This window comes from Bos taurus, chromosome 4 (genome assembly GCF_002263795.3).
Source record: "Bos taurus isolate L1 Dominette 01449 registration number 42190680 breed Hereford chromosome 4, ARS-UCD2.0, whole genome shotgun sequence".
NCBI classification, from domain to species: Eukaryota; Metazoa; Chordata; class Mammalia; order Artiodactyla; family Bovidae; genus Bos; species Bos taurus.
This window is the reverse complement of record NC_037331.1, coordinates 69,580,754-69,715,438: the sequence shown is the minus strand read 5'-3', so window position 1 is coordinate 69,715,438 and position 134,685 is coordinate 69,580,754. Positions and strand designations below refer to the sequence as shown.

The following is a 134,685-nucleotide window of genomic DNA, read 5'->3' as shown; positions in this document are numbered from 1 at the left end:
TTACTTCTCATTTGTCTAACCAGTGCATAAGTATTTGTCTTCAGTAGCAAATGCACATTCCCCATTCAGCATATATATTCCAAGAAAAGTGGACTCAAAGGGTCCTATTTTGCTGTTTTGAGCTGAAAGAAATAAGAGGAAGGAGGAAAAGTAAGAACTTAGAGATTGTGATTACATATTCATTTTCGCGGATGAATTAAATCTATGGTGGAAATCACAATCATCCCTTTCAACAAACAGGTTCCAATTTAAAATGGTACAATTATTATGAAATAAGTGTCCATTTGCTCTGTTCTTGTTTGGTACGGTCCTAGGTGGTGGATGCAGGTCTATTTTAGACATACTTCTTTTCCTGGTGGCATTTACATTTTAAGATGGACACTAGTGAGAATACCCAATCAGGTTGACCTAAAAATAAAGCATTGAATAAAACAGACATTCAGTTGTGAAACCATGTTCAGTCAACCAGAAAAAAGAATATGCCACATTTAAGAATCATGCCTCTGGTTGAATATATTGAAAGTCATTGAATCGTACACTTTAAGCTGGTGAATTTTATGGTATGTAAGTTATATCAGGAGAAGGCAATGGCACCCCACTCCAGTACTCTTGCCTGGAAAATCCCATGGACTGAGGAGCCTGGTGGGCTGCAGTCCATGGGGTCGCTAAGAGTCAGACACGACTGAGCGACTTCACTTTGACTTTTCACTTTCATGCATTGGGGGAGGAACTGGCAACCCACTCCAGTGTTCTTGCCTGGAGAATCCCATGGACAGAGGAGCCTGGTGGGCTGCCGTCTATGGGGTCGCACGGAGTCGGACACGACTGAAGCAACTTAGCAAGTTCTATCAATAGTTTTTAAAGAAAAGGCTGGGATATGAGAAGGCTCAACAATTTTTTAACTTTGGCAGACTTTCAGGTTTTCAATAGAAAGTTAAAAAATAACCCACTTTTTTTTTTATCATTCATTTACGAATTGATTTTTACTGATTTCTCCTTGACCCTTCCCCCGACCCACCAAATTTCAAAACGAACATGCAAAGCAATCTCTAACCCAAAGATAAATCCTACAATAAAGTATTTTTTTTAAGTTGGCAAATTTTTAGAATAATTTCACCTAATGTGTCAAATTATTATTACCAACTTGTTCCTATGCAACAACAAGCCAGCAGTTTAATTCTCAAACACAGGAAACAAATATCTTTAGGATAACAGGCTTTCCTGATGGTTCAGATGATAAAGAATCTGCCTGTACTGCAAGACACCAGGGTTTGATCCCTAGTTTGGAAAGATCTGGAGAAGGATAAGGCAATCCACTCCAGTATTCTTGCCTGGAGAATTCCATGGACAGAGGAGCCTGGTGGACTATAGTCCATGGGATTGCAAACAGTCAAACACGACTAAGAGACTAACACTTTCACTAGGTTATGAATCATAAAAGAATCCTTAGATCTTAACTGAAATTTTCCTGAGAGGCATCATACTTAATGCTCATTGAAAGGATTCTTGTACCAAATTGGTCAACTAAATTTTAGAAGAATTTTTTTTTAAAGTTGTGTGATTGTCATAGTACTCTGATTTGTAGCATAGAAAGATGTTAGAGATGCTAAAATAAATATGACAGCACTGAAGTTTGCAGAATACATACATACTAATACATACTAATCAGTGAACAAGCAATTCTGTTTGTTAAGGGGATGGAAAGTAGAGTGAGTCAACTCTAAAATTAAACCTTGATGGTTATATCTCTTGATTTTCCCCTGTATTTTAAGTAAGGAATCACCCTAGATTAATAGTTCATATGTAGATTTATTGCATTTTTTAAGCTGTCTTAGCTCTAATGATATGTTCCCTAAGAATTAATATGCAAGTGAGTACGTAAGAAAGATCTTTGTAAAATATCTTTCTAATCCAACTGGTATATAAGAAATTCAGAAGTCTGTTTTTATGAGAATGATTATTTCATTGATATTAGCCCAAAATAATTCACCTCATCACTTAAATCTTCTGATGCTTATTTTTAAAAATATTTGTTTATTTATTTTACCGCACCCGTGGGTCTTAATTGCGGCAAGTGGGATCTTTAGTTGTGCCATGTGGGATCTAGTTCCCTGACCAGGGATTGAACCTGGGACCCCTGCATTGAGAGCACAGTGTCTTAGCTGCTGTACAACCAGGGAAGTCCCATGCCTTATGCCTTTATTTAAAGCAGAGGATGGCAAACTTTGCCTATAAAGGACCACATAATATATAGTTTTGGCTTTTGTGGACCATATGATTTTTATGGTAACTACCAACCCTGCTACTGTAGCAGGGAAGCAGCCATAGATGAATGAGTGTGGCTATATTCCAAAAAAACCTCTTTATTGATACTGAAATTTGAATTTCATGTATTTTCAAGTCATTAAATATCTGTCAATATTTTTTCAGCCATTTAAAAATGTAAAACCCATTCTTTGCTTTTGGATCACTGAAAAACAGGTAGTTGATCAAATAAGCACAGGCAGATTTGGCCTAAAGGCAGTAGTTTGCCAATGCCTGTTCTATAGCATTAAGTGTGTGAATAAACCTTCTCTGTAAAAGAATGGTTAAGAATCTTTACCCTACATAATCAGTGAGGCATAGCTTTCTTTTTATTCATTGTACACTACTACCTTCTAGGGCCAATATCTGGAAAAATCATGAGATTTCTAGTCCCTCGTCCTCACTTCCTGAGACTCTCCTTTCCTTCATTGGTTCCTAAACAGCTGCCCTGGGTCTCCTCTACGGAGGACTACCCATATCTGTGCTTTAAACCAGACATTCCTAACCTGATGCCAGAGGCCCAATGCAAAACAGAAAGAGAGAGAGAGTGTATGTGTGTGTGTGTGTGTGTTTCTTGGGAGAATGGTGGTGTGTGTGTGTGTGTGTGTGTGTGTATCAGGGAGAATGGCCTATAATTGGAACACATTCTCAAGTAATTCTATAACTAAAAGTTGGTTTAAGACTACTATTTTAGTTCTTTTCTGCAGCATTTTTCAAAGCCACATGTCCTGTTTCTATCTTTCAGAACCATATCTAAGTAATATTTGCAGGCACGTTAAATGAGAGGTAGCCATCTTCATTGAGGGGAAAAGAGGTTTGTGTGAGGGGACATGGACACAGCTGGAGCTTGAATGTGAGTGTTGTAGCTATGTAAGAGTGGCCACAGGAGGCTCCCATGAAATCTGTAGAGGGAAGAAAGGCAGATTGCTTGCAAAAGAAAGTATTTTTATTCAATTGTATTTGTTAAATGGAAAAGGGGAAAGAATCTTGCAGTGTCTTCTGTGGTGGAATTTAATTACTATGTTAAAAAGAGTCCCATTACCCATTCCAAAAATATTATTTTTTCACAGTAAAATAGGCTAACTAAAGAAATATTTTAACCCTCCTTCTCCATCCTTTTAATATGTGTGTACTTTAACAGTGTCATAGAAACAATATCCAGACCCAAAGTTTCCCAAGTGGCACTAGAGGTAAAGAACCTGCCTGCCAATGCAAGAGACACAGGTTCGATTCCTGGGTCAGGAAGATCCCCTGGAGTAGGAAATGACAACATACTCCCATATTCTTGCCTGGAGAGTCCCATGGCAGAGGAGTTTACAGTCCATGGGGCTGCAAAAAGTTGGACACGACAGAGTGACTCAGTCAGTCAGTTCAGTCACTCAGTCATGTCTGACTTTTCACGACCCCATGAATCACAGCACACCAGGTCTCCCTGTCCATCACCAACTCCTGGAGTTTACTCAAACTCATGTCCATCGAGTTGGTGATACCATCCAGCCATCTCATCCTCTGTTGTCCCCTTCTCCTCCTGCCCCCAATCCCTCCCAGCATCAGAGTCTTTTCCAATGAGTCAAATCTTTGCATGAAGTGGCCAAAGTATTGGAGTTTCAGCTTTAGCATCATTCCTTCCAAAGAACACCAGGACTGGTCTCCTTTAGGATGGACTGGTTGGATCTCCTTGCAGTCCAAGGGACTCTCAAGAGTCTTCTCCAACACCACAGTTCAAAAGCATCAATTCTTCGGTGCTCAGCTTTCTTCACAGTCCAACTCTCACATCCAAACATGACCACTGGAAAAACCATAGCCTTGACTAGATGTACCTTTGTTGGCAAAGTAATGTCTCTGCTTTTGAATATGCTATCTAGGTTGGTCATAACTTTCCTTCCAAGGAGTAAGCATCTTTTAATCTCATGGCTGCAATCACCATCTGCAGTGATTTTGGAGCCCCCCCAAATAAAGTCTGACACTGTTTCCACTGTTTCCCATCTATTTGTCATGAAGTGATGGGATCAGATGCCATGATCTTAGTTTTCTGAATGTTGAGCTTTAAGCCAACTTTTTCACTCTCCTCTTTCACTTTCATCAATAGGCTTTTTAGTTCCTGAGTAACACTTACTTAAACCCAAATTGGAATTACTGGTAGGCTAGAGGTCTTAAAGTACCCCTTACAATGCTCACATAGACTTAGACATGCCCTGCCCTTCTGTGATCTCCCTTCTTTTACTTATCTCCTCCATTTCTAACCAAATCTTTCTGCCTTCTGTTACATTCTACTTTACATTTTCCCCTCTAAAAAGAACTCTGTAAGTTAGACTTCCTACCGTGAGCTTCCTGCTTCTGCCCCATAGTACCTCTTACCTTCATGATATTATAATTGCTGGTTCATTTGCCTGTCTTCCTATGACAAGCCCCTAGGTGGCAGGGATTATGTCTTGGTCACCGTTTGAGCTTCTGTGTCTAGCACACACACAACTGGTTCTGATTAACCATTTGACAATGATGTAAATAAAAGCTCAACTAGTTAACCTGTATAAGCACCACACACATCCACATGCTCCTAGAGCCTAAAGACTATTTCCATCTAAACTTATAGGTTTATCCTTTGTAATGTCCTTACCTGCCTTTGACCAAAAACTTTCAACTCACTTCACAAACCAGACACTTCCAGCCCTAGTCAGATGCAGTTCATATATGTATACATCTTGTAAAATTCCAAGTATGTGTAACATATCCTAGCAGTACATCTATATTAAACAGTGTTACTGTATTACAGCAACAAAGGAAGCACTAGTCTGATTATGTATTAATTCCATATCAATAATTCACAGCTCATTCATAACTCCTATGTACAGATGCCATTGTTCATCATCTATAAGCATGAGATAGATGCCCCTGAAAGATAAAGAAACCAGCTCTTCAAAAAACAAATTGGGAAGACAAGTTTCTTGAATTTATAATATTTTTAACTAAAGGGCTAAAAACTCTACAATTTATTGCCATCTCTTGATGACAATTCTGAAGCATCCTAACAGTATTTTAAAAGGGATAGTAAATTATAAGGTTTGGGGATTATGTTATCCGATTTCTCACTGATCTTCAGCCCTCTTTAATTTTTCCTGTCTCTGAATTCTGTGTGTGCTGAGGCTGATCACTGCACTGATTCTTAAGGGAGATAGGAACTAGAATCACCAGATACCAGGGTATCACTGTGAATGGAATGACTGACTGGGATGTTGAGGGGAAGGAAGTTCCCAGAAAGACAGCAGCTCTGAAAGTGACTGCAGTCTGTATCAGGTGGGTCATTTCTACTCTTTGTATGACTGTTGCCTGCCTTCCTCCACCAGAATGTAAGCTTCATTAGAACATAATTGTTTTGTTCTCCACTGTACCTTTTGGAGAAGGCAATGGCACCCCACTCTGGTACTCTTGCCTGGAAAATCCCATGGACAGAGGAGCCTGGTGGGCTGCAGTCCATGGGGTCACTACAAGTCGGACACGACTGAGCGACTTCACTTTCCCTTTTCACTTTCATGCATTGGAGGAGGAAATGGCAACCCACTCCAGTATTCTTGCCTGGAGAATCCCAGGGATGGGGGAGCCTGGTGGGCTGCCATCTATGGGGTCACACAGAGTCGGAGACTACTGAAGTAATGCAGCAGCAGCAGCAGCAGCAGTACCTTTACCACCTAGAACAGGTCCAGGTGGAGCAGATGCTTAGTAAATATTTGATGAATGGGTGATTACTGCAGCGATAGTGTCTCCAGTATATAATCAACCCAATTTTACCTTTTCTTTCTTATCATCCATGAATTAGATCAAATTGGCTTCATTATCCTCAGGGATCATGGCTAAGGATTTCTTAATGGGTTACACCCACAACTCAGCAACTATGTGAAGCAGGCTTCTCAAACATTTTGATGGTGAATCTTAAAAAGATATAAATTTCACATAAACAGAAGTGTATATACCCACCCACCCACATATCTGAAATTAAAGCTTCACAAAACAATACTACATGTTTTCTAATATTTTTCTTTTATTATTATGATTATTATTTTGCTGATCCCAGACCACCACTAATTTTATGTACAACCTCTTAACAGATGGGAAACTGTAGTTTAAACAACACTGGCACAGAGCATGCTCCGTCCTGCCCAGCTATTCCTGAATGGCAGTCAGGAGAGCTCTGCTCCTTGCAGGAAGTAACAGAAAAACAGACCATAGATTTTCTTTTTTTTTTTTTTTAATATGAATTTATTTATTTTAATTGGAGGTTAATTACTTTACAATATTGTATTGGTTTTGCCATACATCAACATGAATCCACCACGGGTATACATGTGTTCCCCATCCTAAACTCCCCTCCCACTTCCCTCCCTGTACCATCCCTCTGGGTCATTCCAGTGCACCAGCCCCAAGCATCCTGTATCCTGCATCGAACCTGGACTGGTGATTCGTTTCATATATGATATTATACATGTTTCAATGCAATTCTCCCAAATCATCCCACCCTCTCCCTCTCCCACAGAGTCCAAAAGACTGTTCTATACATCGGTGTCTCTTTTGCTGTCTCACATACAGGGTTATCGTTACCATTTTTCTAAATTTCATATATATGTGTTGGTATACTGTATTGGTGTTTTTCTTTCTGGCTTACTTCACTCTGTATAATAGGCTCCAGTTTCATCCACCTCATTAGAACTGATTCAAATGTATTCTTTTTTATGGCTGAGTAATACTCCATTGTGTATATGTACCTCAGCTTTCTTATCCATTCATCTGCTGATGGACATCTAGGTTGCTTCCACGTCCTGGCTATTATAAACAGTGCTGCAATGAACATTGGGGTACATGTGTCTCTTTCAATTCTGGTTTCCTCAGTGTGTATGCCCAGTAGTGGGATTGCTGGGTCATAAGGCAGTTCTAGTTCTAGTTTTTTAAGGAATCTCCACACTCTTCTCCACAGTGGCTGTACTAGTTTGCATTCCCACCAACAGTGGAAGAGGGTTCCCTTTTCTCCACACCCTCTCCAGCAGTTATTGCTTGTAGACTTTTGGATCGCAGCCATTCTGACTGGCATGAAATGGTACCTCATTGTGGTTTTGATTTGCATTTCTCTGATAATGAGTGATGTTGAGCATCTTTTCATGTGTTGGTTAGCCATCTGTATGTCTTCTTTGGAGAAATGTCTGTTTAGTTCTTTGGCCCATTTTTTGATTGAGTCGTTTATTTTTCTGGAATTGAGCTGCTGGAGTTGCTTGCATATTTTTGAGATTAGTCCTTTGTCAGTTGCTTCATTTGCTATTATTTTCTCCCATTCTGAAGACTATCTTTTCACTTGCTTATAGTTTCCTTTGTTATGCAGAAGCTTTTAATTTTAATTAGGTCCCATTTGTTTATTTTTGCTTTTATTTCCAATATTCTGGGAGATGGGTCATAGAGGATCGTGCTGTGATGTATGTCGGAGAGTGTTTTGCCTATGTTCTCCGCTAGGAGTTTTATAGTTTCTGGTCTTATGTTTAGATCTTTAATCCATTTTGAGTTTATTTTTGTGTATGGTGTTAGAAAGTGTTCTAGTTTCATTCTTTTACAAGTGGTTGACCAGTTTCCCCAGCACCACTTGTTAAAGAGATTGTCTTTAATCCATTGTATATTCTTGCCTCCTTTATCAAAGATAAGGTGTCCATATGTGCATGGATTTATCTCTGGGCTTTCTATTTTTTTCCATTGGTCTATATTTCTGTCTTTGTGCCAGTACCATACTGTCTTGATGACTGTGGCTTTGTAGTAGAGCCTGAAGTCAAGCAGGTTGATTCCTCCAGTTCCATTCTTCTTTCTCAAGATTGCTTTGGCTATTTGAGATTTTTTTGTATTTCCATACAAATTGTGAAATTATTTGTTCTAGCTCTGTGAAAAATACCGTTGGTAGCTTGATAGGGATTGCATTGAATCTATAGATTGCTTTGAGTAGTATACTCATTTTCACTATATTGATTCTTCTGATCCATGAACATGGTATATTTCTCCATCTATTAGTGTCCTCTTTGATTTCTTTCACCAGTGTTTTATAGTTTTCTATGTATAGGTCTTTAGTTTCTTTAGGTAGATATATTCCTAAGTATTTTATTCTTTTTGTTGCAATAGTGAATGGGATTATTTCCTTAATTTCTCTGTTTTCTCATTGTTAGTGTATAGGAATGCAAGGGATTTCTGTGTATTAATTTTATATCCTGCCACTTTACTATATTTATTAATTAGCTCTAGTAATTTTCTGGTGGTGTCTTAAGGTTTTCTATGTAGAAGATCATGTTATCTATAAACAGTGAGGGTTTTACTTCTTTTCCAATCTGGATTCCTTTTATTTCTTTATCTGCTCTGATTGCTGTGGCTAAAACTTCCAAAACTATGTTGAATAGTAGTGGTGAGAGTGGGCACCCTTGTCTTGTTCCTGACTTTAGGGGAAATGCTTTCAATTTTTCACCATTGAGGATAATGTTTGCTGTGGGTTTGTCATATATAGCTTTTATTATGTTGAGGAATGTTCCTTCTATTCCTGCTTTCTGGAGAGTTTTTATCATAAATGGATGTTGAATTTTGTCAAAGGCTTTCTCTGCATCTATTGAGATAATCATATGGCTTTAATTTTTCAATTTGTTAATATGGTGTATTACACTGATTGATTTGCGGATATTGAAGAATCCTTGCATCCCTGGGATAAAGCCCATTTAGTCATGGGGTATGATCTTTTTAATGTGTTGTTGGATTCTGATTGCTAGAATTTTGTTAAGGATTTTTGCATCAATGTTCATCAGTGATATTGGCCTGTAGTTTTATTTTTTTGTGGCATCTTTGTCAGGTTTTTGTATTAGAGTGATGGTGGCCTCATATAATGACTTTGGAAGTTTACCTTCCTCTTCAATTTTCTGGAAGAGTTTGAGTAGGATCGGTGTTAGCTGTTCTGTAAATTTTTGGTAGAATTCAGCTGTGAAACCATCTGGACCTGGGCTTTTGTTTGCTGGAAGATTTCTGATTACAGTTTCAATTTCTGTGCTTGTGATGGGTCTGTTAAGATTTTCTATTTCTTCCTGGTTCAGTTTTGGAAAGTTGTACTTTTCTAAGAATTTGTCCATTTCTTCCAAGTTGCCCATTTTATTGGCATATAATTGCTAATAGTAGTCTCTTATGATCCTTTGTATTTCTGTGTTGTCTGTTGTGATCTCTCCATTTTCATTTCTACTTTTATTGATTTGATTTTTCTCCCTTTGTTTCTTGATGAGTCTGGCTAATGGTTTGTCAATTTTATTTATCTTTTCAAAGAACCAGCTTTTGGCTTTGTTGATTTTTGCTATGGTCTCTTTTGTTTCTTTTGTATTTATTTCTGCCCTAATTTTTAAGATTTCTTTCCTTCTACTCACCCTGGGGTTCTTCATTTCTTCCTTTTCTAGTTGCTTTAGGTGTAGAGTTAGGTTATTTATTTGACTTTTTTCTTATTTCTTGAGGTATGCCTGTATTGCTATGAACCTTCCCCTTAGCACTGCTTTTACAGTGTCCCACAGGTTTTGGGTTGTTATGTTTTCATTTTCATTCGTTTCTATGCATATTTTGATTTCTTTTTTGATTTCTTCTGTGATTTATTGGTTACTCAGCAGCATGTTGTTCAGCCTCCATATGCTGGAATTTTTAATAGTTTTTCTCCTGTAATTGAGATCTAATCTTACTGCATAGACCATAGCTTTTCTTCACTGAAACATGAGTGCAAATTCTCCTACCACCACAGGGTGGAACTGCAAAAACTTCTCAGCCTCAGTTTCTTGGAAAAGGAAACCAAGGAAAGGAAAAGCCTCCTTATCTGAAAAAAAGGGGATAAGATCCTTGTGGGGCTTCTGTGAGGACTAAATGAGACAGTGTATAGCACGGTTTCTCAACCTTGCCACTACTGACATTTGGAGCTGGATAATTACTGTTGTGGGGGCTGTTCCATGTATTGTTGTTGTTGTTTAGTTGCCCAGCTGTGTCTGACTCTTTGCGACCCCATGGACTGCAGCACACCTGGCCTCCCTGTCCCCCACCATCTCCCGAAGTTTGTCCAAGTTCATGTCCATTGCATCAGTGATACCATCCAGTCATCTCATCCTCTGATGCCTTCTTCTCATTTTGTCCTCAATCTTCCCCAGCATCAGGGACTTTTCCAATGAGTCGGCTGTTCACATCAGATGACCAAAATACTGGAGCTTCAGCTTCAGCATCAGTCCTTCCACTATTCGGGGTTGATTTCTCTTAAGACTGACTGATCTGATCTTCCTGCTGTCCAAAGGACTTTCAGGAGTCTTCAGCACCACAGTTCAAAGGCATCAATTCTTTGGCACTCTGCCTTCTTAAAGGTCCAACTCGCACAACCATATGTGACCAGCCACTAGGAAGACCATAGCTTTGACTATACAGGCTTGTCAGCAGAATAATGCCTCTGCTTTTCAACACAACTGTCTACGCTTGTCATTGCTTTTCTGTAAAGAAGTAATTGTCTTCTGATTTCATGGCTGCAGTCTCCATCAGAAGTGATTTTAGAAGCCAAAAAGAGGAAACTGGTCACTACTTCCACCTTTTCCCCTCTATTTGCCATGAAGTAATGGGGCCAGATGCCATGGTCTTAGTTTTTTTAAATATTATTTTTAAGTCGGTTCTTTCACTCTCCTCCTTCACCCTCATCAAGAGGCTCTTTAGTTCCTCTTTGCTTTCTGCCATTAGACTGGTATCATCCGCTTATCTGAGGTTGCTGATATTTCTCCCGCCTATCTTGATCCCAGCTTGTAACTCATCCAGCCCAGCATTTCTCATGATGTGCTCAGCATATAGATTAAACCAACAGGGTAACAGCAGACAACCCTGTCATACTCCTTTCTCAATCTTGAACTAATCAGTTGTTCCATATAGGGTTCTAATTGTTGCTTCTTGATCTACATGCAGGCTTCTCAGGAGATGGTTAAGATGGCCTGGTATTCTCATCTCTTTAAGAGCTTTCCACTTTGTTATGATCCACACAGTCAAAGACTTTAGTGTAGTTGATGAAATAGAGGTAGATGTTTTTCTGGAATTCCCTTGCCTTCTCTATGATCCAGCAAATGTTGGCAATTTGATCTCTGTTTCCTCTGCCTTTTCTAAACCCATCTTGGACATCTGAAAGTTTTTGATTCACATAATGCTGAAGTCTAGCATGCAAGATTTTAAAGATGACCTTACTAACATGAGAGATGAGTGCAATTGTCCGATGGTTAGAACATTCTTTAGTACCATCTTTCTTGGGAATTGGGATGAGAATTGACCTTTTCCAGTCCTGTGGCCACTGCTGGGTCTTCCAGATTTGCTGATATGTTGAATGCTCCATGTATTGTAGGATGTTAAATAACATCCTTTGCCTCTGGCCCCTAGATGCCAGTAACACCCATTCCTGCTGTGACAGCCAAAAATGTCTCCAGATGTTGGCAATTCTCCCCTGGAGGGTAACGACCCCTGGTTTGGGATCACTGGTGTCATATAAAGCATCTGCCACATTCCCTGGCCAACGTTATTCCCTAATGCGTCTTGCTTTGAAGAGACTGGTTTCATTTATGGGAGAGGACATATAGGAAACATAGCATCAAGCTGTGTTTCCATCAAAGTAAATGAGGACATGAGCACTGTGGTGGCAGAAAGATAGGCATGAACGGTGTGTCAGCTATGCCATTACGACAGGGCCAAACTGAGTTTGGAGTCCGAGGAACATTATATGGTGAGAACATTATGCTAAACCACTCCCAGATCCTTGACTCTCAGAAAACAGTGTGAGCTAATAAATGTTTTCTGCTTTAAGCTGCTAATTTGTTATGCAGCAAAATTTAACTAATAAACATGACTTCCTTGTCTTTCACACAGAGAACTCTAAGAAAACTGGATGAATCTAATTTTGTTAATCTGGCAGAACACTAGCATGAGGAAAAATAAATAAACCCAGGACAGAAAATCAAGCAAGTGAAGGATCCTTTAAGGAGGACTAGTACCTCATTGGAGAAGGAAATGGCAACCCACTCTAGTATTCTTGCCTGGAGAATCCCAGGGACGGAGGAGCCTATTTGGCTGCTGTCTATGGGGTCGCACAGAGTCGGACACGACTGAGGCGACTTAGAAGTAGTAGTAGTACCTCATTAGATTGTTCCTATAGTGTTTATTATTTATTAATGAAGTATTCACATGCATATCATTTTTTAAAAAATTTCACTACACCCATGCAACTATGCTAGGTTGAACATGTCCACTGAGACAAAGAAGAAAGATAAAACATTTATGAACTTCCCCTCACCTGTCTTCAGGGGGTAGGTGACTCAATAATTGCATATTGAAATCTTTTTCCTGTAAAACTATAAAATGATGTATAAAAATGAAATTCCAATGCCACATGACTAATAAAACATCAATCACTAAAGGAATGGTAAATTATGACACAGATATATTATGAAATCTTAATGGAGCCATTTGAAAGAATTTTGATGATGAACACTGAAATTGAGAAATTTGCTGGAGCAGCCGTGAAGAGATACCCCACGCCCAAGGTAAGAGAAACCCAAGTAAGATGGTAGGTGTTGCAAGAGGGCATCAGAGCGCAGACACACTGAAACGATACTCACAGAAAACTAGTCAGTCTAATCACACTAGGACCACAGCCTTGTCTAACTCAATGAAACTAAGCCATGCCCGTGGGGCAACCTAAGACGGGTGGGTCATGGTGGAGAGATCTGACAGAATGTGGTCCACTGGAGAAGGGAATGGCAAACCACTTCAGTATTCTTGCCTTGAGAACCCCATGAACAGTATGAAAAGGCAAAATGATAGGATACTGAAAGGGGAACTCCCCAGGTTGGTAGGTGCCCAATATGCTACTGGAGATCAGTGGAGAAATAACTCCAGAAAGAATGAAGTATGGAGCCAAAGCAAAAACAATACCCAGCTGTGGATGTGACTGGTGATAGAAGCAAGGTCCGATGTTGTAAAGAGTAATATTGCATAGGAACCTGGAATGTGAGGTCCATGAATCAAGACAAATTGGGAGTGGTCAAACAAGAGATGGCAAGAGTGAATGTCGACATTCTAGGAATCAGTGAACTAAAATGGACTGGAATGGGTGAATTTAACTCAGATGACCATTATATCTACTCAGTGGGCAGGAATCCCTCAGAAGAAATGGAGTGGCCATCATGGTCAACAAAAGAGTCTGAAATGGAGTACTTGGATGCAACCTCAAGAACGACAGAATGATCTTTGTTCGTTTCCAAGGCAATCCATTCAATATCACAGTAATCCAAGTCTATGCCCCAACGAGTAACGCTGAAGAAGTTGAATGGTTCTATGAAGACCTACAAGACCTTTTGGAACTAACACCCAAAAAAGATATCCTTTCATTATAGGGGACTGGAATGCAAAAGTAGAAAGTCAAGAAACACCTGTAGTAACAGGCAAATTTGGCCTTGGAATATGGAATGAAGCAGGGCAAAGGCTAATAGAGTTTTGCCAAGAAAATGCACTGGTCATAGCAAACACCCTCTTCCAACAACACAAGAGAAGACTCTACACATGGACATCACCAGATGGTCAACACTGAAATCAGATTGATTATATTCTTTGCAGCCAAAGATGGAGAAGCTCTATACAGTCAACAAAAACAAGACCGGGAGCTGACTGTGCCTCAGATCATGAACTCCTTATTGCCAAATTCAAACTGAAATTGAAGAAAGTAGGGAAAACCACTAGACCATTCAGGTATGACCTAAATCAAATCCCTTATGATTATACAGTGGAAGTGAGAAATAGATTTAAGGGACTAGATCTGATAGAGTGCCTGATGAACTATGGAATGAGGTTCGTGACATTGTACAGGAGACAGGGATCAAGACCATCCCCATGGAAAAGAAATACAAAAAAAGCAAAATGGCTGTCTGGGGAGGCCTTACAAATAGCTGTGAAAAGAAGAGAAGTGAAAAGCAAAGGAAAAAAGGAAAGATATAAGCATCTGAATGCAGTGTTCCAAAGAATAGCAAGAAGAGATAAGAAAGCCTTCCTCAGCAATCAGTGCAAAGAAATAGAGGAAAACAACAGAATGGGAAAGACTAGAGATCTCTTCAAGAAAATCAGAGATACCAAGGGAATATTGCATGCAAAGATGGGCTCGATAAAGGACAGAAATGGTATGGACCTAGCAGAAGCAGAAGATATTAAGAAGAGATGGCAAGAATACACAGAAGAACTGTACAAAAAAGATCTTCATGACCCAGATAATCACGATGGTGTGATCACTCACCTAGAGCCAGACATCCTGGAATGTGAAGTCAAGTGGGCCTTAGGAAGCATCACTACGAACAAAGCTAGTGGAGGTGATGGAATTCCAGTTGAGCTATTTCAAATCCTGAAAGATGATGCCATGAAAGTGCTGCACTCAATATGCCAGCAAATTTGGAAAACTCAGCAGTGGCCACAGGACTGGAAAAGGTCAGTTTTCATGCCAGTCCCAAAGAAAGGCAATGACAAAGAATGCTTAAACTACCACACAATTGCACTCATCTCACATGCTAGTAAAGTAACACACAAAATTCTCCAAGCCAGGCTTCAGCAATACATGAACCGTGAACTTCCAGATGTTCAAGCTAGTTTTAGAAAAGGCAGAGGAACCAGAGATCAAATTGCCAACATCCACTGGATCATGGAAAAAGCAAGAGAGCTCCAGAAAAACATCTATTTCTGCTTTATTGACTATGCCAAAGCCTTTGACTGTGGGGATCACAATAAACTGTGGAAAATTCTGAAAGAGATGGGAATACCAGACCACCTCACCTGCCTCTTGAGAAACCTGTATGCAGGTCAGGAAGCAACAGTTAGAACTGGACATGGAACAACAGACTGGTTCCAAATAGGAAAAGGAGTACATCAAGTCTGTATTTTGTCACCCTGCTTATTTAACTTATATGCAGAGTACATCATGAGAAACGCTGGTCTGGAAGAAGCACAAGCTGGAATCAAGATTGTGGGAAGAAATATCAACAACCTCAGATATGCAGATGACACCACCCTTATGGCAGAAAGTGAAGAGGAACTAAAGAGCCTCTTGATGAAAGTGAAAAAGGAGAGTGAAAAAGTTGGCTTAAAGCTCAACATTCAGAAAACTAAGGTCATGGCATCTGGTCCCATCACTTCATGGGAAATAGATGGGGTAACAGTGGAAACAGTAGCTGACTTTATTTTCCTGGGCTTCAAAATCACAGCAGATGGTGACTGCAGCCATGAAATTAAAAGACGCTTACTCCTTGGAAGGAAAGTTATGACCAACCTAGACAGCATATTCAAAAGCAGAGATATTACTTTGCCAACAAAGGTCCGTCTAGTCAAGGCTATGGTTTTTCCTGCGGTCATGTATGGATGTGAGAGTTGGACTGTGAAGAAGGCTGAGTGCCAAAGAATTGATGCTTTTGAACTGTGGTGTTGGAGAAGACTCTTCAGAGTTCCTTGGACTGCAAGGAGATCCAACCAGTCCATTCTGAAGGAGATCAGCCCTGGGATTTCTTTGGAAGGAATGATGCTAAAGCTGAAACTCCAGTACTTTGGCCACCTCATATGAAGAGTTGATTCATTGGAAAAGACTCTGATTCTGGGAGGAATTGGGGGCAGGAGGAGAAGGGGACAACAGAGGATGAGATGGCTGGGTGGCATCACCGACTCGATGGACATGAATCTGAGTGAACTCTGGGAGTTGGTGATGGACAGGGAGGCCTGGCATGCTGCGATTCATGGGGTCGCAAAGAGTTGGACATGACTGAGTGACTGAACTGAACTGAATGGGTACACAGCTAATATAGAACTATATAGAATAGTACACTATTTATACATAGAACATGTAACACTAATAATATGCATTAAAGGAAAAAGAAGCGGAAGATATTAAGAAGAAGTGACAAGAATACACAGAAGAACTGTACAAAAAAGATCTTCATGACCCAGATAATCACGATGGTGTGATCACTCACCTAGAGCCAGACATCCTGGAATGTGAAGTCAAGTGGGCCTTAGGAAGCATCACTACGAACAAAGCTAGTGGAGGTGATGGAATTCCAGTTGAGCTATTTCAAATCCTGAAAGATGATGCCATGAAAGTGCTGCACTCAATATGCCAGCAAATTTGGAAAACTCAGCAGTGGCCACAGGACTGGAAAAGGTCAGTTTTCATGCCAATCCCAAAGAAAGGCAGTGGCAAAGAGTGCTCAAACTACCACACAATTGTACTCATCTCACATGCTAGTAAAGTAATGCTCAAAATTCTCCAAGCCAGGCTTCAGCAATATGTGAACCATGCACTTCCAGATGTTCAAGCTGCTTTTAGAAAAGGCAGAGGAACCAGAGATCAAATTGCCAATATCCACTGGATCATAGAAAAAGCAAGAGATTTCCAGGAAAACATCTATTTCTGCTTTATTGACTATGCCAAAGCCTTTGACTGTGTGGATCACAATAAATTGTGGAAAATTCTGAAAGAGATGGGAATACCAGACCACCTCACCTGCCTCTTGAGAAACCTGTATGCAGGTCAGGAAGCAACAGTTAGAACTGGACATGGAACAGCAGACTGGTTCCAAATAGGAAAAGGAGTTCGTCAAGGCTATATATTGTCACCCTGCTTATTTAACTTCTATGCAGAGTACATCATGAGAAACGCGGACTGGAAGAAACACAAGGTGGATCAAGATTGATGGGAGAAATATCAATAACCTCAGATATGCAGATGACACCACCCTTATGGCAGAAAGTGAAGAAGAACTAAAGAGCCTCTTGATGAAAGTGAAAGAGGAGAGTGAAAAAGTTGGCTTAAAGCTCAACATTCAGAAAACTAAGATCATGGCATCCAGTCCTATCACGTCATGGGAAATAGTTGGAGAAACAGTGGAAACAGTGTCAGACTTTATTTTTCTGGGCTCCAAAATCATTGCAGATGGTGACTGCATCCATGAAATAAAAAGATACTTACTCCTTGAAGAAAAGTTATGATCAACCTAAACAGCATATTAGAAAGCAGGGACATTACTTTGTCAACAAAGGTCCATCTAGTCAGTGCTATGGTTTTTCCAGTAGTCATGTATGGATGTGAGAGTTGGACTATAAAGAAAGCTGAGCACCGAAGAATTGATGCTTTTGAACCGTGGTGTTGGAGAGACTCTTGAGACTCCCTTGGACTGCAAGGAGATCAAACCAGTCAATCCTAAAGGAAATCAGTCCTGAATATTCATTGGAAGGACTGATGTTGAAGCTGAAACTCCAATACTTTGGCCACCTGATGCGAAGAGCTGACTCATTTGAAAAGACCCTGATGCTGGGAAAGGTTGAAGGCCAGTGGAGAAGGGGATGACAGAGGATGAGATGGTTGGATAGCATCACCGACTCAATGGACATGAGTTTGAGCAAACTCCGGGAGATGGTAATGGACAGGGAAGCCTGGTGTGCTGCGGTTCATGGGGTTGCAAAGAGTCAGACACGACTGAGCAACTGAACTGAACTGAACTGAAAGGAAAAAGGTATGCATGAAATTTTACTTGTGCCTGTCACTGAAAGGTGAGATTATGGGAGAATTTTTTGGTGGGGCAGGTAGAGCAGAAAGTGTTTTCTCATAGGATAGCATAGTCAATAGGTTTGGAGTTAAAAACTCTAAGTATGTCACTTAAAAACTATATACTTTTGGCCAGTTAGTTGATTTTTATCTCTCTATGTTATAGTTTCTTTATCTGGGAAATGGGGATAATGTTAATAATGTCAGCGCTTACAGACAGAAATATGTCTATGACAGACCAAAGAAATTATGTAAATAAAGTACAGATCTTCAATTTACAATGGGGTTATGTCCCAACTAGGAAATCTGTCATAAATTGAAAATAACTTAAGTCAAAAATTCATTTAATACACCTAATCTACCTAACATCATAGCCTAGCTTCGCCTACCTTTAACATTCTCAGGACACTTAAAATAGCCTGCTGCTGCTGCTAAGTCGCTTCAGTCATATCCGACTCTGTACGACCCCGTAGGCGGCAGCCCACCAGGCTCCCCCGTCCCTGGGATTCTCCAGGCAAGAACACTGGAGTGGGTTGCTATTTCCTTCTCCAATGCATGAAAGTGAAAAGTGAAAGTGCAGTTACTCAGTCGTGTCTGACTCCCAGTGACCCTATGGACTGTAGCCCACCAGTCTCCTCCGTCCATGGGATACAATAGCCTACAGCTGGGCAAAATCATCTAACACAAAGCCTATTTTGTAATAAAGTGTTGAATATCTCATGTAATTTATTGAATACTGTTCTGAAAGTGGAAAGCAAAACGGTGTTTTGGATACTGAAGGGCTGTAAATGTATGGTTGTTAACTAGATGATTGTATGACCAACTGGGAGCTGTGGCTTGCTGCCTTGCCCATTAGGAGAGAGTGTCATACTATGAATCTCTAGGCTGGAAAAGATCACAATTCAAAATTCAAGGTATGAACAACAAGGTCCTACTGTATAGCATAGGGAACTGTATCCAATCTCCTAGGATCAACCATAATGGAAAAAGGATATTTTTTTAAAAGAATTTATATATGTATATAACTGAGTCACTTTGCTGTACAGCAGTTTGGCTCAACATTGTAAATCAAATATACTCCCATAATAAAATGTAACTGGTAAGTTTATAGGCCACTGAAAAAAAGCCCATGGATGAAAAGTTCAATGACTTAAAAAAAGAATACATATATGTGTGTGTATGTATGTATAACTGAATCACTTTTCTGTACAGCAGTAATTAATACAACACTATAAATCAACTACTTCAATAAAGAAAGTATAGTTCCTACTGAATTGTATCACTTGTACTGGTTTTGGACCATCCTGAAGTTGAAAAAGTGTAAGTCAAACTATCATTAGGTCAGGGACCATCTGTATTAACAAATACATAATATCTATTATATAACTCATACTCGTGACTTTTTTTTTTTTAATTTCTAAATGATTTTAATTTCCTTGCAAAGTAGGTGCCACAGAGTCAACTTACCAGTTGAGTTCCTAACTGTGTATTTTAGTTTGGGGTTGGATTTGAGGTAACAATGGGAGTATCCCATTGGGTTGCAAGCCCCAGGGTTGTGCAGAGCAGTATCTATATAACCAAGCATGGTGGGGTAGGGATGGGATTGGTGGTATTTACAGGCATCTCTACATGATGAGGAGTCTTTAGAGAAAGTCTTAGAAGCAGCGGGTTTTAAAACCAGTTCTTGAGGCAGAGGTAAATCAAGAGAAGCGGGACTAGGTAAGCCCAGCCTAGGCCCTTGATAGCCTTTCCTGATTGTGCTGATACTGAGCAGCCATAGTTCTAGGTGCTAAGAGCCCTGCTCTGCAAGGTTTTCTGTTGTGCCCATCATCATGAAGCTGTGGTTGGTCACTGGACTAACCTAAGAACCATGCCTTTTAGGCCAATACTGGACTTCTTAAACTAGCCAAAATATTATTAGGCCTGCATCTACAGCAATGAAAACAGCATAAAATTGAAAGTTTGAAAGCAATCCGAACGTCCAAAAATAAGGGCCAGTTAAATAGAGATGGTGTTTCCAGTTAATAAACTAGTATACAGTCATTACAATGAAAATTAGAAAGGTGCTAATAAGTTACAATAAAAAAGAAGACAGAAAGGTTAGTAAACTATAGCTGTATAAATTACTTATGTTTATGGACAAGGTTTAAAAAGAAAAACAAAAATATCAGAAAAGTTTGTTTGGGTGGTAAAAATGAAATGATTTTTTTCATGAATTGTCAATTATTGATAAAATAAGATTGTGTAAGTAATTTTAAAATATATTCATGTTTTTAAAACCCAGAAATTTGACTCAACAATTCTATTTCTAGAAATGTATTCTAAGAAAATAAAACAAATACAATATATATTTAAATATAAAATATATATACATTTAAGATAATTCAAAAGAAGCATTATTTGCAATACAGAAATATTAGAAGTAACATATGATGCCAAAATAGGGTTAGTTACATCAAGAGAACTGTGTGTTTATATTATGAGACCTGTATAATTATTGAGATAATGCAGTTTTGTGTTTATAAATACAGATAAATGTTGTGATATGGTATTAACCTAAGGAAAATACAGCTATGCATATACCAATACAAAGAATAGTCTGAAAGGATGCAGGCCAAAATACTAGCAGTGATTACATCTGAGCATTGCTGTTTCAGTGATTATTTGAATTTTTCCAAATCTGGATTTCCAATTCTTCTACAATTAAAATGTGTAGTTTATGTAATTTTACAAAGGGGGAGAACTTCAGGTATGTAACTGTGCTGCATATTCTTTCTTATCTTCTTGCCTGAAAGAATCAGAGACCAGTTTGATGTCCAGGTGGCACGTGAACCGTTGTGTTGAGCCCTAGTACATGATGCACAGATGGGAGCAGCTATGAGAACCTGTGGCCCAGAGGAATGAGCAACAATCCCAGAGTTAGTCTTTGTTCTACCCCTGCTTCCTCAGGGCTTTGGACAAGTCTCTTAACTGATACCTCTAATATTTTTTGAAAGCAGATTGAAAATAAATCATTATAAATAAAATCAGTTATTTACTTCCCTGAGTCTTATTTCTCTTTATTTACTAAATGAGAATATAATGTCTGTTTTTCCCATCTGGCAGAGTGGCTTTGAGAATCAAGTGAAAGGATAGGAAAACATTTCTAAACATGTCAACATCATCATTTCAAGATGACAAATATGCACATTATGATACAATGTGGGGAAATGTTTTCTTATCAAAATAAGTGAAATAGAAGATATCACATCCTTGCACAAACATGCTGATCTTGTTCAGTCTCTCAGTCATGTCCACCTCTTTGCGACCCCATGGACAGCAGCACACCAGGCTTCTCTGTGTTTCACCACCTTCCAGAGCTTGCTCAAACTCATGTCCATTGAGTCACCGATGCTATCCAACCATCTCGTCCTCTGTCTTCTTCTCCTCCTGCCTTCAATCTTTCCCAGCATCAAGGTCTTTTCTAACAAATCAGCTCTCCACATCAGGTGGCCAAAGTATTGGAGCTTCAGCTTCAGCATCAGTCTTTCCAATGAATATTCAGGACTGACTTCCTTAGGCTGGTTGGATCTCCTTGCAGTCCAAGGAACTCTCAAGAGTCTTCTCTAACACCACAGTTCAAAAGCATCAATTCTTCAGTGCTCAGCCTTCTCTATGGTCCAACTCTCAAATCCATACACGACTACTGGAAAAACCATAGCTTTGACTATACAGACCTTTGTTGGCAAAGTAATGTCCCTGCATTTTAATATGCTGTCTAGGTTTTTCATAGCTGATGACACTGATGTAAAACAGGTGTTGGGGTAGAACAGTGAGCAATATTTTTGCGGTACTTTATTGAGATAAAATGTACTTACAATCAAATGCCTAAATCTTAAGTTTACAGTTACAGCTCAATGACTGCTTTCATAGGGATACAACTATCAGACCATCACCCAGATCAAGGTAGAGAACGTTCCCTTCTTCCCACGGAGTTCATTCATGGGCATTTCCAATCGATCCTCACCCCTCCCCAGAGGTAATCTGACCTTCATTTTAACCATAATGTTAAAGTTATAAGTTGTTCAGGAGTTCCCTGGAGGTCCAGTGGTTAGGACTCTGCTCTTACTGCCGAGGGCCTGGGTTCAATCCCTGGTTAGGGAAGTAGGGTCCCACAAGCCTCGCAGAAAAGGATGTTCAAAACTCATTCAAGGTCATTTGACGTAGAACCTGAATTCCTGGATTCATGCCTGAGATGCCCTTTCCTATGCGGAAGTCACAAATGCTTTTAGTTCCTCCCATTCCTCATCTGTTTAACCTGAATGATAATTCTCCCTCAGCATTCATGGCTGTGGGGAAATTTAAAGCACCATGAATAAGTCCTGCTGTATTCCTGCTCATAGGAGGTACTTCACAAACATCGTTGCTTGTGTATTTTTCCTGTAGTGATTAGTGTTCCAGCTGAAGTCCTGGGTTTGGATCTCTGTTGCCTCCCAACCCAGCTGAGCAACCTTGGTCAACTTTAAAAAAAAATACTTGTGTTATTTATTTAGCTGTGCAGAGAGCAGGGGCTACTCTTCATTGCAGTGTGGAGGCTTTTTATTGTAGTTTCTCTTGTTGCGGAGCGCAGACTTCAGGGCATGAAGGCTTCAGTAGTTACAGGATGTGGGCTCAGTAGCTGTGGTTCTTGGGCTCTAAGCACAGGCTCAATAGTTACGGCCCACGGGCTCAGCTGCTTCACAGCATGTGTAATCTTCCGGAATCAGGGATTGAACCCGAGTCTCCAGTATTGGCAGGCTATTCTTTCCCACTGAGCCACCAGAGAAGCCTCAACCTCGGCCAACTTTTAACCTATCTCTTTCTCAATTTCATTGTCTGTGAATTAAATACCTTATTGTTTTCAGAATACATAATGTGCAAAGAAACCTGCAGGCAAAAAGGTTTTGAAAGCTGGAGCTAGGGCACTATTCTGAACACTGGGACGCTTTTCCAGGTCACTGTTTAAACCCTTTTGGAAATGGGCTCAGAGGACCTTGAACACAGTGGATTAGTGACGGAATTAAGATCAGCTTTGTGTCATGTCCAGGTTTGACCTTTACACCACCAGGCATCTCTCTTCATAGCCATATAATTGTAAAAGAACTGTGAAAGCAGAAAATGCTCTATGGAAATCACTGTCAAATCTTTCACTGACAATTTTTTTAAAAACATGACAATTTTGTCTCAGAGACTACAAATTACTTTTTGTTATCTTGTCATCACATACTCCTAAGCCAACTTAGTGTCATCTATATCCATGACAACAGCTGCCAGTGCCTACTTCTGGCTTCACCATGGAAACATGGCAAAAACAAACATGATTGAGAGAAAAATTCCCAGAAAACTGGATTTAATACAGAGTAAAAAAGGTAAGCTTGGCAAAGGCAATAGCTATTAATATAGCACCTTGATAGTGAGAGCAAAGCAGCGACTGAGTGTTTACAGTATATTATTAAAAGGAAAGGCAAGAAAAGTTGTGCTTAGGAGCATTTCTATTAACACTCTTTCATTTTTCAATTCCAAAGGTAATTCCTATTCATTCTAAAAAAAGAGCCAAAATCGAGAAAAATTCATTATGTGAATATTTTGATATATATTCTTCAATCTTCTTCATGCACACTTTAAAAAATCTTAGAATTCTATTAGATATAAACCCAGCTGTGCAAGAATCATAACTCTTTAAACTCTTCTATATAAGTGAACTTAATATTTTTTTAAGCCCCCTTCCATCTAGGAGTAGAACCTGACTCTCTGTAGATTAAATATCCTTTCCCTTTCTCTGCCCAAGGTTGGGGGAAGGGAAGAGAAGACTAGTATCTGGTCTGAGCTCATTTTCATCTATCTACATTGGCCTCTTCACCTTTTGAACCTTAAAAATCTTTCACTCTCCCACTGAGATGACGACTACACATACTGAATGGGAAGAGAGTAAGTGATTCAAGGAAATGTGGGGGACCCTTCTTAACATCGCAAAAATGTGATTACATATTGTTTGGCTGACATTATTCTCTCATATGGATATTATAATTTACTTAACTACCTTCTCTTATTAGGCATTTTAGTGGGAATTTTTCTTTGCTTCCTTAGTACAAATTCCTTCAAGTGAGATTGCTGCATCATGTGCTATGCTAATGTTAAAGGATTTGGAAACAAAATGCCAAATTATTCTTGTAAGGATTGTAGGAATTTACCCTTCCATCATACATATGAATTTCTATTTATTTGTACATTCCACACAATATGATTTTTTTAAATTTTATTTTATTTTTAAACTTTAAACTTTACAATATTGTATTGGTTTTGCCATATATCGAAATGAATCCGCCACAGGTATACATGTGTTCCCCATCCTGAACCTTCCTCCCTCCTCCCTCCCCATACCATCCCTCTGGGTCGTCCCATTGCACCAGCCCCAAGCATCCAGTATCGTGCATCGAACCTGGACTGGTGACTCATTTCATATATGATATTATACATATTTCAATGCCATTCTCCCAAATCCTCCCACCCTCTCCCTCTCCCACAGAGTCCAAAAGACTGTTCTATACATCAGTGTCTCTTTTGCTGTCTTGTATACAGGGTTTATTGTTACCATCTTTCTAAATTCCATATATATGCGTTAGTATACTGTATTGGTGTTTTTCTTTCTGGCTTACTTCACTCTGTATAATAGGCTCCAATTTCATCCACCTCATTAGAACTGATTCAAATGTATTCTTTTTAATGGCTGAGTAATACTCCATTGTGTATATGTACCTCAGCTTTCTTATCCATTCATCTGCTGATAGACATCTAGGTTGCTTCCATGTCCTGGCTATTATAAACAGCGCTGTGATGAACATTGGGGTACATGTGTCTCTTTCAATTCTGGTTTCCTCAGTGTGTATGCCCAGCAGTGGGATTGCTGGATCATAAGGCAGTTCTATTTCCAGTTTTTTAAGGAATGTCCACACTGTTCTCCATAGTGGCTGTACTAGTTTGCATTCCCACCAACAGTGGAAGAGGGTTCCCTTTTCTCCACACCTCTCCAGCATTTATTGTTTGTAGACTTTTGGATAGCAGCCATTCTGACTGGCGTGAAATGGTACCTCATAGTGGTTTTGATTTGCATTTCTCTGATAATGAGTGATGTTGAGCATCTTTTCATGTGTTGGTTAGCCATCTGTATGTCTTCTTTGGAGAAATGTCTATTTAGTTCTTTGGTCCATTTTTTGATTAGGTCATTTATTTTTCTGGAATTGAGCTGTAGGAGTTGCTTGCATATTTTTGAGATTAGTCCTTTGTCAGTTGCTTCATTTGCTATTATTTTCTCCCATTCTGAAGGCTGTCTTTTCACTTTGCTTATAGTTTCCTTTGATGTGCAGAAGCTTTTAAGTTTAATTAGATCCCATTTGTTTATTTTTGCTTTTATTTCCAATATTCTGGGAGATGGGTCATAGAGGATCCTGCTGTGATGTATGTCGGAGAGTGTTTTGCCTATGTTCTCCTCTAGGAGTTTTATAGTTTCTGGTCTTACATTTAGATCTTTAATCCATTTTGAGTTTATTTTTGTGTATGGTGTTAGAAAGTGCTCTAGTTTCATTCTTTTACAAGTGGTTGACCAGTTTTCCCAGCACCACTTGTTAAAGAGATTGTCTTTAATCCATTGTATATTCTTGCCACCTTTGTCAAAGATAAAGTGTCCATATGTGCATGGATTTATCTCTGGGCTTTCTATTTTTTTCCATTGATCTATATTTCTGTGTTTGTGCTAGTACCATACTGTCTTGATGACTGTGGCTTTGTAGTAGAGCCTGAAGTCAAGCAGGTTGATTCCTCCAGTTCCATTCTTCTTTCTCAAGATAGCTTTGGCTATTGGAGGTTTTTTGTATTTCCATACAAATTGCACACAATATGATTTTGATCTTTCAGAATTGAAATAAATCATAAAATTGATATATGCAAATTTAAAAAATTAAGCAATGCTGAAGACCAATTAGCAGAAAGTGAAATCCTGCTTCTCCGAACTCTACTCTCCACTTTTAAATCAATACCTGTCTAGGATTTTTTTCACATAGTAAGGTAGAGATAGGTATATGATAGATAGAGAAAGGGGGTGGGGCAGAGAGAGGCAGAGACATGTATATATAATATAATGTAACACAGATATATATATATATTTTTAAAAACAAAAATAGAAACATGTATATTGTTTTATAACTACTATTATAAATTGATTCATCCAATAAATATTATTAAATATCTACCATGTGCCAAACATTATTTTATATACTAGATATTTTTCTATGTCAATAAATATAAATCTGTATAATCATTTTAATGGGTACATAGTATTCCATGCTATAATACACAACAAGTGGAAAACAAACTCTCTATTATTATCATTTACAGCTATATTTAATTCTTATGCAACCATCTTTGTATATTTGGATTATTTTCTTAAATTAAATTTCCAAAGGGAAAATGCTGAGGCAAAGGACATGCACATTAAAAATGTAAATACATATTCTCAGATGTATCCCCAGAGAGATGGTTAATCACACCAGTAGTGTATGAGAATTCTTGTTTCTCAACATCTTTACCAATATATGCACTCTTTACTTTTTTAATTTTTGCCAACAAGATAGTCAAACAAACAAAATAAACCCCCCAACTTGCTATTCTACTTTGGTTTTATTTAGTTCAGTTCAGTCGCTCAGTCATGTCCAACTCTTTGTGACCCCATGGACTGCAGCATGCTAGGCTTCCCTGTCCATCACCAACTCCTGAAGCTTGCTCAAACTCATGTCCATCAATGATGCCATCCAACCATCTCATCCTCTGTCATCCCCTTCTCCTGCCTTCAATCTTTCCCAGCAACAGGGTCTTTTTCAATGAGTCAGTTCTTCACATCAGGTGGCCAAAGTATTGGAGCTTCAGATTTAGCATCAGTTCTACCAATGACTGATTTCCCTTAGGATTGACTGGTTTGGTCTCTTTGCAGTCTAAGAGACTCTCCAGAGTCTTCTCCAACACTACAGTTCAAAAGCATCAATTCTTCAGCACTCAGCTTTCTTTACGGTCCAACTTTCACATCCAAACACGATTACTGGAAAAACTATACCTTTGACTATACGGTCCTTTGTCAGCAAAGTAATGTCTCTGCTTTTTAATATGCTATCTAGTTTGGTCATAGCTTTTCTTCCAAGGAGCAAGCATCTTTTAACTTCATGACTGCAGTCACCGTCCACAGTGATTTTGGAGCCCAAGAAAATAAAGTGCCTCACTGTTTCCATTGTTTCCCCATCTATCTGCCATGAAGTGATGGGACCAGGTGCCATGATCTTAGTTTTTTGAATGGTGAGTTTTAAGCCAGCTTTTTCACTCTCTTCTTTCACTTTCATCAAGAGGCTCTTTAGTTCCTCTTAGCTTTCTGCCATAAGGGTGGTGTCATCTGCATATCTGAGGTTACTGATATTTCTCCCGGCAATTTTGATTCCAGCCTGTGCTTCATCCAGCCGAACGTTTCTCGTGATGTATTCTACATATAAATTAAATAAGCAGGGTGACAATACGCAGCTTTGACGTACTCCTTTCCCAATTTGGAACCAGTCTGTTGTTCCATGTCTAGTTCTAACTGTTGCTTCTTGACCTGCATACAGGTTTCTCAGGAGGCAGGTAAGGTGGTCTGGTATTCTCATCTCTTTAGGAATTTTCTACTGTTTATTGTGATCAACAGTCAAAGGCTTTAGCATAGTCAATGAAACAGAAGTAGATGCTTTTCTGGAATTCGCTTGCTTTTTCGATGATCCAATGGATGTTGGCAGTTTGATCTCTGTTTCCTCTGCCTTTTCTAAATCCAGCTTGAACATCTGGAAGTTCTTGGTTCATGTACTGTTGAAGCCTAGCTTGGAGAATTTTGAGCATTACTTTGGTAGCATGTGATATGAGTGCAATTGTGAGGTAGTTTGAATATTCTTTGGCATTGCCTTTCTTTGGGATTGGAATTAAAACTTTTTAACTAGTATTTATTTCTCTATGGAGTTGAGAGAGCCAATGAAACTTCTGAGCTGGGAAGGACTCTGCTCATCAATTTAAGGGTTGGAATTTCAGGAGGAGACCTGGGAATGGGGAGACCTGGGAATGGGGAGACCTGATGAGAAGTACTGAGGTATGAAGCAGCCTGTGAAGATGAGATTGACTTCAGGGCAGTGAAAGTCAATTAAAATCATCTGGATGAAATATCATGACAGGGTGGTCTGATGTGGTTATAACTAAGAAAAATCAAACTTTATATTTATATAAATATATATTTTTTGTCCTTTATACTGTCCTTCAAGAAAGAATTAATAAAGTGAGGATGATATGCATGATAAATTTGGGTACATTTAGCCAGTTCTGTGGAGAGAGGGCGGGGATGCTCTCTCAAGAATGAATGAATGAAAAAAAAGAATGAATGAATGACCTGCCTCAGTGTACCTTGGTGGAGAACTAGATAGTTCATTCAAATCTACCATGACCTGGATTTTTTTTTTCAATTCATCAGAATAATTTTTTCCCCCTGGAGGAAATCATGTTCATCATTAAGAAGAAAAGATCAAACATTACTAATGTTTATACAGGGAAAACAAGCATTCTTGTCTTAAGATGGCCAGAATTAGAGACTGCTTTCCTTCCCTCTCTGGGTATAATAATGACAATAGGTCACGTATTGCTAGTGGTTGCTGTGTGCCCAAAACTAAACTTCCTACATACGTTAACTCATTCAACCCCTACCCCCACCACACACACAGCTCTCAGAATATTTTCAGTTTATGATCTCATTTTTTAGATGAGAACACTGTATCACAGAGTTCAGTAACTTGAACAACGTTGCAGGATTTATGAGCAGTGGATTTGGGATTCAAACCCAGATGAACTGGCTTCCCAGCCTATTTACTTAATCTAATCACACTGCCCAAAGTACTTTCAAGGTAGAGGGACATTTCTGGACACAAAGAAACAAAGGTCACTAAAAGGGCTTTACCTTATTCCCTATCATAGGGATGCTAAGCAGATTTCATCTACCTGACCTCAGAGATGGTGAGGCTCCCTGACTGGTACAGGTGGACCCCAGTGGTCTGTCCATAGCTACCCATTATTACCATTTCTCATGTACCTTTCATGGGTTATAGAAGTATATGCATAGTGTTTCTATATAACTTTTAACAAAGTGGTTAAAAATTCACCTTGGACATTATTATTTTTCAATTCATAACTAACTCATTCTTTTTTTTATCAGCTGATATTCTATTTCTTTATTTAACCAGTTCCCTGGTAATAGATATTTAGACTGTTTCTAAACAATGCTCCAATGAAAATCTTTGCATATATGTCCTTTGCATAAGTGAAGGCCACACTATATTCTTTTTTTTTTTTTAGACTGGGTATTTATTTTTTATTTTTATTTTTAATTTTATTTTTAAACTTTACAATATTGTATTAGTTTTGCCAAATATCGAAATGAATCCGCCACAGGTATACCTGTGTTCCCCATCCTGAACCCTCCTCCCTCCTCCCTCCCCATACCCTTCCTCTGGGTCGTCCCAGTGCACCAGCCCCAAGCATCCAGTATCGTGCATCGAACCAGGACTGGCGACTCGTTTCATACATGATATTATACATGTTTCAATGCCATTCTCCCAAATCTCCCCACCCTCTCCCTCTTCCACAGAGTCCATAAGACTTGCCTTATGATCCAGCAATCCCACTGCTGGGCATACACACTGAGGAACACACTATATTCTTACTTGTGAAATTATTATATCAAAGGGTATATGCATTTTAAAATTTAATAGATTGTACTTAATTGCTCCCCAAGGTATACCAATTTGCCATTACCATCAAAGTGTATGAGAGCATCCACTTCGTGGATTAAATATAGTTGACCCTTGAACAATTCAGAGGTTATGGGTGCCAACTTCCACAGTCAAAATCCACCTATAACTTTATAGTCAGCCCTCCATATAAATGGTTCTGAATCCTGGGATTCAATGAACTGCAGATCATGTACGTATTTAGTGAAAAAAAAATCTTGTATAAGTAGATAGCACAGTTCAAACCGGTGTTGTTCACGGGTCAGCTGTAACTATACCTTCTGTCTGACCCTGCCCCCCTCACCTCCAGAAATCCATACCCTGATTCTGTGCTTCCAGGAAGCCTTTTGGTCAATAATTCTGCCCCCCGGGCAGAAGAGGAATACAGTAATACACATCTATTCCTTCCACAGGATAGTTACGTCCTCTTCACTGTAAAATTAATGAACAGAAATGGTATGGTTAACCTAAATCTGTTTGCTTAATTCTGGCTTATGAACAAAAGCAAATTTCCAGAGCCACGAATCTGTGCACGAGACTGCAAAATGCTGTGACCACATCAAGGCACTGGTCAACACAGATGGGACCTTATGCTTCCAGTGATAAGTCTTAAAGTGAACATTGAGTGGGGGCAGATGGGAACAGAACATGTAGAGTCTTGAAAATCACTGAAAGGACTTTGGCTTTTACTCTGTGGATTTGAAGGCCTGCCATCAGAGGAGGATCTTTAAGGGGAAAAAATCTTCTTCTCACTGATCCTCCAAAGGGGTTTTGTGAGAACCTGGTTATTGATGGCACATTTTTAAGCCTTCCACTTGGTTGTTCTTTCAAGTCAGAAAATAAATCAATCAAGATTTTATGTGTGGTATCATCTTTTAGATTTTGTGCTTAGGTTTTATGGCATGGCTGTGGCTGGATCTGCCCCACATAAGAAGGTGAAGACCATGGATCACCTTACAGGGAATTTCACCACTATTCTGTTAGGACCAGCAAGGATTTGGTCTTGAGTTATCAGTTGGACCACTTAGATTTGGGGCTGGATAATTTCTATGCTTTGTTTTCGTTGATCTCCTCTCTTCTGCACGCCAAGAAGGTAGTTAGGCTCTTTAAGTGTCCTTATCTTCTTGTGTCTTTTTTTTTACAGGACTTAAAGAAAGAAACTTCTTGACAATGGCTATTCCTGCCTTTTGTCAAGAGATTATGCTAGGAATCCAGGAGTAGGCAGGGAGGACGACGGATCCGAAATAGATCCTGGGAGAGGTAGGCAACAGGCCTCAAACTTGGTAGTGTTCCCGGTGGGCAGGCAAGCTAGACCCAGACACAGAGATCATAGCCTCTGCGGGGATTTCTGACTAACTTTGCAGGGTGGCCAGACTAAACAGGGACCTTGTGCCTTGGAAATGAGGATATGAGTGGTGACTGATGGAATGGATATGAGCTAGAAGTCTGAGGTCTTCTGTTGTTTTCTAGATGCTCTGGAGCTCTCCAGACTCTTGTGTGGAAGGTAAGGGAGCCCCAGGACTGACTGAGGTTGAATTTCTCACCAGCCTGGTGAAATGAAGATTCGATAATAATTAGATTTAGAGAAAGAAATGCAATACTTTGTTCATAATCTTTTAGCGAGAACACTGCATATTATATTTCTGATTGCATCACAGCAGAAAGTCGTTTTATTTTGTTTGTTTAATTCTGTTTATACAAGATCTAGTTGAGTCCCTTAAGCAAGTTACTTAAACATCCCATGATTCAAAATTCTCATTAATAAAATGGGGGAAATAATGGTACCACTTCATAAAATTTTCTAAAAATTAAGTAAGTTAATACACACAAAATACTAAAAAATAATGTCTAGTAGGTAATGTTTGTTGTTATTATTATCCTCTATTTAAGCCATTATAATTCTTATTATATCCAAAATGCAAATTTCTGGCTTGATGAAAAGAGGTGGTGGGAACTCACTAGGCTGGTAGCTCAGGTCTGGCTTCAAGTCATTTAAAGCCTGGTATAGTGGTAGATCGAAGAAGGCAATGGCACCCCACTCCAGTACTCTTGCCTGGAAAATCCCATGGACGGAGGAGCCTGGTAGGCTGCAGTCCATGGGGTCGCACAGAGTCGGACATGACTGAAGCGACTTAGCAGCAGCAGCAGCAGCATAGTGGAGGTATGTGGTAGATATTGCTCGAGTTAATCAGTAGCTGGTTCCTTGCTGGACATCTGGGAAACTGCACTCCCCAGTCAACCAGTGAAGTTGCTCAGTCGTGTCCGACTCTGCAACCCCATGGACTGTAGCCTACCAGGCATCCATGGAATTTTCCAGGCAACAGTATTGGAGTGGGTTGCCATTTCCTTCTCCAGGGGATCTTCCCAAACCAGGGATTGAACCCAGGTCTCCTGCATTGCAGGCAGACACTTTACTGTCTGAGCTACCAGGGAAGCCAAAGCCTGGTACAGAGAATTTAAAAGGCAGCTTAACTCAATCTACAGTAACAAGCCTAGAACTAGAAGCAAGACACACCAGACACAATGAATGTGCCTTTTACTCAGGTCTTCATTTCTAAGTTAACTAAATATCATTCTCCTGGAAAAGGAATCAAGACTCATTGAGAAATGACTGAAACAGAGGTCCAGGGTGGAGAAATTACCCTGAACTTCTTATTGCACTGAAAAGTAAGGAAATCCTCAAAGAATTATGGGGAACATATCAAAAGGACATAAAACCAGTATTGAGGGATTCCCACTGTATAATATGTAATAATTTATTCTATAAAGATAATTTTGTTTTTTATGAATAATTACATCAGATTTTAACATAGTGAATAAGGAATCTTTGAGTCTATTGTGATAAAAAAATAGATAGATAAATGGAGAAAGTAAAGCTCTACCTTTTAGTATATGCCAACAAATAAATATAGAAGGAATGTTAGAATTAGAAAAAAATCAGTTGACCACCACTGTAATAGTAATAAATGATTCAGATAAGAATCATCAATAAATCCTAAAGTATATGGCTGAAAGTTAAATGAGGAACAGGATATTTAAATAATCTCTTTTCAAAAAATAGTAATTGATTACTTATTAATTAATAGGGCAGAATACTTACTAATTAACTTTATAGTGGGAAAGCATGGGAGACATTAACTTAGCGCATTAACCAAGTGCTAAGAGTTAACATCACCAGGAATGGAACAAACAGACATTATGCACCTTCTGATATGTTACACGAAGAACACATCATCACTTGTATATTTTCTTTGTCAGCAGTGCATACCTTGAACATAAGTATGAGGAATTAGGCAAATCCAAATTTCAGCACAATTTTCTAAGTAACAGAACTGTTCTTTTAAAGTATGTTAAGGTCATGAAAGACAAACTGTTCCAGAATAAAGATTCAGAACCATAACAGTAAGTGCAATTTTAACCTTGGATTGGATCTCAGACTTTAAAGGACATTATTTGGATTAACAGTGAAATCTGAATGAGGTCTGTGGATTCATGGAAATACAATATCTACGTTAATTTTGTTGGTTGTACAACAAAATTTGTTTGTAGTTATGTAGAAGAGCATTTTTGTTTTTAGGAAACATAACCTGAAGAATTAAGAGATAATGAAATTTCATGTTTGCAACTTACTGTCAAATAGTTCAGAAAAATATGTATGCAATACAAAGATAATAACAGGCAAATAAGATAAAATCTTATCAATTGGGGGAATCCAAGTAAATGATATATAGGAATTCTTTCTAGTGTATGTGCAACTTTTCAGTAAACTGAAATTATTTCAAAATAAAAAGTTAAGACAATGTTCAAAAAATAAAACAAATCACCATGACAATAAGAAAATTTTACTAAGCTTTCAAGAAATAGATCATTTCCAGTTTAATAAAAGACTTCCAAAGAATACAGAAGGAAGAAACAGTCCTCAACCTTGATACCTAAACAAAATATGATAGTAGAAAAAGGGGAAATTACAGCCCAATCTCATGCATGAACATAGGTGCTGCTAAGTCACTTCAGTCGTGTCTGACTCTGTGCGACCCCATAGACGGCAACAGGCACCCCCGTCCCTGGGATTCTCCAGGCAAGAACACTGGAGTGGGTTGCCATTTCCTTCTCCAATGCATGAAAGTGAAAAGTGAAAGTGAAGTCGCTCAGTCGTATCCGACTGTTCGAGACCCCATGGACTGCAGCCCACCAGACTCCTCCGTCCATGGGATTTTCCAGGCAAGAGTACCAGAGTGGGGTGCCATAGTAAACTGAACACAGCCATGTGTATAAAAGATATTACACCTAAACTAAATTCAGTTTATCCCTGGAATACAAGTCCAATCTAGCATGAAAAGTTTTATAAATGTACGGGACTTCCCTGGTGGTCCAGCAGCTAAGACTCCATGCTCCCAAAGCAGGGGCTGGGGTTCAATCCCTTGTCAGGGAACTAGATCTCACACGATGCAGCTAAGACCCAGAACAGTCAAATAAATTAATAAAAATAAATATTATTTTTTTAACGTTTTATAAATGTAATTCATAACCTTAATAGATTAAAGAAGAAAATTACTATATTCTCAATAGTTGTAGAGAAAGCACTTGTGGAAAAAGAACCTTGGCAAACCAGGAAACAGAGTGAACTTTCTTTAGCCAGATAAAGAATATCTACAAAAAAACAACAGTCAAAATAATCCTATTAATAAAACATGAGAAACAGTCTCCTTAAAAATCAAGAACAAGGAGAAGGAAATGGCAATCCACTCCAGTATTCTTGCCTGGGAAATCCCATAGACAGAGGAGCCTGGTGGGCTACAGTCCAAGGGGTCACACACACAAAAAAAATCAAGAACAAGAAAAAGATGCTCACTATTTATTATCTACACTATTCTATTTTACACTGTACTAGAGTTTTAGCCATTGAATTAAGGAAGGAGGGGGAAGAGGGAAGAAGAGGGGAGAAGAGGGAGGAAGGGAATGTAGGAAGGAAGGAGGGACGAAAAGCAGGCAAGTATTAGGGTTAGAAATGAATAAACAAAATTGGTTTTATTCACAAATGATAAATGTCTACACAGAAAACCCAAGATTATTCAGACAAATTAATAAATTTAGTAAGATGAAGAGATACAGAGCCAATATAAAAAAATTCATTATATGTAGATACCACAGCCATAAAGAAAACAGTTTCCAAAATGCCATTAACAAAAGAAAGATAAAGACCCTATCAATGAGATAGGCTGAGACCTGAGGCCATTTACCTCAGTGCTTGCATCTGAACAAAGATCTCCTCCATCAACAGAATACAAACCAACCACAGTTCAGTTCAGTTCAGTCGCTCAGTCGTGTCTGACTCTTTGCGACCCCATGAACCACAGCACGCCAGGCCTCCCTGTCCATCACCAACTCCCAGAGTTCACCCAAACTCATGTGCATCCAGTCAGTGATGCCATCCAGCCATCTCATCCTCTGTTGTCCCCTTCTCCTCCTGCCCTCAATCCCTCCCAGTATTAGGGTCTTTTCCAATGAGTCAACTCTTCTCATGAGGTAGCCAAAGTATTGGAGTTTCAGCTTCAACATCAGTCCTTCCAATGAACATCAGGACTGATCTCCTTTAGATCAGGACTGGTTGGATATTCTTGCAGTCCAAGGGACTCTCAAGAGTCTTTTCCAACACCACAATTCAAAAGCATCAATTCTTCGGCGCTCAGCATTCTTCACAGTCCAACTCTCACATCCATACATGACTACTGGAAAAACCATAGCCTTGATTAGATGGACCTTTGTTGGCAAAGTAACATCTCTGCTTTTGAATATGCTATCTAGGTTGGTGATAACTTTCCTTCCAAGGAGTAAGCGTCTTTTAATTTCATGGCTGCAGTCACCATCTGCAGTGATTTTGGAGCCCAAAAAAACAAAGTCTGACACTGTTTCCACTGTTTCCCCATCTATTTCCCATGAAGTGATGGGACCAGATGCCATGATCTCGTTTTCTGAATGTTGAGCTTTAAGCCAACTGTTTCACTCTCCTCTTTCACTTTCATCAAGAGGCTCTTTAGTTCCTCTTCACTTTCTGCCATAAGGGTGGTGTCGTCTGCATATCTGAGGTTATTGATATTTCTCCCAGCAATCTTGATTCCAGCTTGTACTTCTTCCAGTCTAGCGTTTCTCATGATGTACTCTGCATAGAAGTTAAATAAGCAGGGTGACAATATACAGCCTTGATGTACTCCTTTTCCTATTTGGAACCAGTCTGTTGTTCCATGTCCAGTTCTAACTGTTGCTTCCTGACCTGCATACAGGTTTCTCAAGAGACAGATCAGATGGTCAGGTATTCTCATCTCTTTAAGAATTTTCCACAGTTTATTGTGATCCCCACAGTCAAAGGCTTTGGCATAGCCAATAAAGCAGAAATACATGTTTTTCTGGAACTCTCTTGCTTTTTCTATGATCCAGTGGATGCTGGCAATTTGATCTCTGGTTCCTCTGCCTTTTCTAAAAGCAGCTTGAACATCTGGAAGTTCACGGTTCACATATTGCTGAAGCCTGGCTTGGAGAATTTTGAGCATTACCTTACTAGCGTGTGAGATGAGTGCAATTGTGCGGTACTTTGAGCATTGTTTGGCACTGCCTTTCTTTGGAATTGGAATGAAAACTGACCTTTTCCAGTCCTGTGGCCACTGCTGAGTTTTCCAAATTTGCTGGCATATTGAGTGCAGCACTTTCACAGCATCATCTTTCAGGAATTGAAATAGCTCCACTGGAATTCCATCACCTCCACTAGCTTTGTTCATAGTGATGCTCTCTAAGGCCCACTTGACTTCACATTCCAGGATGTCTGGCTCTAGGTCAGTGATCACACCATCATGATTATCTTGGTCATGAAGATCTTTTTTGTACAGTTCTTCTGTGTATTCTTGTCACTTCTTCTTAATATCTTCTGCTTCTGTTAGGTCCATACCATTTCTGCCCTTTATCGAGCCCATCTTTGCATGAAATGTTCCCTTGGTCTCTCTGATTTTCTTGAAGAGATCTCTAGTCTTTCCCATTCTGTTTTTTTCCTCTATTTCTTTGTATTGATCACTGAGGAAGGCTTTCTAATCTCTCCTTGCTATTCTTTGGAACTCTGCATTTAGATGCTTATATCTTTCCTTTTCTCCTTTGCTTTTCGCTTCTCTTCTTTTCACAGCCATTTGTAAGGCCTCCTCAGACAGCCATTTTGCTTTTTTGCATTTCTTTTCCATGGGGATGGTCTTGATCCCTCTCTCCTGTACAATGTCGTGAACCTCTGTCCCTAGTTCTTCAGGCACTCTGTCTATCAGATCTAGGCCCTTAAATCTATTTCTCACTTCCACTGTATAATCATAAGGGTCATACTTGAATGGTCCAGTGATTTTCCCTACTTTTTTCAATTTAAGTCTGAATTTGGCAATAAGAAGTTCATGGTCTGAGCCACAGTCAGCTCCTGGTCTTGTTTTTGCTGACTGTATAGAGCTTCTCCATCTTTGGCTGCAAAGAATATAATCAATCTGATTTTGGTGTTGACCATCTGGTGATGTCCCTGTATAGAGTCTTCTCTTGTGTTGTTGGAAGAGGGTGTTTGCTATGACCAGTGCATTCTCTTGGCAAAACTCTCTTGGTCTTTGCCCTGCTTCATTCCGTATTCCAAGGCCAAATTTGCCTATTACTCCAGGTGTTTCTTGACTTCCTACTTTTGCATTCCAGTCCCCTATAATGAAAAGGACATCTTTTTTGGGTGTTAGTTCTAAAAGGTCTTGTAGGTCTTCATAGAACCGTTCAACTTCGGCTTCTTCCGCATTGCTGGCTGGGACGTAGACTTGGATTACTGTGATATTGAATGGTTTGCCTTGGAAACGAACAGAGATCTTTCTGCCGTTTTTGAGATTGCATCCAAGTACTGCGTTTCAGACTCTTTTGTTGACCATGATGACTACTCCATTTCTTCTAAGGGATTCCTGCCCACAGTAGTAGATATAATGGTCATCTGAGTTAAATTCACCCATTCCAGTCCATTTTAGTTTGTTGATTCCTAGAATGTCGATGTTCACTCTTGCCATCTCTTGTTTGGCCACTTCCAATTTGCCTTGATTCATGGACCTAACATTCCAGGTTCCTATGCAATATTGCTCTTTACAACATCGGACCTTGCTTCTATCACCAGTCACATCCACAGCTGGGTATTGTTTTTGCTTTGGCTCCATCCCTTCATTCTTTCTGGAGTTATTTCTCCACTGATCTCCAGTAGCATATTGGGCACCTACTGACCTGGGGAGTTTCCCTTTCAGTATCCTATCATTTTGCCTTTTCATACTGTTCATGGGGTTCTCAAGGCAAGAATACTGAAGTGGTTTGCCATTCCCTTCTCCAGTGGACTACATTCTGTCAGGCCTCTCCACCATGACCCGTCCATCTTGGGTGGCCCCACACGGCATGGCTTAGTTTCATTGAGTTAGACAAGGCTGTGGTCCGTGTGATCAGATTGGCTAGTTTTCTGTGATTACGGCTTCTGTGTCTGCCCTCTGGTGCTCTCTCATAACACCTACCGTCTTACATGGGTTTCTCTTACCTTGGACGTGGGGTGTCTCTTCACGGCTGCTCCAGCAAAGCTCAGCCGCTGCTCCTTACCTTGGACGAGGGGTATCTCCTCAAGGCCGCCCCTCCTGACCTTGAACGTGTAGTAGCTCTTCTTGGCTCTCCTGTGCCTGCGCAGCCACCGCTAAAGAGACTAAAAATAACTGCACAAGAGAGGCATATTGTGAACAAAAGGGCTAAGACCCAATTGCCACTTCTAAGGTACAGGGAGCATGATGCAGGATATTATTCATAATCTCTGCACACAGCACCACCAAGGGGGTGGGCAGACCGCCTAAGCCACCCCTCACACCCACCCCACAAAACACCCGCCTCCATCATCTCAGCATTTAAAGGACTAAGTCGACCAGCTTGCCTCCCCCTTCCCCCGACCAACACACACACACACACACACACACACACACACACACGAAGGAGTAAGAGTACACACATGTACACACACACATGAAGGAGTAAGAGCACACGCGCACGTGCACATACACACACACAGGAGTAAGGGCACCTGTTCCTTTTTCTTGCTCCCGCTCCCTCAGCTCCATGAGTCCCAAAAAGCCTTGCCTGAATTCCTCATCTGGCCTCTTTTCAATTTCTATTGATACAAAAGTCTAAGAACTCAGGTCTCTAACAGTAATAAGTATAGTAGAAACGCACAAGACATTAAAGAACGCTTAAATAAATGCAGATACATCCATGTTTCTGGGCAGGGAGATACTATCCTAAAAGCACAGCTTAAGAGCATAAACTCTGGATCCAGATTGCCCTTGACTCAGCCACTCTGCAGCAGGCAAGTTACTTAACCCCTTAGTATTTCCGTAATAATAGCACTGAAGTCACAAGGTTAAGAGGATTACACAAAACAATGCACATGCGACTTTAGAACAATACCGGCCACATAGGAAATCTTTCAGACAACATGGTGAACTTGGGGTGGAAGTCGGGCCTTGTGGAGCAAAGGAGCAACAAAGTAAAAGCATAGTCCCCTGACCAATGTGTAGTGGGCTCTCAGTTCTTATGTGAGAAAATGAAATACCCTTTTACCTTGTCTAAGTCACTCTTGTTTGGGATTTTCCTTCCCTATTCCTGAGCTTTATCCTGACAAATACACCGGCCAACTCAAGCAACATGACCAAGCCCTAGTCTTTTGTCCATCCTCCACTACAGCCGCTTTTCCAGCCTCCCAACAGCTGAGGGAGTCCACGTGAGCCACTTGGATCAATAGGCTGTAAGAGGAATCTCCAGACAGTTTCTGGGAAATTCCCCCTCTCCTCAGAGGCAAAAGCAGGAGGACAATAGAGCTTCTGGTTCTGCTGTCATCACCTCCTGTCCTAGCTTGGGTTACCCTAGGAGTAAACTCTGAAATAAGGATGTGAGCATCAGTGGTTTCTTTGGAAGGTGTTTCCAGGAAACATTGGTAGAAAAGTGGGGAAGAGAGACCAGGAAGGACAAGAAGTCAATAAAAGATGAGTTCTCAAAGTAAGTCACCCAGTGTAGGTAATTGAGACATATTTCCCCTGGGGGAGCAATGTAGAACCTTAACTTTAATGTGATCACCCCTTTCAGGGTCAAGGCAGCAGGATTTACTCACCAACTCTCATCAACTATTACTTGAGTGCAGTTGTAGGAGGTTTTGGTGACCAGAGAGAGATCTCAGCAGGGAGTGGGGTGGTGGAAGGGTGCTGGAAGTTGGAATCTGGGCCGGCATCCCTGAAAATGGAGTATGCCACAGAGATACGGGGTGACTACATCTGCTACACACAATGTCCTCGCTCTGTCTTACAACCACGATGGGAAGGCAGATTGAACTCAAGAGATGTGTCCCCAGAGCCTTGGTATCAAAGAGTTTCTGAACCCAAATAACAAAGCCCTACCTCAGGACTATCTATTGATTGAAAGAAAAAAGAAACTCCTCTTTATTAGGCACTGTTTGTTGGATCAAATGCCTTCTTAATGCTTTTTCTTGGCATGGTACTCAGGAATGCTTAGGTTAATCTCAGTGGGGTTAGGGTTTTGGAAACCAAAGGAAATCATCTGTGGATGAGCAAGGGGTGGGGAGAGAAGAAGGAAGAATATGAGCTAATATCTTTAAAACATCCTGCGGCGGTGGTTCATGATGGCTAGAACTTAGCGTGTGGAAGCGAGGCCTGCATCCAGGGTAAGTCCCCAGGCCCAGCTGTCGCCTCAGGGTGTAGTCCTCTTGCTCTTAGTTCTCCGCCCAGCTCTCTGATAGAGACCTGAGAACTGACTAGAACTGTTTCAAGAATTCAAAACAATTCTGAAAAAGTCTGAGAACAATCTAAGGATATAATTTGTTTCCCTGACCATACATGTTGTGTGTTTAAACTGCTGTGGAGAAAAAGCTGATTGGATAGGAGTGCAGAAAAAGACGACTTAGAGACACAAGGAAAGAGCGATACTTTCTGGGGCGAAATTACACAGCCTACTCTTGTTTCTTCCTTAGCTCTCTTGGCTTCTTGTATTTCTCTGTCAGGATTAACCCTATGGTTGCCTGCACTCAGTGCCTGAAATTTCCCTTTTAAAAGTTGCTCCTTCAGTGACTGGTAGAAATTAATCTCAGCCTTAATATAGATAATATTTAATCATTAACTTGTGATTATTAAATTAACATTTGTGTCTCTAATTAGATTATTAGCTCCATGAGGAAATGAACAATATCTAGTGAACTAACTAGTAGACTGACAGCTAGTAGGTGCTCAATAAATACATATTGATTGAATTAACACACTTGCTGAAGATTAATATAAACCAAAGATAGATAAATATAACCAAAGAAGATACATATAAACCAAAGCAGGGGAAAAGAAAAGGGTTGCAATGATCTATGGTTGTGGGTTTACTCTGATGGCCGTACTTACACAGAGGGAATTGTGGAAAACAAAGAAAGATATTTCAATATTTAGAAAAAATAAGTACGGAGGTGATGTTTTCTAATTAGGGTATTGATACACAGCTGAAGTGTATTCATTTCTGTATAGGAAAAGAACTCCAGAACAGCCTGAACTGGGTTCGTCTTGTTCACACTAATTTCTAGGAAAAGTGAATCACAGTGAAACTGAAAAAAGAGAAATATTCCAAATGAGGCAGTGAAACAGAACAGACTGTGATTAGCTCTGTCTCAGTTTTGCTTCACACAACTCAATGCTACTTGTATTGTTAATTTCATCTTCTCTCAACTGGAAATCGAACCGGGCTCTCTAGATAATAATACTTAAAAAAATTCCAGAACCAAACTATTATCTCTTTAGGGCTTGACCAAGGTGTACCTGAGGGAGAAAAGAAGAGACCTTCTCTTTAAAGGACTCATATCTTTGGCTTGATGCAAAGATATGGGCTGCTTGTTTTCTTTTTGTAAAAATTTGTGGAGTTTTCTTCATTTCCCTTTGCTCAGTGAAATAGACATTACGGGAAAAATCCACAAACGCTCTCTCTATTCTCTACACAATTCTGTTATTTAGTTGGAAAGATATTTCTGTGGAAAGAAAGGTCACTTTGTGTATTTAAAATGTACTTAGAATTTGTTTTAATCAGGTATAGTTAAGACCCACAGATATGGACGTGATTGTCATGAAGACGTTTATCCGCGCTGATCTGTAGATACAGGAGGCGCGGTACGCCCTCCACACAAGGCCACATGGGGAAGGACCAGGGACAGCCAGGTAGCAGGAGAGTGGGAGAGGGCAGAGCCTGGCCCAGAGCCTTATTGAGATTCTCTTGGGAAGGAATGCGCCAGGCAGAGTAGGTACACTGAATAGATTTAGGATAGTCTTCCCTGGTGGCTCAGAGGGTAAAGTGTCTGCAGGCTCTGGGCTATTTACAGCTTCCCAGATGGCACAGTGATAAAAAATTTGCCTGCAAATGCAAGAGAGGGGAGTTTGATCCCTGGGTTGGGAAGATCCCCTGGAATAGGAAATGACAACCCACTCCAGTATTCTTGCCTGGAAAATTCCATAGACAGAGGAGCCTCAGTTCAGTTCAGTTCAGTCGCTCAGTCGTGTCCGACTCTTTGCGACCCCATGGACTGCAGCACGCCCAGCCTCCCTGTCCATCACCAACTCCCGGAGTTTACTCCAACTCATGAATCGGTGATACCATCCATCCAACCATCTCATCCTCTGTCGTCCCCTTCTCCTCCCCCTTCAATCTTTCCCAGCATCAGGGTCTTTTCAAATGAGTCAGCTCTTCACATCAGTTGGCCAAAGTATTGGAGTTTCAGCTTCAGCATCAGTCTTTCCAATGAATATTCAGGACTGACTTCCTTTAGAATGGACTGGTTGGATCTCCTTGCAGTCCAAGGGACAGAGGAGCCTGGTGAGCTACAAAGAGTCAGACGCTAGACTGAGCACACCCACACACTGGGCTATTTGGGTGGTCCCTAATTTTCAGCACCTGACGCTGGGGCAATTTAAAGTGAAAGTGAAAGTCGCTCGGTCATGTTCGACTCTTTGTGACCCCATGTCAGGATACTGGAGTTGGTAGCCTTTCCCTTCTCCAGGGGATCTTCCTAACCCAGGGGTCGAACACAGATCTCCCACATTGCAGGCAGATTCTTTACCAGCTGAGCTACAAGGGAAGCCCAAGAACACTGGAGTGGGTAGCCTATCCCCTCTCCAGCAATCTTCCCGGATCTAACAGGGGTCTCCTTAGTTGCAGATTCTTTACCATCTGAGCTATGAGGGAAGCCTGGGGGCAATTTAGGGCAGGGAGAATACAGGCTTCCATCTGAGCTATGAGGGAAGCCTGGGGGCAATTTAGGGCAGGGAGAATACTGGCTTGGTGTGTGAGAGTTTGATAAACCAGAGGGTTAAGGCTTGAGCTCTGGATTGGTTGGTTCATTTGTATATTAAAGGTGCACTTGCAGGGGAGTCATTTGCTTTTTCTAGGAATTAGCTGGCCCAGGTTGGGGAGGTGGGGAGGGACAGTCTCTCCAGGATCGAGACCACAGTAGCATAAAGAATAGAGAAAATAGGGACTTACCTGGTGGTCCTCCAGTGGTTAAAACTCCATGCTTCCATTGGAGGAGGTGTGGGTTTGATCCTGGATTAGAGAACTAAGATCCCATATGCCACACAGCTCGGGCAAAAAAAAAAAAAAGAGGGAGAGAGAGAAAATAGGTCAATACACCTTAGGATCAGCTGACTGGGGCTTTCTCAGCAGGTTTTGGGTTTTTGCTTTTTTTTTTTTTTTTTCCAGAGTGTTCCTTTCAGCTTACTTCCTTTTTTCTTTCCTTTCCTTCCCTCATCTTCTCCCCCTTCCATCCTAGTGAGTAACGAGGCCCTACTCTCCGTGTGTCAGGCACTGTGTCTGGAGCTACAGATGTCTTCAGGCACAGGTCCTGTCCTCAGGAAGCTCACAGTCTAGTGGGGAGGGTGGGCATCAGCCTTGTGGTGAGGCTGGAACTGCACGGATCTTTTCAGACTTGCTTTCAAAAAGTTTTCCTCTCTCTTTGCTGATGTGGTCATATCTACTTCTAACATTTCCTGTCCCCTTTTGCTTTCTGGGCTACCATATAGTGAAGAATTGCAGTAAATAAAAGGAGAAGAGGTCTGGATGGATTTTAAGGGGCTCTAATCTGTGAGGTGTTGGGCTTTCATAATGGGGTTGTACATTCTTCATAATAATTGTGGAGTTTGTTGCAAGCAATTGTGCTGGCCAGAATTTTCTAGTGAGGGGGTGTTACTCTTTTCTATTTCATCTCATCTGAAAAATATATAACATTCTATCCTCTAAATATGTCAAGCAAATGAGTTATTGCAGAGGCAAAGTAACGTGCAACAGGGAATACCTACATATCCCCCGTTTGACATTTATGTACTTTGACTACTCCCATGGTAGGGGCATTGAAGAATAAAATAAGATGGTGCCTGGCACGAGGGACACGAATTCATGGCAACTGTTTTCAGAGCCAGTACATTTTCTTGGCAACCCTTGACCTCCCTGTGGGCCAGAGCTGTAGCTACCTCAAGAGCCTGATTTTGTTTGTTTGTGGATAGGAAATTCCCTTCATCTAAGTGTATCTTAAATTTTATTTCACTCTTGAATGATCAATTAGCTGGATAAAAAAAAAAAAAAATTCCAGGTTGTCATTTGTTTTTGCTAAGCATTTCTGGTATCTGTTGCTGCTGGTGAGAAGGTTAGTAAAGTGAAAGTTGCTCAGTCGTGTCTGACTCTTTGTGACCCCATGGACTATACAGTCCATGGAATTCTCCAGGCCAGAATACTGGAGTGGGTAGCCTTTCCCTTCTCCAGGGGATCTCTCCAACCCAGGGATTGAACCCAGGTCTCCTGCATTGCAGGCGGATTCTTTACCAAAGGTTATGGTCAGTGTAAATAATTCCTGTAATCTACTTTTTCTCTCTGGTAGCTTCATAGATTTTCTTATATCTCTGATGTTCTAGAATATCATTTACAACTCTAAGTGTAGGTTTAGTTTTATTTTTCTTCCTGGATTTTAGAGTGAACTCTCTATGTGAAGAATCATGACTTTTAACAATTCTGGGTTGTTAAACATCACTGAAGATGGTGATTGCAGCCATGAAATTAAAAGACGCTTACTCCTTGGAAGGAAAGTTATGACCAACCTAGACAGCATATTAAAAAGCAGAGACATTACTTTGCCAACAAAGGTCCGTCTAGTCAAGGCTATGGTTTTTCCAGTAGTCATGTATGGATGTGAGAGTTGGACTGTGAAGAAAGCTGAGTGCCGAAGAATCGATGCTTTTGAACTGTGGTGTTGGAGAAGACTCTTGAGAGTCCCTTGGACTGCAAGGAGATCCAACCAGTCCATCCTAAAGGAAATCAGTTCTGAATATTCATTGGAAGGACTGATGCTAAAGCTGAAACTCCAATACTTTGGCCACCTGCTGTGAAGAGCTGATTCATTTGAAAAGACCCTGATGGTGGGAAAGATTGAGGGCAGGAGGAGAAGAGGACGACAGAGGATGAGATGGTTGGATGGTATCACCGACTCAATGGACATGGGTTTGGGGGGACTCCAGGAGTTGGTGATGGACAGGGAGGCCTGGCGTGCTGCGGTTCGTGAGGTCGCAAAGAGTCGGACATGACTGAGCGACTAAACTGAACTGAAACATCACTTTACAACCTTTCAATCCAGTGTCTCTTTTTGGAGTACCACTTGTGAGTATTTTGGACTCTCTCAATGCTATTAGCTACATCTCTCAACTGTCTCTGATACATCCTGGGCAAATGCTGCAATTATGTTTTCCAGTTTAATAATTCTCTCTTCACCTATGTCCAGCCTAGAGTTTATCTCGTGTAATGAGATTTAAATTTCATTGACTATAATTTTCCCCAGAATTTTTATTGGCAATTTTTAAATACCCAATTATTCTTGCTTTTCTTCTGCCTATTTTGTATTTATGATTTCTTTTCTCTTATGGAATTACTTATTTGTCTTTTTTAACATGCTTAGAACACGCAGTTTTTTGTGTGTGTGCAGCTTCATCAAATGCCATGGCACGGAAATAACATGAAAGGACTGTGAGAGTTTGCTCAATGGGCATCTCAGTGAGAACCAGCGGAGACTAGAAATCTGAAGCTTCCTCAAGTATTTAGCTCTGAGTAAAATCTCTGGTTCCTTTTTTAGCCTGGCATGGAGGCAGGAATCAGACTGTGGGGGAAGGCATTAACAGGCATTTAGTAATGCCTGAGACTGACTTTCCCACTAATCCAGTGGAGCAGGGTTTACAGTCAGATTTATTTTCATAAACAAAATAGGGAAATGGATTATATCTTGAGAAAATGAAATTATGGTTGTCACTTTGCACCTGCTCTATGTGCCTTCTCTAAGAAAACAAAAAAGAAAGGGTAATTCACATACCTTTTATAACCTGCCATTTTCACTACTTCTTTCCATCCTTACATATTTTCTTTTGCTTTTGTTAACTTTTAAAAATTAAAATATAGTTAATTTATAATGTTGTGTTAATTGGTGGATTCTTTATACCATCTGAGCCACCAGGAAAGCCTATACATGTACTCAGTTGCTTCAGTCATGTCCGACTCTTTGTGACCCTATGAAGTGTAGCCCACCAGGCTCCTCTGTCCATGTGATTTTCCAGGCAAGAATATTGGAGTGGGTTGTCATTTCCTTCTCCAGGTGATCTTCCTGACCCAGGGATTGAACCCATATCTCTTGCATTGGCAGGCGGATCCTTTACCACTGAGCCACCGGGGAAGCCCATATATATATATATATTTTTTTTTTTCAGATTCTTTTCTATTATAGTTTGTTGCAAGATATTGAATATAGTATATTGAATAAACTGTATAGCTATACAGTAAATCCTTGTTGTTTATCTATTTTATGTATAGCAGTCTGTATATGCCAATCCAAAACTCCCAATTTATCCCTCCCCACTCTTTCTTTCTCGTTTGTTAACCATAAATTTGTTTCCTATGAGTCTGTTACTGTTTTGTAAATAAGTTCATTTGTACCATTTTTTAAATTCCACATATATGTGATATCATATGGTATTTGTCTTTCTCTGTCTGCCTTACTTCACCTAGTATGATAATCTCTAGGTCCACATGTTAATTTTATTCTTTTATTTCATTGTTCAGATCAGTTGCTCCTTTATTTCTCCATTTTCTTTTTATCCGTTTGTCTTTGTTTCACTGGTGAACTACTTGTGGGCACCCTAATTTTGTCCTGTGGAGAAAAGATGGAAAGTGTGCTCCTTCAGGCCTGTCTGTTGCCAAGGAGACAGAAACCAGGAGATGCTGGGGGGGTTGTCAAGTAGAGCCAGTGACAGCCAGGGTGGCAGAGGAAACTATGGCTTGCAAGAAACAATTCTAAAGGTGTCAGATTGTCTGACAATCTGAGTCCCTTGAATGTTCCTCAAAGCTGGTTTGCATTCAGGAAAGGGCTGACTGTCTTCTCCTGTGCAGTGACGAAACAAGTGGAAAAGCTTGGGGCTTTGTCTCACTCACTGGAGAGCAATGTGGAAGAATGTCTGGGCCGGGTCAGTAAGGAAGCTCATACAAGAGGAAAAAGACAAATTTTCTCTCCCAATTTGGCTCCATCACAACAAACCAAGGCGAACTTCCTTGAAGTAGCTTTACTGGCAGTGAACAGTAACGTGGGATTGTTGGAGCAATAGACGAAGAATATGATGATTCCAGATGGTGACTGATGCTGACAGATTTATCAACACATGAGGACCGCTTTGGGGGCCTCCAAAGATACCTGGAGGAGGGGTCTGAGGAAAGGGAAGCTGAGATTGTGCTCTCAAGCAGGTGATAGTTCAAAGTGTTATGATTTGGCCATTAACGTAAATGTACCATTTTTTGTACTTATACATGGAGTTCATTTGGGGGCCTTCACCTGGGGTTATTTTAAACCCTAGTGAATCTGTAGCACATCTGTACAAATTTTACCTAAGAATATGATACAAGGGACACTTGCTAAGGGAATATGTTATGGCCACTCAGAAAAAAATAGAATGGATCCCAATCCCAAGTTTGGTTGGGATGTTGAAACTAATGATACCACATACAGATCAGAAAGGCATGAAAGCACTTCACCTTCTATTGCAAGGGATGCAGGTTTGATTCTTGGTCAGGGAACTGAGATTCCACCCACCTCAAGGCCGGAAAACTATAACATGAAAAACAGAAGCAATATTGTAACAAATTAAAAAAAAACGTTTAAAAGGGCCCACACTAAAAAAAAAAAAAAAGGTTCAACCAAATAAAATCATTCATTACTGGCTCAAGCAAGCTTCACAGGGCTGAAAACAGATGACATTGGCCCAGGCAAGATTTTACTTGAGAGGAATGAAGACCTTCATGGAAGTCATATTGCTCAAATTCTTCATGCTGCTCTTCTTGCTTATGTAAATATTGAGCGGGGGAATTCTTTTCTTTTTTAAAAAAAGTATCCATTCACTTCATTTCTTTAATATCCAAATGCTGAGCAGGGAAATTCTTAAAGCTGTATCTAAATTTTCCAATGATGCTTATCAGGATCCTCAAAGGCAGTGAAAACTGCCAAATACTGAAGCAATGAAAAAATAATCTCATGAAGGGGAGGCCAGGACCACTGTTAGGACCAGCAAAACCACAGACTTGACTTCACTGGTTATTCGAGGGTGCCAGAGTCAGGGGAAGATATCTCACACAGTGGAGCACTGCTGACCCTCCCTGAGGACCTCGTCCTGGAGAATTACCAAGCGCTTCAGCTAGGAGTCAACAGTTTCCCATTCCCAAGAGGAAATTCTAAGAACCTTTAGAGGGAGTATAAAGAGTTTACATTGGCTTCTCTGATGGCTCAAACTGTAAAGACTCTTCCTGCCAATGCAAGAGATGTAAGAGTTGCGGGTTTGATCCCTGGATCGGGACGATCCCATGGAGAAGGGCATGGCTCCAGTATTCTTGCCTGGAGAATCCCATGGACAAAGGAGCCTAGCAGGCTATAGTTCATGGGGTCTCAGAGTCAGACACGACTGAGCACCAAGTACATAAAGAGTTTACAGGAGGGAGATTAGATACAGTGGTCTCTTGGCTGGCAAAGGCTGAGCTGTGAGATGTGTGAGGGGAATCTGATCAGATCTTTATCTCTCTCTGTGCTTCCATTCTCCATATGCACCTGTGTAGACACCAGCCAGGTCAAGAAATAGAATATTACCTCACTCCCCTTCCAGTCACAACCTCCCGCTGCCATGACTACTAATGCTGCAGATGACTTTGCCTGTTTTGTATCGGAGTTTGGCTTCTTTCACGGAACAATATGGGATAAGAGTCTTTCACATCGTGCATAGCAGTGGGTGCATTCACTCTCAGTGTTGTATGACTATGGAACTGAAAGTGGGGTCTGGCTGCTCGCTGCTCAAAAGCAGATAAAAGGCAAGGTTGGTGGAAAGGAAAGTTTGCTTTATTTTGGATTCTGGGAACCAAGGGTGTAGGGTGAGGAAGGGTGGACTCCTGTCCAAAGGCCTACTCTCCCCATCCCTGCCCCACCACTGACAACCACTGGGCAAGAGCTTTTATAAACGGAAGAAGGTGGCTACGTGTGGAAACAGCACAGCCAGCTCTGACAGTCATCTTGAAACAGGACGTGTCATCTTGATTGTTTTAAGTACAGTTAATCTTCAGTTCTAGGGTTGGTTTATTCCCATTTTCTTGAGGCTAGTTCCCAGAATTCTGGCAGCTTATGTCACGGCTATAGTCTGGTCATTATGTAGTTAACTTCTTCCACCTGGTGGGGGGTTTCAGCATCCACAAGACAGCTCACAGGATATGGCTCAGATTATTATCTACGGCCCTTGAAGAGGAACTAAAGATTTTTTACTATGCTTAGTGACTAAACTGTTATTATTTAGTCTTGTTGGACTATTTTTCTTTGTTTCTGTGTTTTCTCACTTCTCTGATTAAACTTATTTTTTGGCTAATTTTTCCACAGCAAAAGGCAGGTGGAGGGCATGGTGGGAAGGACCATGGGGTCCTGTTCCATTTCAAATACACGACAATTTATTTTTCTCTCCTGATGCTCATGGTCATTGACAGCTGGGATATTATGAATAGTGTTGCTAAGAACCTTCCTGTATATCCTTACATGTATTCAGAAACATGTATGTGCATTTATGTTGGGCATCTATCCAGGAATGTACTTACTAGGCCACATTGTATGTGTATGTTCAGCTTACATAGATGACATCAAAGGATTTTCCCAAGTGGATTATGAGAGTTCTAGTTGCGCCACATCATTGGCAGAATTTAGTATTGTTAGTCGTATTCTAGTTGACATTTTTAATGTGTATTTCTCTGATAATTAATAAGGCTGAATACTTTGTTATATGTTTATCATTCATTTGAATATCATCATTTAGGGAGTTCAAGATTTTGCCTATTTTTCTTTTGAGTTGTCCGACTATTCAAAAATTGATTTTTAGGAGTTGTTTGTATACTCTGAATATAAGTCCTGTGTCAGATTTCATATATTGCAAGCATCTTCTCCAACTCTGGTTAATTTTTTTTTACTCTTTTAATGGTATCCTTTGATGAACAGAACTTCTTAATTTTAATGTTGTCCAACTTATCAAGTTTTTCTTGATGATTAATGCTTTTAATGCCTTAAACTCAACAAATAGCATTCTGAATATTCACTAGAACTTAATAATTTTACCTTTTACATTTAGGTCTATGATGCATCTTGAAATGATACGTCTATGTAGTGTGATATTAATTTTATTTTATTCATTTATAGCTCCATAAATGTGTTTATAGGTCCTTGGCCAAGAGTAAAATGAAGACAGGCATATCATATGTCTAAATATTTACCAGTTATAAATCAACCTGACAAACTGTTAAATGAAATATAATCTATTCTTCTACTTTGACAGATCAAACTTCCTAATGTCAAAATTGAAAAATATATTCATAGTCATGTTTTTATGTGATTGACGTTTAGTGAAATACCAAAGATAACTAAATTCAATTATTGAGCATATCTGGATGTTCTGTTGGGTTGGTGATGTTTGTATGAGCAATAAAGTAATACATTTATAATTTATAAATTATTGTATTTTGTTCATAAAGATCCCTCCCTGCCTTGTGGCTCAACTGGTAAAGAATCTGGCTGCAATGTGGGAGACCTGGGTTTGACCCCTGGGTTGAGAAGATCCCCTGGAGAAGGGAAAGGCTACCGACTCCAGTATTCTGGCCTAAAGAATTCCATGGACTGTATAGTCCATGAGGGCGCAAAGAGTCGGACACGACTGAGTGACTTTTCCTTCACTTCACTTTGTTCATAAAGATTTTTTAAAACTTTATTTTAACTAAATCACTAATTTTATTATCATAATGAATCTTTTTACATAATTTTTCCTCTATTGACAGTAATGATCAAAGAATTAAAAGTTATATGTAGCCTTAGTCAAAATGAACAAATTTTGAACATATTTTTATTGAATGTTTCCAGTGTTTTTTAAAAGCTAATTCTTCTTAAACATTCAATATCACTTATTAAAGTTTAAAAAACCCAAAACTCTGTTTAATAAACATAAAATTTGTTAATTTATTTCAATAAACTGGCAATTCTAAATTTGATTTCTTTTTGGGTGAATTAACGGACCCTAATGCTGGGAAAGATTGAAGGTGGGAGCAGAAGGGAATGACAGAGGTTGAGATGGTTGGATGACATCATTGACTCAATGGACATGAATTTGAGTAAACTCCGGGAGTTGGCAATGGACAAGGAGGCCCGACATGCTGCAGTCCACGGGGTCACAAAGAGTTGGACACAACTGAGCGACTGAACTGAACTGAATGGAATATTATTTAATACTTTCATACGAACAATACTCTTCACAGTTCTAACATTCACTGCTAATTAGCATCACATTTCGACCATGTGAGTCTAAATCCACATAGATAGAAATGTAACTTAATTAATTTAATACTTAATTTAAATCAACATTGCAAAAATATTTTAAGCTGTTATGAGCAAATGGCTGCAAGTAGCTTACCAATTCCTGGTGCTTCAAAACGATATTTGAAACATAAAGAAAAGCAAGAAAATGGATGCCTGGGACTACTGAGAAATGATACTTTGTTATGCAAGAATTTATTGCATTCCTGCCATCTAAACCAGAGAAGGCAATGGCAACCCACTCCAGTACTCTTGCTTGGAAAATCCCATGGATGGAGGAGCCTGGTAGGCTGCAGTCCATGGGATCTCTAGGAGTCGGACACGACTGAGTGACTTCACTTTCACTTTTCACGTTCATGCATTGGAGAAGGAAATGGCAACCCACTCCAGTGTTCTTGCTTGGAGAATCCCAGGGATAGGGAAGCCTGGCGGGCTGCCATCTCTGGGGTCTCACAGAATCAGACCTGACTGAAGCGATTTAGCAGCAGCAGCAGCAGCCATCTAAAAGGAAGGATTTGAGAGGTAATAAATGTGTCTTATCTGATACCCAAGCTTGCTACTACTTAAGCCCTCCCAGCACTTGTAAGCTTTGAGTCTGTGATGCTGGCAATGACAACCCACAAATCTCATTGCTTTGGCACCCAGCCACTTTTGTACACTGAAATGTGTTATGTGCTAAATTTTAACACATTGAAAACTAATGTTTATTCATGTGGCCAACTTAACTTGCTTTGAATAAACCTCAGAATGTAGCTGGATCTCAGTATCATTATAAGAAGTTCAATCATTACCCATAAAGGGCATGGCCTCTAGGGTCATGGAGCACAGTTGTGCAGGTTGTGTCCTGAACAATGCTAGGTATCTCTAGGCACAGGGTAGTCAGTTTTAACATTTTAAAATGATAGTTTTCCAGCAGATGGCAGTAAATTGTCTGGAAGAAAAGAAGCTTAAAAAAAAAAAATTCTCACAAAGATGTTACATGGACCAGCAGCAGTGTTGGGTCATTCTTCTCAGGAGTAGCATCTGTTCAAAGTTTGAGGCTGCCCTTCTAGACCATATATCAATACCTATATTTATATATAAAATTAAACAGTTAATCTAAGAAAGAAGTGGGAAATTTTTATTCAAGCCAAATCTGAGGACTAGAACCCTGGAAGAACATCTCAGAAAGCTCTGGGAACTATTTCCCTAAGTCAGGGCACGTGGGACTTTCCTGGTGGTCCAGTGGTAAAGAATCTGCTTTCCAGTGCAAGGGGTGTGGATTCGATCCTTGGTCTGGAAACTATATGTCACATGCTGCGGGCCAACTAAGACCATGCTCCACAGCTAGAGAAGCCTGTGTACCACAGCAGCATGTATATACATGTCAGGGCACAGTTATACAAATATTTTGAGACAAAGGGCTGTACACTAAATGATGCATATTACGGATGGTTTACACATCCTGATCTAAGCCCCTAACAAGATCTGGAAGGAATGTTATCTTTTAAGGAGTTATCTTGTTGATGTAGGAGAATGTCCCCAAATGGTGCAGATTGGTCTATGCATAATGCAGACACACAGTGCACAAAAGGGGAGAGAGAAGAAGCCAAAGGGCAGAGATAATTTTCTACGTTTAACTGTCTTTTTGTCTTGCTATAAAATATGAATTTTACTGCACACTAAGTAATATTTATGAAGTTTTTAAAAAATTCTGTTGCAAAACTGGGCCAAGTTATTTATATACTTTATCTCCTAATTCTAACCTTGTAGGGTGGATCCTATTTCACAGATAGGAAAATTGAGGTTGGGAGAGATGAAATGATTTGCCTGAGGTCAATTGGCTACCAAGTAAAAGTTTTGGAATTAGAACTGAACCTTTGACTCTGGAGCCCTAACTACTGCACTCTACTATCTCAACATGGCTATTGGCTGTTACGCACCCATGATCCAGAAGTAGTGCCATAGATGTAAAATAAAGGCTACCATAAATGCAGAGCAGGAACCTCTAACTGCTTTATCCAAGATGATGGGCTTCTCCACTGGCTCTTTGGTTGAGGTTGGTGGTAATTATACTGTACTGCAATTTGTATCAAAGGCCTAGAAGTTACATGACTTGGGCCTGGATTTATGTTCAGGATATGCTCAGTAATGCTACACTTTGTTTTTGGTCAGTTTTAACCAACAAATTTGTTATTTTTAGTCTGTAATAGTGAAGTAAAATCTGGCATTAAAACCAATGCTTTTATGTATTTATTTGGCTGCGTTGGGTCTTAGCTGTGGGATCTTTAATTGTGGCATGCAAATTCTCAGTTATGGCATGGGGTATCTAGTTCCCCAACTGGGGATTGAACCCAGGCTCACAGCACTGGGAACTTGAATTAATTTCCTGATCTGATGCTATTTCCCTCATAATTCAAATTTCCAGAAGAGTCTGATTGGCTCACTTGGGTCTCAGATCCTGCCTCCCCTACCACTCTTGATTGACAGTTGCCCCAAGACTGTGCATTCCCGTAAGAGGAAGTCTGGTGGTGAAACAGTTCACTTGCAAGTGATGAATGAGTAGCAGGACCAGTCATTCTGGTATAAACTATAACCATAGGGCAACCACTCATTGTTGTTCAGTCGCTCAGGTGTCTGACTCTTTGTGACCCCATGGATTGCAGCATACCAGGCTTCCTTGTCAATCACCATTTCCTGGAGCTTGCTCAGACTCATGCCCATTGAGTTGGTGATGCCACCCAACTATCTTTTCCTCTGTCGTCCCCTTCTCCTCCTGCCCTCAATCTTTCCCAGCATCAGGGTCTTTTCCAATGAGTCAGCTCTTTGCATCAGGTGGCCAAAGTATTGGAGCCTCAGCTGCAGCATCAGTCTTTCCAATGAATATTCAGGGTTGATTTCCTTCAGGATTGACTGGTTTTATCTCCTGGCAGTCCAAGGGACTCTCAAGACTCCTCTCCAAGCTCTTATTATTTACAAATACTTCTCAGCATAGAGTAGAATTTTCTCAGTATTGAGCAATCGAATAGAGAAATAAATTGGATGTTGACCCTGATAGGAGACTCCAAGAATCATTCACAAACTTTTGATTTTGGATCACAATAAACTGTGGAAAATTCTGAAAGAGATGGGAATACCAGACCACCTGACCTGTCTCTTGAGAATCCTATATGCAGGTTAGGAAGCAACAGTTAGAACTGGACATGGAACAACAAACTGGTTCCAAATAAGAAAAGGAGTACGTCAAGGCTGTATATTGTCACCCTGCTTATTTAACTTCTATGCAGAGTACATCATGAGAAACGCTGGGCTGGAAGAAGCACAAGCTGGAATCAAGATTGCCGGGAGAAATACCAATAACCTCAGATATGCAGATGACACCACCCTTATGACAGAAAGTGAAGAGGAACTAAAAAGCCTCTTGATGAAAGTGAATGAGGAGAGTGAAACAGTTGGCTTAAAGCTCAACATTCAGAAAACTAAGATCATGGCATCTGGTCCCATCACTTCATGGCAAATAGATGGGGAAACAGTGTCAGACTTTATTTTTTTGGCTCCAAAATCACTGCAGATGGTGACTGCAGCCATGAAATTAAAAGACGCTTACTCCTTGGAAGGAAAGTTATGACCAACCTAGATAGCATGTTCAAAAGCAAAGACATTACTTTGCCAACAAAGGTCCATCTAGTCAAGGCTATGGTTTTTCCAGTAGTCATGTATGGATGTGAGCATTGGACTGTGAAGAAAGCTGAGCACTGAAGAACTGACGCTTTTGAACTGTGGTGTTGGAGAAGACTCTTGAGAGTCCCTTGGACTGCAAGGAGATCCAACCAGTCCATCCTAAAGGAGATCAGTCCTGGGTGTTCTTTGGAAGGAATGATGCTAAAGCTGAAGCTCCAGTACTTTGGCCACCTCATGCGAAGAGTTGACTCATTGGAAAAGACTCTGATGCTGGGAGGGATTGGGGGCAGGAGGAGAAGGGGACGACAGAGGATGAGATGGCTGGATGGCATCACTGACTCGATGGACATGAGTCTGAGTGAACTCCGGGAGTTGGTGATGGACAGGGAGGCCTGGCGTGCTGCGATTCATGGGGTCGCAAAGAGTCAGACATGACTGAGTGACTGAACTGAACTGAATGTTATAAAATTGAATTCTTCTAATAAATGTATAGTAATGAAATACTGGTTTCACTAGTTTATAAATGAGGTTCTTGTGAAGAAAATATCCTGTTGCTAAAAATATTTGAAAACTACTTAATCAGACCATTGTAAATGATGCCAAAAACTCAGCCTCTGCACCAGTGCCAAATCGAATCTCAGAGACAGAGCTTTGGGTGAAGTAGAAAAGAATAGCTTTATTGATTTACCAGGCAAATGGGAACACAAATGGTTTGTGCCTCAAAAACCCGTGTGTCCCAAACTGGGAGGATTTGGTGAGGAGTTTTATAGCAAAGGTTCAAGGGTGGAGTTGCAAAGAAGGATCATGGTGTTTGCAGGGCCTGCCCTCCTTCAATCTGGCCTCAGGTCATCTTTTTTTGTGTCTCTGCATAGCCTCTCTTCCCTGATTAGCAACTGTTCCAATCTACCCTTTGGAACTCAGGGAAGGTGTTGGAGGCTGGAGTCTATTCCTTGCAAACAAGAAAAACAGGGGCTACAGGAAAGAGTCCCACAGGGTCCTGCTTAGTTTCATAAAGAGGCTATTGTATGATTTTGAGCTGAAAGTTTAGACACGAGAATGGAAAGTAGAAGGTAACACCAAGATCTAACTCAGAAGAAATATATAGCACTTGGACCTGAGTGAATCAGGGGATGGGAGTTGGTCAAAGGTAATGCCAAAGTTAATAGGTTTGGGGTGTTAACTGACAGAACAGTAGTCAATAAACACATAAGGAAGATGGAGGAGTGAGTAGATGAAGTCTAAAGCTCTTTACCTTACAAGTAAGTAAGCAATCTCAAAACTTTTTTCTAGCTTTTTTTTGGGGGACAGATGCATAAAAGAGGTATTTTGAAAAAACACATTAGATTGATCATGATGAAATAAAAGCTCATATTCTAAGGCAAGTTAAGGAAAATTTAAACATAAAAAAATTCCTCTGGGCTTTGGCCTTCTTTTCCCACTCTACTGTGCGTTGTGTATTTGTGTTATACATTGACCAGACCTCCCCAGCAGCAAAAATGCCTACTCAGTCATAAACAACAACATTCTCCTAGCACCAAGAAGACAACTCCTTAAAGATAACATTCCTTCTTAATCTTGTAAGGCACCATGATGACCTACTACTTGGTACTTGCAGATCCAGATTGTGCAAACTATTAATAGGTCATTTAAGGTACAGCCCTCTATCTCATGGAGAAGGAAATGGCAACCCACTCCAGTGTTCTTGCCTGGAGAATCCCAGGGACGGGGGAGCCTGGTGGGCTGCTGTCTATGGAGTCACACAGAGTCGGACACGACTGAAGCAACTTAGCAGCAGCAGCCTCTATCTCAAAAACCTATGTAACTATGCATTGACCTCTAATGGGTGGAACAGTTCTCTGAGTTTCCTGAGAGGCTGTTCCCAGGTTATAATCCTTAATTTGGCACTAATAAAAATTTCCATTTCTTTCTTAGATTGACTGATTAATTTCCCATCAAAATAGTCAAGAGAAATTATTTTTATTCACATTAATCCATATGTCTTCATATTATTGCAAAAAGATGATGTAAAATGAGAAATCAAAATCCAAATTATTTGTTTAAATTTTTTTGCTCACATCTCATTATTAGTTGTTTGATGAATGATAAGACCATCTTTTTGCAGAATGAATATGTACCATGACAGTGTTTCTCAAGAAGGCAGGACAATTCATGTAAATTTTGGATAGTATAGAATAACTGTATTGTATCAATTAATTATAACTGCTGAAGATCAAGTCCAGGCAAATTCTGTTTTTACTGTCTGTGCATTTTGCAATTTTCCCAGGAGACAGATGGACTCTATCTTCTTATTGATTCTTGAGTTAGAGGTAGGGAATACAGTTGGCTTTCCTTAATATGTCTAACTAAGGGTATTTGGAGATGAAAGAAATTAGAGAAAAGAATCATGTTGTAATAACAGTTATAATAATAAAAATTTATTGAGCACTTACAATGTTCTAGCATAGTTCAGGAGCTTTACCTGAAATGTTTCACTTAACCCCCACAACAACCCTATGAGGCTGGTGCTATTATTATCATCTCTCTTTTTTTTCAGATGGTAAAAGGAGGCCCAGAGAGTGTCATTATCCCAGTATCACATAGTGAGAGGTGATAAAGTTGGGGTTTGAATCAGTTAACTTGACCCTAGAAGCCAGAGTTGAGGTAGGATTGGGACTGGCAAGAGGATTTCTTCTTAATAGCAATTCTATGGTGATTTTATTAGCATCCTAGGATTTCTTAAGAACCAGAGAGTCCAGTCTTTTACCTGATAGTATAACAAAAAGTCACAATCTAAAAATGTGGTGGTCACTTAGCTCAGTCCCCTGGATTTAGGTTGTACATTACAATTCTTAAACTAGAAACACCACCTAGTAGCTACCCTGATAGAGTGGATTAAAATCCATTATTGCTTTATTCTATTCTGAATTTTTTTCATATTCTTCCTTTCTGTGGAAGTCAGATATCTAAATGACTTCTATAGACTCTCCAAAGGTTTTTTATTTTATTTTTTAATGCTCTGCCCACATTGTAAAATCGTGCTCTTGTTGATAATATACTTAGAAAGATTTTAATTTTGCAGAATCTCTTAGGATCTTAGACACATACTGCATTTTGTTTTCTAGTCAATGCTTTGTGCAGCATAGGGAAAAGAATTTGAAAAAGACAATTTAACTTGATTCTCAGAAGAGATCATATTTACATTTACTTGTGTGTTATAGCTGGGTTGCAATTTTAGGAAATTAAATACAAGTGATCCAAGATTCAGCAATGAATTATTAGGATCCCAGATGTTAAGACACAACATTGTAGATTTAGAAGTTTTCTTAAGTTAAGCCAATTTGAGTGTGGAATATAGACTTGGATATTTTCAGGTAAGCCTGGAATGGCCTGAATGATCAATGGAGTTGGCTGTGTCTAGTGGGAAAATTCGTGTTTAAATTATGAAATGTTAGACTCCTATTAAAGAGAGAGAATAGGCCCAGAAAGGAGTCACTTACGGTGAGCACTTACGCTGTGTACTAATTTGCTTCAGTCACGTCTGACTCTTTGGGACCCAATGGACTGTAGCCTGCCAGGCTCCTCTGCTCATGGGATTCTCCAGGCAAGAATACTGGAGTGGGTTGCCAGGCCCTCCTCCAGGGGACCTTTCCAACCCAGGGATCTAACCTGCTCTTTTATGTCTTCTGGATTGGCAGGTGGGTTCTTTACCATTATGGCCATCTGCTGAGACATCACAAAATGGGAACTTAATATCAACCTGTCAGCAGTGTGACTATCTCCCTGATAGACCCCTGTCTTCTCCTAGAAAAAAGAGATCTTGCCATGACCAATCCGATTTTTGCTAGGATAATTTCCTTGTCTCCCCGCCTTATGTCTGTAAGAGCCTTTTATTTTGTACAGCTCCTTAGCGCTTCTTCCTATCTGCTGAATTGGATGCTGACTAATCATGAATCATTGAATAAAACCAGTAAAATCTTTAACATTTACTCAGTGGATTTTTTAAAACACTGCCTTTATTATTCTGTCATGTAGTCACCCATTAGCGGTCTAAGTGATTATTGCGGCTTTCCACGCGAACAAGTGGGTCAGATGCAACCCAAGATGCCACTTGGAAAACGGTTTACTGATTCAGCCACCTTGACAGACCTCATTTCTTTCCCCCCAGGATGGCTTGTGAAAAAATTCAAACATACAGAAAAGTTGAAAGAATTTTTCGGTAAACACCCATATGCCCACCACCTAGGTTCTACCATTGACACTGTACCATTATCTATCCATCACTCTTCCCATTCAACCATCCTCTCCGTAAGTAACTAAGGGGGCGGGACGGGGTTAGCAAGCTCCTGGTGGCTTTTAAGTGGCGCCCCCAAGCGGCCGCACAGCTCTCCCCAGCCCCGGGGGCCGAGGGCAGCTTCCAGGTCCGCAGCAGGGGCGGGGCAGGCCCCCGCGGGGCCGTACCTGGGTTGGGCGGTGCGGTGGCCACGATAGCGGGCGCGGAGCGCGGGCGCGGGGCCGCTACGTGCACGGGGAGCGCGGGGCTGCGCTCGTGTGCGCTCCTCGGCGCTCGCCGCCGCCGCCGCGCCTTTGAGTCAGCAAACTCCGCCACCCGCTGGCCCGCTGGCCCTGCTCTGCCCGGCTCTGCCTGGAGGTGCCGCCCGTAAGTGACAGGCGATCTGCCGGGAAGGCCTCCCTCGCGCCGCCGGGTGAGGACCGCTACCAGGGACTAGCCGGCCGCCCTTTCCTTCGCGGAGGCTTGGGGCCCTTTCCTCTGCGCCCAGGTGCCTCTCCCTGCGGGCTGGGAAGATGCTTGGGTCTCCTGGGGTTGGAGCCGGGCGTTGCCTCCATTCCTGCCGGGGAAGAGGAATCGGTCGGCTGGTTTGCCAGGGGAGGGCACGGATCGGATCGATCCGGCTAAAAAGACACCCCAGGGAGAAGGTGGGGCAGAGGTGGAATCCCGGACTCCGGCGGAGGGGGGGCGGGGCGCGGGAAATGTGCTGAGACACCTTACACCAGGCCGGGTTTGGGTGGGTATTTTTAATCCACGAAAGGGTAGCTTTGAGTTTAGAAATTGGGAGGGGTAGGCAGGGGGTTTTCTTGGGATTGTGGGATTGAGGGAAAAGGCCCGAGAGAAAATCCACGTTTGACTGATTACTAGGTCTGGTACCACGGGAAAGCAACAGCCTGTTTTTCAGTTCTGATGTATCATACTTCGGTAAGATGGTCCGCGGGGGATTGAGGGGAATGGTCAGGGGGACGTAGAACCACAAGTCCTGCTTGCCAGTAAGGGCTTCTATTTCTGCAGGACACGTTTATGTATTAGAATAATGGGTTTAGAAATTTAGAGCAGGCAGGAGGCTTTCATGTGATCTCCTTCAAACCTCTCATTTTAAGGCTGGGAAACTAAGGCCCCAGGGAGCAGAGTCATCCAGCCAGTGAGAGCAGAAACAGGCCTAGATTGTGATGGGCTTCTGACTCCCTCCGTCCGCAGCCTTCTCCACACCTCTAGGGGCGTAGGGGTGGGGGTAAGCTGGGAATGCATAAAGTCCCTCTTCGTCCCTGGGAGTGGGCTGGGTGGCAGGGATGAGTGCAGCCACAGCGGGGAACTGGCTACTCCGTCTAATGGACCAAACTCCAAGGATGCAGTTGAATGAGATGCTTCCGCTGTTTCTACCATCCCTTCCAATGATCAGTGATGCCTAGTGCTAAGCACCGTACCCCCCTTTTTAAAGGCATGGTAGATTTAAGATTGACTAATGGGACTGTTTTGAAAAAAGACAAAAAATACCATATACCCAGAAGTAAATATATAGAAGATGTGAAGAAAGGTGATTAGCACTGACCTGTATTTCAGTGGACCACCCTGTTTCTCCTGCTGGTCTATTTCATTCTCATTTCTGAGGTGACTATTTCACTAGGGAGGAAACTGGTGTTGGAGGAGTGGGGTGTGGCTCTCAGGTGACACCGCCCTTCACCAGGGGTCTCTTGACTGACTGACTGTCTGCTTCTCCTCCTGCAACAGTGGGCTGTGGTAGGAACTTCCTCTTATTTTACTTCCTCCAGGGAAGGCCTCCTGGAGCTTGGTATTGGAAACAGACATAAACACCTTCATTACTTCCCGCATAAAACTTTGATGTTTAAAGACTAATGTTGTGTTCTACTATGGCATTTCTATGTGATTTTGGAGCACTCTTAATATTACTTTTCTCAGCCTTAGGGTCTCTACTTGCTTTTTAGAGAACTCTGTTTGTTTGTTCAGCTATTATAGGAAATGGCTTCTTTTTCCTCTTTTGATGTGACGGCTGTGGTTTAACAACCACTTGCCAGGGGTTTGAAATCGATGAGACCATGGTCCAGCCTTTTCAGTCTTCCATTTCTAAGAGTAGCAAATGAGGGCTTTTGGCCAGTCATGACTGACCTCCCTGGAGAATAAATACCCTGCATTTTGGATAAAAGACTCTTATCACCAACAGTCTTTTTTTTTTTTCTCTCTCTCTCTCTCTCTCACTTAAAATTAGTAGGTATGAATCAGCTTTTCTGTTCTCTAAGCCCTGTTCTAATTAAGGGGTTGTGTGTAATAGTGGTTACAACTTCTGGTTTCAGATTCATTGGAGTTGAAATCTGGGGATAATCATTTACTAACTGAGGTACTGTTAGCAGAACACTTAACTTTCTGATTTATCCTTTCTTCAGAACTAAAAAAGGTACTGATAATCCTTGCCTCCCAGAATTGTTCATAACAATAGCTGACATTTACTGAGCACTGATGATGTGCTAGGGATTGTGAAAAGAGTTTTTAACATGGCAGGCTCATTAATCCTTAAAACAAACCTCTGAAGCAGATTCTGTTTACATCTGAGGGAAAATGAGTTATCAAGATATCTATGGCTTCCCTAAACTCTTCAGCTCAAGAGCTTAACCTCCCAGCAAATGTGTCCCGGATTTCTATAACGTGGAATTGTTATTTAGGGCTTAGTGTCTGCAAGGCTTGATTTCAAGTACCATATGTATATTAACAGTCCTTGAGATATGTATTGTTTTTATTCTGCCCTAGTTTTTTTTTTTTCCCCTTCCCTTCTCCCCTTTTCAATAACAGAAGAAGAAACAGGCACAAAGCCTAAGTCAATTAATAAATGATGGAGCCGAGATTTGAACGAGGCAGCCTGGCTCTGGAATGGGTCCTGTCCCTCAGGCACTCCTCTGTGAATGTAGGTAAAGGGCTTAGCCAGACCTCAATCAAGGGCAGCCCTTAATTGGCATTTCCATTTATTTTACCCTAAGAAACCTCTTCCCTTTCTCAGTCTCTGAGGAGAAGAAGATGCTTTTAGTTCTGGAAATGATTCAACTTTGCTTAAGGTTTTGTGATTCTACATACATTTCTGTTGTCTTCTGTGTTATTTTTTAGAAGTTTGTGGTAGGTCTCAGTGATCTTGACCCTGGGAATACAGAGATAGGCTTTAGGGAGTCTGTGAACTCCCTGAAAACATATGATTTCATACTCTTGTACAAGAGTATATTATTCTAGAGGTGAGAATCCACAGCTTACTTTAGATTCTCTTTTTTTGAAAATACTTTTTCATTTATTTATTCTCTTTTTGTCTGCATGGGATTCGGGATCCTAGTTCCCTGACCAGGGATCTAACCTGTGCCCCCTACAGTGGAAGTGCAGAGTCTTAACCACTGGGCCACCAGGGAGGTCCTTCCTTTAGATTCTTAAAGGGTCATTCATGGTAGAAAGAAAATTTGGTGATGACTATTCTGTTCCTATAACCTAATTTTACAAATAGCTTAATCTGAGCTATGAAGCTACTTAGAAATAGAAACGGGACTATAAAACTCAGGTTTCCTAACTTCCAGTCTCATACTCTTTCCATCACACCCCAATATTTCCCTTTGGAACGAGTGGTGCCAGGTGAATGAATTACAAAAAGCCGAAGACTCCCAGCTTTCCCACCCTCTTCCCCAGTGTGGGAGAGGCCAACAAAGTTTCTTGGAAGCACTATTAAAATACATCATCTTTTGGCATGTCATCTTGTTAGCTGAACCACTCTGCAGTGATTTAAGATGGGAATCTACAACACTGTGTGATAAGAGCCAGGAGGATAAAACTTGTTTTGAGAGAAAGCAAGGAAGGAGTCAGAACATATATTGGTTAAGGCACAAGGATGCTGTTCAGGCCTATTGGTCGAATTGTAGTGTTGGAAAGTTATTGCTAAGGGATTTGTAAATTCAAGTGAAATTCCACGAAGTCTGAGATTTCCATGTAGGGTGTGAATCACTGGGAAGTCAGGCCAAAGCTTGATGCTCCAGTGACTAAATAAGACTAATAGGTCATGAACCTGCTGTTAGTTTAGGCCAGCACTTTAAAGTCACTTAATTTTTACAAATTGATAGAAGTTTTCCTGGGAAAATATCAATGCATTATACTAATAGGCAATATATTTTGAAATGTATCGTTCAACTGGACGTCAAAATACGTTACTTCAGACCAGAAATAGCAAGTCCAGACCTAGTTCCCTTGTCAAGATAGAAATTCATCATGTGATTAAATTTACGGTAGTAAAGTTTATCGGGACTGTTATCGGTCCAATTAGGAAAAAATGAGATCCGGTTAGGAAAAAAATGAGATCCAAGCTTCACACCATTCACAAAAGTAAATGCCACTTAGACTAAAGATTGAATGTCAAAACCAAAATTATAGATATTAAAATATATATACACATATGTGAGATTTAAAAAAAAATTTGTTTGCACTGGGTTTTCATTGCAGCACATTGGATCTTCTAATCGTGACACATGGGAATCATTAGTTGTTCATTGGGAACTCTTAGTTGTGGCATGTGGGCTCTAGTCCCCTGACCAGGGATCGAACCCAGGGCTCCTGCTTTGGGAGCTCAGAGTCTTATCCACTGGACCACCAGAGAAGTCCAGGACCATTTCTCCATACCGATGGGGAAATCTTTCACTGATTGAGAAATCTACCCCACCACGTGCTCTGCTGATTCAGAAGAGTTTACTAGATGAGTTGAGCAGTTACCTTGTGGGCCTCCTGATCTTCCATCATCTCCCGGGTCCTTCTCTTGGTCTCTCAGCCCTGCCCCTCACCCTCCTCCCTTACCCATGAGCTGCAGGGTCTTTTCTCTTTATCTTTATGATTATGGATGCTCTCCAGTTCATCTCAGACTTACAGACCCTAACAGTTCAAAGTGCAGAACAGAACAAGGGGCATTATATGTAGGGAACCACAACTCCTTAGAAATTATGAACACAAGACACAGGGAGGAGGTTTCTATTACTGATCGTTATCCTCCCCTGCCTCACTGACACATCAGCCCTGTTTATTGGAGAGTGGCATTTGGGACCACTGAGGAGGAGGCAGGTGTTCCCACAGCCCTAGATTCTAGATTCTAGTGTCTCAAAGCAGGGGATGTGGAGCCTTTTTGTCAGCTCTCTCTGGGTGATCAGACCCTGAGAATTGGGACTGCTTCTGCCCAGGTACACCTGAAAATTCCTACGCTGGGAGATCAGCTTCACCTTTTATGGGGGAGTGCAGACCTGATGCTGGCTTTTTGTAACTAGCGCTTTTCCCTGATGGTTGGGAAACCTTGAAAAAAATGTGACCTCTGTTTGAGGTGAGACCTTTGCCAGACTGGATCTGTGGACAGATATGAGTCAGATGCTTTGGATTGCAGTCAGTGCTTTGGGCAGCTAGTGTAAGGAATATTGTGTTTGGCATTTTACCCACTATTAACAGTTATTAACACATAATAACTTTATGTGTTATCTCGTTCTTCTTGGGTCAAGGCCAATGCCAAGAAACTGTGGGTAAGTTTGTGCCACAGGGAAAGGCCAAGGTGTGCACTTCTTGTGTGGGCTGTTTCAGAGCATATAGACTTAAAATGTTCTGCTTCTGTAAATATTCCTGTCCCATCTGACAAATCAGATACTTGAAGGGGATATTTTTAAAAAGGCACAGTTGCTTTGTGATAATCAGGAAGAGACCTCAGCATTTTCTCCCTCAGGAGTCTTGGAAAACTCTAGAAAGTAATGATCAGTGACAGTAGCTGAGCTCCACATGTACTCATGTGATCTTTACAGCTGATCCATGAAACAGGCCATTATCCCCATTTTGCAGATGATGAAACTGAGGCACAGAGATGTGAAACAATCTCCCTGGGCAAGGGGCAGAATAAGGATTGGGAGTCAGGCTGTTTGGCATTCACGTTGTCCTTCCTACTCTTGTTAGGCAGTCATGCGTGCTAAGTTGCTTCAGTCATGTCCGATACTTTGTGTGACGATATGGACTGCAGCCCACCAGGCTCCTCTGTCCATGGGATTTCCCAGGCAAGAATACTGGAGTGGGTTGCCATTTCCTTCTCCAAGGGGTCTTCCCAACCCAGGGATCAAACCCAGGTTTCTTAGGTCTATCTGCATTGGCAGGTGGGTTCTTTACCACTGGTGCCACCTGGAAAACCTTGTTAGGGGAAACTGTTTGCTTAAAAGTGAAATCTCCCTCTTGCTGTCCCTCAGATAACTTGCCAGTTCTTCCTATCTGGACTGATGTCACTTTGGGCAGAGTTGAAAGTGACTAGTATATCGCAACCCCTGGTGCTGCTGTTTTCCTTTGTAAATAAACTTGCCTCCCCAGCAAGAGTTCTTTCGACAGAGTGGGAAGGCTATTTCCGGTGTGTTGCAATGATTTTCCTTTTTGAAAGACAATTTATCACTTTAAAAGAGGAACATGTAGTGCTTACTTTTGTTTCCAGTTTGCATACCTCTGCCCTTTTCTTATCTGAGCCCCAAACTGTTCTTCAGGTGCCTGAAGGCTGTTCTGTGTGGATGTCCACCATCATCCTGGCTTGTTCCCAGCTGAACTCATCTTTGTTCTCTCTCACCTCTAAAAACAGACCTCCTTTCCAGCTTCCCCATTCCGCCTGTGACCCCAGTCTTCTTCCAGTCTGCTGCTGGTGAGTCACTCTTGACGCCCTTCTTCCATCATGCTGTCTCCAAGTTATTCTTGTTATATACATCTTTTTTTTTTTTATATATACGTCTTTTTTTAAAAAAAAAAATTATTTCACTGTGCTGTGTCTTTGTTGCAGCATGCAGAATCTTTAGTTCGGCATATGGAATCTAGTTCCCTGACTATGGATCGAATCTGGGCCCCCTGCTTTGGGAGCTCAGAGTCTTAGCCACTGGGCCACCAGGGAAGTCCCCATACATCTTTTTTAATAAACCTGATGTTTTTTTGCGGGGGTGGGGGGGGGCGGGGCTGTGCAGCTTGTAGAGTGTTATTTCCCTGACTGGGAATTGAACTGGGACCCCCTAAAGTGGAAGCATGGAGTCCTAACTACTGAACTGCCCGGGAAGTCCTAATAGATTTGATTTTTAAGAGCAGTTTTAGGTTCACAGCAAAACTGATGGAAAGTACAGAGAGATCCTATGTATAACCTGCCTCCCCTCTCCTGTTATCAGCCTTGGCATCAGAGTGGTATGTATGTCATTATAGTCAATGAACCTGTATTGACACACTGTCACCCAAAGTCTGTACTTTCCATTGAGGTTCACTTAATTCCTAGTGTTGTACACTCCAGGTTTTGACAAATATATGATGTGTCCACCATTGTAGACACAAAATGTATCACACAAAACACCAAGACACCATTGTATCACAAAAAATGATTTCACCCCTCCCCACCAAATCCTCAGGGTTCTGCTTCTTGTTATTTTCAAATGTGTTTGGCCATCTCCCGCCCACCTTGAGTCCATGATCTCTTCTGTTGATTGATGCATTCCAGCAGCTCTCTGATGAAGCTCACAGCCTATCAGTCCATCCTCCACCCCATCCCCAGATGAATCATCACCATCATGGCAGGCTTCTGAGTACTACATCCCTGCCTTCTGGGAGAAGTCAGCATTCCTCCTCTCATCATTCAAGACTTCCCCATCCTAGGATGCCCATTAGAGCTCTTCCCAGCTTACCTCCTCATGACATTCTGTCAACGCAGCCCCTCCACTGCTGGGGGGCTGAACACTTAGGTCTACTGAAAGTGATGCTGTTCCTTCTATTTTTTTTTGGCCACACATCACAGTTGGCAGGATTGTAGTTCCCCGACCAGGGATTGAACCTGTGCTCCCTGCAATGGAAGCATGGAGTCCTAACTACTGGACCACCAGGGAATTCCCCAGTGGTGCTACTTCTTAATCAGCCCAGGCTGGTCCTGTTTGCCCTGCCTGATGCAAGCATCAAGGCCTCGTCAGGTCCTACTTTCCTTCATGAGGCTTCTCCTTTTGCACTCTCCTCCTTCCTGTAACCCTGTTACCAGTGCTATTTCTTCTGGCACATAGAGTGAAGTTTGTTTCATGTCTGTATCTGGAGATCTTTACATCTTGGAACTCAGGGCGTGTGCCTTAACCATTAAAAATAGCCCTTGTCAGGACCAAACTTAGAACTCTCACATAATGGGCTCTCAGTAATTGCTCATTGAATTGGATTGTTGTTGCCCTCTAGTTATTCTTAGGGGTCCTCCTTTATAGTTAATGACCCTGAAAGAGGTCTTTCAGAGGAAGACACTACATTTGTCTCAATATTACCTCCTTTCTGAGAATGAAAAAATCATTTCTGGAAGTATGGCTGTGAACTTTCCCAGTTCATGTACAGACAGAACTCTGCCTCCAATCTCCACATCCCTGAAACATTTGAGACTTAAATAATTCTGTTTATTGGTTAGTATTCTCCTCTCATTGCTCTCTTTTTAGCATTTATTTCTAAGCATGTGACTTGGATGCTGTGCTAGATGTGTGGGGAGGATGAGGGCTTGCCTGGGTCTGGCTAGCTGGGTTTGGGTCCTGGTTCCATCACTTACTAGCTCTATGACCTTGCATACTTTTTCCTCATTTGTAAAACTGAGGTAGTGAGACTTGCCTGAGGGGCTCTCTTGAGGGTTAGATGAGATGATTCATGTTGCACTCTTCACACAGTGTCTGGCCCCATCATTAACATTCTGTAATTTTTAGTTGGGTTGCTGTTTTTGATGATGAATGTTATGACTTTAACATCATTCTCCAGTCTCATCCTCCACAGTCCAGTGGAATTAGACCAGAAGGAAAAAAGAGAAAACAATAGAGGAAGGCGCGTGGTCTTCAAGACATGCCACCCTGGACTGTTGCTGGCTAAATTGCTTTCTCTTTTCGCAAAATGATTGAGTAACCATGAGCAGAGATGGCCAACAGGAGGGGCTGGGCAAGTTGTCCAATGTCCATCCTCCCAGCCCATGTGGTTGGGGCTACTTAAAAACTTGATGGTGATGCAGAAATGGAGAGAATTAGCTAGGACTAATTCAATCAAGTGTAACTGACCCATTTTTTAATGGGCACTTATTATATGCCAGGAACATTGCTCCATTCTAGGGTTATAAAGTGTGAATGACATGAACAAGGTCCTTGCCCTCGTGGGATTTTTGAGAGGACAGACAATAAACAAGGAAGTAAATTAATAGATACAAATCATACAGACTGAGACATTCGAAGGAGAAAATAAAAGGATGGAGTGTTACTGGGGGGAATTTGCTTTAGTGGGTGGTCAGGAAAGGCTCCTGAAGAGGTGGCATTTAAACCAATACCTGCAGTGTGGGAAGGAGCCCTCTTGGTGGGTTGGGGAGGGAAGGGGGTGCTGGGGATGTCAGAGGAAGCAAAAGGCACAAAGGACCTGAGGGGGGAATTTCAGAACTGACCTGATTAGGGCAACTGGACACTATGGCAGAAGAGTCCGGGTAGGTGGGAGAACCAAGGCCGTGCGGTATACAGGAATTGTGCAGATACAGACTCTGGGCTCTGGTCAGTGGTTTTCCACCATCTGTACACTTGAGGGGACAAGTGATATGCTCCTGGGGGGACTCCCTTGGGGGGTGGGTGATGAGAAGGCTGGGATATGAGTCATTTGAAAAGAGCCCTCCATAGCTTAAATATAACTCACCACAAAATGAGAAGCGCTGCTCTTGATGATCCACTCGGAAGCCTTGGGATCTGGGGACATTTGCATCTCTTAATTTTCATTAAATGTTGCAGGGTTATATAGGCACACTGTAGGAACACGGAATCCTGCCTGTTGTTGAGAACACTGGCACAGGCATTTGAAGATGAGTCACTGTTGAATTGGATCACTGTGTGGCCTATTTAAATAATACTGTGTGGTTTTTTTTTTTTTTAATCCTTGGCATGGCATTCAAGGCCTTTTTAAAAAATGTATTTTATTTTTTGGCTGTGCGGGGTCCTCTTTGTTTTGTGTGGGCTTTCTCTAGTTGTGGCGAGCTGGGGCTCCTCTTTGTCGCAGTACACAGGCTCTAGGTGTGTGGGCTTCAGTACTTGCAGCACCTGGGCTCGGTAGTTGCCGCTCACGGGCTCCAGAGCACAGCTCCATAGTTGTGGCTCACGAGCTTGGTTGCTCCTTGGCACGCCGAACCTGTATCCCTGAGTTGGCAGACAGAGTCGTACCCACTGCGCCGCTGGGGAAGTCCAGTACTGTCTTTTCAATAGAAAAGTTATTCACTTTCTTTTGAAGTTATTTAGAAATGCCTTTGGCGATGTCCTTTAAGATTTTAAAGAGTATAAATGTCCTTTTGTGAAGAGAGGCAGTGGAGGGGAGAGGAGAGAAGAGCTTCCGGAGTCCTCAGTGTGAGTCTGGACCGTACTGTGTGGACGTGGATGGGAGATGAACCTCTCTAGGTGTTGGCTTGGGAAGCTGTCCTCTATAAAATAAGACAGATAAGTCTTGCACTGCCTGTCTCACTGACTGTCATGGGACAGTGCTTTATAAACACCAGAGTATCAGAAAATAAAAGTTACCTTATAAAGTTAAAATTTGTTTGCATATGGTATGGCCAGAAACACATTATAGCCAGGATGTAAATCCATGACCATAGAAAAGAACTTTTCACTGCTCATAGATGACTGATCTCTAGAATAATCCAAAGGAGAATATTTTTATAACTTTTCAGTAGGAATGGGCTTTCTAAGTGTGCTGCAAAACTTAGAAGCCATAAGGAAAAAATTGATACAATTCATTACTTAAAAACAGCATAGCAAAACCCCTGTAAGCAAAACTAAAGACAGATTACAAAATGGAAAAATATGTGTTTCATGTTATACGTTACGGGTTAATTTCCCTAATACATAAATAATTACAAATTAATAAGGAAAAGAACAGAACGGTGTAGGAAAATGTCAAAGGATATGAACAAAAAGTCCATATAAAGTAATTTAATGACTCCTAAACACATGAAGAATGCTTGAGCTCACACATAATTTTAAAAATACCAATTGAAGTGCATTGAAACATGTTACACTTCACCTACCTGGGGTTGGCAAAAGTAAAAAATTCTGATAACCATCCATGTTAGGGAGGATGTGGGAAAACAGAACTCATACGTACACACTTTGTGAATGTGTATTAGTCCCCTGCAGAGGGCATCTGCCAGAACCTGTCAGAGTTAATCATTCACATCGCCTTGCTTGATTCAGTCCACTTAGAGAAATTTATCCTTCAGACAAAGTCACACAAACTTGCTGAGCACCGTTTCTAACAGCTAAAGAGTATCTGTCAGTGTGGGGGGTGGTGAACTGAATTGTGCTCTGGCTGCACAGTGGAATAAGTACCCAAAAAGAGAACCAGGATGCTCTGTGGACAGCTGTGGAGTAGTCTGTGTTGTGAAGAGTGAGGCATGGGAAGGACTGTAAGTGATGTTAGCATTTACAGAAAAGGGAGTAGGGGGTAGGAAATAAATAGGAATATATCCTGCTTGCAGATGCATAAAATGTCCCTGGAAGGATACCAAAAAATGACTAAGAGGCAGAAAAGAGAGAAGGAGAATGTTTATTCTTGACCTTTTGGCATTATTTACATTTTGAAACAAGTGTTAAGCTTTAAAAAATGATAAAAGTAAAATACAGAGCAAAAAATAGAAAATAGTGGTTGAGGTAGGGATTGATGAGCTGAATGCAGTAAAGTCCTTAGCAGTGTGTTTGCTCCCCAGATTATCAGACATCTTTATGTGTCCACCATGTATTATCACTATCTCTGTTTGGGGGTCCTCCTTCAAAGAATTCTTGGTGGATTTGGGAGGTACAGAACTAATGTCCATCTCAATCGGAGGCCATGGAAGGGCCATATAATCCAGCCTTTGGGGATTGGTGCAGCTCCTGAAGTTCAGTGTGGGCCATTGTGTTCGAGGTTTATGTACAAAGAGTGTGGTAGGTAGAATAACAGCTTCCACATTGGTCTACATTCTAACCCTTGGAGCCAGTGAACATTTTTCCTTGCATGCCAAAAGGGACTTTGCAGGTATAATTAAGTTAAGGGCCTTGATCAATGAGGAGATTATCCTGGGTCATCCAAGTGAGCCTGATACAGTCACGTGCGTCCTTAAAAGCAGAGAACCTTTCCCGGCGGTGTTCAGAGGGAGAATGACTGCAGAAGAAGGGTCAGAGAGATGATACGTTGTGGGCTTTGAAGATGGAGGAAGGTGCCGTGAGCCAAGCCTTGGGAACTGGGAGAAGGGCAGGAAACAGATCCTCCCCTAGAGCTTCCAGGAGGAACACAGCCTGAGCCCTTGATTTTAACCTGAAGATATCTGTGTTGGACTTCTGACCTACAAAACTAAGGTCATAAATTTGTGTGGTTTTAAGCCACTAAGTCGATGGCAGTTTGTTTCAGTAGCAACAGGAAACTAATACAAAGATGATGTAGAAATACCCCAAGGCCTTAGTCAGGGCTTTTTAGTCTAAGAGGGGAGAGAAGACAAGAACCTAGCCAGTCCTCACTCCAGCCCATGTAGGTGGTCTGGAGATTTGCCAGGGGCTCTGCAGAGAGCAGGGGAGACCTGGGGAGGAGGTGGCAGTTGTAGCTGTGTTGTAAAAGGCACTGCAGCTCCCTCCTTGGGAGCAGGGACTTGGCTGCTGCCTATGGGGCCTTGAGACAGTCACATCATCTCTGTGTGCCTCAGTTTTCTAATCTGTAAAGTGGGGATACTAACAGTGCCTCCTGAAGGGGCTCTCGTGCTGAGGAAAGGAGTGGATGTGTATAAAGTGCTTGGAGTAGTTCCTGGCCTTTCCAAGGGCTGTGGGACTGTTTGCAGGTGATGTTTTGTCCTGATGAGGGGAGAGTAAGGCGGGGCCAGGCAGAGAGAGGTGGGGGAGCATCTGGGGACAGCAGGCCTCTTGCTGGGGAGACGAGGAGGGGGCTCTCACCTCAGTGGTGGGTGCACTGGTGAGGAGGGAGCAGAAAATGAGGTGTTGAGGAGGTGAAGCCGGAAGACAGTGGCCTTGGAAGCTGGGCTGAGGCGGCCACCTAGTGCTTCAGGGTTTCAGTAGGTAGGATGACAGTGGGTGCAGTTAGGGCGCTGGTCAAGTTTCTTTAAGAGGGGAGGCAGGCTTCGTTTCTGAGCCCTGACTTCAGAATCTTCTTCCCTCTCTCCCTCGTCGTCTCTGTCTCCTTACCCTGAGCAGCCTGACTTCTAACCTTGATGATCACACCTCATCCCCGACTCTGACCACTGGGCAACCCTGGAGGTATATCTGGATCAGGGGGCATAACCTAGTACCTGGGCTGGTGGTGGTGGTTAGGCACTCAGTCATGGTCAACTCTTGCAGCCCCATGGACTGGAGCCTGTCCGTGGGATTTCCCAGGCAAGAATACTGGAGTGGGTAGCCATTCCCTTCTCCAGGGCATCTTCCTGAACCAGGGATTGAATTCACATCTTGTGCACTACATACAGATTCTTTACCACTGAGCCACTGGGGAAGCCCTGGTACCTGGTACTAGATCCCAGGACTCAGTGTCTGGAGAGAGAACACTCTGGTGCCTAGAGTGGTTCTCCTGGGTCCCTGCAGAGAGAGGAGCAGAAGCTCCAACTGTGTGGCTTTGGCAGGTCCCCAGGGGCTGATGGCCCTGCCCTGTTGTCTTTCAGAAGCCGACTCCCTTCCGGCTTTGGCCATTTGGGGGCTGTGGCCTCGCAGTATGTAGAATGGCTTCTTGAGCAGAACAGTCACAGGCTATCTTGTGGAGACAGATAGCAAACAGGAAATAAAAGCATATGTGATTTTGACTCACAGGTACACTCACAGGTAATGTCGGTGACAGGGCTGAGTTGTGATTTGAAATGGTGGTCTTTGGTTGACCAGGACCGAGGGCTCCCTGTGAAGCAGCAGCCTGGGCTGTGGTCTCCTTGGTCCTGGGTGGTGGTGAATGGGCAGCTGAGAGCCCTGTCTTTTCCTTTCCCTCAGCTGTTTCCCCATCGGGAGCACACGATGCACATGGTTTCTGCCTGAGTCATGTGTGTACTATGTGTGAAGTGCCTGGAATGGGTTGCCTAGTACTTGACAACTAGGAGACCCGGTCTATGAGGGTTCTCTTCCTCCGCCAGGGCTGACGGTGAGCCTGATGCCCAGGTGTGCTCCCTGGATGTGGGACTGCTTCCCAGGCAGAGGGGCTCAGCTTTGCAGCAAATAGCAGAGACTTTGGGCACTGTTGACTTCTTATTAGAGTCACCAGGAGGAGTAAGTGGAGATGTTGCTGTTGTTTAGCTGCTCAGTTGTGTCCGACTCTTTGAGACCCCCATAGACTATACAGTCCATGGAATTCTTCAGGTCAGAATACTGGAATGGATAGCCATTTCCTTCTCCAGGGAATCTTCCCAACCCAGGGATCAAACCCAGGTCTCCCACATTGCAGGCGGATTCTTTACCAGCTGAGCTACCAGGGAAGCCTAAGAATACTGAGGTGGGTAGCCTATCCCTTCTCCAGGGGACCTTCCCGACCCAGGATTCAACCTGGGGTCTCCTGCACTGGCGGGTGGTTTCTTTACCAGCTGAGCTCCCAGGGAAGCCCCATTCATCTAAGAGGTACGTGATCTTGTTAGATCCTGTAAATGAATTCTTTCCTCCCCAAGGCTATAGTGTCACTCACCTGAGGCACTTTTCTTGGTTGGGAGGTTGCTTAACTGGACTTTTCAAGATTGCTTGGCCTGTCTGGTGGGACCCGCTACATCTCTAAATCTCTGAAAAAAATGTGGAGAGGAATTACATGCTTACTGAAAAGGGGCAGATAGTTTAGGCCTTATGTGAATTTAGGCTCTGCCAAACCAATGTGGCTAAGTTCGTAGTTTTCCTTTTTTTCCTGAACATTCACATAGCAAAACTCCATCTCCTGCTTTTCTCCACTTTTTCTCACCTCTTAAAGTTTGTTGTTCACTCATGGCAAAAAAAATAAAAACATTGTGAAATCAAGCCTATCGTTAAGTGATAATCAAAATCCTGAAACCCTGAGAACCTCACTATTTGACAAGTAACAAATATAATTTTCTTTTTAAAATCTTTTTAGACTAAAATAGCTTGCCTGTGAATATTTTCCTTTCTCATAAAGAACTTAATGTTTCTACTGGTTTAGTATTTTTACATTGGGAGTGAGTGTAATCTGGGATGGTCCTGTATGACTTGCTTAAAAATACGATATTCTGAAACACTTGGGCTTTTCCTTGTGACAGTGACTTGTGGAGAAGTACAGAGATTTGGTAACTTTGTGTGTGTGTGTGTGTGTGTATATATAGTTTCCTTTATTTCAGTTGTTTTCAGTTTCACAATTGAGTGTTAAGAACCTAACCTGTGAATGACATGTGATTCTGCTTAAAGTATTTTAAGAAAAAAGATATTCAAGGAGGGGATTGGCAAGCTAATTAAACTAGCAGGAAAAATAAAACAGAAGCTGTATGTAGTAAAAAAAATCAACCAGAAGAATCAGAAAAGCAGTTTATTATTAATAATGTATTAACCGGGTTGATGAAGAGTCCGTACCTCACACTGCCCTCCTTCAGCTGTGAGGATGCTGCCGTGTCCATCTCACCTCTGCGAGGCTTTGTACCTGAGATCCTCTTCAGTTCTGAAGAAGACCTTGGTCTCAAGTGTTACGATGCCCGTACGTCAATGAACACTGGACTGCCTGTGCTTCCTTAGTGCGGTGCCCGAGTAGCTGAGTGATTTCTGAGCACTGTTTTCTCCCATTTATTTGTTCAGTCAGTATAAATGTATGTAGAGAACCCGTTAAGTGCCTGGTCCCTTAAGGCAGAGATCTCCCTTTAGGCCAGAGATCCTAAATAAAAAACACTGCGAGCTGTGTTGTCCCTGAGCCTACAGTTTGGTGGGGAGATAGACATTAACTCAATGCCTAAATGAATAAGGGTAAGAATCTCGCTGAGATCAGAACCATAGAGGAAGAGCTTGGTGCAGGGGAAGTATAATGAGGGGGATTTGACTTTGCTGGAGGGAGTTAGGGGAAGCTTCCCAGAGTTAGTAAGACGGGAACAGAGATCTGAAAAGGGAGTAGCAGTCATCTAGTGACAGATGGGTTTGAATTCCAGCATTGTCCCTGAGCAAGTGGGTGACCTTGTGGTGGTTACTTTGAGCAAGTTACTTCCTCTTTCTAAGGCTTAGCATCTTCATCTGTGAATTGGACGGTTGTGAGAATTAAATGAGACAGTGCACAGAATATACTCAGCATGCTGCCAGCATGCAGTTGACACTCATAATGATAGCTGTTTTATTTCTCTCTGAGCTTTCTGTTCATTTTCCTGGAAACTTTGAAAAGACACTTAAATCTTTCCTTGTTCTGGTTAGCAGGAGCTACTAAATACCTCCAGAATAGTTAATTTGGAAAAATGGAAGCTAAGGGAGATTTAATGATGGTTTTCAAATAGGCCAAGTGTCCTCAGCTTTGAAGATATGGGAAAGGCTTCTTATAGAGTCATTGGTGTGAAGTCACATTCAGGATGGGGCTACTTTGGAAACCGTTGAATATACTAGGATTTTAAGGTACATGAATTATTAGATCACATCTCTTTCATTTCTCGTGACAGTCAACCATGAATAGCTAGGCTAATGTATGTTTTCTGTTCTGATACTGTATTCTATTTGTCCAGTAATTTTTGCCATGGTGTTTGAGGTTATTTATGGGTATTTCTTATAGCTAAATGTGCAAGGGTCTGTCGAGAGAGGCAAGTCTTACTTTTTCTCTGATCTTTGGAGACCCACATGTATGTACATGTATCCAATCTAGCTTTTTACTCAAGTAATGCAATTTTTTGAACTTTCCATTGTTTTTACAAATATTTTGGAAAAAAAAAAAAGGTACCAAGGATTTAGCCAGTGATCAAATTTAATTTTTATTGCACATTTTCTCAGTGCTTAAATTACTTAAATAGTTCTCCCAGTACCCTTATAAAATAGGCACTATTAAGAATGCTTTCCCCCTCTTCTATAAGAACATGTAGGCTCAAAGAGGTTGGGTAACTTGTCCAAGGTCACACAGGCATCAGTGGCATAGTTGGGATTTGAACCCAGATATGAGTGGCTCCAAACCTGAACTCTAAACACTTTGTTGCTGCCTTTCAAGCTAAATTTTTGGAGATGATCTAACTACTGTGTCAGCAAGGTAGGTGTGTATCAGACGATTTATTATACATTATATAGTTCTGAGGAAGACTTATGAAAAATGTTAATGGCCTCTGAAGAGCATTGAGGAAGCTTGCTGAATTTAGATTTATTCAGTGAATCAGAAGTGGATATTGTAGTAATGTCTTTCTCGGTTATTTTCATGATAGTTGTAAACTTTGCTTTTGCAGTACAGGCTTTAAGGAGCATTAGTGTATAGCAACCAAAAATTAAATATGCTTATGAGTGGTAGGACTTTATACTTCAAATAACATTTTCGTTTTCCCCTCATTCTTACCTCAGTTCCTTTGTTAATAACTTTACAATAATTAGATCAATTATTGTTTGCTGCCTTAAATCTATTGGAGAACTACTTCACATTCATTTGGAAGCAAAGGGAGGATGCATTATAAATAAAAAATATAGGGAATTCCCCAGCAGTCCAGTGATTAGGACACTGAGTTTACACTACCAAGGGCCTGGATTCAATTTCTGGTCAAGGAACTAAGATCCCACAAACTGCATGATGTGGCCCCCCCCCAAAAAAAAATTCAGAGATGGGTGTAGACTCTGTGGGTGGAGTCAGAAAGGCGTATCAAGGAGACATTCGGCCAAAAAGCTGCTGGCTGTCAGCGCCTGATACTGCCGCAGACTGGGCAGAGCTCACTTCTGAACCGATTTGGTCTGCATTTCTTATTTTGTTCTCTGCTAGTGCAAATCCTGCTTCAAAAAGTATGCGTTGTTCTTGATCAGAACTAAATAAAAATACAACCTGATGTGTCAGCTAAGGGAGGGAGAAATATCCAGCAGCTGGTGGAGAAGGGGAGCAAGCCCGAGCGGTCCCTTCCCCAGCTTTGCTTTCCGTCCTAGTGACTGGTTTTTCCTGACTGAGCAAGAGGAATAACGATGACTGCGGTGGGGGGCTCTTGTTTATTTTATATATGCTTTATGTCCTTACGGATTTATTTGATCTAGTTTCAAATCACAAAGGCAATATATTTAAAAAAAAAAAGTTGTTAACAGTCCAGGAGCGTATAAAGTAAAAAATAAGAAAAATGGGTCCTTCTCCCCTGTCCCATATGCATGTGTATATATACATGAATACACTGTGGCGTGTATCCTTCTGGAATCCTTTTCTATGCATCCCTGTGCATATCAGTGTGCGTATACACATTTATGTCCATACTTAAACAGTGGAATCACCCTGCCTGCTGTTCTGCAGTTTCCCCTTTGTCGTTTCCCCTTAGTGTGTCATGGACACGCCCCCTCCCCTCAGTACTTCCAGGTTACCCTGTGTTTTGAACGACAAAATTTTTGCGAATGGGGTTCACTTTGTTTAATCGCTCCCTTAGGAATGGGCATTCGGGTGGTCTCAACTTTTTTACCAATAAACATGGCCATAGTGAGCAGACTCAGATGTGTGGCTTTGCGCCTGGGTGCTGGTCCTTCTTGAGGATCCCTTCCCAGATGTAGGGATGCCAGGTTGAAGGGTGTGTGAGCTCCAGGCTTTGGAGCCAGTAATCCTGTGTTCTGGTCCAGGTGGAGTGTGAGCTCTGGCCTGACTCGGATAGAATCCCATCTTGGTTTCCACCAAGGCGGGCAAAGCAGCGGCACCCGGAGCCCCCGAGCTTGGACAGAGCTAGTTAATGAGCATGATGCTTCTCCCTGCTGTTTCACCCTTTCCAAACTTTATGCTGCTAACAGTTTTCAAATCTTGACTTCTGCCTTACTCCAGGATGCCCAGTCTGCCCCGAGAACAAGGCCAGTCATGGTTTTCTTTCCCACTCACCAGCTGCCTGCATTTGTTTTCCTTCTTAGTGTTTTGTTAACCTTTGGACTTCTAAAAATTGCTGACAAGATCACAAGATTAGCCTTCTTTGATTCCCACTGGCTTAGTTTAATTTGGTCAGTTCTGTGACGCCTTGTCTCAAGCTCTTTCCTGGCCAGACTACCTTGGTCATGAATTCACCACAGCCTATAAATTCATGGCTGCCGCACTGACAGCTTCCCGCGATTTTGGTCACATACCGGGAAGCAGCGAAGAAGGCTGGCTGACCACTGGGCATCCTTGTGACTTCATTGTCCTCACTTCTCTGGGTCAACAACGATTTCTGTTAAGGGGCTAGACAAGTCACTTAAATTTTTCACTAAAAATTTTCCAGGTAGTTTTTATATTGTTTGTTTGTTGTTTAGTCGCTCAGTTGTGTCTGATGCTTTGCAACTCTTTTTACTGTAGCCCGCCAGGCTCCTCTGTCCATGGGATTTCCCAGGTAAGAATACTAGAATGGGTTGCCATTTCTTTCTCCAGGGGATTTTCCTGACCCAGGGATTGAACCCCCATCTCCTGCATTGCAGGTGGGTTCTTTACCACTGGGCCACCAGGGAAGCCTGGTTTGAATATTAGGGAGGGGTTATTTTTCTGGCTGCATTGCGCATGCCAGTCTCCCTCAACTCCATCTCCCATCTCCTGCCCACCCTTCTCCCTACCATGATAGATGTCACTCACTGATTGAATGATTGATTGATTGATCCTGCCCTTTTACCGTAGAGCCAGGGGCCCCCGGTGCTGCAGAATTAGAGCCAGTACAGCTGTGGGCTTAGTAAAACCTCCAAGGGCCACAGTTGAGAAGGAGTACAGGGAATGCAGAGATGAATGATACCCAGTTCTGTGGAGTTCTTGGGTTTCTAAAATGATAGAAGAAAGTTAAGGCCTAGCACAGGATTGCCAACCTTTTGCTTTTTACATAAAGGGCACAAAAACCTCCTCAAAACATATAAGATACAGTTACTGTTTTCTTACAAAAGAGAGGCTTATTTTGATACCCCAGAAGTAGAAAAGACATAATCTAAAAATAAAGCAGAGTACTTTACATAGGTAGATTTTAGCTTTCTAGAAATTCAGTGCACTGTTTTCTTTTTCCCATTTTACTGTGGACCATTAAAAACTTGGTCATGGACCTAAATGCCATTTAGAGACCCCTGTTATTTATTTCAGACTGCTAGAGTCTGAAATTTTCTTTTTTTATGTTTTGGTGGAAAGTACTACAAAGCAAAAATTTAATTCCTTTAATCCAGGTAATATTGTATATTGGTGTTGATGTGTTCTAGGATGAACATTTTATTTCATTAATTTCATTATTTCTGCATGATAGTACTGGTTGATCATTTTGCAGAATAACACAAAGGGGTTAATCAGTTCAGTTCAGTTGCTCAGTCGTGTCCGACTCTTTGCCGCCCCATGAATCGCAGCACTCCAGGCCTCTCTGTCCATCACCAACTCCCAGAGTTCACTCAAACTCATGTCCATCGAGTCGGTGATGCCATCCAGCCATCTCATCCTCTGTCGTCCCCTTCTCCTCCTGCCCCCAATCCCTCCCAGTATTAGGGTCTTTTCCAATGAGTCAACTCTTCACATGAGGTGGCCAAAGTATTGGAGTCTCAGCCTCAGCATCAGTCCTTCCAATGAACACCCAGCACTGGTCTCCTTTAGGATGGACTGGTTGGATCTCCTTGCAGTCCAAGGGACTCTCAAGAGTCTTCTCCAACACCACAGTTCAAAAGCATCAATTCTTCAGCGCTCAGCTTTCTTCACAATCCAACTCTCACATCCATACATGACCACTGGAAAAACCATAGCCTTGAGTTGAGGACCTTTGTTGGCAAAGTAATATCTCTGCTTTTGAATATGCTATCTAGGTTGGTCATAACTTTCCTTCCAAGGAATAAGCGTCTTTTAATTTCATAGCTGCAATCACCATCTGCAGTGATTTTTGGAGCCCAAAAAATAAAGTCTGACACTGTTTCCACTGTTTCTCCATCTATTTGCCATGAAGTGATGGGACCAGATGCCATGATCTTAGTTTTCTGAATGTTGAGCTTTAAGCCAACTGTTTCACTCTCCTCTTTCACTTTCATCAAGAGGTTTTTTAGTTCCTCTTCACTTTCTGTCATAAGGGTGGTGTCATCTGCATATCTGAGGTTATTGATATTTCTCCCGGCAATCTTGATTCCAGCTTTTTGCTTCTTCCAGCCCAGCGTTTCTCATGATGTACTCTGCATAGAAGTTGAATAAGCAGGGTGACAATATACAGCCTTGATGTACTCCTTTTCCTATTTGGAACCAGTCTGTTGTTCCATGTCCAGTTCTAACTGTTGCTTCCTGACCTACATATAGGTTTCTCAAGAGGCCAGTCAGGTGGTCTAGTATTCCCATCTCTTTCAGAATTTTAGTACTTTGCACATTGAATAGGTACCTGTTCTCATGGTGACTCTCTGTCTACTGTCATTCATTCTTTCTAGTTATATGCTATTCATCTGCTATTATGGGCTGGCTCTGGGGTGTAGCAGTGAACTAGCCAGAGTCTCTGCCCTCTTGGAGCCCACATCACAGGGACAGATACACCTATAAACAAATAACATAGATTCAGGTTGTGTTGAGTGCCATAAGGAAAATAAAGTAGTGTAAAGTAGTGTAAGAAAGTAGTGTAAAGTAGTGTAAGAAAGTAGTGTAAAGAAAATAAAGTAGTGAAAAGAGAATGACTTTGGGAGGAAACTTTTAGTTAAGGTGTTGCAGCAAAGATGACTCTGGTGACATTTGAGCTGAGGACACAATCAGAAAAGATCTAGAGAAAAATGTTCTAGAAAGAGGTACTAGTAGGTATAGAAGTCCTGGGATGGAATGAAGTTGGTACATATAAGAGATGGAGAGAAGGGCAGAGAGTAAAGGAGAGAGTAGAAGCAGGTAAGGTAGGAATGTAGGCTGGGATCAGACCACGGGGTCTGTAAGTCGGTGGGGAGAGGGGAGGCTTGTAAGTCATGGTCAGAGATTTGGAGTTTATTCTCACTGCAGTGGCCAGTGTGGATGGACTTGAGGCAGAAGAGGCATTTGATCTAAATTTTGTATTGAGAGGTTCGTTCTGCATGTGTGGAGCATGGGTTGTATGGGCACAAATGGAAAAGTCACACAGGCATGCTGGAATTGAATCTGGCAGCCCTTAATCAGGGAAGAATGAAGAAATTGCTTGGTCTAGAGGGAAATAGGGGACTCCCCTGTTCATAAAAATGGAGTTAGTGAAATTCCTCCTAATTACTATTTTTTTTTTGACTCTTCCTCACTTAGGCTGAAATTTCTCTTGAGATTTATACATTGGTCTTCTAAGTACCCCACAAATTCATTTCCTTTAAAGCTATCTTGCAGCCACCTAAATGTTCAACAGTAGAAGAAAGGTTAACATTTACTCAGTGGAATGCTTGACTTACTATCTAGGAGCATGCTGCTGCTTCTGCTAAGTCTCTTCAGTCGTGTCCAACTCTGTGCGACCCCATGGACGGCAGCCCACCAGGCTCCCCCATCCCTGGGATTCTCCAGGCAAGAACATTGGAGTGGGTTGCCATTTCCTTCTCCAATGCATGAAAGTGAAAAGTGGAAGTGAAGTTGCTCAGTCGTGTCCGACCCTCAGCAACCCCATGGACTGCAGCCTACCAGGCTCCTCCGTCCATGGGATTTTCCATGCAAGAGTACTGGAGTGGGGTGCCATTGCCTTCTCCGATCTAGGAACATAGAATGATATTTTTGTTGTAATGAAAATTGAAGAAAAGATGTAGGTTTGTGAAAACACTTGATTTTGATGATAAAAAAAGTGCACGTAAGAAAAAGTCAGCAAAGAAATATACCAAAACTGTGATGATTCTTTCGAACAGTGGATTATGCTAGGGTGACCAGAAATAACTTACCATTTAAACCACAACGCTTTTGAGCACTCTTAAAATGTGTGTGTATGTGTGTGTGTGCTGTTAATAATTACAGTGACCCATATAAGCCAGTACTGATTTGACTAACCCAGGCCATATGGTCATCCTAAGTATGGATGGTAATTTTACTTCTCTGTTTTTCAAATTTCCTGAATTATACCACTTTAAATTTAATTTGAACTAAAAAATGAAAAATAGTTCTTTTGCTTTAGAATATTTACTTTCAGAGGTCAGAGAGCATTTCTTTGGTCTCTCTTACTTAGTCTGTCCTCCTGACCATGGGGGAGGACCATCTTGGTCTCTTTCAAGTTGGGAGGCTTTGATGCTGTGATCATTTTTCCCCCTGAGATTTTCAGAAAAGAAGGAACTATAATAGCACTTGCAGATTCCAAGATGACCTTTTCCTGTGATTGATGGATTATGACCCCAGTAGGCTCAAAAATGACCCTAGGACTTGTTTGGATTATTTGGCAGACCTGGTCTTCTTTTTTTTTTTTTAATTTCCCAAAACAGTTTTCAAATTAGAAGTTAGTTTGGGGGATCTGCCTTTTAGTTTTTTCTACTAAAGTGTTCCGAATAGAAATTTGTATTTGACTGATTTGTGTATAACCTCATAGTAGTGAGGTGTAAGGGCTTCCCTGGTAGCTCAGCTGGTAAAGAATGTGTCTGCAATGCAGGAGACCCCGGTTCAATTCCTGGGTCAAGAAGATCCCCTGGAGGAGGGTATGGCAACTCACTCTGGTATTCTTGCCTGGAGAATCCCATGGACAGAGGAGCCTGGTGGGCTACAGTCCATGGGGTCACAAATAATTGGACACAACTGAGTGACTAAGCACAGCACAGCACAATGTGGTAAAGGATGACAATGTATTGGACACTTACAGTACCAGGAAAAAAAATCAGAGAGGGATTTTTTTAAATAGGGTAATCTTTTCAAACTAAATATATATTAGAATCAGTGCCACAGCTTCCCTGGTGGCTCAGTGGTAAAGAATCTGCCTGCTAATGTAGGAAACATGGGTTTGATTCCTGATCCAGGAAGATTCCACATGCCATGGAACAGCTAAGCCTGTGCTCCACAGCTCTTGAGACTGTGCCCTAGAGCCTGGGAACTACGCTACTGAAACCTGCATGCCCTGGAGCCTGTGCTCCACAACAAGAAAAGCCACCACAGTGAGAAGCCCACACAGTTCAACTAGAGAGTAGCCCCTACTCTCTGCAACTAGAGAAAAGCCCATGCAGCAGTGAAGACTCAGCACAGCCAGAAATAAATAAATAAAATTATTTTAAATAATTAAAAAGAATCAATGCCAAGGGATCATGGCACTGATATGTATCTCCATGGAATATGGGGGAGGTTATACTGTCTAGTTAACAGTAAAACCTTGAACGAATCAGTTATTCCTTTGCCTTTTCCACGTTCAGATGCAAGAAAACAAAATACCTTGGTTAAGAAAATGGTGAATGTGCTCCTCCAACTGTTCACTATCTTGTGGAGGAGGGAAGAACTTGATCAGACAAGACAGGCCAACGCCCTGGACCAGGTGATAGGAAGCCGCCTGTCTGGTCCCACCTTTCCCCGGAGTCCCACTTTCTACCACCTCTTGATCCCAGCCACAATGAGCCACTTCCTGTTCCTCAAAGTGATTTGTAACTTCTTGCTTCCCTGGGTAATCAGACCATTCCTCTCACCAGGAACCCGCCTCTGGCATCTCATCTCCATCATTAGGGCAACATGGACATGGCAGCAAGACCCCCTGGGCTCAAATCTCAATTCTTTTGCTTAGTAGCTGTATGACCTTTGACAAATTACTTGCTACCTTCTTGGTACTTAGTTTTCTTAAGTCTAAAATGGCGCTAATATTCACATCTACCTCATAGAATTTTTTATGAGGATACATGTAAAGTGTTTAGTACAGTAACTGTTGGCAGAAGGACTCTCTGGGTGTTGATTATTATCATTATCTTTTGAAGTCTGGCCCTTCCTTTAAGCCTATGCCCATTAACCAACATGGGATTTAGGGACGCAGACCTAGGTTTGAGTCTGAGCCCTGCCCCTGTGTGTTGGATGGCCTTGGGTGATTATCTTTCAGTAACTTCTTTGAATGTCGATTTCCCCATCTGGAGCACAGTATGTCACATGGTTTCTGGGTGAGTCATGTGTGAAGCATGTACGAAGTGCCCAGTTTCATCCTTGACACCTGGAAGACAATCTCTATATTTTCCATCCCTCCCCCGCTATAGCACTATGTCACCTGATACCTTGTACCTGCTTGGTTGCATTTCTTCCACTAGATTATATCTTTTTAAGTTTTGTTTGTTTCTACACAGCATTAATTGATTCTTTTATTTGATTTCCTCACTCATCTGTTCACTCAGTCATTTTCTTTATTTATGCATTCTCTTTCATTTGTTCAAAAATCATTTATAAGCACTTGCTAAGGGTGACCGGCCCGGGAATCTACCTTTGTTCCAGCTCGAGTCCAGGAGAGAAGTGTCAAGAGCCTGAATCAGGCTGGAGACATTGGAGGCTGCGAGCAGGGAATGGGCTTAGGTGGCATTTAGAGAGAGAGGATGGTCAGGGCTTGTTGACCAGCTGGATTTGTAAAGTAAGGGAAAGGAAGCAATCAAAGATGGTCTCTGGGATTCTTGCTTGAGTCAGTGTGTGGATACTGACACCATTAACTAAGCTGGATGGCATAGGAGGAGGGAGAACCGGCTGTATTCTGGGGGCGGGCAGGAAGAGGTGGCATGCGACAGCCAGCCTGGATGGGACGCGGTCAGTTTGAGGTGCCTGAAAGATGTCTGGATGGGGGTGTGCACAAGGAGGCTCTGACTGTGGCCTCCGTTGGGTGTGAGATGGGGGTGGTGGCTGAGACAGAGAACGAGTGTGGGGCAGCAGAGATGAGGCCGTGGTAACCCTTTGGGAATTGCGCTGATTAAAGCGGAAGGTGAGTGTGAGTCTGTGGCTTCTGCTGGGAAACCAAGCGTAGTGCCTCACCACGAAAATTGCTCAGATGCCCCACCAAGCACAGGCCATTCGCCATCTGCAAGTTAAGACCAGCCTCTGGTGTCAGTGTGGAGGTGGGGAGAAGAACACCCTCTTCCCCACCAGGACCTCACTCATCACCTGCTGGGCCTGAGCTACCATGAGTTTCTATCTTCTGCCCCTGCAGCATGTCTTACAGAACCCTTCTCTTTAAAAAAAAAAAAAAAAAAAAAACCTTTATTTATTTTTTAAAATGCATTTATTTATTTTGGCTATACTCTGCAGCATGTGGGATCTTAATTCCTTGATGAGGGATTGAATATGTGCACCCTGCATTGGGAGCACAGACCACCAAGAAGTCTTGAACCTTTCTTGAATAGATAGATGCCGTGGTCCTTTTCTCCTAGCAGCCGTGGGTCAATGCTTGCTCTCTTGTCCAGTTGGATATGCACAACGGAGGAAGCACACCAACAACCACTTCCTCTCATACCCCCTTCTGCTGCTGCTCTGTGCCTGGGCCACCTCCACCTGTGGGCTGTACCACGTCAGTAGCCTCCCAACAGACCTCCCTGCTTCTGCTCTGGCCCCTGATATTCTGTAAGTCAGATTATGTCTCTCACCTGCTAGAAATGCCCGCAGGGTATCCAGATTCTTCACTAAGGTCCACAGGGCGCCTGCCTTCCTTTCTGAGCCCGTTTCTGTCTTCCACCAACTCCATCCCCATGGCTTCCTTGGCTCCAGGTAAGCCAGGCTTGTTCTGCCTTGGGACTTCAGCACAAGACGATTGCTGCTCCTGGAGTGTTTAAAAATTGAAGTACAGTTGATGTACAATATTATATGTTAAAAGTATACAATGTAGATTCACAATTTTTAAAAGTTATGCTCCATTTATAGTTATTATAAAACATTGATTATATTGCCTATGTTGTACAATATGTCCTTGTGGCTTATTTATTTTGTACCTAATAGTTTGTACCTCTGAATCCTCTACTCCTGTCCTGACCTTCTCCCTTTCCTCTCTCTAGTGGTAACCATTAATTTGTTCTCTATATCTTTGATTCTGTTTCTTTTTTGTTATTTTCACCATGCTGTGCTAAGTCACTTCAGTTGACTCTGACTCTGCGACTCTGTGGACCGTAGCCCGCCAGGCTCCTCTGTCCGTGGGATTCACTAGGCAAGAATACTGGAGTGACTTGCCATTTCCTTCTCCAGGGGATCTTCCTGACCCACGGGTTGAACCCATGTCTTATGTCTTCTGCGTTGGCAGGCAGGTTCTTTGCCGCTAGCGCCACCTGGGAAGTCTGTTATATTCACTGGTTTTGTATTTTTTAGATTCTGTGTATAAGTGATATCATACAGTATTTGTCTTTCTCTGTCTAGCTTATTTCACTAACATAATATCCTCTGAATCCATCCATGTTTTGCAAATGGCAAACTTTCATTCTTTTTTATGGATGAGCTGTCCATTTATTGGATAACTCTCCTTCTTCTCCCACTCTGATGTAAGTGAACCCAGGACGTGGTCATTGTCCCATCTCTGATGACTACTGCAGTACCGGGTCTTTCCTAGATTGATGGACTAGCCAGGCCTTCCCCTCTACACTGGGGTGAGAGGAACCTGAGCTTGCTTATTGGGGAAGGAGAAGGGACTAGTGAAAAGAAAGAAGCTGGAGTTATTAAGGACATGGGATAATTGAGGGACTGACTTATTGAACAAGGTAGGGAAGATAAGATCATGAAGACAGGGAAGAGTTTTATGTTTTGTTTTTTTTTTTTGAGACTAAGGGAAGTGGGTGAATTTATGGGTAGATTTCAAGGTAGCGGAAGACCAAAGACGAAGAGTATAAACCTGATGGTCTTACTGTTTGATGAAGTGGGAGGTACAGTTATCAGATGACAGAGTAGTAGACCAGGAGGAGGAGGAGGCTGCTGGATGAGATATAATGATCTGAAGCTGCTGGATGAGTGGAGGGACTCCTGAACCCTGGAGGATCCCACCTAGGCTGGAACTCAGAACCTGGAGATGAAGCCTGTCACAGAAATGACTGGATTTTTCTTCTATAGTGAACAGGACAAGAGAGAAGTGGAGGAGACAGAGGCTATGCTGATCCGTGTTTGGGGGACTGGCAGATAAAAGGGGCTGTGTGTCAATGGAACAGGAAAATAAGGATGCCGGAGGGGAGAAAACTTGAATGGTAAGAAAGTGAAGTCCAGAGCAGGAATAAGAGGGTAGGATCAAAACTTCTGGTGGCTTTCCATTCAAGTGGAAGAGCAAATTGTATGACAATGAGAAAGTGAGAAAAGGAAGGGTTGGCTGTGGTGATCAGAGAGACTTTTGGTGTTCTATTTCAAAGAACAGTTCCTGGTTGGGATGTGGCCACATGATTGACAAATTATTGATAAACAAAGGATTAGGTTACAGGAATGAAGAGGAACAGGCTAATAAGGTGAGACCAGGGCCCATTAGGTCATACTTTGAATGAGGTCCTCCTTGGAGGCATCAGGAAACAGTGGCAGGGAACACACAGAGGAGGCCTCTAAAAATGTAGAGATGAGGAGCTCAGGAGTCTAGGGAGAAGGAAATGATGCTGGGAGGTGAGGAGAAGGGAGTTGGATCCCATGCCTAGGTTCTGGGTGCTTCTTGGCAGTTATTGTCTGGAGATGACAATGACCAGGGAAGTTTCGTTTCTCCTCATCTTGAGAAATGGGAGTGCTGAGGAAATGAGCAGCCTCAACCTGGGAGGGTTACAGGGAAGAGAGTGGAGAATCCAGGACTAAGCTAAGCTAAAGCTGCTGAGATAATGCAAGTGTGAGACATTTGCTGGCTTGAGACTGAGGGTTCCTGGGGCATGGTGGAAGACAGGGTTAGAGGAAGAGATGACAAAGGTGGGAGGGGGTCAGAACCAGGTAGGGATGAGGAAACCACAAGGGCTGGGAGAGATGATGCCTGGAGGGTCTTTTTCTTGGCAGATGTGGTTCGCAGGATGATTGACACTAGGGGTATGAATGAAGGGTTTTAGATAGTACTCTGCTTTTTTTTAATGGCTTTACTGTGATATCTGCATACTGTACAAGTTCCTAATTAAAATATACAATTCAGTGGTTTTAGTGTCTTCATAGATAGGTGCAGCCATCACCACAGTCAATTTTAGAATATTTTCATTACCTCATTTCATTGTCCTTTAGCTATCACCCTCTGTAACTCCAATCTCCCTTCTTTCACCCACTGTCCCCCGCCCCAAGCCTTAAGCAACCCCAAATCTCTTTTCTGTCTTTATTAAGTTCTCTATTCTGGATTTTCATATGAAAGGAAGTTGCATAATATGTGGACTTTTGTGCCTGGCTTCTTTTCACTTACCATGATGTTTCCAAGGTTTATCTCTGTTGTAGCTTGTGTCAGTATTTCATTCTTTTTTATTGTCAGATAGTATTCCATTGTATAGATACACCACACTTTGTTTACCCGTTTGCCCGTTACTGGACATTTGGGTTGTTTACCCTTCTTCGCTATTATGAATAATGCTGATATTTATATACCAGTTTCTCTGTGGACATTTGTGTCATTTTCTTAAGTATATACCTAAAATGCAATTGCTGGGTCAAATGGTAACTCTGTTTAATTGTGTGAGAAAATACGAGTGTTTTCCTAAGGAGCTGTACCACTTTATATTTCCACCAGCAATATATGACAGTTCCAATTTCTCCACAGTCTTGCCAACATTTGTTATTATCTGACTTTTTTATTCTAGCCAGCCTAATGGAAATGAAGTGGTATCTCACTGTGGTTTTGATTTCCTTTCCCCAGTGATTAATGACATATAGCATCTTTTCATGTATTTGTTGTCCATTTGTATCTCTTCCTTGGAGGAATATCTATTCAGGATCCTTTGCCCATTTTTGAAGTAAGTCTTTTTAGTTTTTTTTTACAGTTTTATTGAGGTTGACAAATTTTTAAAATGTACAATACGGTGATATATGTATACATTGTGAAAGGACTTCCCCATTGAGTTAATTAACACACCCATCATCTCACTTATTTACCTTTTATTTTTTGGTGAGAACATATAAATTCTATTCTCTTAGAAAATTTCATTTATACAATGCCTGTTTTACTTTAGATCCTTAAGTCTTTTTATTACTGAGTTGTAAGAGTTCTTTATATATTCTGAATACAAGTTCCTTATCAGATAAATGATGTGCAGATATTTTTTCATTCTGTGCTTTGACTTTCACTTTCTTGATGGTATCCTTTGAAGCACAAAACTTTAATTTTCATGAAGTCTGTTTTTTTCTTTTGTTGCTCATACTTTTGGTATTATATCTAAGAATCCTTTGCTAAGTCTGAGGCCATGAATATTTACCTGTTTTTTGTCCCAAGAGTTCATAGTTTTTGCTCTTGACATTTAGGTCTCTGGTCCATTTTGAGTTAGCTTTTATATATAGTATAATGTAGGGGTCCAACTCGGAGAAGGCAATGGCACCCCACTCCAGTACTCTTGCCTGGAAAAACTCATGGATGGAGGAGCCTGGTGGGCCGCAGTCCATGGGGTCGCTAAGAGTTGGACACGACTGAGCGACTTCACTTTCACTTTTCACTTTCATGCATTGAAGAAGGAAATGGCAACCCACTCCAGTGTTCTTGCCTGGAGAATCCCAGGGACGGGGGAACCTGGTGGGCTGCCGTCTATGGGGTCACACAGAGTCGGACACGACTGAAGCGACTTAGCAGCAGCAGCAGGGGTCCAACTTAATTCTTGGCTAGCCTCTTGTTCCAGGAGTATTTATGAAAAAGGCTGTTTTTTCCCCATTGAATGATTTTGGCACCCTTGATGTAATCAGTTGATCATAGAGGTATGGGTTTATTTCTGGACTCTCAGCTCTATTCCGTAGATCTATTTGTTTATCCTTGTGCCAGTCCCACACTGTCTTGAGTACTATTACTTTGTAACAAGTTTTGAAATCAGGAAATAAGAGTCCTCCTACTTTTTTCTTCTTTTTCAGGGTTGTTTTGGCTGTTCTGGGTTCCTTGCAACTAGATAGGAATTTTAGAATTGCTTTGTCAGTTTTTAACCAAGAATTCATCTGGGATTCTGATATAGATTGTATTGAATTTGTCAAATAGTTTGGGGGAGAGTTGACATATTAACAATACAAAGTTTTCCAATCCATGAACATGGGATGTTTTTCCATTTATTTAGATCTTTAATTTCTTTGAATAGTGTGTTGAGTTTTCAGACTATGTTTTGCACTTTTGATGCATCTAATCCTAGGCATTTTATTCTTCTTAAAAAAAATGTATTTATTTATTTATTTGCCTGTGCTAGGTCTTAGTTGCAGCACAAAGGATCCCAGGTCCTCTGCGTTGGGGAGTGCAGAGTCTTAGCCACTGGACTACCAGATATTTTTTCTTTTGATGCTCCCCATCAGGTAGTATTTTGATGGGAAGTCCTCATATCAAGTGAAGGGGTAGAGTGAGTGGAGAGTTGAAAAAATGCCTCTCCAATTGTTGACAGGAGAAAAGAGCAGGGCATTTTCTGTGGTTCTTCAGGAGGCTGTGTGCTTAGGTCTTTCGTGGTCTTGTGGCAGGGCGCTGAGGGATACATCAGCCTGGAAAGAACTCCATATAACCAAGAGCGCGTGGTTTTGTGCTGTGGGGGATGGGAATGAGTAGGTGAAGATTGATTGCTCTTGGTTACTAGAAATGCAATCCAATTGGACTAACTCACATTAAATATTTAAATTACTAATATCCCTCCCCCAACTTCTGAGATTTATCAGCTTTTTCTACAAGGGGAAAATGAATAGCCCAGATGAATCACTAATTAGGAGAAACTTAGTAGCATTAAAGAGGAAGGAGACTGTTCGGGAAGTGTGAAAAATATTTTCAGATTTGATCTCGAAAGTTAGGGTTGTTTTGAGGAGAGAGGATGTCACAGCACAAGTTAAGAAGTCCAGTCTTACCTACTTGTCTGCTCTAGTGGTCACCTCCTTTCTCCTTCATCTGCTTTTTATGACTTTCCCCCTTGAACTCTGTTTATCCTGATTGTATTTTGCTATCCCCCAGTGACTCTCCTTAGCATGTGTATGAAGGGAAGGAGAGGTCATGCACATGCTTGTGTTTGGAACATCCGTAAGTCGAAGGTAGCACTTACCCTAAAGGTCTGCAAAATAGTTGTGAGGCTAAAATGTTTTATGTATATATATTTTTTCTTGTTTCTGGATTTCAGACCATAAATTTAGCCTAGCGTCATACTTATGACCATAAATGGAACCCATTGTAGAGATTATGTCTTAGAGATTAGCAATTTAGTATTTCATTATTTTATGTATTACGAACCAGTAATTTTTTTTAGACTGCTCATTCTCTTTAGACTCATTAGAAAAGACTCTGATGCTGGGAAAGATTGAGGGCAGAAGGAGAAGAGGGTGACAGAGGATGAGATGGTTGGATGGCATCACCAATTCAATGGGCATGAGTTTGAGTAAGCTCTGGGAGATGGTGAAGGACAGGGAAGCCTAGCGTGGTGCAGTTCATGGGGTTTCAAAGAGTTGGACATGACTTAGCGACTGAACGACAGCAACCGTCTTTAATATATTTGTGAGTATTTGCGTGATAAATGCTGGGAAAATTTAATGGTAATTTTGTCTTTCCAGACAAAAAAAAAGATAATTTTTGTCTTTAACTGAATTTCATATTTCATCTTATTTTTCCATTTGAGTTTTGCCTTTATAAAGCTCTAAGATCAGACTGAGCAAGAGCAATGTGCGTCTGGTTTACGGATGGTTCTGCACACCTTGCTGGCCCTCCTCAAAAGTGCATGGACGCCCCACTTCTGTCCATTTTCATGTTTTGGTGCAGCTCTTTTTTCTTTTTTGTTGAGCTCTTTTGGTTGCATGAATTGGTATCTCCCTCAAGCTCAAGCAAGAGGTTGTTTATAGTAAGGATGCTGTGCGTGGGAACCGGAGACCCTGGGCACTTAAGCCCCTGGGGAAGTAAGACCTCTGAGTTATGGTGCCGGTGCAGGCAGCCGTGCGCACATCAGCAGCTGAAGTTGGCTTCTGCAACCCAGCTTTTCTGGTGACCAGTTTCTTTAATATCTCAAGAGATCTTTTATCTACATCATGACTTCTGTTTAAGTATAAGCTCTGGTCTGCAGAACTCCAGTTAAAGCACTGTTATCTCTCCATTTTCTCACCATCATTTCCTAGCTTCAGGACCCAGAGAGCTGCCAAGTCTTGGTGTTTCCTACTCCAGATGCTGAGAGGAAGCTGGTGCCAGCCCTCTCTGCTTTCCACTCCAGGCCACGCCTCTGGCACCTGGCTAACCTAGGGATGGGCTTCTCCGGAGTCCGATGCCCATCCCTGATGCTGTTTTCTGTGTCTGAGGAGGGCCCCCCAGGTGATAGAAAACAGGGTACCTGTAGAGCCGCCCCCTACAGCAAGACCTTGGCCAAGAACTTCCCCCAGAGGAAGGGAGAACTGTGCCCTCCACCCTGCAGTCCCCACCACAGACCTGCAAAGGACATAGGTTTCAATGAGAGTTGCTCTGGGAAAAACTGGCACTAAATTAAACCTTGAATTTTAAATAATCCCACTGATGGTATATCCTTAAATAGATGAAAATAAGAAGTTAGTGATTTTTTAAAAAAAATTTGAATAGAAAGCTTGTTGAACGTTGTAGGAGGAAATGAAACAAACACAGAAAGTGAAATTAACTGAGCTGCCCCACCCCAAAGGGGGAATAATAAAAGTCATTGAATACATTGTTTTATTTTCTTTTTAAAAGTATATAATGTCCTTTTATCCCCCCACTTTATTGATGTGAATTGTGTTATGAAGGTAGCATCTCTTCCTACATTTGAATCTGCTATTTATTTAACATGAAGTAAAAACTTCTATAGTTTGTGTTTGAGTCATCATTTCTTCTGTAGAATAACAAAAATGCAACCAAGTATTGATAGATTTTACAGATCTAATTTGCATGTTGAACGATTCATGAATCTGTCAGCATTCCATCTAGTAAGCAGAGAGAAGCTCCAGAGGCCTGCAGAGAGGGAGAGGTTTTCAAAGCAAGACAAAGAAGCCATAAACAAACAAAAGGATTATTTCTAGTTTAGGTAACCTCCCTGGGGGGACAGAAAGGGATTACCTCATCTTCCTTTGGGGGATCAAAAGAGTGACCTCATTGGACTGACTAGAAAATTCCACACTGATTAGGATTGCAGTCTTGGGAAAGGTTGTAATGGCAGTGCATGCTGAGTCTCTTCAGTCGTGTCAGACTCTTTTCAACGCCATGGACTGTACCCCACCAGGCTCCTTTGTCCATGGGATTCTCCAGGCAAGAATACTGGAGAGAGTTGCCATTTACTCCTTCAGGGGATCTTCCCGACCCAGGGATCAAACCTGAGTCTTCTGTGTCTCCTGCATTGGCAGGCGGGTTTTTTACCACTAGCACCACCTGGGCAGCCTTGTAATGGCAGACTAGTTAGGAATTAAGTCTTGGTTTGAGCACAAGTAACTCCATGTTGGGCCTGTCATCTCTTTTTTTTAACACTTCTGATAAAATTATAGAATTTTTAAATGTTTGCATTAGCTACAAATTTAGAATCATTCTACAACTGCTCAGCAAGTTAGTTTTTAGAAATTTAAATCAAAATTCTATAAGTAAAATAGCAATTAAAGATGTACTCTTGTACAAGAAAATAACAAAAGATGTTAACCTAAAACCAGAAATTAATCTTTTGATTTAGTATTACAAGTTTGTTTAATTCATAAAAAGGATTTATCTAGGATTCTTTCAAATAAAAATACATGCATTAAAAAAAGAATTATGGTGTTTATTTTTAAATGACTATTACTTCATAAAGTGTAAGATTATGGAAAAATTCAAACAATATGGAAGTGTATCAGTGGAAAATAAAGCTCTTTGCCCCCTAACCCCACCCCTATCCCACTATCCAGGTTTAAAATATTAAAGCTTGACCATGTGTTCTCTGTGATGTTTTGGAGCAGGTTTAAACTTCTTACTACTACTACTACTACAAAGTCGCTTCAGTTGTGTCCGACTCTGTGTGACCCCATAGACGGCAGCCCACCAGGCTCCACCGTCCCTGGGATTCTCCAGGCAAGAACACTGGAGTGGGTTGCCATTTCCTTCTCCAATGCATGAAAGTGAAAAGTGAAAATGAAGTTGCTCAGTCATGTCCGACTCTTAGCGACCCCATGGACTGCAGCCTACAAGGCTCCTCTGTCCATGGGATTTTCCAGGCAAGAGTACTGGAGTGGGTTGCCATTGCCTTCCTATTTTTACAGTTTGACTTGGTCTTTAGCATCTCAGGGTAGCCAGTGCCCCATGGGAATTGCAGAGTCCCTCTGCCTTGGCTGGGAGAGGTTGGAAAACTCAAGCCCTTTGGAGAGAATTAAATTAAGACCCAAACCATTTGTCTACATCACACAGTTATGAAGGCAGTCTTGGGCAATGAGAAGACAAGGGTTGGGAAGTGGACTTGCCGTCTCTCCCTTCCTTTGTGACCTGGGGCAACTTAATCCCTCCTTCTGTTTTCTTAACCTGTGAAGTGTGTGCTTAGTCACTCATCCAAGTGCAACTCTGTGTGACCCCATGGACTGTAGCCCACCAGACTCCTCTGTCCATGGAATTCTCCAGGCAAGAATTTTGAAGTGGATTGCAATTTCCCTCTTCAGGGGAATCTTCCCAACCCAGGTCTCCTTCATTGCAGGCAGATTCTTTACTGTCTGAGCCACCAGGGAAGCCCTGTAAAGTAAGGACATTTAAGTCTCTTTCACAGGATGGTTGTGAAGTTTACACAAGGAAACACAGAATGCTTTGCTGGAGAAATTCAGCCAGTTGGGGATACAGAGAATATACAAAGGTTGTGATGCAAGTGAGGTTAATGCCAGCAGGGAATCGAGTAACTCACTGAGTAATGGGGGCCAAGAGCTGGGGCAAGAGCTGATAAGTGATTTCTGGGCAGCATTGTGGAAGAGGAGTGGGACTTGGCAGGAGGATCTGGAAGGGGTCAAGAACCCACCCAATCATTGTTTCAGCCAAATCCCCAGATGGATGCAACCCATGGCCTACTTCTCCAGTGATGCAGAGATTCCTTCAATAACCAGGACTCTTTGAGCTGCTCCTCCTTCCACCCTCTGCCCCTTTGCTCATCCCAGTCCCTCTGCCTAAAATGCCTTTTTCCTGTTGCCTTCTGGGCTAAATCATGCCACTGTTTAGGCCTCAGCTTAAGTACTTTCTCAGTAACACTTTCCCAGGTGACTTTCGCGCACCTCCCTATTTAGGTTTGCTCACCTCCTGCAGGACCTCTTTCCTCTGCCTGCTTTGGGTTCTCTCCTCCCCAACACCACTTGGGACTGGAGGCCAGAGCTGGTGTTCTTGCTTCCTCGTATTCCCTAGGGTTCCAGGGACGTTGTTAGAGATTCAGGAAATACTTGTGGATGATAATCACCTGGAAAAATGAGGTCAGATGTACTTTGTCCAAATAAAGGCAGATTCTGACCTTGCAGTCATAGCTCCCTTTCCATGGTCAGGTGCCTGTCTGTAGTCAGGGGATTTAATATTTTTTTGGGGGTGCGGGAAGGGGCAGGGAGTAGGTGTTCACTTCAATGAGCTGTTGTAATAAATGAGGGTTTGAGGAACAATAGACAATCCTAGGGACATGCAGGGTCTGGAATCAGCCGATAGGCTGCCTGCATCGACTGTGGGTCAGAGTCAAGGTTCCAACCTTGAGGCCACACCATCTCTTATCTGAATTCTGGAGTAGTTTAGATGTCAAAGGAATGGGCTGGTGATAGTGATACTGGGTTGATAGTGAAACCGTCAGGGCCGCTCTCAGTGGTGGATCTCTGGGTATCTTTTCATCCTCTCCATCTCAGTGCTAACCAGCATGCCCTGCTGTGCCTCATGGCCCCTCTGCTCCCTGACATCTCCAGCGCCTTCTGATTTTCCCAAGATTTCGACTCTGGCCTGACTCTGCCTGATCTTCAGTTCGAAGGCCTGTCATCATCCAGCTGCCTTGGTCTTGCCATGTCCCAAACGCCCAATCGTTTGGGTGGACCGAATGAAGGTGGACCGATCTTCATTCTGGTGTAGTCTGCAGGGGCTGGGGTCTGGGAGGAGCACAGGTACACTTTTCAGCGACCCAGAGGGCTGGTTCTCAGTGAGAGTTTGGGCGGGAGGCCCTGAGGGGCCTATCTACTTCTGTATGGAGGTTCCAAATCACCAAGTGTTGTATCTTATTTTTCAGATTGATCGTGTTCTGTGTTGAAGATGTTTCCAGAACAGCAGAAAGAGGTATGTCTTAAGAAATCAGAAAATAAAGACTTCATGTGCTTTGACTCACTGCAGGTTGGATCTTCGTTCTCTAACCATAAATCTGTAGAGGAAAGTCAAGATACCATAGGGCATCATAGAAGGGAGCTAATGAAAGAACAAAGCATTTGTCTTCCTGCACCCACACCCCCTCTCCCCAGCATCACTGCAGCCATCTTGGCCCTTATTCTTTGGTTCCAGTGGCTGCACTTTCTTTCTGCTCACTCCCATCCACTGCTTCAGAAAGTATCGTTGTCCATGACTCAGAATTCTCCCAGGCTCTGCTCCCTGCTTTGCTTTGAACAGTCTCCCTTTGGCCTGCTGTCTCGGGTTTTCTGCTCTGTTACTTAATTCTGAATTCCCCCACCTTTGGTAACAACCCGGGGTGACTGTCTGCCACTAGTTTCAGTTTTGTCCTGCTTGTTGCCTCTTAGATCTCTGGGATTGGTTTCACATAATCTGGGGAAGGCTGTCCCTTCCCCATCCCAGCCTGGCCTCCCAGGCTTCCGACCCCAGCTTCCTGAGTTGCTCTCTGGCTGAGAGATGGGTAGGATGACCAGCACAGCAGCCCTCGGTTGAGCGGTCTCCTTCGGAAGAACCTGTTTGTCTGCCCTGCTGATTGTAGTACACATGTCATTACTAGGTGAGCTGAATGAAACTCAGTAGTTTCACTGGCCCTTTCCAGGTTCAATCACATGTGTACACACAACAGTTCCGTGTATACACACATGGTCGCAGACACAGTCAAACATGGCTGCATGGTCCTTATAGTTTGCTTTGCCCAAATGTAAAACCCTAAACAATCCATTTCAGAGAATCCTTCCAGAAAACTTCTTTGCTAGATCTCTCCTTCTTTCTTTCAGCCCCGTGTTTGAGTTTAGGGTCTCTTCAGTAGTCCAGCCCACTTCCACACTTGTAGTCCAGGCTGCCCCCTACCCCATTTTCAAAGTGTTTTTGAGCTTTTAAAAATTGGTATAACATGTGTAAATTGCAGTAAATGCATAAAATGCCCTTATCTTATGTATGCAGCTCAGTAGGCTTTCACTTATGTGTACAGCTGTGTAACCACCACTCAGATCAAGGTATGGATGCTTCCAGAACCCCAGAAGGTACGTTGTATCCCTTTCCAGTCAGTCTCCCTAACATCCTCACAGAGTGAGCTCCACACAATACCATGACCAGGGATGTTTTTTCCTTGTCCTCGTATTAAACAGTACTGGGACCAAGCTGCTTGCCTCAGGAAACACCTTCTCTGTAAAGCTGGCCAAACTGCAAGTCCTCACACTGCCATCACTTCCAGTAGTGATTTCAAGTTCAGGGGTTCCCCAGACCAGCTTCAGTTTTGATTACTCCACAAGAAAAACTCACAGAATTCACTGAGAGCAGTTACATTTGTGGTTATAGTTTATTACAGAGCAAGGATGCCAGTTAGGATCAGCTGAAGGGAGAGGTGCGGAGGGTCAGCCTGGGGCAGGGTCCAAATGCAGAGCTACTGGGTGTGATGGTAGCTCTCCGCTGTATGGTAATGCCTAAGAGAAGCTCCCCGGAGCCTGTGGTGTCCAGAGATTTCTCTGAGGCTCATCCTGCCTGCTGGAGAAGACTCTCGAGAGTCCCTTGGACTGCAAGGAGATCAAACCAGGATATTCAGATATTGATCTCAATCCTAAAGGAGATCAACCCTGAATATTCCTTGGAAGGACTGATGCTGAAGCTCCAATACTTTGGCCACCTGATTCGAAGAGCCAACTCATTGGAAAAGACCCTGATGCTGGGAAAGATTGAAGGCAGGAGAAGAAGAGGGCGGCAGAGGCTGAGACGGTTGGATAGTATCACTGACTTAATGGACATGAACTTGCACAAACTCTGAGAGATAGTGGAGGACAGGAAGGGCTGGCGTGCTACAGCCCATGGGGTCCCAGAGTCAGACACGACTTAGCGACTGAACAACAACAACACATCCTGCCTGCATGGCCAATCTTTGGTGTCCACTCCTCCTGGGATCAGGTCTTTAGTCTCCAGTTCCTCCAGAGGTCATAGCTCATACAGTGTGACCTTAAGCCTCCAACATAGTCACATTGTTAGACTGTCCTGTGGTCAAAGCCCAGGCAAACAAAGATACTCTTGTCAGTCAGGACATTCTGGGGGCCTAGAGATCACCTCCCAGTATTCAGAGGCAGAGGCCAGACCTCCCTTCAGGTAAGCTGAATGCTTCATTACAAACCTGTATTGGCCTGAGCTCTGGGCAGGCTATGCCAAGGGAGCAGGGCTGTGCTGACAGCCAGCATTATTCCAAAGGCACATTTTAAAAATTGTTCTCTTGGGGGAAAAGCTACCCATGAAAGCAACAGAGACTTTTTTTCCAGTTAGAAGAAGCGTTTCTTTTTCTTTTTGACTTGGCTGGTTTAATCGCTTGATGTTAATTTTTAGTTCATTTCAGTTCATAAAAACTAGACACAAATTTTAACCGACTACATAAAGAAAGCATTTTATTGACCTTGTGAAAGTCCTTTATTATAAATAATTATGAAATATTATGACATTAAGGTTATATAACATTATAACCTTAATGTTATTATAACATTAATGTTTCTCTGGTGGCTCAGTCAGTAAAGAGACCACTTGTAATGCAGGAGATGTGGGTTCAATCCCTGAATCGGGAAGATTCCCTGGAGAAGGAAATGCAACCCACTTCAGTATTCTTGCCTGGAGAATCCCATGGACGGAGAAGCCTGGTGAGCTACAGTCCATGGGGTTACAAAGAGTTGGACATGACTGAGCACATAGCACACACAGAGTGTTAATGCAGCTGCATAACATTAAAGAATTTTAAACTGGAAAGTCCTGCAACTGAAAAGGAAAATACCCATAAGGAGAAAGAGGTATAATGCCTAGAAATTTACTTTGGCCTCTGTTAGCAAGAAACCAGCACAGCAAAGCGAGATTCTCAATGTGCCATAGCATATTCATGTTCATCACATATCAGTTCATTTTCTGCATGTGGTCAGAGTGACTTCCTGGCTTCTAACACATTGCTCTTAGAACAAAGTACAAATTCCTCAATGTGGTTTCTAAGGCCCCAGATGATCTTACCCTGGTTCTTTCCCCAGGCTCTTCTCCCACGATTCCTCCACCCAGCGCCCATCTCACTCCTTATTTCAGGGACTTTGTTCTTGCCTGGAGAATCCCAGGGACAGCAGAGCCTGGTGGGCTGCCGTCTATGGGGTCGCACAGAGTTGGACACGACTGAATCGACTTAGCAGCAGCAGCAGCCCTGGGTTCCTACGCTTTCACAGATGTTTTTCCCACTGATTTCACACCTCTTTGGCTGGCTGACTCCTCCTTATTTTTCAGGCCTCAGGCTTATAAGTCAAGAAGAGGCTTTCCCCAAGCCTCAATTATCAAGGTATTTTTATCTCAGCACCTACCCAGCAGCACCCTGGAGTCAGTGCCAGTTAGCAGTGGAGGAGGTTTTGGTGGAGACTTTAAATATTCTAGTGGCTGGTGGCTGTTTAGTGGAAAAGAATTCAATTCCCCCACAACTGGGTGTGTAAGGGCTGAATGCAGTATCCCTAATTATTCTAGAATCCGGACCCAGTGGGCAGTGTGTGTATAAGCACTTGGCACTCAGTGCCCACAGGAGACGTTGCTAATTAATCATGAGGTTGGCACATGAATTGAGACCTAGTTACCATTCTTGTTCAAGATGCACACCGGGAAACTCCCTGGCAGTCCAGTGGTTTGAATTCCATGCTTTCAGTGCTAGGGCCTGGGTTCAATCCCTGGTTGGGGAACTAAGATCCCACAAGCCATGCAGTGTGGCAAAAAAAAGAAAGTTTAAGATGCAGATGGCCCCGGGCTGACATCTTGGTTCCACCTAACTGGTAGTGCCAGCCTAGAAGTTTGGTAAATTTTTCTTTTAAAGATGGGGGGGTAGTGGGTAGTCAATTGCACTCTCTCGTTAAAATAGCTTTATTACTGCAATAAATCTAGAGAGAGGAGAGCAGGGAGGGAGAGGCTCCCTTGTTAGTTAAACATGTTCCATTTGCACATTGGTTTGAATTCCCACGAGAGCAGTATCCGTGCTGATGGATCTTCCCCATAAAAAGGCCTTGGCACTGGGCCATTGTAAAATTAAAATGAATTCAGATTCATTCATGCATGCAGCTTTAATTTACAATTAAAATATTATGGTTACATATTTTAATAAGAATAATTAGATGGACCCAACTGAATCAACTCTTCTGTTTAATGAGACAGAACCCAGAACCCTTATGAAAAGGCAGGTGGCTGTGACAGGAAACACATTTCAGACAGTGTCTTTTGTGGAGTCAGGCATTTTTGTTCTCTGTATATTTTAATGTCCAGAATGAACAGTTTGAGTTTTCTACATTACTAAGGCCCTTTGGCTCCAGCTACATGGAGCTCATTTTATGTGATATGTAAATAAGCAGTTTACAGTCTTTCATGGAGTCTGACATTCTAGCCCCTCCAAGAAACTGGGTTTGTTCCTCTGCTCAGGGCTTTCTTGGTTTAAGTGAGACAGTGTGTGTGACGTGACAGGAAGGGTGTGCTGAGACCTGTTTTGTGTGTGTGTGTGTGTGTATGTGTGTGTCTCCCCAGCTCTCCTGAATCATGATCGCTGAGTTCAACTTCTAGAGATTGATGCCTTTTGGATAAGAGTTTTTATTCCTTCAAAATGTACATTATTGGATATAAGGTCAGTTTCCATTTATTAGGGCTTCACTGGTGGCTCAGATGGTAAAGAATCTGCCTGCAGTGCAGGTTCGTTCCCTAGTTGAGAAGATCCCCTGGAGAAGGGAATGGCTACCACTCCAGTATTCTTGCCTGGAGAATTCCATGGACAGAGGAGCCTCAGGCTACAGTGCGTGCCATCACAAAGAGTCGGACACAGCTGAGCGACTAACACATTGCACTTCACTTCACCATTCATTGACACTTGAGTGACAATAAATCCATTAGCTCTGTGGCAGGAGGTACGCTGAGCAGAGCAGAGCAGAACCAAAGTGGGTCTGGGAAAGTCCCAGGCCCTGTGAGGACCCAGCCACTCAGGCCCCTGCAGGGAGAGTTAGGAGGGAGGTGCTGCTATTTTGGATGCGTTGGCTCTGAGCTTGACACTTGGATGTCCAAGATACACTTAGGCTGATGGTAACATTTTGGGCTTGCTCTAGGAAAGCATTTTTTAATGTTGATTTCTGATTGGAAACTGACTAAGCTGGAACCCACGAATAATATTAAAGAATATCCATAAGCAAGACCTCTACCTGGTGTCCTGTGATGCTGGGGACTTTTGAAGGGAAGCGACAAGACAAGACATGACCCTTTCCCAATTGCCAGAAATCAATTTGTTTTCCCTTCCTCCTTTCCTCCCTGCATATGTGATATGGTATAATAATCGGGGAAACTGGGTATATAGTTTCCACATATCCCATATAGGATATATGGGAATTCTCTGTTATCTTTGAACAGTTTTCCTGTATGTTTAAAACTGTACTAAAGTAAACAATTCGTTTTAAAACAAATAACATTGAATTTTATGTGCTCATACATGAAGATTTCTAAAAGATTGTACAATGAATAAACCAAGGTATGAAGCAGTATTTACAGTGTGCTTCCATTTGCATTAAAAATTATATATTCATGTATATCTATATCTATATCTATATCTATATATATATATATATATATATACAGGTGGCTTCCCGGGTGGCTCTGGTAGTAAAAAACCTGCCTGCCAGTGCAGGAGATGTAAGAGACTCAGATTCAATTCTGGGTTGGGAAGATCCATTGGAGAAGGAAATGGCAACCCACTCCAGTATTCTTGCCTGGAGAATTCTATAGACACAGCAGCCTGGAGCTCTACAGTCCATGGGGTTGCAAAGAGTTGGACACAAGTGAGCACATCCATATATAGACACTGCTGCTGCTGCTGCTGCTGCTAAGTCGCTTCAGTCGTGTCCGACTCTGTGTGACCCCATAGATGGCAGCCCACCAGGCTCCACCGTCCCTGGGATTCTCCAGGCAAGAACACTGGAGTGGGTTGCCATTTCCTTCTCCAATGCATGAAAGTGAAAAGTGAAAGTGAAATCGCTCAGTCGTGTCCGACTCTTAGTGACCCCATGGACTGCAGCCTACCAGGGTCCTCATCCATGGGATTTTCCAGGCAAGAGTACTGGAGTGGGGTGCCATTGCCTTCTCCGATATATAGACACATATATATGCTATTTATGTATATAATATTATATATATGTGCACATATATATATGCTATATCCATATATATATATATAATATTAAAAATAGATAAAAGTCCTAGATAGGTAGACAAGAAACTAGGAGTACAAATGGAGGGGGACTTCATTTTCATGGTGTTATCTGAATTTGCGATTGTATCTTCTCTCTCTAGTAACATAATATCTTATTTTTATAATAATGAAAAAAACTTATTTTCCAAAGGTAGACAAGTATTAGGATGTCATTGTGTTAGTGGTGTTAGTACCGGCTGAACTCATGGGTAGCTCTTTTAGATCCACATTTCTGACTTATTTTCACTTTCAGGTGCCATATGTGTCTCTTCGTAGAGCACTCCTCTTGAGATGAGTTCCATCCCTTTTTCTCTTCCTCTCTTGCTTCTCTTCTTTTACTGGTTTTAACTTTTCATTATAAAATTTAAACATATACAAAGTAGAAAAATATAATGAACCCTTATATGCTTAAGGGTTCAACAATTAACACATTATTAATTCAAGACCAAGCCCCACCCCCACCCATTTCCTTCTGCTACCACTCGGTGAATGATCTGAAATGAATTTTAGGCATAGTGTAATTTCATCTGTAAATATTTCAGTATGCATTTCTAACAACTGACCCTTCTTAGAAACATACCACATTATCACACCTTAAATAACTAACATTAACTCCTTTATACCATCAAATATTCAGTGTTCAAGTCTCCCTGATGATGTTGAAAAAAATTTTGTATATTTGGTTATCCTAATTCTGATGCAGATAAGGAATACACATGGCATTTGGTTAATGTATTGCTTAAAACCTCTTATTCTGCCCTTTTTCCCCCTTGTGCAATTTATTTGTTGAAGAAACTGCTTCTTTTGACCTGTAGACATTTTCATATTCTGGATTTTGCTGATCTTTCGTGTTCTTGTGCTGTAGTTTAACACAGGTTGGCAATTATTTCTTGTTGTAAAAGGTGAGTCTTTTTCCACTCACTTTTCCTAATGTATTATGAGATGCAGAAAGATAACTGTACTTAATTCTGGACGCTGCTCATGTAGAGAAACTTGTAACATCACAAATTATTATAATTCATGTAAAAGGCAAAGCTCACCCACAGTTATTTGTTCTGAAGTAATAAAAGCTTTCTTAAAAGTCATCATTCAAAACTGCCAGAGCGTGGCATTTAAACCTACTTCAAGCTATAAAGTGACAAGTAACATCCCTTGTAGTATGTCTTTTAGGTTATTTATTATAATTGTTATCAGGAAATAAAGGAAGGTTACTTGGTACATTTCTTCTGCCTTTCAAGCATGTTATTTGTAAAAGAATGTAGTTTGTGTGAAACGGGCTAAATTTTAGTTTTGAGATTATTATGTGGGAGTCCCAGCTAGAACCCTGGTGAATAAGGTGTTGGGTTAAATTCTGTTCTCTTCTGGCACTGAGCCAGGGCTCAACAGATTTTAACTGAATGAATGAGTCTTCCAGTTCAAATACATGAACATATAAAATAGTATATACTTTGGAATAGGAAAAAAATGTTCTGAGAAAGGGAGTACAAAATGAAACAAGTTTTCATTTTTGTGATAGAAAATTCTCATCAAGGCTATAAAAAACTGAAACTCACTAGCACCTAACACCTTCTGCTTTGGGTCTTAGCTTTTGTCTGTATTCATCTTTTTGTAATCCGAATAAATGTTTTTTCAGTTAACACAGTTATGTTTACTATACTATAAAGATTAAAGTTAGACTGCAGTAAGATTTAAAAAGTATACCTGTCAAGATGGCTAAAATAAAAAAATAGCGATAATACCGTTAGAAACTGTGATAGGTATGTAGTGACATATCATCGTGGTATTAATTTTCATTTCCCTAATGGCTTCCTGGGTAGCTCAAATGATAAAGATTCTGCCTGCAATGCGGGAGACCTGGGTTTGATCCCTGGGTTGGGAAGATCCCCTGGAGAAGGGCATGGCAGCCCACTCCAATATTCTTGCCTGGAGAATTCCATGGACAGAGGAGCCTGGTGGGCTACAGTCCATGGGGTCGCAAAGGGTTGGACACAACCGAGAGACTGACACACATGCACAATGGCTAATGACACTGCACGTCTTTTCATGTGCTTCCTCACTGTCTGGGTGTCCTCCTTAGTGAAATGTCTCTTTATGTGCTTCTTCACTGGCTGTGTGTCCTCCTTAGTGAAATGTCTCTTCATGTGTTTTGCCCATTTTCTAGTTGAATTCTTTTTTTTTTTTTTTTAAATGTTGGGTTTTGAGAATTCTTTATATATTCTAACTACAAGTCCTTTGAGGAACTAGTGATTTGCAGATATGTTCTTCCAGTCTGTAATTTGTCTTTGCAGCCTCTTTGCAGGAGGTAATAGAGCAAAGGCTTTTAATTTTGGTGAGGTGAATTTAGCTCTCTTTCCTTTTTTTTAAAAAAACATTTTAAAGGATTTATTTATTGTATTTTATTTTTTTGTCTGAAGTGTGTGACATGCAAGATCTTAGTTCCCTGACCAGGGATCAAACCTGTGCCCTCCTTCATTGGGAGTGTTGAATCTTAACCACTGGGCCACCGGGGAAGTCCTTAGCTCTCTTACCTTGTATGAATTATACTCTTGGTGTCAAATCTAAGAGCTTTTTGTCTAACTTTAGGTTGCAAAAATTTTCTCCTATATTTCTTTTCTAAAAGTTTTATTGTTCATTCAGTCACTAACTCATGTCCCACTCTTTGCGACCCCATCAACTGCAGCATGCCAGGCTTCTCTGTCCATCACTCTTTCCCTGAGTTTGCTCAAGCTCATGTCCATTAAGTCAGTGATGCCATCCAACCATCTCATTCTCTGTTGCCCCCTTCTCCTCTTGCCCTCAATCTTTCCCAGCATCAGGGTCTTTTCCAGTGAGTCAGCTCTTCGCACATCAGGTGGCCAAAGTATTGGAGTTTCAGCTTCAGCATCAGTTCAGTTCAGTTCAGTTGCTCAGTCATGTCCGATTCTTTGCGACCCCATGGACTGCAGGCTTCCCTGTCCATCACCAACTCCCAGAGCTTGCTCAAACTCATGTCCATTGAGTCGGTGTTGCCAGCCAATCCATAAATATATACAAAGAAGTATATACTTCTTCATTTTTTTTCAACAGCATCTTATAATTTTCAGCATACAGAACCTATACATCCTTTGTTTTTGAATCTTCTAGGAAATCAATTGGTTAATTAATTCTCAAGCATTTCATGAGCACTTACTAATGGGTGCCAGTACTTTGCTTGGTGCTAGAAATATGAAAATAAAATATAAGGCCTTTGCTGCTGCTGCTGCTGCTAAATCGCTTCAGTCGTATCTGACTCTGTGCGACCCCATAGATGGCAGCCCACCAGGCTCCGCCATCCCTGGGATTCTCCAGGCAAGAACACTGGAGTGGGCTGCCATTTCCTTCTCCAATGCATGAAAGTGAAAAGTGAACGTGAAGTCGCTCAGTCGTGTCTGACTCTTAGTGACCCCACAGACTGCAGCCTACCAGACTCCTCCGTCCATGGGATTTTCCAGGCAAGAGTACTGGCTAGTGGGACAGAATTTCAGGAGAGCATGCTGGTTGGACTGATGCTGTAGCTAATAGCAAAGAAAATAATTTTTTTCTACTCCAGAATAATGGACTTATGTGAAATTGAAAATACAGTGAAATTGGAGATTTATTATTTATTGCTTAAGAACCACCAGAGAGAATGTGTTTAAGGCACAGGTTTTGGAGCAAGGCAGACCAGAGTTTGAAACCTGGCTGAGCCTATTGGCCATTTGACTTTGAGCCAGTTGTTCAAGCTTTAGAAGCCATTTTTTTTTTTTTTTTTTGGTCTGTAAAATGGGATAATAATATTACTGACCTCTTAGGATTGTTGTAAAGATTAAAGGAAAACGTGTGTAAAACACCACAGTGCATGACCCATATGCATGCTTTGTTCAGTACAATGATTTTTACTGTTGATTTCATCTCATATAAGGACTAAGGGAAAAAAAACAAGGTAGATGGATACATGGATAAAGGTTGAACGTGGAATGGGGCTGGGAGAGGGAAGGGGGTACACTGAAACCAAGGTGTGATTATTATAAGACAACATAGGAATTAGATTTTCAAAGAGTGCAGCAGTCTTTCTTCAGAAGCCTGTTTTCACATGGAGAACAGTAGGGATCAGTAAGCTTAAATTTTTAATTCTACTCTGCCTGACTTCTTCCTTCATACTAGAAATAATCATTAGGCCCAAGAAGTCATTAAAGTGTTTAATAAGGTTATTAAATTGACTAACTGCTGCTGCAGAAGCAATTTTCATAGGAAATCCATATGATTCTATGTATGGAACTTGGAGCTGTCCTTTGTGGCTGACAGGCTGTCAACATTCCCTTGAAGGATGGTGGGCAGGATCATGAGGGATGCGTCTAATTAAGGGATTATAGGTGAGCCTCGGCTTCCTGGGTGTGCTGTTCATAGCTGGAAGTATCGAGAAACTTCACTAATTCCTACTAATTGTGGAGTGGGGGAGGGGAGGCCCATCTGAATTATGGAATATTTTAAAATAAATGTACTTTTATTACTTTCAAGTACGTATTTTAACTCCAACTAGGCAAACAAATTGTCATCTGGTAGAAGTCTTAGGGGACTCCGGTTATTGGAGCTCTCAGGATGATTTTCAATTATTTCTATGTAAATAGGTGCTTCTGGAGTTGTTTAGGGTGCTCAAAAAACAGTTGATTCTCATAGATCTTAAACATTGCTCTTGTAGCCATGTGCTGTTAATTGGCACGCCCTTAGAGGAGGGGGTTTGTTAAATTAAGATAAACTTTAGACCAGCTGCTAAATAACTTATCATTAATTCATGGAGTCCAAGAACTCAAGTGGATGAGGTTTTTATTTCAGTTGAAGTTTGATCTCATCTTTATTTTCCCACCTGAAGACAATTCATTGATTCCTACAGGCATTCATTTATTCATTAAGTGATATTAATGGACTGCTTTGGATGTGCCAGGCACTCAAGTTATACTGCAAAGCCTAAGCTACCCTAAAGGAGCTTAGCATCTAGTGAAGGAGGGCTGCAGGTAAGTACAGTGCAACAAAGCACCGAGAAAAAGGATTCCCAAGGTCTGCCCGGAGGCAGTAGGGGCTTGAAGAGTTCAAATTAATCAGACTGGAGAGATCTGAGGATTTCCAGAGGAATTCCAGAAGGATTTCTAGAGACTGAGTTACATTTTGAAAATGGATTTGAGTTAGCAAAAAATAAAAGAACCAGATGATGACGATAAAGGAAAAAGCAGAAAGCGGGATGAGGACAGCAGTCCAGGCAAGAGAACAGCGTGTTCAGAGGCGCGCAGGCGTGAAATGGCCTGTTATGTGACCCAAGCTTCGCCTTTGGAGATAAGTAGAGTGAGAATCATGAAAGGCTGTATTGTGCTAGCTACAGAGTTTGAACTTGATCTTGAAGGTCATGGGACAGGTTTTGTAGGATTTTCAGCAGGAAAATGACATCATCAGATGTGTGCTTTGGAACTGTTCTTGTTTTAGTATGGGGGATGAATTGGATACAGGCCCAGAGATCAATTAGTAGCACTTGCATTAACATTGGGCATGCTATCCGTCCTTGGGTCAGAGCACTCACAGAGGGAATAGAGTGGTGGGTGTATCAAAGGAGGGTGAAACTGCAGGACTTGGTCAGTGAGTCAAAGACAGAAGTCTGGGGACTCTGGATTTTTGGCTGGGGTTGCTGGGGATGAGATGAGGAGGAGGATGTGGGAAGGGTGTGGACTCTGTGCGCTAGTGGGATTTTCAAGTGAACCTTCTAGGCAGGAGGCTGGATATATGGGGAGATGCCTGAATGGAGATGGAGAGAGAATCATCAGTTCGTGCTGAGTGCTTGAAACCATATGTTTGGATGAGGTCACCCTGGAATGGTAACAGGATGTGAAGAACAGCAGCTTGGGATGGCTCTCAGGGCCACAGAGACGTGGAAGGGAATGAGAAGGAAGGAAGCTTACCATTTAGCACTTCAACCAAGTTAAAGATTTTCAGGACTGAGAAAGTATTTGGAGACTTAGCATCATAGTTAATTTTGAGTGTACATTTAAAGTGCATTGCTGTGTTCTTAGGAGATTTTTTTTTCCCCAGCATAGTTTTAGAATCTGTTTTCAACATATCCTTCCCTGCATAAAGATTAGATGTAATGAGTATTAATAAAGGTAGAATCTGAGAATTCTAACCCATTAAGATGAGGAAACTAGGTTCCTTACTGTAATTTGTCATTATGATATTCATTCCTTCTACAAATATTATGAGGGGCCTGCTCCGAGCGAGTCCTGTGAAATCTTTAGGTCTCTCTGCCTTTTACTGAAAAATTACAGTATTAAAGTATTTGTTACTAGGTTCTTAAATTAATAAATTTGTACTTTAAAAAGATAATTGGGTTAGCTTTTCTGAATTGCTTATTACCAAGGTCTATGGGCGGAGAAGGCAGTGCACCCCACTCCAGTACCCTTGCCTGGCAAATCTCATGGATGGAGGAGCCTGGTAGGCTGCAGTCCATGGGGTCTCTAGGAGTCGGACACGACGGAAGCGACTTAGCAGCAGCAGCAGCAGCAAGGTCTATGGGAAGACTTTCATGCTTTGGGTTTATAAGCACTTTCCTTTCTATATAATATTTGATTTCATGTAGCACAATAAAAATTTTCCTGGTGCTTTCACAGGTATTTTATAATTTGATCCTCTTAATGAACAGCTGAGATAGGTTGGATAGGCATCATTCCTATTTTCCTGATGTAGAAACAGAGGCTCAGTGAATAAGCACATAATTTAGGAAGTAAGTGAACAAGAACTTACCCCTGGTATTGTGACCATAATTTCAGTGTTCTTTCCATGAAAAGGGACCTATTACTCAAAGTTTAGATGTTAGTAGTTGGGCAATAGCAAACAGATAGAGGGGAAAAGTCCTGATTTTTTTGAGAAATATTTGTCATTACTACCATCTTCAATTAATAATATGTTGAGTGGTCAAGGAGTCTGTGATGCTGTAGTAACTGTGTATTCTATAATTTTAGTTCAGAAACCCTTTTTTGAATGACAGGTTTGTAGAAAATTGACAAATGCATTTGTTTGTCTTTTTGTTTTTGTTTAACCTGGGTAAAGGCTCACTATTTCAGTAATGGGTGCATGTCTTCTGCTGTTAATATGGAACACTGAACTGTTGGAAATATTAAATTTCCCCTGTGGGATTTTCAAGAACTTCTGCTTCTCCAGTGGAAAAGTGGAGCTGCCAGCACCCTGTGAGGGAGTGTGGCTTACATGTGACTGGGTGACTAGGAGCCTCCTCCCTTAGTCCGGCTGAACGGGGGCAGGATAACCTTGTTAGCCCTTGTCAACATTCTGTCTTGCCCGTGGGGACACTTTAGAGGGTTAGATGTGGTCTACCCTGGATTCTGGTCTTCTCTCCTATTCTTAACCTATTTGTCTCTCTCTTTATTGATTCACTGATGATTGATTCATTCCTTCTAAGAACTATGGGTGTGTAAAAAGCACTGCGGGAAAATGAGTTATGTACACACACTCGGTTAGGAGATGGAGGTGAAGTGTGTCCTGAGGGCACGGTGCCTGGGTTCTGTTTCATTTCTGCCCCTGGGCAGGATCTGCTTTACACTGAACCAGCCACACTTTATGTAAGAGGGGCTCTTATCAACAAATGTTTTTATAATCCTTCTTATAATTAAGAATGTGTGTTTAAGAAATAATGGCCAAAATGTTTAGAACATTGCTGTATTGTTGCCTTGTTTTTATTGTCTGTCTTCTAAACGACTTTAAAAATACATAATGAAAAGATTTCAAAATAAGTCTTTTTGGAGCATTAATTCATCACCTCTGTATGCATATTGAGGACAAGCAGTAGGGTAGAAATCTCCAATGCAAGAACAAAGTATTACTTTAGAAGGTGAGACTTATAGGTAGCAAAAGCTATTTAAGGGAATGTGGACTGCCTTTCTCCTTTTCTGTTAATTTTCTGTCTTGCAAACTCTCATTTTATTATCTGCATAACAGAATGGAGGTTCTTTGTCCAGAAAACTCCATAATATTTCTTCTCCTTCTGCTTTGGAGGATTGACAGCCTGCTTCTCAGATGTGCCAAAGCAAAGCAGTAGAAATGCCTACAATTTCAGTCCTGAAGTCTTTTTTTTTTCTTCAAAACAAAAGGTTAAAATATTTAAAGTGAAATTCAGTTAGCAAATTTATAATCACCAAATGAATAAATGATAATTTCAAAGATTATCATGCCAAACATAACAATTTTTTGTTGTACATGTTTTCATATTTTAAAATTAAGCTGATGTAGTGAAGAGCACTTTTAAAAAAAGTATTTTAAATTTTACCCTGTGTTTCTTGTTCTTATTATCTTTAAAAAGGAATAAAATTATCTACTCTGTATTTTTTAACTTCTCTTTTACCTATAACATGAGGTTGTTATGAAGAAGTAGTTTACCACATGGGAAAGTATATTTTAAAAATAGAAACATATCTCAAAAGCACCCATCTTTCTATTCATATTACTAAGTCAGTATTGCTTATTCTCAGGGCATCGGGGTGCACAGAAGTCATTTCCAACTCTCCTTGCTTGCTTTTCACATGACCTTTGTCACTCTTTCTTATTAGTGTTCTAGCAAGTAACTTATCAGGCAGGGCCTGTAGTTTTAATGCAGAGAAATGAAGGAAGTATGAAATGACATTTTTTAAAACTTGGTAAAAATGTGAACCTATTTTTCATGATTAAAAATTGAAAATCAGTTTCAGAATACTCTGTTCTTATTGTCTTCATATAACCTGTAAAACCAAATCATGCCCAGCTCTGTTTTGCGTTATTGTAGAAATTCCATTTGTGGCAATAGTGTTTTTTGGACTTCCTGTGGTGCTTGATTCATTAACTTCTTGTTTTTTTAAGGGACTATAACCACATCGGTTAAAGCTCCTTTCAGTTTTGTTCTAGTACAGTCATTTCTCTCAGCCCTTCCGAGCCCTACTTGCAATTCTGAAACATATTTCTTTGTGATGCCCTTACAGGAATTTGTAAGTGTCTGGGTTCGAGATCCTAGGATTCAGAAGGAGGACTTCTGGCACTCTTATATCGACTATGAGATATGTATTCATGTAAGTATGCCATCAATAGTACATAGAAATCATAGTAATTTTTAGGTAGCATACATTTGATGGGTACTACGATATAAGTGAAATTTATAAAAATGTTTCTAATTCAAAGAACTGAATTTGAATGATTGCAACTAACGCTTGTCTCTTAAATGAAGTAATATGATGGTTCCTAAAGTTGAAAAATGGACTTATTTGAATTCCTCGTTGTACCTTTGTTAATATTAATATTTTAATGTTTATTGCCTTCATGTTGAAGATGTGAAACATCTAAAATTCACAAAGAGTTTTTATAGCTCATTAATGGTATTTCTTTATGATCTGTTATGGCATGTTTCTGCAGACTATATTACCTGATAAATCTTAAGTTCTGAGAGGATGTAGAGTTCTCTGGAAAAGAGATGTACAGTGTTTTATATGTAGAACAGAAAAGTGGGAAATGAATATGTGCAATTATTTTTGCCTTGGTCTCAATTCTGAGTAATTAAGAGAAGTAATTAACTAGAAATGACTTATTTTATTTGGAAACAATACTGTAGCATAATCTTTTGAGGAGTATTGTGTGTTGTGTGGCCCCCTATAATTATCTTGAATAAGGGTCAGCTATCTTTTTCTGTAAAGGGCCAGGTAGTAAGAATCTCTGGCTTTGTGGGCCGTACAGACTCTCAGAATCACTGAAAGCAGCCATAAACAATACATAAATGAATGAGTGTAATTGTGTTCCAATAAAAATTTATTTGTGAAGACAAGTGGCGTCTGGATTTGGCCCACAGGTGTATATGGTTTATTGGCCCTTGACCATGAAGATAGTCACTTCTTTGGTCTGATTTAGTCCAGACTTCTCTTGAGAGCATAGCAATGGGCTCAGATTTTATCTGTGACTGTGTAGTATTATACAAGTGAGATAAAATTTAGCCACTCTTTACTCTTCCCACTGTTAATAGCTAAATTATTATATTGGGTACCTCAATGCCACTAAACTTCTCTTTTTTCTCCTTTCTTCCCTTTTTCTTTCAAACTTCCTCAACTTAGAAAATAAAGTAAAAACTCAGAATACTTTTTTTTTGATGATGGTGTTGAAGGTGTTTATCAGGGTATGCCTGTTTTGATTTTGTTTTGGTTTTACTCATAAGGTCACACTAGATATTCATTCTGTGTGGAAAATTATAACACGAATATATAAAACTGAGCATTTGAAAATGAAATGAAATTCTTTAGTTGCCTTCTGACTTCCTCTAAAAAATTTGTGGGTCAAATTTTGACATATTTATTGACACACTTTATAGTAGGTATGAAATGTAATTATCCTCAGGGAGTTAATGAAAGTATAGATCCTTCTTTTCTACATAAATAGCTTGATGTGAGTTCAGAAATGTGCGTTAAAAAATATTTCCATCCAGAAGTAATGGGTTCCACAAGTACTATTTGGTGGTGCTCAGCATTTTTCTGTGGTGGTAGTGGTTGGTGTTTCTCTGAGATGCTAATAAATTGACAGTAAATACATGTTTTTGGCTTGGTAGATAGCAGAAACCAGCAACTAGATTTAGAGGAACTTAATAAATTAGTGATCTCAGTGTAGCCTGATCCTGAAGAGGCTTCCACCTGTTGTACGATTAGGAATGGGTGGGGATCCTGGATAGTTCTAGTTGGCCTCGCTTAGACACTGCACCCACAGACCCATAGAGCTTTGCGGGTAGAGGAGCTGGTGTTTAACCCATTTAAGTTAGCCTCAAGGGAAATAATACCAGACAACTCTGAAGTCGTAGCATTTACCTGGAATTTTAAACTAATGGATGGTCAAGGTGAGTAGCCCTTCATGTATTCTCTCCTGAGCTTGTCCTGCAAATGAAGGTCTTATTGATAGACCCTTGTCTGGTGTGGGCACCACATGGATCTCCAGTTATTCCATCCACAGTGGTTCTAAGCAGAGAAATGAAGGGAGCTGACCTGGACTCCGTCTATGCGCGAGGCTCAGGAGGCTCTGCAGTGACCTGGTCCTCTCTGGGGAGAGAACACTGACAGGGCGCCCACCCAGGCCTTGCTGGGGCACAAACTCTGATGTAAACGGCCTGCCAACTGAGCCCCCAAGGGTCACATTAGAGGGAGGCCCTGGTGTGCTTTGAAATCCACACACACAATGTTATTATTGTGCCACAAACTCTTATCTAGCGCATTTTGCTGCCAGATTGTCCACAATGAGATTTAGGCCAATAACTACTTTTTGGACAAATTTCTTAACCTCTCTGCATCCTGAGATTCTTTGAATTTTATAAAGTTCAGGAATATGTGCTATACATCTCATGGGGACAGTTAGGAACTAATGCCTGCTATGACTGACACTTCCCAGAGAAAACAGCCTTTGGGTGCATATTAAGCAGGTTGATGACGGTTTTTGAAATAATACCAATCTCTGGGGCAAAAAAAATTTCTCATTTGGCAGTATAAAGATTATGAAATAGAATGTTGAAATTAATAGGCAGAATAGAGATCTTCTTACAAAACCAATAGACATAAGCCAGTCTCTTGTTTTTCACAAAGGAGAAACGGCCTTGGATAAAACCCATAGGAGAAGCATCGAGGTTTTGCTTCAGGTAGGGACTCTGAGGGTGGCTTTTCCTAAATCTGCCTTAAGGTAACAGAAAGTACCAGTTACACCTAGTAACTAATGATAATATTAAGAGATAACATTTGCCATTGCATATTGTCAATCCTGACAATGGCCCTGGGAAACAGGGATGTGCTATTTCATCCCCATTTTCCCATCCGAGGAACTGGAGTTCAAGTCACTTGCCTTGTAGCAGAGCCAGTACTGGACTTTGGGTTCTCCACACACATACTTGTCCTGTGCACCACATGCCTCTTTCACTCAATCACACTCTCTTGCACACCTAGTAGAGAAGGGGAATGCTGATCTCTTGTTTAAAGGTGATTTCAGGATCCCAGGTGATTTGTGTGGTCTGTGGCGATGGCCATATCAAGGACTTGGCCTTCTGCAATGTCATGTTGAGGACCATGAGAAGGTGTCTCTAATCCCCAAAGACTTCTCCGTGGGTAGATGGATGGGGTAAATGCAGTGGATGACCCTGAGCTTTTACTCATCATTTATGCTTCAGGATTTTGTCTAATGTTTACGATTTGTCTCTGAAAAGAGTGCTATAGATGAGCAGGAAGCTACGTCAGGACTCAGGGAAAGGCAGGTTCATGCCTTGCCCCAGGACGTCACTGCTCATTAATGTCACCCCAGCTGTCTTCATAGATGCTATGTTGGTGGGTTATATGCAAGATTTGAGTCTGGCATAAATGCAAATCTATTTTTGATTTTTAAAATCCTACTTATGATCCAGCAATCCCACTGCTGGGCATACACACTGAGGAAACCAGAAGGGAAAGAGACACGTGTACCCCAATGTTCATCGCAGCACTTTTTATAATAGCCAGGACATGGAAGCAACCTAGATGCCCATCAGCAGATGAATGGATAAGAAAGCTGTGGTACATATACACAATGGAGTATTACTCAGCCATTAAAAAGAATACATTTGAATCAGTTCTAATCAGATGGATGAAACTGGAACCTATTATACAGAGTGAAGTAAGCCAGAAAGAAAAACACCAATACAGTATACTAACGCATATATATGGAATTTAGAAAGATGGTAACAATAATCCTGTGTACGAGACAGCAAAAGAGACACCGATGTATAGATCAGTCTTATGGACTCTGTGGGAGAGGGAGAGGGTGGGGAGATTTGGGAGAATAGCATTGAAACATGTATAATATCATGTATGAAACGAGTCGCCAGTCCAGGTTCAATGCACGGTACTGGATGCTTGGGGCTGGTGCACTGGGACGACCCAGAGGGAGGGTAGGGGAGGGAGGAGGGAGGAGGGTTCAGGATGGGGAATGCAGGTATACCCGTGGTGGATTCATTTCTATATTTGGCAAAACTAATACAATATTGTAAAGTTTAAAAATAAAATAAAATTTAAAAAAAATCAAAAAAAAATAAATAAAATCCTACTTTAAGTGAATATTGGGGCATGTAGAGTGTTAAGGATACAAGAAAAGCACATTTTCCTCAAGTGAGGCTTATGTTTTTTGTTTTCTTTAAACAGACCAATAGCATGTGTTTTACAATGAAAACATCCTGTGTGAGAAGAAGGTACAGAGAATTTGTGTGGCTGAGGCAGAGACTCCAAAGTAATGCATTACTGGTGTAAGTGATTTAAAGAGTATATTGAGAAGACTTTATTATTATATTCAATATTTAAAAATTTGACCTACCACTATATATAAAATAAGCAACAATGAATAGCACAGGAAACTATATTCAATATCTTGTAATAATTTATGGGTAACAATCTGAAAAACAATGGAAAACACCTGAAATTAATTTAATATTGTAAACAATATACATCAATTAAAAAATTGACATGTATTGATATATATGAAGGCTTTTGTAGGCTTTCTTCTCAATTGCAGTATATAGCTTTATTTTTTTGACTGTTGCCTCTGAATTCAAAATTTACCACTTGAATTGTACTAATTTATATGAGTATTGATCATGAAAGTCCTCAAAAATATTTAAAAATATTTTTTCTTTAAGTTAACTGATTTTTTCATACCCTTATTGTATAATGTAACTATAAAATATGTGTATAATTATATAATAGTTGTGTGATAATTATCATGCATGATTTGCTTTCATTTTGAGGGATTTCTGTAACTAAATTGCCTTGATTTGATGATTAAAAAAATTTTTTTTTTCTTTCTCATAAGACAACTGCCAGAACTTCCATCTAAAAACCTATTTTTCAACATGAACAATCGCCAGCATGTAGATCAGCGCCGTCAGGGTTTGGAGGATTTCCTCAGAAAGTAAGTGTGCAGAAACTCTGGTGGCCAGATGGGAGATGCGAGCACAGCACTCTGTAAGAATTGAGGGTCCTGTGATCAAGCCGGAGAGAATGTTCCTGTTTCTAAAATGCTGATAATCTGCTTTGGAGGGATGCTCAGTAATTCATTTCCTATATTGTTAGCCATTCAGTCGTGTCTGACTCTTTGCGATCCCATGGACTTTAGCCCACCAGTCTTCTCTGTCCAAGGGATTCTCCAGGCAAGAATACTGAAGTGGATTGCCATTCTCTTCTCCAGGGTATCTTCTCAACCTACGGATTGAACCTGGGTTTCCTGCATTGTAGGCAGATTGTAGGCAGAGTCTGAACCACCAGGGAAGCTAGTTTAACCCCTGCCTCCATCCTTACATGTCTTTCTTTTCTCTGTGTCTCAGATTTCCTTTCCTTTCTCTCAAAAGAACATCAATCATTGGATTTAGAGCCCACCCTAAATCCAGGATCATCTGTCTTGAGATCCTTAATTTAATTACACCTGCTAAAATCTTATTTCCAAAGGTCATGATCATAGGTTACTGGGATTTAAGAAGAACATCTCTCTCAAGGAGACACAATTCAGTCCTCTACAGTAACTTTCAGGTATTGGCCAATAGAAGCCAATACTAATCCTCCTCAGAACTATAAATCCATTTGTGCCGCGCTGTGCTCAGTCATTTCCTATATTAGAGCACCATCTTGTGGCTCACCTCACACAGTGCATATTCAGGACCAAACCTTCCAGAAAGAAAACAATGAACTAATTGAATCAGATAATAAATATATACTCCCTTAAGCTATAAAGCAGAGCCAAATTGCTTGGGAGTTTAGCTGACAAGAGTAAAATTTGCCAGGAAACAAATGTTCCTTATTAAAAGCACTTCTTAGAAACTCTGTATTTACAACGTTTAGGATCGACATACCAACATCAGCTCTACAGTGGGCTGCTAACAGTGTTCTGAGCTCCTCTAAGTGAATAACTTGTTGCTACTCTTTGGAGGGAATGTTTATAAGGGAGTATTTATTGGTGTTTTAATAGTCTTAGTGGGTTATTAGGGCTTCCCAGGTGGCGCTAGTGATAAAGAACCTGCCTTCCAATGCAGGAGATGTAAGACACATGGGTTTAATTCCTGTGTCAGGAAGATCTGCTGGACAAGGGAATGGCTACCCACTCCAGTATTCTTGCCTGGAGAAGCCCATGGACAGAAAAGCCTGGCAGGTACAATCCATGGCGCTGTAAAGAGTTGGACACAACTGATTGTCTTAGCACACATGGACACAGAAGGTTATTAACTCTGAAACACTTGGTTATGGTTGGTGCTGCAGTGAAAGTGACTTGAATTCACACTGCTATGATTCCTCTTTTTTTAATTTCTACTCTGTAATACTGGAATATTCATCCCATGGGACAACACACTAATCTGCACACAGACTCTGAGGCCAGACTGCCTGGGTTCAAATCCTGCTTCTGCTACTTTAGCTGGGAATTTAGGCAAGCCTTTTACCTCCTCTGCGCTTGTGTTTGCCCACCTGTAAAATGGGGTAATAATAGTATCTACTTCATAAGGCTGTCAAGAGGATTGAATCAGTTAATGAATGTAAAGCACTCACAACAGACTGAAGTATAATGTGTGATAGCCAAGTATCAGCCACTATTTTAATGCACTTAGACATGAAATAGCTTTGAGCTAATTTTTCTGTCTTCCTATTTATAGATAAGGGAATAAGCTGAGTCCTATGACTACTAGTTAGTGCAGGGCCCAGTCTCCTGAACTCTTTTTCTACTAGCTTCAGGATCTGAAACCATCTTGAATGTTCTACTCGGCACCTTCGAGCTAGCCTGAAATAATATACTGCCCTCTGGCTCTCTCTCTCTCTATGGCTCACTCATCAAAGGCTTGGGTATTAAGTATCCACATGAATATTAATATTTATTTCTATTAGATTGGTATCATGCTTTTCCTTTGAAGGGGTCATAGAGACATACAGAAACAGCCAAGGTTATAAATTGAGGGAGGGCTGGAAAAGAAAAAGGTGGGGGCGGGAAATGGAGGAATAAAAATGTCAAGAGAACAGAAGAATCTAACTGAGCCAAGTCCTCAGAAGTCCTCACAGTGGTGTTCTGTGGCGTTTCCTAGGCATGACAACAAAGACCTGCTCAAGTTTTTCCTGCCCTTTCCTTTTGGGTATAGCTCCAATTTTAATTGTCTATATGAGACCCAGGTGGCTGATGGCCTCTCCCTAAAGACCTGATCCCCACAGACAAGTTTGCAGAGTGGCCTGTCACTCCAGATGCTGCTGGGGGAAACTGCAGACCGGCCATCGCCAGTGAGTCCCGGACAGGGCTAGTCATATCCTGCAGTCTCCGTAAGCATTTGGGGAGCTGCGTGTTTTCTGTAGAGAAGTGTCCTTATTTGAGATCAAAGGACACCATGTGTCTCTTTGCTTATGTTGCTTGTTAAGCTCAAGGCCTGTGTTTTTTTGACCAGGAATTACTTCATTGTTTTGAACGTGACCTTTCTTTGCACAATTGGGCAACCAAATTCCTGCCAGTGTGAGAGTCAGCAGGCTGTTGAGGGGCTGTGCGTAGCTACTCTAGGTTACTCTTGCATGCTGTGTTGTTTGGCAGTTTGCTGGTTGAATTTCACGCAGAGGTCATAATGGAAAGTGTCTTGGGTCAGGAGCTGGAGGGATTGGGTTCCAGGTCTCCTGTGAATCTTGGCTCCTGGTTGTTTTCTGGCTCTGAAACCTCAGAAAAGTCATTCATTCCTGTGAGCCTTGGTTTGCTGGAAAGTGTGATAATGTAATACACACACCACCGGCCTCACGGGTAGTTGTGTCATTCAAAGGAAGGTTGGGAAAGGACTCAGTGAGCCAATATATGAAGTGACTGCTTTTGACCAGGCTGGGTACTGAGGATATAGGACTGCACAAGACAGACACATATCCTTGTCCTCTTGAAGCTTCCATTCTAGCGGGGAGGCAACTGCATACTTATCAGGGATGTCTTGATTCATTAAAGTTGAATCTTGATGTCATCCAGAAGTCAAATCATGGAGCAGACACCATCGTGATGTTATTTGTCCCGTTATGGTCTGTGAACATTAGTCTCCAAGAGATGAATTTCACATAAAACGTGAAAGCTGGTGCTTCTATGTAGTCTGCTCCTGAAGGAAACAAGGAGTCTAATACCACACTTTGGTTTAGTCCTCACTTAAAGGCCTTGAATGCTGTGGCCCCTGCTGTCCTCCCCACCGTCTTTTCTGTGCCCCTCAAATCTGATACATAGTCCTGTTCTTTGTCCAGTGTGTGCAGAAATAGCAACCTTGCATGTCTCTGCCTCTCGTGGACCCCTCTGTCCCCCCAGCCTGAGCCCACTTTGGGAAACTGGATGCAACGTGCAACTCAGCCATCTGTGTCCTGACCCCACCTTGAGGTCCCCTGAGGCTCTGTTGGTTACCCGTTAAGTGAGGCTACTATCGGTAGCCTATTCCTTGTTTGTAGGGCACTTTGGGAATTTAAGAAGAAAACACCACAATATTAAAGTACGAAATATGCCTGTGTATTGTAGATTTTTAGCGTGTATTTTTAATTATTGTTGGCTGCACCACACAGCATGCAGGATCCTAGTTCCCTGACCAGGGATTGAACCTGCACTCCCTGCAGTGGAAGCACAGAGTCCCAACCACTGGACCACCAGGGAATTCTCTTTTTAGCGTGTGTTTTTAAGACTTGGTTTTTAAACTGGTGATGATGAAGGGGAATGAAATTAGGGGGCTCCCCAATAAGTGCCCCAAATAAACATGCTGCTTTTTGAATTCTTAAAAAACTTGGTTTTTATATAAATTTTGAAGTTAAAGAGTGTTGTATATGTTCAACCTCTTTGAAACCAAAATACTGCTGTTTCTGTGCATAGGTGTGTATCTATAATATAAATATGTATTTTTTCCATTTTAAGGTCATCTGTGAAGTTAATACATATTTGATAGCAAAGTACATAGCCAGGCAGTCTTCATAGAGAAATTAGAAAGTTGTTCCTTTGCTGAGGTACCAAAGAAGAGGAATTTATACCATTTTATTGGCTACATTTAGCTTTTTACATGTTTTACCTCAATACCTATGACAATATTAGGAGTCAAGTTTCATCTCAATTTTATAGATAAGGAAATTATAAGAAAGGTGGAGGCACTATATTAATCCCAGGAACTGGCAGCTTTATAATTAGAACTCTTAAATGCTAGCTAAAGTTGGTATGATTGTGAAATTTTTCAAATATATTCATTTTTCCTCAGTCTTGGGTATAATCTCCCTTTGGGATTTCCTCCCTGGCTAATTTTAAATTGTAAGTCACTTTTACTAATAGTTATGAACAAAGAAGTTATAGACTAAATTATAAGCTCTGTTGGTAAGTCTCCAGCTATGAAACTGGCATTCCTACTATTTTTTTGCACTTTGCTATCACAAGTGGGTGCCAGCTTTCACTGAATTCATCCCATTAATATAACTACATGTACCTTACAAGGTAGACTTTCATATTACAGTAATGTATGTCTTAAAAATTTAATGAATTTATATAAAAATTTTTTATGAAAGGATATCATGGAAACACTACAGCTAGTTTTACACACACACACACAAATTTTTATGTCTTTATGTTCAATAGAGGGCACCACAGCACAGATCATGAATGTCTTCAATGAAGATTTGTAGGTTTTATTTTTTTCTCATGGTAAGAGGTAAACAGGCTGAATTAATTTTTTTTTGTACATCAAACTGCTAACCTTCCAGCCGCTATACAGATGTGTATGTATATCATTATGTTGGGTTCTGTAGACTCAGGGCATCCTTAGTTAGGGTTACATGGTTTGCATAGCTATATATATTCTCAGCTGAAGCAATATAGAATACACCTAATAAACTCATGTTGAGGAAAACCAGATTTTCAAATGTGTTTAATTCAAGGAAAAACAGGTTTTGCTTTGTTTAAAGTTATTATGGAGAAAGGAATAACTTTTGACTCATGTTATAAATACCTTGTGCTTAAAATTCCTTTAAAATTCTAGAGGCTATTTTTTGTTCCTTTTATGAGGGCTTGAAAATTATATACGTTTATTTTTATGGAGACTTATAAAGGTGACATTTTACTGACTGTTTTACAAAGTACTCTTTATTTTAAGTTTGAAGTTGATGTCAAGTTTGAAGTTGATTTTCTGCTATTAAATTTGTTTGGGGAAAATGTGGTGCACGTATGACTAGGGTAAAAATAGGATTTAATATTATGATGGCAGTCACAATACTCTGATATATAGTAAATCAGATATTACTTAAAATGAACTAATTATGCTTACTGAACCAGATGGGAAAACACTGTGAAAATTTTGTATTTTTAATTTTGGAATGAAACACTTGACTGAAAATAAAAATCATAAATACAATAAAAAAATTATTTTTGCTTATTTAAAACTTATTAATGGAGTACAGTGGCATAAATTTAGCTAACCAGACAGAGGAAATTCACAAAACCTAAACTGGGCAGATGTTTTTGCACTCAAGAGCCTGTACAGGTCTTCAGATGTTCCCAGCCACATCCTTCTCCCCTTTCAGAATTTTGAACTAGGTGTGCCAAGCTCCCTCTGGCTGTTCACTTGTGTGTCCTCCAGATGGCAGTATGAAGCAGAAAAGACAAGACCGGGAAATAATGAGTCTAATGTACAGTAAAATTGGAAATTGAATTATAGTTCAAGAAAAAAGACAGTAGCCTCGAGGTCCTGATCAACCTGGACTCTGATCACTTTTGTTTGCTGTACCCATGTGTTAGGTTACTAGCAAGTTAATAACAGTGTGTGACCAGTTCAAGGCTCAATAGAATTGCTTTAGACATGAAATAAAGCTAAAATGAATTTGTGTCCAATAGCATTGGCATTAGTGCTCATTACTTTTGTGGTGTAATGCCTCGAAGCATCCAAAATCAATTTTAAAGATTACCCATTATTTTATAAAGAAAATAAAACACATTTCCAACAGAAACAAAGCAGTAAGTATAATCCCATGAACAGTTACTTGTAACATCGTGGGCAGGAAACCACTGAAAAAGGGACACAGGAAACACTCAGTTCAAACTTCACAGCGAAGGCAAGTTAATATTAATGGGTCGTTGCTATATAAATCTTCTCTTGATTTGAAGCATTTAAAACAAGAGTGGTAAACATTTATAAATGTAGAAAATAAATCTCAAAGAGTAGTAAAAAGGATTTACTACTTTACTCCTTGTACTTGGTAAATTAATCTTTATCATGTGATATGGTCATTTGCTGAGGGAATTCAGGGCAGAGGACATGGAAGAGTGGAAGTATTTAGCTATTTGGCTTGAGGCTTTGCCTTTTAAAAACGCACAAAGGTTTTACTTTTCATTTTAGTAGGTCAGTAAAGAAAGTTTTCTCAAAAACCATTTGTAAACCTATCTGAAGCAAAGAGGACAGCCCGATTTTGGTTTTGATATTGTGTATTTTTAGATGCTTGCCTTCCTTAAGAAATAACTGTCTTATTTGAAAGAGAAGGAAATATTCCAGTGACCTTGGTTTTTAAGTAAATTGATATGAATGATCAAAAGAGATTTACTTTTCTAATTAACTTGTTTTCTGCATCTAAAAATGCAGAATATAAGGTAAGTTTTGTTGGTCTGAAATACTCTATGTCTCATAGATCTCCACATGGAAAATCCTGTTGAACAGAATTATACTTGCGTTTCAGTGTTTCAGGTTTGTCCCCAGCATCCGGTCTTAGAGTCTTGTGTTACATCATTATTGAACTATTGAGTGAGTGAGTGAAGTCGCTCAGTCGTGTCCGACTATTTGCGACCCCATGGACTGTAGCCTACCAGGCTCCTCAGTCCAAGGGGTTTTCCAGGCAAGAATACTGGAGTGGGTTGCCATTATTGAACTATTAACAGAGACTAAATTATCATATGTCAAAATCGTTGCTAAAAAGAGAAAACCAATTTTTATTTAAACATAAGGGTGTTCTTTGATATGCATTTCAGAAAAGACACATTAACTGATAAAACGAATTTGAGGATGTGTACCTTTGGCTACAGGGCACTTTTTCATTCTCCATGATGTACTAGCTGAAATCTGTATTCCCTTTGTAAATTTTGATCTTGGAATGTGGGAAGGCTAGTATGTACTTGTTACTGACTTATCATACTTTAATTACATATATGGTAAAACTGGCTGGGAGCAATTTTATTTAGTGACTCATTTTAAAATATGCTGAAGATTCTGGAGAAATTTCAGGTCAACCTTAAGTATTCAAAAAATGCTCCCTCTCAATTGAGCCCTTGTGAACCTGTATATAAGCATCTTTGTAAAGTTTGAAAATGTAAGACATGCTGAGAAATGTCCTGACTTTTTAATATAGTTTTTAATAGTTGTTGAAAGTTTTGATGTTTCATGACAGCCTAACCAATAAAGATCACAGAACTGACATGCTGGTAGGCAGTAAATTTTTTAAAGGCAGAATAAATTTCTCTGACTATCTAAGCAAAATATTTCCATAATTAATCCACATGGTCATAACAGATGGTTAAATTGAAGAAATGTCCTTGAAGTTATTCTTTTAACAGATGTTCTTAACTATTAGCTTCATGTTTTTACTCACCTAAATTTCCAAATAATCGAATAAAAGTTAACATATGCTTTCATCCTTTTAATAGGGAGAGTCTGTAATTGATGCCAAGTTTGCCATAGTAGACAAATCACTTCAGTGGCACATTTCTAATGTTTTTCTCTCTCCCGTCCTATAATTGTCCCTCCCTGTGCACTGATCATGTCTTCTTTTTTCTTTTACATAGGGTTCTACAGAATGCACTTCTGCTTTCAGATAGCAGCCTTCACCTCTTCCTGCAAAGTCATCTAAATTCAGAAGACATCGAGGCATGTGTTTCTGGGCAGACTAAGTACTCTGTAGAAGAAGCAATTCACAAGTTTGCCTTGATGAACAGACGTTTCCCTGAAGAAGAGGAAGGAAAAAAAGAAAACGATATAGATTATGATTCAGAAAGGTATTTCCTTGCATTTTGATTTAACGTATATGTATTTATATAACACATCGTACACATATGCGTGTGTATAGACATATATACACTCCACTTTTTGTTGATGTAATACTAAGATAATGAAAAAATTAATTGACTGAGATTTTATTGAGCTGTGACAGCTCATCATAGTAGTCTTCACACACACCTCCACACTGAATTAATGAATGCAGTAGAAATTCAATTATCTGCATTCTGATTATGTGACTTTCATTTAGTCAGACTTGAATTATTCGCGTTTAAATTATCTAGCTAAAAAAATATCCAACTGCACTCCAAATGGCTAATTAAAAGTCCAAATTTCCTGTCTCTCTTTGTGACTGGAGATAATTAAAGTTCTCCTCTGTTACTCAGGCTTTGAGTGTGTTGTGAAAACCAATTTCCTCTTTTTATTATTTTCCCCCCTCTCTTCTTTTCCAGTTCATCCTCTGGGTTTGGACATAGTAGTGATGACAGCAGTTCGCACGGATGTAAAATGAGCACAGCTCCGCAGGAATCCTGAAAAATAATTCTAATGTTACCATTTTAGGAATAGCAAATTGTGTCCAGTCATAGAGAATAAAGCTTGCAAATAATATATTCTTACCTAAAGCTCACTGTCATATTAAGTATTTGAATTCGTAAAGATGTTGTGTTGTTTATTAGTGGTATTTTTATGTTGTCTGATTTTGGCTAAGCTTCTGTGAAAAGCTAAAAGCCTGTGAATGCAGCACTCTCCTTGATCAGCGCACGCTATTGGTAAAATGAGATCCTGCCCTCAGATGAAATGATTTGTATGTTTAAACAAAATCTAGTTGGCTTTATTGCATTTTAAAAGATAGGTAAATAGGTAGCACTTCAAATCCAGATGGAGCATTTCTTCTTGTATTACTGGGGCAGTGTTAGCATAAACACAGCAGGTATGTGTATGACTTACGGCACAGACCAGAATGCCTCTCTCAGACAGGCAGCTGGAATTTTGTGGGTACCTCCTCTGCACTGGAAAAACACTGAGCTTTGGAATGGTTGATTGAAATATTTTAAGAGTGTTTAACCTTTCCATTATTCTATTTCACACTTAGATGGAAAACGTATCTTATGAATAGAGACATGTTAAAATAATGTTTACATCTTTAAAAATAAAAAGCCCAGAAATAGCGCTAGTCATTTTGCTTATATTTGCAATATATAGAGGGCTTCCCTGGTGGCTTAGCAGTAAGAATCTGCAATATATAGATTCAGAAATACATTTTCATTGTTCAAAATCAGCTTTAACACATGGTTTCTGGGAACAAACCATTTGTTTTCATTATCTGTGTGTAATTAGAATTACAGGTTCATGATTTATTTTCTGACTTAATGTGCAATTTCTTAGCACTAGATAACTTTCAGTATCTGTGACGGTTGCTTGTTACTTTAAGTTAAAAGTAGGATCTTATAAAAATTAATAAAATTTGCCAGTAAATATTCCCATAATATAGAAGAGGATATGAACTTGCTAATTTCAGAATTAATTATTCATTTTTAAAAAGTCCTTTCTTTTAAGGCATCTGCCTAAGGAGTGGTATAATTTAACAAAATGTCTCTTTTTATAGTGGTCAAAGATAAAATATCTTAGATAAACTACATTGAACTTCAAATTTCAGATAAGACAGCATTTTCTTGAGATAACTGTTCATATTTCTTCCTTGTTGAATGGTATGAAATATCTCTGAAATTAACAAGAAGATATCTTTATATAAGGGGGATAACTTGTTGCTTTAATTAAATGTTACCTCACCCTCATTTTAACTAGGAGTTTATTAAAAGTTACTGTATTATTTTTAAAAGTCTTTGAAATGCTTGTAACTGAGACTCAACAGAAAAAATTAAATTTAGAATATGAATGATTTCCTTAATTTTGCCTTTTTGTTTTCTGTTTGGTCTAAAATGTTATTGAACTTTTTGTAAATATTTTGATTTAATGTATCTTGGATCTTACTACTTTATCATCTAAGACTCATTATTTTAATACTGGAGGAAAAAAGATTTAGCAGTTTCTTTTTATTTTGCTGACATGTGAAGTTTGCCATTCAGTCATTTCAGTGTGGTCACCAGCTCCTTGGCAATATGTATTTGTATTCATGTTCTGTTTTACAGTAGTTTTGAAAAGCATATATCGTGCCACCAATTGTAATTCTTAGATGATGAAACTATAGCCGTCAAAATTGATATTAAGTAATGCGTAATACTGTGGTATGTAAACTTCATGAGATCATCATTTTCACATTAAACATGAAAAAAACAACTTGTTTGTTGCTTATTTTATACAATATATTTCTTCTGACTTAGATCTAAATTCAGTATATTTCTGAATCATCAGTAATTTTTAATGGATAATTTTGTTAAAATTTGATTTCATATTCACTGTAGTTGTATACATTTAAGGCATAGCCTTGGTTTGGTTGTTTTGATATCTAAGTACTGGCTTCCTAAAACTGATTTCCCAGCAGCTGAGAGATTTAAATGAACTTCAGCCCCTAGTGGCTTTCTTGCTTTGTTCAAGTCTCTTATTTTTCTCTGGCATTTTTTTATAAAACTTTCTTTAGAGAAAGAAAACAATTACTTACATAACTAAACAAAATAGATGTTTATTTAAAACTATTTAAAATGTAACAAATTTAAAGAATTCTTATCCTGGATGCTTTATGATTTATATACAGCAAATCTATATTTCTCTGGCTAATTCTGAAAGGGTATGCTATTCACCTATTAAGCTAATTTATGTGTTCTGTTTCAGAACTGATTTTATGTATAATTCGAAAGTTTCAACAATGAAAGTCAACAACCTGTTACTTAGGGCTTCTTTTAAAGTCTCACTTGGAAGAAAGTGATTAAAGAAATTGAGTTAAAATTTCAAGTTTTAAAAATTACTAAGGAAAAACAGAAATGCTACTCTTATGTACCTTAAGATATTAAATATCTTGCAGGAGCTTTTTAACTTTAGTTCACATTTTACTAAATAATTAAATACAAACAAGTGATATGCAATAACCTTACTATAGTAAGATTAAAAAAAATTCTTTTATGGCTCTTAAGAATTTACACAAATTCATTTCTCTTAGCCACAATTACCATTATATCCCAACATTAAATTGAATGCTGTTTTGAACTCAAAACGTTTTTTGGTGCCTTGAGGATTCATCATTATTGAGCAGCTGTGGTACAGATAAGGTTTTCAATATTTCAGCCATAAAGGAAGACCCTTTTTCATGAAAGGCTTCTAAAATTTTAAGACAAAAATAGCAAAAGCTTATTCTATTTCTAAGTAAGTTTTCTTCTTAATAATTTAAGTCACTTTGTGAATACAATGCAGCATCTTTTCAACAGAGGGACAATTTATTTCAATACTATTTTCTGCTTTTGTTTGGAATATAGACCTTTATTATATATATAACATGTATATACACATTTTCAAATACAAAAAGCTGTCTGAAATTAGTTATTGTAATTAGACATTCAAAGCATAGGTACAATTTTCCTTTGCACATAAAGGTCATATGAAATAATACATTTTAGTAGAATGGAATTCAAAAATTTTAGGATGTACATAAGCAACAATTTCTTTAAATTTGAAATATTTACAAAGGATTCTGGCTTTCTTCTTTGCCATATGCAGCTCACAAACGAGTCACCATTGTTCCTTTAAGTCAAACACAATTGCTCTTCTCTCTTGATGGAAACTTTTCTAGATCATTGTTAGGAACAGTGCACTGGACGCTAATTTATTTTAGCTGTGCAAACTGGTAGTTGACCCCTTTTCTCCAAAATTCCAAAGATTTCCTTTCAAAATAATAGGAAACGAGGAAAAAAAATTAAGCTACACTTTTTCTGCGGAATTTAAACTCTAAAGACACCACGCAGATGGTTTATGCTAAACAGGAAAATACCCTTTCTCCCCCGACGAGAAGTGTAGATGCATCCAAAACCCCACACCGCTTGTCTTTGCTGCTAGAGGCACAGCACGGGCATAAGTTGTGGTTGTGTTTTTGCTTGTTTCTTACCTCCGGGCCTTCTTTATACCTCTGCCCCCCACCCCACCGGCGGCGGCGCTCCCGCTGCGGCACCCAGGCCGCCTGTTGGCTGCGGCGCCCGGCCGGCTCGCGCACACTCCCCGCGCCGCTGCCCGCACACGCGCGCTCCCGCTGCCTCCCACCCGGGCCGCTCCGCCGGCCGCGGCGACTGGGTGGCAGGTAGCGAGCCAGCCGTCCTCAGTCCGGTAACCCATGGCAACCGTCCTGGTAACCCATAGCAACTGCTAGGCGGAAAGAAAGAAAAAAAAAAAAAAAACCAACCCGGGTGGAGGGGGGCGGCGGGTGGTGAGTGGGAACAACAACCGCAAAGAGACAGGATTTACAGCTCCGACCTGCAGTGCCCCCTCCCCTGCCCACCTGCCTCGAACGTGGGCACCGCGAGGCCCCCTTCCTAACTTTAGAATGACAGCTTGGCGGCTTGAAAAAAAAAATAATGCAGAAGGGCTTGAGGTGACGGGTTTGGTGCGGGAGGGAGGTTTGAATATCGATGACCCCCGGGGACTGCAGTTTCAGTCGTTTCCGGGGCCCTGCTGGTTTGGGAGCGGGCGTGGAGCCGGCTGCCGCTAGTCGCTCGGGTGGGTTTCGGGCTTAGCTGGGTCAGGGCGGCCGGGCCGGAGCTGGGGAGGCGGCGGCGGCAGTTCTCACTCTAGGGCTGGACCCGTCTTTGTTCTGCAGCAGCTCGCGCGGCGCGGCGCCCTCGACCCCGCCGCTGGGCCCAAGAGAGGGCGAAGACGCGCCGCCGGCTAGGGTGTGGTTGCGGCCTGTAGGGGCCCGGGAGCGCTCCGGGGTCGCGATGGAGCTGGGGCGAAGCCCACGCGTTCCAAATGTTTTATCTGCGCCCGCACCGCACACGTTGGTTGTCCCCTCTCCCCTGTAGTCTCCCCAGAGCCCTAAATAAACCCTGCGGTGGAGGCGCCTTCGCGTTAATGTGCCCCCTCCCTTGTGGGTAGGGAAGGGACAGGTGCGCTTGGTTGCGGGACTGGGTCGCCCAGGAAGCGCGTGCTTCTGGGTCCTGAAACAGCCCTGGGTCAACGTTTGATGTGTGCCTGTGTGTGGAGGGAGTGTGGAAGGAATGTATAGGGAAAGACAAGTTCCTCACCCCACTAGGGCCGGGAGCCCAGAGGCCGAGCTTCCTTTACCCAAGAAAAAAGGGCGCGGCCGCTGGCAGACCCGGTGCAAGGCTGCAGGAGGACAGAAGGGGGCGCTGCCAGGCCAGCGTGATGGCCCGGCGATCCGTGGGAGAACGCGCCGCTTGGGGTCTGGCTAGCCTCTGCGTGGTGGTGTGGTGGTGGGGCTTCCAAGTGGAAAGAACCCACGCCCTACCCAGGTTTCCGTCGGTACTTCGGAGCGTCATCTGTTCATTTACTTATTCTCAGAACAGCCAGTTGTCAAAAGGATGACGCAGGAAATACAACCGGCACTGGTTCCATTGGATACAGAGTAACTTGGTGCATAGAGTCCACTCCACCAGAAGTGTAGTGCAGTGAAGAGAGATGGCACTCGGAATTTGGAACTTGGACCCCTTATAGTTCTAGGTCTAAATCTAACCAGTTGTAATTCCAGGTGCATTTTGATGTTTTAATAAGGATTAAAGTCTGGATAATTTTTTAAGTCTTTTGAGATCTTAATCCTCAATTATTCGCCCTCTGTAGGTGTGTGCCAGTTACAAATAGCAAAACCATCAGCCACATTCAACACAAAGACCTGAATAAGTATAACTCACATCTATACAATATATAGTCCTGAAAAGGTGATTAGATCAAGTGTTTTATATATCTAATACTTGCACTGGTAAACAAAAAGGAAACTGGCTAAAGAATCCTATTTTAATCTTTTCATAAAAGAATCTTCTGAATACATGTTTCTGTTGCCATCGATCTTAGGGAAATTTGGTATATTTTTCATAAACGTGCATGTTCTGGGTTCTGCTGCCTACCGGGCACCAGGTAAAAAGACTGTAAACTATCACACCTGTGTAAACCGTAAACGATCACTTGCTTGCCCTGGGATCCATTCAGTACAACCCCAGCCCTCTGTGTAGTGGTGTACTGGGAGCCCTGTGCTGTAATTTAATTTTTTTTTTTTTTTAACAAAAGCAATTACAGAAAAGTGCAAATTTAACGGGTGACATTTAACATTTTGCTGTGGCAGGCAGCCTCCACTTAAATGGGGCCTTTCTGCAGAACAACAGGAGCCAAAAGGCCTGTGTCATGGAGTAATGTAAGACACAATCTGGGCTGCAAACGCACAATGAATCGGGAAGGATTTATGTAATTAATTGACCAGTCTTAACCTGTTATCGTGATGTAAGGAATTTGGAACTCATTAATTTGGGCTCTGACAGATTTCATATTAGAGCTGGCAAATATGGATTGAGCCTCTTATTCTTGTAGCAGCTGGAATTTCCATGACAGTGAGGATTAGTGAAGAAGACCTATTGCTGGAGTCAAACTGCCTCTTTGTAATCAGTAGCCCTGTTCTGCATTAAAAGGAAAATGAAAAAAAGAAAAAAAAAAGGAAAAAGCATATTACCTGGCTGAAGGAACGAAAGGGGCTGATTCTCACCCTGCTGGTATGGGTGTTGAGCTCAAGCATCTGCAGTTGAATAAAAACATTAATTTTAGTCATAAAGTTAGGTGGTTTCTCAAGCACCTTGAGAGAATAAGAAGATAGAATGGTCTCAGGGTCAGGTTTACTATTGTCAAAGGTAAAAGGGATTAAAAGATGGAGCCTTTGAATTTCCTCTACGTGCACACAAATGTATGAAGACGGACATAGACGTCTTAGAGGCAAATGGCAAGTTTTGAATAAGGTATCCACAAATAAGAGATTCGGAGCCTTGAAAGAGAAACTGGCTTTCTCAGGAGCCATTGACTCTCCTAGTCAGAGCCTCTTTGTGGATCTCAGGAAACCCAGAATTCATATAATGAGCCATTCGTCGATAGTCTAATTTGTGTCCTTTTCACAGTATATGATGGTTAATGAGTCACCCATTTGGAAATGTCTAGTTTCTTCTTTGAGATTTTAAGAAAGCCCAGTAAAAATCTAACTTTCATTTTCACCCTCCTTGACAATCAGAAAAATGCTCGATTAGGAAAAAAAAGGTTCCAAGATTAAACTAAATGCTTTTTCTTTTTCTTCTTTTCACAATCGGTTTCCCCTATTGCTGTGCAATGTGATAAGGTTAATGTAACAACTGCCATAAGGATCATTAATACAGGAAGATAAGCAAAGTTGCACGTTTAAAACATTTTCAGGGTATCGTTTGGCTCCTTCTGCTGATAAAGGGGACTTTGGTAACAAATGCAGAATACAGGCACTGAATATTTAACTTTTTAGACAGAAAGCCCAATTGACCTTTTCTAGTATGTTATTATTCATAAATACTCTTCAAAGTTGAGTACTGACTGCTCTAGAAATATGTTTTTTGATTTGTACGTTACTTTAAAGAATTTCCAGTCAAACAACTTTAATTTTAATATAAGAAATAGTGCTATAATGTGAATCTTTGCAAAAACAAAAAGATTTCCAATCTCCTCTCCCACTTTTTTTTTTTTTCGCTGTCTTGATTCCAACCAGATTCCAAAGTATTTTTTTTTTTAGTTAGTGATAATGGAATTTGATCTAGTAATGAAGTACTTGGTACAAAGATTTGTTTTGTGATTATCTTGTTAAGAAGTGATTTCTTCAGCTTTGGTTCCATTTAAGTGCATGCATGAAGATAAACACTGGAAATTTGCATCAATATATTAATGTTATCCTTCACATTGAGAGCAAAAAAAGAGCTAGTAGTTGTTATTAGTATTATTATTTCAGTGGGAAGTCTGTGAAGATAAACAATTGATATCAGCAAGACTTGGATAACTAGTATAAACCATGACAAGGGCGATTAATAGTGTGTATAAACACACTTCAAATTTGTATACACTATCTCAGCTCTCACCTAGGGATTTCTTTGTATTTTTTTTAGAAGAGTAATTTGTAAGTTGACAATTACAAGGTTATCAGCTCTTGTGCTGTGTGTACTGTTTATATATTGGAGGTATGGAATGGACACTTTGAAGTGTGATTTACCCAAGAGAGTGTTGACAGGAGGGAAGTCTGTTGAATTGGGTTCTGACTCTGCCATTAACACATACCCAAAGGCAGCTCCCACCCTCTGTAGACTGCAGTATTCTCATCAGTACAATAAAAAGACTAAATATAGAATGTCTTTAAAGGTGTTAATAAATGTTATTTTAAAAAAAGAAAGAAAAAAAGAAAGGGAAAAAAGGACGTAGGGTGGAAGTTTTCATGGCCTATTATTTTTGCAGGACTTCCCAGTGCCTTTCATATGTTGATATACTGTGTGTGTGTGTGTGTAGGGGGATACTGTTTTACAAAACTGTATCCAAAAAAACAATAAAAATTTCATGATCTTTTGAGTCTATAATACTTTGGATATTTTCCCCAGAATGATTAAGGGACACTTGTGTTCATCCTTGGGTTTCCCAGGTAGCTCAGTGGTAAGAATCTGCCTGCCAATGTAGAGAGATGCAGGAGATGAGGGTTCCATCCTTGGGTTGGGAACATCCCCTGGAGGAGGAAATGGCAACTCATTTCAATATTCTTGCCTGAAGAATCCCATGGATAGAGGAGCCTGGGCAGCTACAGTCCATAGGGTTGCAAAGAGTCAGGCATGACTGAGCAACTGAGCACGCACATGTTCATCCTAAGTGTTCTTGAGGATATGGTGTGAGAGATGGGTGCATGCATGCTCAGTCACTAAGTCATGTCTGACTCTTTATGACACTATGGACTGTAGCTCCCTAGGCTCCTCAGTCCATGGGATTTCCAGGCAATAATACTTGGATGGGTTGCCATTTCCTTCTCCAAGATATCTTCCCACCCCAGGGCTTGAATCCACGTCCCCTTTACCACTGAGCCACCAGGGAAGTCAATGTGGATATCAGTAAATGAGAAGGATTCCCTTTCAGTGACTAGGTTCTGTAAAGAGGTAGGGAGTATGGTGCTAAGTTTAAATCTTAGGTTCACTGCCTAAAGATGAGTGGCTTGGGGTAGGTCCCTCAACCTTTTGGAATTTGTTTCTTTATATACAACATGAAGATAATAATACACTCTGAGGGCAAGTTGTGAGGTGCTGATGAAATCAGAGCGAGTTTCCTCTTCTTGGAAGGCTCTTTGACTTCCCTTATTCATGCCTTCAGAGCAGTCTCTCAGAGTTATCTGAGATGTTGCCTCTCTGGCCGCAGTCCTCATTTT

At 41.1% G+C, this 134,685-nt stretch overlaps 1 protein-coding gene and 1 long non-coding RNA gene across 9 annotated transcripts; one reads left to right on the top strand and one right to left on the bottom strand.

Moving 5' to 3' along the window:
- Nucleotides 1-29,055: 29,055 nt before the first annotated feature.
- Nucleotides 29,056-61,431, bottom strand: LOC107132414 (uncharacterized). 2 transcript variants are annotated; one of them, XR_001499813.3, is made up of 4 exons: nt 52,735-59,811; nt 43,354-52,267; nt 39,947-40,065; nt 29,056-38,504 (listed from the first exon to the last, which is right to left on the bottom strand). It is a non-coding gene; the product is annotated as an uncharacterized lncRNA (long non-coding RNA). The 2 variants fall into 2 exon arrangements; XR_009494245.1 differs by lacking the exon at nt 29,056-38,504 and adding an exon at nt 61,267-61,431 and having other exon boundaries at nt 38,513-40,065; nt 52,735-60,273.
- On the top strand, nt 59,892-127,637 carry SNX10 (sorting nexin 10). 7 transcript variants are annotated; one of them, XM_024990567.2, is made up of 8 exons: nt 59,892-60,083; nt 66,239-66,390; nt 96,917-96,963; nt 112,306-112,392; nt 116,506-116,606; nt 117,170-117,268; nt 125,129-125,338; nt 125,792-127,637. In XM_024990567.2, the coding sequence occupies exons 3-8, from the start codon at nt 96,940-96,942 to the stop codon at nt 125,871-125,873; spliced, it is 603 nt and encodes a 200-aa protein (XP_024846335.1). In that variant the 5' UTR covers nt 59,892-60,083; nt 66,239-66,390; nt 96,917-96,939; the 3' UTR covers nt 125,874-127,637. The 7 variants fall into 7 exon arrangements, with proteins under 7 accessions (XP_024846335.1, XP_005205588.1, XP_059741467.1 ...); XM_005205531.5 differs by having other exon boundaries at nt 59,892-60,129; XM_059885484.1 differs by having other exon boundaries at nt 59,892-60,204; nt 66,239-87,835.
- The last annotated feature ends 7,048 nt before the right edge of the window (nt 127,638-134,685 follow it).

Excerpts from the sequence above, each read along its gene's own strand:
- SNX10 (XM_005205528.3), top strand. The coding sequence starts at position 96,940 with ATGTTTCCAGAACAGCAGAAAGAG. Across the intron at positions 96,964-112,305 it reads TTCCAGAACAGCAGAAAGAG|GAATTTGTAAGTGTCTGGGT; the intron begins GTATGTCTTAAG and ends ATGCCCTTACAG. Across the intron at positions 112,393-116,505 it reads ACTATGAGATATGTATTCAT|ACCAATAGCATGTGTTTTAC; the intron begins GTAAGTATGCCA and ends TTCTTTAAACAG.